At 41.2% G+C, this 144,179-nt stretch overlaps 4 protein-coding genes across 5 annotated transcripts; 3 read left to right on the top strand and 1 right to left on the bottom strand.

The window, feature by feature from the left end:
• Positions 1–69,249: 69,249 nt before the first annotated feature.
• On the top strand, positions 69,250–80,182 carry gopc (golgi-associated PDZ and coiled-coil motif containing). 2 transcript variants are annotated; one of them, XM_070925920.1, is made up of 9 exons: positions 69,250–69,626; positions 72,116–72,280; positions 73,944–73,967; positions 75,471–75,646; positions 76,121–76,286; positions 76,372–76,467; positions 77,312–77,476; positions 77,566–77,731; positions 79,409–80,182. In XM_070925920.1, exons 1-9 carry the CDS (start codon positions 69,366–69,368, stop codon positions 79,525–79,527), a joined length of 1,338 nt encoding a protein of 445 aa, XP_070782021.1. In that variant the 5' UTR covers positions 69,250–69,365; the 3' UTR covers positions 79,528–80,182. The 2 variants fall into 2 exon arrangements, with proteins under 2 accessions (XP_070782021.1, XP_070782020.1); XM_070925919.1 differs by lacking the exon at positions 73,944–73,967.
• A 3,754-nt stretch (positions 80,183–83,936) lies between these two features.
• LOC139302597 (gamma-aminobutyric acid receptor subunit rho-1-like) lies at positions 83,937–93,809 on the bottom strand. The gene is made up of 10 exons (XM_070926300.1): positions 93,729–93,809; positions 92,125–92,172; positions 91,229–91,335; positions 89,877–89,944; positions 89,569–89,792; positions 86,809–86,891; positions 86,416–86,556; positions 86,177–86,329; positions 85,112–85,305; positions 83,937–84,224 (listed from the first exon to the last, which is right to left on the bottom strand). Exons 1-10 carry the CDS (start codon positions 93,791–93,793, stop codon positions 83,937–83,939), a joined length of 1,371 nt encoding a protein of 456 aa, XP_070782401.1. The 5' UTR covers positions 93,794–93,809.
• Positions 93,810–99,403: 5,594 nt separating this feature from the next.
• On the top strand, positions 99,404–119,235 carry ube2j1 (ubiquitin-conjugating enzyme E2, J1). The gene is made up of 8 exons (XM_070925720.1): positions 99,404–99,658; positions 107,660–107,733; positions 109,535–109,666; positions 110,189–110,273; positions 112,560–112,665; positions 115,474–115,603; positions 116,185–116,313; positions 117,510–119,235. Exons 1-8 carry the CDS (start codon positions 99,628–99,630, stop codon positions 117,786–117,788), a joined length of 966 nt encoding a protein of 321 aa, XP_070781821.1. The 5' UTR covers positions 99,404–99,627; the 3' UTR covers positions 117,789–119,235.
• Positions 119,236–122,930: 3,695 nt separating this feature from the next.
• LOC139301870 (gamma-aminobutyric acid receptor subunit rho-2-like) lies at positions 122,931–138,074 on the top strand. Its single transcript, XM_070925356.1, has 9 exons — positions 122,931–123,049; positions 124,903–125,009; positions 131,034–131,101; positions 133,222–133,445; positions 133,579–133,661; positions 134,706–134,846; positions 135,824–135,976; positions 137,458–137,666; positions 137,766–138,074. The coding sequence occupies exons 1-9, from the start codon at positions 122,931–122,933 to the stop codon at positions 138,072–138,074; spliced, it is 1,413 nt and encodes a 470-aa protein (XP_070781457.1).
• The last annotated feature ends 6,105 nt before the right edge of the window (positions 138,075–144,179 follow it).

The raw sequence follows: 144,179 nt of genomic DNA, 5'->3' as shown, positions 1-144,179 counted from the left end.
GTTTGGGAGCATATGTGGCTACTAGGCATCTCTCATTCACACAGTAGACTGTGGAGGTGGGTGGGAGTGTTGTGGAGGTTGTGTTTACTTGTTAACAAAGAGTCCTGGGGCTGAATCAGACAGTGGGGCTCCCAAAATAGACCCTACAACCTAGACTTTCTTCTTGTGCCTGTGTGTTTTTGTCTTCCTGCAGAGCCAGTGAGGAGGATAGAGAGGTGGACTGCTGTGGTTAACATTACAAGATGGAGGCCTCGGCTGAGCGGGCAAAATCCCTGTGGGGAAAGTTATGGACAAACACGAACCTCTTTCTCAACCTCCCACTAGAAATGTAACCTCCAGTTGCTCCCATGTAGGCCTGTAAATTATTGTAATAGATTAATACATTGATAAATCTTACAAAAGCAATTACAGTATAAAGTGATATTTTTTATATATTTTATTCATAGAAAGATTGCTAACTTTTCCAATTAAAGGTCCCATATATATGCTAATTTCCAGCTCTACATTTATCTTGTCCTGGCCTGTGGCGGCCCTACCAAGGTCCAACACCTTACAGTGTTATGTTAGTAGTTTACTTTTCATTTCAGTATATAATAATCACTGGACACAATTTTTGGTTAAGCATGTTTATTTGTATTCTGGTTTACAGTGTGACATTGTGTTTCCAAGTTGAGTGCACGCATGTTGCACTGTGTAGCTTGTTGGGGTCACATAAACTACTCCAGCTCTGCCGCGGTGGAGAAGGCCTCATTCCAGTTTTCATGTATGCAGCTCCCGTGCGCATGTTAGTTTTACATTTCGAGTGTTTTTATGTGTATTCTACACACAGCCAAGACCAGACTGCATGTGAGATTCATCCCCATGAAAACCATCACAGTAGATGCATTTAAGCAAAGTTTGCACTGGTTGGTTCAAATATCTGGAGTGTTTACCCCTGTAGTTTGGTTTGGTGGATGAATTGTGTGAAAGGCATACACACATACCCCCATACACAAACACGCCAGTTGTTACACCAGATAGGGCACACTGATTTTTTTTGCCATTATCCGTCTCTATTTTTGTCTTTGTCTGTTTCTCTACTACTCACTCTTTCCTTTCACTGTTTATTTTCCTCTCTCTTTCTCTCTCTAACACACACACACACACACACACACACACACACACACGCCATCCTTTTCCCCCACTGGCTTCATGTCTAGCATGCCAACCTTTCATCTGTTTATAAGGATAAGTACACCATAACTAATACAAATGGAATCCGTGAAACACACACACAAACTCACACACTTAGGCACATTTACATACATACACACATACATACATACATACAGGTGTAGTGAAAAATGCACATGATACGCAGACACACATGAACACCGACATATGTAAACACACAGTCTCTGGGGGAAATCTTCAGTGGCAGAATTTTATTTCCTTTGAGCTTTGCATCTGTTCTTAGGTAACCTATTTTTGAAGGAGATTTGGATATGTGTGTGTGTGTGTGTGTGTGTGTGTGTAGATGTGTGTGTGTTTTTGTAGAGACTCAATGACTGTCATACGTTGAATGTTTACAGTGTGTGCCCGACCTAAGCATTTTCTTAAAACACCAGGTTGACAAGCAGTGGGTTACATGTGTGTGATGCGGGATTACAGTAATCTGATCACAGCAAGACCAAAAGGCTAAAGCTCAGCTAGCAGCCCCTAGAGGTTGCAATGATCATTACACCCCACAACACCAAATTTCTTCGCTAGGCATGCCATATATTGTTATTTGCAGAACAAATTAAGCTTTTCATAAATGCCATTATTTGCAGCTGAAAAACGTTGCGCCAGAAACAGACTGAGAATAGATGTCTCAGAACCACGTCTAACATCCAGTTTCCACCAAAATACCAACAACTCACTTCGTGCTGCCTCATTTGAATGAACCTCCCACTTGTTAGCACCTCTCCTCCCATCTGGCACCAAAATACCACACAGACGGGCAAAGCTAATTTCAAGGTCAGGATATTACCAAACTAAGACAGTCAGTTATGGTTGTGGGGGTTAATGTAATTACGTATAATATCTATTTATTGCAAACCTGACCTATGCAAAAAACTATGCAAATGTTTATCACATCTTCATTAAGCCTAAAACTTTATGTTTTTTTTGATGGTCCACCGGCCCACCAGGATTTGTCCTGCTATGCCAGATGGCCAATACAGCACTACTCTCTCCTCTTGTAATAAAAACAAAAAATCAGCAGCGCATTAATTATATTTGTCAATTAAAGAGCTGCGACAATATCATCCACACTTTTTGTGTTACTATTTTTCATTTATGTATGTATGATGTACCCATTCTTAATCCCATTTACATAGGTCTGATTGGTCCACTGCTTTTTCAAACCAGCAGCAGTGAGTATGCACAACACAAGACCTATTTGAATAATGGAAACATTTTGAGATGTGAGCTGCGAACCAGGCCATGATCCATGAGTCCAATTTTGAATGCAAAAAATCTGATGATGATTTACCAAGTACATTATGAGAAAACCTGTTTGTAAAGTTGACATGAGGGTGGCACTAGAAGAAGGTTAAAGGACTATTCAAACTGGAAAGCGTTCATCCTCTGGGGACCATGAATTTGCTCAGTAAGTTTCATGGCAATGCTCCCTTCAGATTTTTCTTGTGCACAGTTTTGACAATTATCATGACAATTATCACACAGTCTTTATTAGAGGATGGAGACCATGTGTTACGATTGACAGCTCCAGAAAAAGCTAGTAAGTGAACCTTGAGTTGGGAGCTACTTTTTCCAAGATCAAGAATTAACTTTCATGGTTAAGTTTTAAGCCAAGATGATGAAGAAGTATAAAGACTTGTTACAGTCGTTGGATTTATTATTAGAAGTGTGCTTCTCTGCATGTGTGCCAGGATTCGTTCGCTAAATTCTGCATAGCTGTCCATATTGTGTGCTGTGAACTGTGAACGGAACCATACTGCAGTATTACTTTATATATTGTTTGGCTTGGTTTCAATAAAGACAATGACACTCGCTGTGTATCTCCAGACTGATATGTACAGTACAAACATGTGTACATCTCCAGGCACACTGGTGTACATGCTACAGTGTCGGGCGGGCTGAGTGTGAAGTGAAGCACCGCCTCTGGGAAGACCAAAATAACAAATAACATACACACACATAAACTGACACACACACACACACACACACATACAGAAATAGCTGGGTGACAACAAAGTCTGGACAACTCTTAAAGAAGAAACTGCTTACACCACATAGTGTCATTCCCCCAATGTGTGTGTTACGGAGATAGAAGGGTGGGAATGAGAAAAGAGCATGTCAGTATAAATATCAAGTGTTTCAGTACCTCAGTTTGGTTGCTATAATTGCACACACACACACACACACACAGTGTCACACTATACCTGCATTACCTGTACATTTAAAAAGGTGGAAACAAATTTGATAAATCTTAATTAATCATCTCTTGAATATTTTGTGCTGAATTTTCTGTTTGCTTTGTTCTCAAATGTGAGGATTTGGTTCTTTGCTCAGTTTTTTTTATCATTGCAAGTTTTACATATTTACAAAAGAGACAATTTGAACGAATTTTTGAAAGAATAATGACTTAACAAATGAGCTGCTGTCCGACATGAGTCTCCATTAAAAGGGTGGTTCAAGTCTGATATACTGTAAATCAAGATTTCGATACCCACCCCGGCCACAGCCTGTTCACCCTGCTGCCGTCTGGCAAGCAATACAGAAGTATTCACTGTCGTACCACCAGACTACTGTGCAGCTTCTTTCTCCAGGCTGTGACACTCCTCAACTCCACCTCATCCTCTAAACTCCACCATTCATATATACTCCACCTGTGTTGTAGAATCACTAATAATTTGTACCTTGAACCTTGAATTGTGCCACTAGGGATACACTAACATATCAGTCAAGTATTGTTCAGGAACTATTTTTCATGTTTAGCATCTAGCCATTGTTATCCCTGCCATCATAATTCAAAGCTGACAGACATCAATGTTTTCTGTCACAGGCAACAGGTGGATGCTAGGGTGGTGGTGATGAGCTGAGAGATGCATGAACAGCAGCAACACGGACTGAGCAAATGAGTTTGACAGCTTAAATGCGCCACCCAAATGGTGATGGCAGTGTGCGAGCTCAGCTGACACGTGGGATGACTCAGAGCACAGCATCACCTTCAGTTCTCTACCTCGACGGACTTCGTGATTTTAATTGTAGCATCCTGGGTGAAAGGAAACCAAACAAAATGCTACAGACAGGTGACAAAAGAAAAATACATAACAAATGCAGATGCTCGCTCATTGAAACATTCCATAGTGCCGCCTGTGGTCCAATACCACAGGGTATCTTGGATAAGTGGATAAGTCTTTAAAGCAACAATAACCGCCCAACCATACCCAGTATGATCCAAGCAACCGAACAACCCTACCAACAATTATGTTGTGTTAGTTATGCTGCATGCACATACTCATAGAACTTGTTACGTCCAGTAACTACTACATCTCGCATGCAAACTAACTTTCCTCTTTTCAAACCTGGCACCATTATCCTGCACGAACCACACACATACTTAAAGTATTAACCTAAAGTGCCCGCTTCGCAAACTTTCTTTGTTCATTCCGTGCACGTGATGGCAGAACAAAGAAACACACATATCCTTTCTGGTTCGTACACACACACAGTTGAGTATATTTAGTTAGATTGTACACTGTGTGTTTTTCATTTATCTTCTAAATAACTGTTTTGAAATATACATGCTGGTGTATTTCATGTTGCACAAGAGTGAATGCCAACCTCTACTATTAAAACTCCAAAACCCTTCAACTTTGATTAGCTATTGATATGGTAATTTTGGTTGTAGTCATTGATTTAATTATTAATCACATTGATAGTTTAGTATATCTTATGAGATTAAATTAATTAATTGGTTATCATTTTTCCCTTTGTGGATGATGCCCCAATTTCAAAATGCAATTTGTAACAACACAAATAACTAAAAATACAGCCTAGGAACAGACCCTTCTAACCAATATGTTGTGTTTTTCACTCACAAGTCTAGATAAGGATGGAAAAGGAAAAAAATATCTAGTATAATTTATATAATATTTCTGGTTTTAGAGGCCTTTAATTTACAACAACATTTCCCATAGGCCATTTGGGTTAAACGTCTGTCAAACGTTTGTTCTGCATTATAGAAAGAGCTGGCTAAGAAGAAATATTTTAAGTTTGATATCAAAGGTGCAGGGGATGTTCTCACTGCAGAGTAAGAGGTCTGCTGAACGTCATTTCAATTTCAAAACAACAACGTAAGCACCCACTGTAGAAAGAGGAATCCCTGAAAACAGAACTACATTTTCATCCTCATGTCTCGTAATTTCTCTAACCTCAAACATGTCTCCCCCTTCCTTTCAATTTCTCCTCCCCCGCCATCTTATCTGGCCACCCCCCTCTCGCCCTCTCTCTTTCTTTCCCATCCCCATCTCATCTCCTCTTATTTTCTCTGTCATTTGATACACGGAAGCCTCTAACAATGGCTCCTCGGAGAGAGTTGCAGATCAATTTCCCTGCCCCCTGGTATTGAATGGTGTCTTTGTGTTGGGGTAATGCATCACAGTCAGTGATCTCTCTTCTGCCGCCCGACCAAAGCTTTACTGGAAGCTATCACATTGTCCAGCTCTCTCCAATCGTTCACTTCCTCCTCCGTCCTCTGACACTGCTGACATGTTCAATTAAACAAGGCCTTGTTGCTTCGGTGGGATCACTCTTTAATAATGAAATAGTTTCTTGAGTTCTAAGGAGGTAAGATATCACAAGAGCCCTATTAATAACCTGGGCGGGCAGCGAGAATGAGTAATGCTCGGTCCTTCCTCAACAGCAGCAGAGACTCTGCTGCTAAACTGCTCAGTAGCCGATAGCATAAGGTTGAGGTTGATCATGTCAGCTCCCTGTTGTGCATAAAATGTATTATAGTGTTGTGAAGCAGGGGTGAAACATTTCTGATAAATGACAGCAATAAAAGTATGCCCTGGAATGTGCTGGGCAAAACTCACACAATAATTAAAAAGAGAAAAAAAAGGAATAGACTTTGTGCAACATTTTATGACAAAGTTAAGGAAACAATCTTATTTTGCTGAACAATCTGACATTAGTGGAAATATGCTCACCGCCTTATTGTCTCATAGTAAGGTCAAAAGATTTATATCCATTTTTTCTCTGTTCCTCCAGTACAGAGAATGATCCAGAGTATTTAGCCTAGCTTAGCACAATGACTAAACGCAGAGTGAAGCTCCATTCCAGTGAAAAATACACCTTTCAAAAACTCCAACGCTGCATGTTGTATCTTGTTTAACATGTAGAAATAGAAATGTGAATAGGGATACATTATCAGAAGCTAATTCTTGACCTACAACAGCCGGGTGCAGTGACTGAACACAGTATTTCAGTGTATGGATATGACACGAAACAGGGTTTGAAATGATAAACTTAATAAACTATTTTTTAAATGTATTTAATGTATAAGTATAACACACATGTGGACTACACAAACTAAATATAATATAATATATATATATATTTGTGTGTGTGTGTGTGTGTATGTTACAGAGGGAGTTGGTCCATCTTGCGAGGAAGATCGTCCAACTCCCTTTATCTCACCATCTTTCAGCTGACAAGAAACACACGTGATAATGTGTCACAGTCACATAAAACCACACATAAACACAACCATGCAAATAAGCTCTCAGTCCCGCTCATTACGTCGTCACCAGGCAGACTGTTGATGACTCACTGTTCGCCTCTGTCAGCTACACACACACACACAGAAAAATTAAAGGGTGTTTCCTGACAAGTGGTGAGAATGACTTTGCTCCCACTCTGCTCATAACATATGCTGCTAACAGGTGAGCATCTCTGAGGAGTGTGTGAGCTGCATTAAATCAATGATCATTGGTGATACAGGACATTTGGGATACACGCTAGTGGAAAATAAAGTCAGTAGGTTTACAAATATTATTCTTAAGGCTATGTGTGTCTGTATATATATATATATATATATATATATACATATATATGTGTGTGTATGTGGAACATATGTTTTAAAGGAACAGTATCTTTATTACTTTTAGCATTTAGTATTTTAGTATTATTTTGGAAATAAAATTATTTGTTGTTGTCAGATCATATCTACCTCTAATGCATTAATACATACAAATGATTTATTGATAAAATAACTGTTCCACTGGTTATGTTCAGAGAGAGAGAGAGAGAGAGAGAGAGAGAGAGAGGTTAAATTACCACATCTTGTTTCCTGGATCTTTGTTATGGTTTCATCCTCCTCTGGGTTCTCTGTTATATTTTTGACCTTCCCTCAGGGGTCTGTGTGTGTGTGTGTGTGTGTGTGTGTGTGTGTGTGTGTGTGTGTGTGTGTGTGTGTGTGTGTGTGTGTTTGTGTGTGTGTGTGTGTGTGTGTGTGTGTGTGTGTGTGTCCAGGCACCTAATATCTGATTACATATTCAAAGTTCATGCCATTTTATCCGAAAGGCAAGTAATCAGAGGCGAGATGAGAGATGTAAGCCACAAATTGTATAATAATGTAAAAAGGACTGAATGTGTAACTGATGTATTCATGTAATAGGTTTATGTTTCTTTTCATTTTTTATTATTTGTTTCTGTGTAGGTTTCTTTTGGGGAGCTTTTATTTTGTTAATTGTATTGTTGTTGTGTGACCTTTGACATTTTGGCAGTATATAATGTGTTAAAATATGGTGATCAGGTCACGAATGTTCTTTGTTATACTGTTTATTTAAGTGTGTATATGTGTTTTTTATTGTGTAATGTGTAACATGCCAGTTTACTAATCTCAAGCTAGGCTAACAGAGCATGGAGATGGTGTCTCATGCGGTCTGCTGTTCTTTCACTTTCTCGTGTGTGCACGTAGAAACCCAGTCATGTGAAGTTGCTGTACTGATATTATTGTGTTTCACACGGCCTTAGAGAGAATAAATGGCAGGCAGTTGTCCTCGTCTCGTAAAAAGTTTATAGCAAAATGGAGCGTATTACACAGAATGTCTGCTTTTGCTTTTGTTCATCACGTCGCGAGCGATTGGTCAGGGAAAGTCGAATCCCGCTCCCCCACGGAAATCGGTCAGAGTGGAAGTAATGTCAGACTGAAGATGGAAACGGAGTGAAACAAGTTTACAGTTCTGTCTGATATCAGGCTATAAAGAAATGTTTCAGTAGGCCTTGTTTGGTTTAGACATACTTTCCTAACCTAGGCGGTCAAAACCCCACGTTGGGTGGAATATGCAAATGGGGTGGCAAGAAAGCAACCTGGTGTTTAACACAGTTGTAAACATAGTGAAGGAAGCAAGCCGTGGGAAGCTAGCAAGTTGTCAAAAGGTCTGACCCATTCAACTGTGATGCGATCTCTGGATCCGCCAGCCTGTGCTGTTAAACAGCTGTCATGTGATCAAACACTACAAGGAGTTTTGGTTTGGAGCAATAAAGTATTAACCAAAGGTTACACTGCAACTTGTGTGTGACATTGAATTTGGTGCTCTGGTTTACATGAAGCCTCTAAAGATATCTCTAATCTGTAATAAAATATCCAATATCAAAGATCTTAGATCTAAGATCTTAGCTAATCTTACCTGATCAAGGTCTATTGACAAATCTCCATATGGCTTGGATACCTCTCCCATTTTGGTCCTATACAGCTCTTGGTGGTGTGCAAAATGGTTTTACTCCTCATGACACCCATTTAACGGCTCTCACATCACGTCCACTGGGATTATGACGTCTGTGCGTGCACACACAAATCCTCAGCAGGATCTCCATTTTGCTCCCAGTGTGAATCTCCGGTGTTGGAGGAAGACCTTTAGATGAGCTTTTAACGAGATCCACATGGTTCCAGCGTGTAAATATCAACATCATCAGTGCGGCTGTCACACACACACACACACACACACACACACAGATTGTCACACACAGGTGTTTTCACACCGGCTGTCATGGAAGCAAAGTTCAAATGATCATTACAGACCACTGTCTTAAAGCAGGTCATTAGAATAGTTTTTAATGAGTAACCAGACACCTATGAAGCAGGTGTTTGCAGTTCTGAATGAATGCAACGAGTAGGCTTAGCTAATGAGCTAGAAGCTCAGGATATTTGTGTAATACCAATAAATACAATTAAATACAATTAATCTACAGAAGAAGAAATGTGCCCTCCCTCAGGGTAGGGTTTGACATGAAAGGTCCAGTTCCAGGTACTGGGTTAGTAAATTATGGAAATACACCAGAGCGAATAGACACACCTGCCTTTCTCAGGGTGTTATGTCTTATGTCGTATCTGTGTGGTACTAAGCCCATATTTATTACAGTAAAGGCTTTTTATTTTTAAGCTTCCACTTGAGTGCCCGGAATTGAATTTTGTGACACCCCCTACCCCTGAGAGACATTTTTTTCCTCTTTAAATTAATCAATCTGGACGTCCACAATAAAAAAAAACATACACAAAATGTTGCAAAAAACGTTTTTATGCTTGGCTTGACAATGTGGCACAGAGGTAGAACATGAGTTGAGAGTTATCACTGACAAGGACAGTAGTGAGGGGGGGGGGGGTGTCAGTTGCAGTGCAGTGAATCCATTCGGCACTGAACCGCCTTACACCTTCAGCTCAGCTGCTGTGCCATCACTATGCACCATCTGCTGCATTTTAAATGATGCTCTAAAGGCTTTTTGTGTCGGCTGTGTTCTTGTTTAGAGAGTCCGTGTGTTACACAGCCTTGAGCTAAATGTGATAAGGCCGAAGAAGAGGCCTGTGAATATTTCAGCAGTGTTATCAGAACACAACTCCAGAAGCTTATCATAGCTGCTTGGATGATAAATTCAAATCAAGGGTGATAGCAAGATTAGTAGCAGGTTATATTTCAGTGTGCATGCTGTGGGTTTTTGTTGTAAGTTTGTTCCTACAGGGATTGTGTGTGTGTCTGTGTGTGTCTGTGTGCGTTTGTGTGGTTATGGGTGCAATTTAGCCTTCAGAAAGGTCACTTGTCTTGTGTCCTGCTGTACTGTTATGCCACTGCAGCAGCCCTTTCACTTTCATCTGTTTCATTTTTTGTTTGTTTTCTGGTCAATTCTTGAAGCTCAGTCAAGTCATCAAATTGAGACTGTAATGCCAAAGAGACAGAAGCATATTTGCTGTTCCGAGATTTTGGTTTTCACTTTAACATCATCATCAGGAACAGGCAGAGGTGTCATGAAACAGCAACGAAGCACCAGTTCTGCTAGCTGACTGCTCAGCTCCATCAGTTATCCTGATAATGGCCTAAATTCTAAGATAGAACATTAATACAGATCACTCCAATGCTCAACATCATATAAACTACTTCAGTTCCTTCAAAGCTTTTAGGAAAAAAAAAGGTTGATATCTGCTGATGGCAAATACCTGAAATATGATGTGTTGATGATCTGTTTAGGTTTCTTTCCCAATGTTTGATAAATCCATATTTTACATAAATCCAGGGGTTAAATTGGGATTTGTTATGTGGAGGTGCTCTGTGCAGTGTTTCCCACAGGATTTTGTGAGACTTTGGTGGGTGGAGCCTCAATCTGGTGCACGCTGGGAGCAAAATTAAGAGGCTATATCTCTGAAGAACATTGTGGTCTGGTAAACAATTTCAGGATTTCAATCATAAACACATTGGTTGTATAGATATGAATAGTATAGCACTGAAAAAACTTTAGTCCACGCCCACCTGTTGTGTGGACCTTGCCTCGGTCTCACTTCAGCTCCCAAAAACAGCTTTTTCTTCAGCAATTAAAGGAACCAGTGAGGCCCAGAGCTCAGAGGGCTGCGCCTATACTCATAGAACCTGGAGTTACAGTACGTAACAGCAGGATATAGTCTATGCCTCACTGGGTCCGTCCAGTACCACAAGCAAAAACACACACCCACTTGATGAAACAATTAGTGCTCCATGCCCAGCCACTGCGCCCTGCATAATAATGCATAGAACTCTATATGCGCCCCAGTGGCACCACACAGTAGAATACCTGAGAAATATAAAGAAGTATGGATAGAAGATTAGTTAATCACACAATAATGTAATTAAATGTCCATGCAGAATCTTTTTGATAAAATCCCCTCCTGTATCATCTCTTCAAACACTGAAATATTTTACCATCTTTTTCAAACCGTCATATCTTAAAAAACATTTTCCTCCTCTGTTTATGCACTTTTTAAAGATGAATGTATTTTGTTTACATTTGGATTAAGGATTAAGCCTTTTATTAGTGTGAGCCACTAACCCATGGAAAAAATCCTTTTAATAAAAAAAAAAATCAATTACCATAAAACCCTCAGCTGAAAGTTAAACCTCAGCAAACCAACACTCCAATTACGTCCTGGTAGAAATGGGAGAACGTTAATGCATTTACTGCACATCAAAGGCATTTTCTCCTCTTCTCTCCTGGATCTCTTCCTCTATTCAAGGATATGGTGTTTTACTTTGGAGCCCACTCTGTATTCTACATCTCAGGCATTAATTTCACCTCCATCCTCCACAGCATCTCCAAAAACAGAGATTAACGGAGGTTTGATCATGTCGTACATTGATCTTGCTGTTAATAGCAGGAGCTGCTATTATGATCAGTAGGGATTCTGTTATAACATTTAGATCTACCATGGAAAAAATCTAATGTTTACCATCTATAAAATATAGATATTAGTAAGCTTCAACAGTCCACCACAGCGGTTTCCGAAATCCAGTGAGGGTTAAAGGGAATAACCGACAACTGCAGTATTTCTAGAATATAATGTATATTTCAATACCAAAGGTGGCTGTATAAAGTTTTGGATTGACTTGGTTCAGTTCAAGGTTTCTGCCTGTTAAAAGGACGTTTTTCCTTGCCGCTGTCAGTGTTGCTCATGGTGGGAACTGTTGGGTCTCTGTAAATAATATTATAAAGAATACGGTCTAGACCTGCTCTATATGTAAAGTGCTCAGAGATAACTTGTGTTATGATTTGGCGCTATATAAATAAAATTGAACTGACTTTAACTTGATGTCAACAAAGAGATTACAGTGCTAAAGTGGTGAGCCCTTGAGACGTACTTCAATTTACAACGGCCATAAACAGGTACAAAAACTCATGAATTCGTTCACTTGAGAAGAGGAAACATGGTCATCTCTGTGGCTGAGTTGGACAGGAAACATATGATGCAATACTGCCATCTGTCCCAGGATCCATCCGCCCCCCCCCCCCTCCCCAATTCCTATGCTTCTCTGCACTGTGACACACAAAATAAGAAAACCGAAAGATGCTATTTTTGCATATTCTTATCGAGAGGATTGAAGGTTGTGTGTCCCTCTGTCTCCAGCCGATGACTCATGGCTCTAATAGCAGACTGCTGAGGCAGTGAAGCAGCAGAAATACAGAGTTACATTCACAAACAAGGATATCCTTCAACTACACTTTGCACATGTTCCTATTACACTTCCTGTTTCTTCTTGTTCAATTTAGTTTCAATTCATAATCACATTTTCTTTTCTTTTAGAAGATGTTCGTCAACCATTGGTTTGTGGCCTACTGTTTTGATGCTATTTTGTCAGTCAGAAGTGGCCATATTTGGACAAGAGGGTGGAGCTGGGGATCTGAGAACCGGAGGACACTATGCACACCCACCTATACCAGCAACATGACTGCACCGGGCTCCTGGCTACGCTATGCAAAGTAGCTGCTAACAAAGTTAGCTTGTAAATGTACTTACTGGAAAAAATGAACAGTTGACTCCTTAAGTGTTGCTGTATCGAAGAAGACTTGAAACTAGGAATTGAGACCATAAACTCATGAGGAAAATATTCAGGGTTATGATTCAGGTGAGAAGTAGGATCATTTTCTCATAGACTTCTATACAATCGGACTTCTTTTTGCAACCAGTGGAGTCGCCCCCTCCTGGCAGTCGCAGCAGACTGGCTGCAGGACCATGAACACAGTTATTAAATCTGACTTCCGTTCTTAAGTTCATGTAAGTCATGTGTTCATCACTGAACTGCCCTGATTAGCCTCTCTTTTTACACGTGCAGAGGACACACAGCTATATTACTCTCTGAGTGCTTGTTTGTGTGTGTGTCTCTGTTAGAGATCATATAATCATTCATCAAGTGTTCACTGTTCATTAGAGGAAAGTGGCCTTCTGCACATTCTGAAATCAGAGGGGGTCTCTCGCTCTCAGGTTCAGAGATTTCAGCCATGAAAGTGATGCTGAATGAACATGAACACACACACACACACACACACACACACACAGTGACACACAGACATTAATGTAAAGGCACACAGTCATGTGCACACACTAACACACATGCACAGATGTGAATGAATATATGAGAATATTTTTCATGAGTGCTTCGATGCATAAATACCAATGCAGATGGCTTGGTAACACAAGTACACAAGCACGCACACACACACACACACACACACACACACACAGCTGATAACAGGAACAGAGGGGGACAGGAAACTGAGTACAAATTATTTTCATCAAGCATGACACATCCATTTGACATCTCATCATGAAAAAAAGTGCTTAAGCAATCACAGTTTTGGCTGGCCATCATCAGAGCTGCTAATACATTTTCTATGGAGCTCACTGGCGCATCCCCACACCCTACAGTATCTGTCCTCATTTCAAAGACGACTGGAAAACATGAAGAGATTGAGGGGTGGGGGGGTGGGGGGCAGCAGATAGGGGGAAGAAAAGGATGACAGAGAGAATTAAAGACAGAAACATAGCCTGACTCATTTCTTTTCCTTTGTAGATATCTAGTATTTTCCGAAAATATGCCTTATGCAATATTTTGAATGTCTTTGTGTATTTCTGCAGTAACCATATTGAAATAAATAAATCTTAGCAGAGTGTTTGCTGAATGCTGATTCAGCATTCACACCATTGTGAGCTTAGTGGGGTCGTGGACAATGTGGACTTTCAAAATAAAATCCCCCAGGTGGTAACAGGAGTTTACCAGGTGACCACAGACAAGGCTGGATTTTCAAAATTAGTAATTCATTTCAAATTTCTTCATTTCAGCAATGCTTTGTAATTTATTCTTCTTCTGTATGTTTTTCGACTCCCAATTGTATAAGTTTTACATTTTACATGTAGTTTGGGAATCAATCAGACTTTCACATTTGGCACAGTGAGCTTCAAAGCAGGCCGGATTGGGATAATAATTCAGGTCGGGAAAATTAAAAACACGTGCCGACTATGCGTTCTCAGTCCTGGGTCCCGAGAGTCAGGTCAGCCAGCTCTGTCAGGTGTTTGTATTATCTGTTTTGTTTTGGTATTTATTGTGCTGTCTCCTGTTTTAATGTTTTTATCTTTTTGTAAAGCACTTTGCAACCTAGATTTTGAAAGGTGCTATATAAATAAAATGTTACTTACTTGCTTACAAAGTAGTTAACAGCCAAGTGGTTCAAGAGGTAGTCAATTGCTGATCATTAAGAAGCTCTGGTAGCTCTGAGTAACTGGATTACTTCCACATGACAGAACAGAGAATACAGGTCTTGATTTTCCTGCTTTCCTGCAGTGCATGATGACGTAGTCGTGATATTATGCCGTGCTGAGGGCGGCTCTGCTAGTATGTTTTCTTTTTTTTTTAGGCACTAACCTTGTCCGTTGCTTGTGAACATATCTGTCATTTTGCAGCATTTAGCTGCACTTCCCTGCAGGGCTTTTCTCCTTTAAATACGCTTCCTCTCAGCTCCACCTTATCTCTTTCTCTCCTCTCTTTCTCCTGCACTGTGCATTTTTTCTCCACACTGCTCGGTCACGGGCGCTCCACCGGGTGTGTTGAGAGGCAGAGATCATACCATCAGGTATGGGGGGCTGACAGTCTACAGTTCTGAGTGACTGTAGCTGCCCCATGTTGTTTTCACTTCGATTTACCCATTTCATTTTTTGGTCTGACACTCAGCTGACCAGGCCACCGGGAATTCTCCAAGTGACAGGGTTTCCAAGCAACTGGCCTTTGACTGCAGTGCAAACTGAGAGCACAAATTTCTACAGGATAGCAGACAGTACTAGCTTTCTAACTTGCTCCCACACATGTCACACTGTGTGTTCGCCAGGTTCTCCCGGTTCTGATGATATGTTCTTCATGGCGATTGGACTCACGGTTAAGCAGGAGTTCAAGAGGTTGATTCTCCATTAAATGAACTGTCTGAGCTGTCTTCAGAGTGCTGCATGTGTATCAACACTACCCCTCCCCTACGCACTGGCTCAACTGGCGCAGTTACTATAGCAACCAGTGTGTGTGTGTGTGTGTGTGTGTGTGTGTTCAGAAGTGTGTAAGAAGTTCAACTACAAAGATGGGTGTATTTAAACTGCGATAGCTTCTATATTTTGAAGACTGCATGAACATATTATATTTCAGCGAAACCTTTTCAATGATGAGTGCCACCAATACTCTCTAATATCACCCGCACTGCATATTATGGTGTCTTTTTTTAGCTGTTCATAAAGCAAACATAAAGCATAAGTTATCACCAGATGATGAACAACTTCATTTCTACCCATTATTACAAGTTCTCAACTCATTTATGGAATTGATGGCGTGTAGATTACCTGAACATACAAGTCATTTGATCCATTGTTAATAATGAAACTATTGATTAGAACAGCTTTGAATTTAAAAGAGAAAGATGAAGAGAAAAGACGCCAGAGCCTAGCCAAGCTCACGGGTGATCATCCACCTCACTGGCCTGGAAAAGTCACCTTGTGAACGCCTGCATTTACAGTACTTTGTATGTCTTCATGCCCACTCAAGGTCAGAACGTGCAAGTCATATATGGGTGACTCACTGAAAAGGAACATCATGTACAAAGTGCAGTTTCAGAGCTGATCAAAAGCTTTAATGATACGGAATAAATGGATGACAGGCGTAAGAAATAAATGAGGGGGATTCAGCATCGAGGTGATACGACTTTCTACTGAATACCCACACACAATTCTATATAACCCATTGAAATACAAATAAGGTTATCTTACTTATCTAGGACATACGAGACTTCAAATGAACCTGGAAAGAGATAGTTTGCTACAATCATCAAGTATGATAGACAAGCAGGGGGAAAGTAAATAGGAATTGAAGACAAAGGATGAAAGGAAGATATGTAATTATGAAGGAGAAGAAGAAGTGAAAGGGATTAATGTACCAATTACTACTAGATTGCTTCATTTGTACATGAAACGATGTTGCATATTCCAGCATGCGAGCTGAAGCTGTGCATTTTGTACCGACAAGTGTCTTCAGATTGAACTCTATCAGGCCATTGATTCCTGCTCTGGTTGTATTAAGTGATGTTTGCTGATATAGTATGTGTTTTGCTTCATCACATATGATTTAGTGTGTTTCTATTGGAATGCACATAAACGCAACAATATGAACAATGTTGCTGACTATTAGCAATAGCATTAGCCATTCACAGGCTAGTAAAAGTTTACTGGTTTGCATTAATGATTAGTTGGAGTCAGTAAAGCCCTTAAAATGTTTGGTAAAGATTGTCAAACCCAGCAGTTTTATGGTATTTTACTTTGACCAGCAAACAGTGTTATGTGTATTTACATTGTGTAAAAGTTAAGTCAGCCTGTGGAGAGTTTGCCAGGTAGGCTGAAAAACTAGCTTCCTGTATTATCCAGCCAACAGAGATTAGTCAAGTCAAAGTTTATTATATATCACAAAGTATGTCTCAAAGGGCTGTACATAAAATAAAACAATAATAAACAACATCTTTAAAAGTATATAAAAAATGAGGTGGAATACAACAATACACAATATGTACATAAATGCTCCTGTACATTCATACCTGGATACATATACAAAAATGTGTAACATACAGTACAAATACATAACCATGCACACATAAATCTGAATATAAGCTGGATAAATAGTTTAGTACTTAGGGGAGAATAAATGAGGTTGAAGGCTGATGTAGATGTAGATAGATGTGTTTTGAGTAGTTTTTAATGAGTCAACCGAGCTAGGCTCTCAAATTTGGATAGGAAGACAATTCCAGAGAAGAGGGGCTTGGTAAGAGAAAGGCCTGTCACATACTGGAATAGTCTGGAGACTGACATTTTGTGATCATACAAACCTAGCTGGTATATAAGAAGTGACTAGAGGTGATAAGTAGGATGGTTCAAGTCTGTTTAATATTCTATAGGTTAAAAGTAGAATCTTGAAATCAGATCTAGCATATACATGGAGCCAATGTGATGGAATAAGAACAGGGGTAATGTGATAAAATCTTCTAGTCTTGGTTAATATCCTAGCAGGAGAATTCTGTACAAGTTGTAAATTGCTAATAGTTGATTTAGGTATGCCAGATAAAAGGGTGTTACAATAGTCAAACCTAGATAGACCAATGCGTGAAGTGTTTCAGCATCGGCCATGGAAAGAATGGGACGGATCTTGGCAATATTTTGTAAATGGAAATATGCAGTCTTTAATGTCGTTGATATGTTTTCCAAAACGATTTGGATCAAATTGGACACGATTGGACAAGATTTCTAATACTTTGTGAAATTGTGGAACCAACTAAGTTCAGAGTGAGATCACTGAATTTGTTTGTAATCTGCTTTGGACCAAGAACTAGCCTTTCAGTTTGCTCGGCATTTAAAAGGAGGAAGTTAGATGACATCCATTTTTTTGATAGGCATTCTTCCAGCTTCACCAGCTGACAGGCGTCAGGCTTAATCGAGATGTAAAGCGGAGTATCATCTGCATAGGAATGAAAACAAATCACATTTAAATCAAATTACAAATCACCCACGCACTACACACAGCTAGCATCTTACTCATTACCCAGAATGATTCACTCATCAGAAAGAGAAAGTCCTGCGTCCGCCGGCCACACCTTTCCTATTTGATGACTCCTGTTCCCTGAGAGAGAGAGAGAGAGAGAGAGAGAGAGAGAGGTTAACCCTTTGTTTGTGTGTGTGTGAGTAAGTGTGCAAGTGCGTGTCATAGAAACAAAGGATCATTTGCATAAATTTCCATTTACAAATACCATTAACTAAAAGAATAGAGCCGTCTTGACAAAAATAGGTTTTTACTTTACTATATAACAGACTTATATAACTATATCTATACTTATATAACAGATATAATATGAGGTAATATTCCCTGTTGGAAGTTTTTGGAACAAGAGTTTTTTTTTTTGTTTGTTTTAAAGTGTTTTATGCTTGTATTAAATTATAATAAGATTATAATCTGACTAACTGATTCAAAGCAATGATACATTTGCAATGGCGACATCTGCTGGGTAGTAATGGTATTACATTTACAAGTATGTATTTAAATCTGAGACAGTGAAAAAAATAACCAGTATCCTGTTGCTGTGTTACACACCCAGAGTGTTGGATAAGCCAGAAAAAACATATTACATATCCCAAAAGTTTGTAAAGACAAACTCTCTGAAACAGCTGAAGAGAAAGACTGTACCTTGGTGGGCCATGGTTGAGGTTCTGGCCATGAGTGATGCTGCTGCTCTTGGCCTGCAAACTTATGGTAGGAAACTCACTGACAAAGACTCATCTCAAACTCCTCAGGGTCACATCTGAGGGTTCAATTACTTCACCTTTCACAGCCTCTACTTGTTTTTGATCCGAGCATGAAAACAGCCTGCTCGAGTGAGCGTGAGGGTGGGTCTGGCACCAAAAACCTCATTATTATTCATTCACATATGAAAAGAGAAATTCAGGAGCCTAAATTCAAGATCTTTTTGAGTATTGAACTTTTATAAAAAGGGATTATAAAACATGGATGCGATCCGTGTTAAAGGAGAACCCCACTAAATATAAAAGTCTATGTTTCTCCTTATGCCTGCTTGGCCCTTATCCCTGACCCATATTGAATTTGAATTTCCCATGTTATACTTGGATGCTTATTATTATACCTTTTGGATTTCCCACGACACCTTTTGCAATTTTGTTCCAATATGATTCGCTTGTGAGAATGAGACCACCACAGTAAACTGCTGATAGATATATATCCAAGGAGAGTGTGGTTGTGTGTGTGTGTGTGTGTGTGTGTGTGTATGTGAGCTCTCTTAGACTTTTTTAGTCTAATAAATTAACAACTTTGTTAAATGCCACGATCATAAATACAAGCAAAATAGGAGGATTGTTGGTCTAAGACAAGCAGATATATTACTGCACGAGGGATGTAAGCCTACCGCATGAGAGGCTGAATGGGCACGCTAGAGAACTGAGAGCGGCTTGGCTCGGAAAGGATGTGAAGCGCTGGATTAATGTGGAGGCGGGCTGCAACATGGAGGCCTGGGTGGCAGCGAGTGGCGCTGATGACGAGGCCGAAGCATTTCTCCGGGGCAGGTGCGCATAGATAGCTTGGCTGGAATAGCCAGAGACTGCATGATGGTGATCAGGGTGTTGCCTGCAGCAGAGTATCCTGGAGCAGCGTGGTGAATTTTCCCTTTTAATAAGAGTGTCTATTTTCATGAATTGACTCAAAAAAATATTCAGGTGTACAGATTAGAGTAAAAATCTGCATACTATGCATGACACAATAATAACAAGGTCATCAGCATCATAAAAATATAATATAGTGTGTATAACAAAATACTTTTGTAAATTCCCCATTGTATGGTTTTATGAAGTGATTTTTGTCTGCATATTTTCAGATGAAATGTCTTTGTGTGATGGTTGATAAATGAACAAGCAGACAAACACAAAGTGCAGCTGACAAGCAGTTTGGATGTGGTGGCTGAAAAAGGAGGAGTAGCAATCAGCAGCACCATGTTAAAATTGTTTCTGTTCCAGATGTTAGACACAAATTAGAAGCAATTTATTTCATAGTTTTAATACGTTGTTTAAAGTTCTCCAATTTACAGACGTTACATCAAGTTTGTCCCCGGAAGATTTCAAGTAGAAATGTAGATCTCCCAGCTGCAAGAGGGCTCTGATAATGATGATTGTAAGTATTTTTGACTAAACGCGTCCCCACTTTCCATCATTCATATACAGTTCCACAGCTGCACACATTTGTTATGTACAGTACGTATGAGTGTGCATGCACGTGCGTGTGTATCTGTATTCTTGTGTTGTTTATGCTCGCACATTATTTCTTCGCAGCTACACTTTTTCTTTTTTAGCTATATCTTGTCATCGTTCCACTACAGTAGGCAGCTTGAAGTCTTGCTCTCAGCCTCTCTCTCATGTTTTTTCACGTGCCTTTCAAGCTCTTTGGGCGGCCGCAGCAGTATTTAGCAGCCCAAAGGCCTGTACTACGAAGGAGGATTTGGGGTAAGCAAGGTAACTTCAGGTTTAACCCTGGGTTTTCAGGATTACTACAGCGGTTCACTTCGTACCAGGGTACATCGCCATGGTAACTTATGCTGCACACCTAACCTGCTCTGGATCTGTGTCAGCTTCTTGAGCCGTATGTCAAAGCCATTTCATTGTGCTTTTGTATACCGATATCATCCTACAGCAGAGACTGACTGAAGCACTAAAGCCTTGTACATGTTGTACAATTATATTTTTATATTTATGCTTTATTTGCTCCCAAGTCTGTTTGAAACTGGGTTTCAGCTGAAAGAATAAGGCTAAAATTGTCATGCTCACCATAAGAATACATCTAAGCAATTGAATGGAATACACAAATGTAATTATAGTCAGTCTAGGCCGGGATTCAATTCCAGCCCAGGCCCTTTGCTGCATGTCATGAAGCAATAATCTTGACTCCAATAAAAGATAAAACAATAAAAAGTTTTTACTTTTAATTAAGTGAAAAATAACAGTACAAAACGCGTATTTTAAGCAGGTCAAAAAACTACGTTGCTCCATGACAAATTCTGTTCCTTCTATGATGTCAGTCATACAGAAATATGCAATTCAATTGTGTAATATTGCTGAATAATGTTACTAACGAACTTAAAAGGCAAGCAAAATATGTAAAATAATACTTAAGATATGGCTCTTTACAGCTAGATTGGGAAAACCTGGGTTAATTTACCAAGTTGATAACCACCATTGTGTTACAGTTTAGCATGATAGAGGTTGTTAGGTTCAGTGAAGCCAGAAAACAAAAAGATATCCTGGGTAAGTTGAACTTGCTTTATAGTCCAGGCCTCTGGTCTTCTGTTTGGTTTCTGAAATGATTCCTGTCTGCTCTTATATTCTACTTGCTGTAATATGAATCTGACAGTGAGCAAATTGACTGTGTGTATGTATGTGTGTGTGTGTGTGTGTGTGTGTGTGTGTGTGTGTGTTCCTGAATAGCTGCTCTGTCAAATTTGTGTTAGTTACAGCACATTCAATACCAAGCCACATATCTCAAGTGTGTCATTGTGCTTCAGACAGTAGAATTATGACTTGCAAGATAATTGATAGCTAGTTGAAATATCTCTATTCTATTCATGTCCCCACCATTTGTCTGGCTGACTTATGACAGCAGACGCCCACCTGAAGTCCTGGACTGGATAAATATCTTGTTGAGCAATTGAACAAGCAAGGATGCTGGGTAGAATTTTAAAACTGAAAGGGAAACAATTTTAGCCTGGGTGTATTGCATTTATTTGAGTATTACTTGTTTATTTATAGATGAGGATGCACAGTCAACAACTCTGACATTTGAAAAGCATGTATGTACTTATATCATGTGCCTTTACCTTTAAGACGATATCTGTCTGAGTAATCACTGTGCTGCCTCGCTCTTCCTGCTCAGTCAGATCTACTGTATTAACTGGTGTGTTGATACTGTCAGCCAACGCTGCCCTCTCACAGAAACATCAGTGTCAGCAGTCAGTATCTATTTCACAGCCTATATTTCATCTCTCAGGCAGAACATGCACCAAGCTGCTTCACTTATGGTTACTTTGACATTTACACTACACCCCTGAGCGAAGAACGACTCTGTAAAATACCAAGGGTTATATAAAGGCCTGTCCAGATTGGATTAATTGTACCAGAAGAGGTCAAGTTTGTCATTTCGGTTTTGTGCAGGAAGCATTGTTTAAAAAGCTGCTGTTGAATAGCTCCGACATACTGAAATAAGAGTGTTTGATCAGTATCATGGGTCTCCGAGTCTCTCCACTGTGCAGTAAACTGAAAATACATTTTCTGGTATCCCTGTTCCCACTTGATCCAATCCGGAGAGAGAGCTCTATAATTAGGAGGTCCTTTCTGCACGTTCATTGGCAGGCAGCAGAGCTACAGTGTGAAAAAACGAACAAAACTAAAACAAAAGGATTCTAAAATACTGTTAGGAAGTTCTCACCAAGTAGAAGCACATGAATTATGTGGTCAATATCTGTAATTTTAGTCTGGAATTTTGAAAATATGTTCAGTACAGTATCAAAATGAATCCTCCAGAGAAAATGAGGTAGTCCTAAATTTCAACATAGATGGTTTGCCATTGTTCAAGTCATCAGATGTCCAGATTTGCCCAATTCCTTGCAGTGTGAAAAGGTTTCAGCCATTTATTGTAGCCATATTTTGTGGCAGTGCAAAACCCAATTCGGTGAATGACTTCATGTCAGACTTTCTTGCAATTGCAATCCAAGATGAAACCTTAAATGTGAAAGTCTATGCTTTCATTTGTGATGCTCCAGCGGGTGCTTCTTTGAAATGCATAAAAGGGACACAATGCGTACTATAGTTGCGAGTGACGCACTATTGAAGTACAATATGTGAACCACAGGGTTGCGTATAATTACCAATCACAAGAGACGTATCTGCCAGGGCAAATAAAACATGAGCTTGCAGATTTGTCCATTCCCATCCCAAATCTTCAAGACGCAGCAACTGGGGATTTATTTTATTTTATCAGTTTATTCAACAGGGACTGTACCAGAGTTAGCTAGATAGCTCCATTTCATCAGCAGTCACTGGACAACACAACCCGATGGCCTTGCACACGTAGAGTTTCCACCAGACAGATTTCTACCACGACCGTGTCCTGGTCCTCTTCCGACCACAGCCTCTTGGTTGGTCTCCCTGATCTGAACTGTGATAGAACACAACAAATAGGGGCTGCTTACTAACGTTTGCTTGTTTCTCTGATCACTTAAGATCCAGACGTCCGATGACTAAAATCCTTCATTCAGTTAAAATATATAGTTAAAACGACCAAGATCTAAAAAGTGTATTGTACGAATGTGGCTGAAAACTGGATAAAAAGCAATTTATAACAGCTTCTGGCAGACAACCACAACATTGATGCATGCACATATGACGCCAATGACAGGCGACCAAATGAAACAGACCGTTGATTGATTAATATAATGGATTTGTCTAGGTTTGAAAATTGTTGGAAACATTTGGAATAATGTAAGTACACAACAACAAAATACAAAAAATAGGTCTAATTTGACATTTCAATGCGGAAAAGTTACATATTATACCCTTAAATATATAAATAAAAAGAAAAATATGTGCCTCAGCAATAACTGTAAAGATTCACCCTGAGCAGAACATTAAATGACTGTCCTGTGTTAAGATGCAGTGTTAGGATTTACAGACCCAACACCATCCCGACCTATAGTCCTGCCTGTAAAGGGTTTAACACCACAATTTGAGCGGTGAGAAACAGTCAATTACGGTGGCAAAAAGCCTGCAGTGTTGTCCTTGACACCTTGAGAGTACACAGTAGTAAGCTCTACTGAGGGTCATTCATTTTACTCCCCAGTTATTGACATCAGCATCTGGCTGGAAATCCTCCATTGTTCTACTTTCGTGTTCAGCCCCAACTCTGCATGACCACCATTGTTGCTTTAAAGCTGTTGTTGAACTGGTATGTAAATCATGAGCTTACGTAACCCATAGCAACTGTGTCAGACCAAAGCAATGGGAAAAGTTACATTCTAAGATGTTTTAATTAGCTGTGTAGCTTTTGTGGAATTTCATTGTAAAGATTGTCTAAAAGATTCAGTGAAAAATTAAAGTATTTCAACAGTGAATGTGATGAGTGGATTAGCTCAGGCGACTGCAGGGCTGATGAGAAATGGGAACAGGTGTGCGGATGGGTGGAACAGTCAGGTGGCGAGAAAAGGAAGGAAAGTCCGAGGACACGTCGTGGACAGCTAGAGGAAGGCAGGTCTGGGGAGTTGAAGGGAAGAACGTGGCCTGGGAGAAGTGAGCAGGAATAGACTTCACTTACATAGCGCTTTTCAACCTTAACAGCTCTCAAAGCACTTTACAGATCGGTCACATACACCAATTCACACACACATTCCCACACCAATGGCGGCCGAGCTGCCATGCAAGGTGCTGGCCTCCATCAGGACCAACTTAGGGTTCAGTGTCTTGCTGAAGGACACTTCGACATGTTTTATCCAGGACTGAAAGGCAGTGCTCTAAAAGATTCTACTTGAGAATCCACATCTTCATTAGACATAATAACAGAACAGAGCTATTAAATAAGTTAGCAGAACATTTTGCTACATGAAGATGGTTTAGGATGTGGGAGTTAATTTCAAGTCATTATAGTTTTCAATATAAGTGGTGACTTGTTACGACAGCTGTCTTTCATATTTGCTGTCTGCATAGAGGTCAGTGGAACCCTTTCTAAAGCTTAATCTTGAAGAACACAATGAACATGGTGTCTGTTGGGCAATGAAACACCAGTTTTTTGTATGTTTTTCTGTCTGTGATTTTCACTTCTCAGTCATTTCACGGATCCTTGTTCCTGTGGTTTATACTGCCTGTCTCCTGGGGGGGCCCTGGGTACCTAATAACTCCTGTTCTTAGCTGTGTGGATTCAGAGAGCCCAGGAGGAACATGTTGCTGTGGCTGAGAATATCAATAAAGTTTTATTGGTCTGCAAGGACGGGATAAGAAAAACAAATTGCAGTATGAAGCCTGGGATTGGAAGAACACAACATTACTCAACACAGCAAATAATTGAGATTTGCTATGTGTGCTAGCAATCTGGTGGAAGGGGTGACAGGAAGACAGACTGACATACATTTACTGCAAATTACAAAGCTTTTCAATATCTTCATGGGCTGTTAGTTAAATCTGTGAAAAGCCCAAATCATCTCAATCTATTGCAATTACAACAGCGGTGATTACCTTAGATATAATCATACTAATCACCTCAGAAGCAAGGTAATGAAATGCTGCTGATGTAATTTCTCCTCCATGCACACAACTGGCATGCATACATCCCCATGTGAAATAACAAATACCTTGTTATTCTGACAAAAAGAAGCAATTTCCACCCCCAGGGCACTTATTAAGCCAACTTGGCCCATATTGGAGCATATTCAGCAGAACAGTTTAACTCTGCATCGTGACGTTATGCTATGATTGGATTAAAATAATTCCTATCTGCTGTCTTTCAAGGGTGCTGTGTGCCATGAGCCGACCTCCAGAATATAGCCACAGATCATCTCAATTATCCTGAGATCGAAGGGTTCATCTCTTGTTATGGTAAAGTGCATAAATGTGCCAGTGTCCAACATGAATAACCTCAGAGTGGACAACGCAGGAAACCCAATTTATAAATCATCAAAGTTAATTCCATATGACCTTACATGTTAACGGGTAACATGATATGATCATCTAATGTTATAATGAGTATTTCTGTGTTAAGATGTAATATAAAACACTGGAGGCACACTGCATGTTCCACATAATGGAACATGGATGATCCTTTTCGATTGATCACATCATACCATGGCTACGCTTCTTTCCCATACTGGGAGTTTCTTTCAGACATTTTTTACTATTTAAAATGGGTCAAGTCGTATTTGATAGTAGAGCTGCGTGCAGGGCAGAAATTCGCTTAGCCCTTCTGTAATGCAAGAATTTCCAGATATATGTAAATTACTTCATCAGTATGACCGTAGTGCCCTAAATGCTGAAATTACCTGTGATGAAATTATAAAATCAATTGGTTCGTTTAAAAATGGGAAAGGTCTCGGTCCAGATGGATGAGATGTACAAGACGTTTAGTTGTCTATTAGCCCCCTACACTACAAAAACAAACTGTTAAACGGTACACGGTAACAGTCTGGCAGCAAAGATTCCAGATGGATACCGTTAAATTACAGTAAATAACTGTACCACAAAATTACATGTTTGTTGACTTGTTTTACAGTCAAAATTAGTTAAATTACAGACAGATATGTCACCTATATGCCACAATCTGGCCCAACAATGAGAAAAAAGTTGTTTTATACAAACAAAAAAAAAACCATACATTGATTAATGAAGACATTGAAAACATTATAAGCACAAGGTGGCCAAAGTGGCCTATAATACATAAACAGTAGAGTGTAAGTGGATCACCAAATACATCAGGTGTTTACTTTTGCCAAATGTTTTCTTTGCAGGAGGGACAGAGAACAGAGCTGAGCGGAGCGCCTAACTTGTTATTACTAACACAGCCCGCACCGCCTCATCCTCCTGCCGGTGTGCTCAACAGAATACGACATCTACAGGAACTTAGTTGGAAAATGGCGATATGTCGAATTGAATTTGATGAATTACAAGGTTACTGGATTGATGTCGGATAACTTTTGTTGTTGTTGTTGTTGTTTTGTCAAAGATATTGAATGTTCAGATAGACCCAGACCTGATTCTGGGTCAGGTCTGGGTCTATCTGGGTAAAAAGAAGAAGTATCACTGCTAAGAAACGTATCCTATAATTTGGAAAAAGAAAGAAGTCCCATTGGGTAGATAAAGGGAGAGTGAGGCTGGTTTAGGTTAGAGGTCTTGTGTTTCTTTAATTGTTGTTATCATTATTATTGTGTGTGTGTGTTTTGTTAACAATGCATTTATTACAATTGTTTTCTTTTTGTAAGTGTGTTTTTCCTATGTCCTTTTGACATTATGTTTGATTACATGGAAAAGAAGCATGGCAACACCGTGTTTTGTTATCTTTGAAAATGATGCTACACATCTGAAACAGTGTTTTTGAGTAATCTACAGTATGTTAGCCATGGCCGCAGTTCATTTATAGCTGGTTTGTATAGCCGCAACAATGTTTGTGATATCAAAATGGCTTTTACAAACTTGGCACAGACGGTCGTTAATGGACCACAACAGTTCAGCCAGCAACTGGTGACAAAGCGAGAGGACATCAGGAGTCACATCCCCACCAGACATGACTCAGCACAAAGTTACAGGCTGTTCCTCTCTCCCAGAGAGATGTGGATATCCAATGGCACAGTCAGACTGCGTGTCAAACTGTAGCCAACCACATCAGCCCCTGTAAGTGACATTCAGTTACTGCAGGCCCTTTGGTGCTGTTTCTTCCTTGGACGACAGCATTCTCATTTCCATATGAAATGATCCCATAATGTCTTCTGGCTGCTGACTGAGGCTTGATGTGTTTCCTTTTTTTTTTTTCCAATTTTCCCCAAACAGGCTTAGCTGAGCCAAGAGGGGGTCCAGGCGAGAAGTTCAAGCAGCTGCTGGAGCCAGACGAGTATTTCAAACTTCATAAGTTTGGATGAAGGGGTTTCTTTTAGTCCTACTGAGATCAACAAGCATCTCGGCTTTACACTGATGGAAAAAATAAATCATTCTGCATCCTGGAGATAACAGCGTTTTTTACAGAAAAAGTCACCAGGCAACTTTTTCAATCTAAACAAGAGTTTTGTGGGCAGAAACATGGCTGTAGCCAGGGTTTTAGAAATACTGAGTCCTAGCCCCGCCAAGGGGGTATGCCTTTTAAAATAAGAAGTAAAATACTGTAAATGTAATTCTTATTTGCAATAGAATAAAAAGAAGAGGTATTTGTCATTATTGATCAATGAATTATAGTGATAAATGAAGTATCACTGAATATTTTGGTAATAATCACTGGACACCCAACTATCTATCTGTGCCTCATTGTGTGTGTGTGTGTGTGACTTCCTGTATGTGCTGATGGATCATTGATTTTGCCTTCCATGCAGTAACATTTGAAATAAAGCTGCGTTCAAAAGCAGTGCGTGAGTTTCTTACATGGGAAGTCAAGTGCAGGGTCTGCTTTGCATCCTAGTGGATAAACTTGAGTCGAGAGAAAAACGTTGCTAGGTAACTGACAAAAAAAAATTATAAAAGTCTCCTCTTTGATATTTTTTTAAAAAATGGAAAATTATTTTATGTTTGTTGCATTTCTACACTATGCTAAGGAACTACCAAACACCAGAGACGACAATAAAGGTAACTAACTTAACTGGGCTCTAATATTCATTGAAGGATATTTCTACTGACTCATCAGTTTTCACTTCTATACATACTTCATTACCACACTACTCCTCTGCAGGTGGCCACTGAGTAGCTTCTTTGGTGCAGTATGTGAAATGCATGATATCTGTCATAATAGCACAAGTAGTAATAATTTAGAAATTATAACCACTTGTGCTATTTTATATTTTGTACCTTCGATCTAAGGTACAAACATAGGTGAAATATTGACCTACACATTTGGATTCTTTCTCACAGACAGACAGACACACATACACAGAATTTCCAACTATGTTCAAATGACTTTGGATGCAACTGAGTTCCGCTCTAATTGTTTGTTGGTGACAAGAGCACAGTGAGAGGCTAATGAACAAATGTAATGATGCTGTTTTGCTCCTGGACTCACTCAAGTTAATGGTACAATCTGCCTGAAAAGAACAATCCAGCACATTACTGAATTCTCTTCTAATCAACACTACAAAATAAACCTCTAAATATGTTATTATGTATCACAAAGTACTACAATCATAAAAATAAATGAGCCCTAAAAGTAATTAAACAGGTAAGTCAGCTAAACTTAAGCTCACCAACCACCAAAACAACCTGATCAATAGAACCTCCACACTTCTGTCAAAGTGTTTGTGACCTTAAGCAGATGAAAGAAAGGTCAGCGTGGCTTTTTAGAAGATGAGATCAATAAATAGTGGGTGTACCACTCCATAAAAGTGTACTGTACATCAAGAGTGGTTACTTCCATGTAGATAACTGGCAGTTGATTTGATTTGCAGAAATAACGCTATGTGAAATCGGCAAATTTGTTTTTTTTCTGTTGTCATTTTGTTGTCACATGACTTTGAAATAAAGTCATGAAAAAAGAAAACATTCAACATGTTGCTGTCAGACGTTGAATTCATTTTACAAATCAGTGTCATTTCATTCAACAGTGCATAATGGAAAAAAAAGGCTGTAAGGAAAAATTCAACCCAGGAGAGAAAGAGAAAAGGGAAGGAGAGAGACAGTCAAAGGAGACAAGATCCAAAGGAGGAGTGGGAAGAAGGAGAAAACAGAGAGACAACATGGTGGAGTCGGATGTGACAGGCTGGTAGACAAACCAGAGGAGAGGACCACGGTTGAAGGGAGGGGTGTGTGATAAACGGACAGTCGTGTCAGTTGTCCAATTATGCTGTCATTCTAACAGATTACGACCGATATTTACTCAAATTGAAGCTCCATTTGGGTGATAACATTGTTATCTTCCTGACTCCTACAATCTAAGTGATGGGTGGTAGTCTGACCCTGTTAAGCGGACCCCTGTGCACTACACGGACATGTATAACTACCTTATAAACTCTCAGGGTCCTTTTACTGGAGAGGCATATAAGTCACTGGTGCATACAGTTATTATTTTTCTGGGCATGTGAACAATATAAAGCAACAGACAGCAGCTGTCATCCCTGGGCAGCGAGTGACTGACCCACCTTACGACCCCAGTAAACATGGTTATGTTGTAGCTAGTCATTGCACATTTTTGTTGCTATTACTTTTCTTTCCAGGAGGTGAAAGTTCCTTCTTGTGAACAAAGCTTGATAGATATTAAAAAGTGAGTTATTAGCCAGTGCTTCATAAGGTGCTTTGCATCTACAAATAGTACTACCTGTCTAGTATAGGAAGAGGTAAAATGAGGAATATGGGAGAAAGAGCTGAAGAGGCAGAGTGGAGGCGGGGGGGTGGGGGGGGGGGGGACTGAGAGTGAGAGAATGAGTGTAGTCTGGGATTAATTAGAGTGGACTGAATGGCTGAGTCCTTACAGGATGTTAATGACTTTAATCAGCAGTGGACAGCTGCAAACATGCTTTGTGTGTGCGAGTGCATGTTAGAGAGTGAGAGATTAGCTGGCTCAACTTGCTTAATCCACTATGGTATTGTATGAAGAGACCCGACCATTCGCCATTTATCTTCTCACACAAAAGCATACACACACAGCTCCTGCCCATACTATAGGAAAAATTATCACTCTCGCTTACTAGTATGATCTGCCTGTAACAAGACAGCAATCACAAGATAGAGGACGGGATAATGAGATGGTAGGTGAAGGAATATGAGACAGATGAAGACAGGGTGGCAGAGAGAGAGAGAGCGAATAGGATGAGCATTATGCTAAGCAGTTAACAGCCATGATCAGAGCCTGTGATGCAGCTTCAGCTGTGTACCTTGACCTTGACATGTTAGTTGCTTGATCACATAACTGCAACTACAATCAGTGTGTGTCACTTGCAGCTACAGCTCTCAGTTTACTGTGCCATTAATAGTATGCAACACTTTTAATGTTACCCTAGGCTAGGCTTTCCATTCAACAATGGAGTAAAAACAACTTTTTCCAGCGAGGAGCAAAGGAGGGAAAAAGGCAGAAGGACGAGCGCATAAACCAATCACCTGACCACTGCCGCTAATGTTACAATTCACATCATCTTCACACACCACAGAAAATAGTCTGATGGTAGCAAGTAAGTATCTTAGCTCTGTTGATAAAAAGCTAAGGTACAAATTAACAGGCTACGGAGCAACCATAATTCTCCAGAGGGCAAAAAAATGAAAATTGATAGAGGTAGACAGACAGAGGCTACACGCCCAGAGAAAGTGAGCCAGATGCAAACAACCACCTACAGTGATGTCGAATTACTCCACTGCCTCTCCACATGTATCCGAGCTTGTGTCTCGGATACATGTTTTCACACAAAGCTAGCTGGAACAAACAAAGACAGACATTAGGAACAATAGCACGAGAGCAAACGACAGAAAGAGATATAGACGCATGAGTGTAAGAGGCAGGCAGAAGGAAAAACTGAAAACAGCCAACAGGCATAACAAGCGAGGACACTGTCACAGCCTCCTGAGCATATATATATGCTGGGACCATTAGAATAAACAGTGGGTACGGTGCACACTGGGATTTGTGAGTTCTGACCCTTGTATTGCAGAGAGAGGGATGGATCGCCTCCTCGGAGGAATAGCTTCCAATGAACAGATAACATGTGCGTGTTCGCTCTGAATAACAAGCTCTGCATATGAGGGAGGGAAAGTATGATGGTACATGGATCGTGGAGCAGAAACACACATGTGAATATACGAAGAAGCTGAAACAGGAAGCTACCGCCAGAAATCCTTTTGATGTGTTTGATATGCTTCCTTCAAAGGCACGGCCACAGGGGTGAGCCAGAGACGCAGCAAGAACAAAGGAGGAGAGAGCGTAGAGTATGGATGGACTGAAGGACTGGAGGGAGGATGAGAAGAGAGGAGTAGTGAGAGTACACAGGGAATAACCCCTCCATATCTGGGCCATGAAAGCAACCTATGGTGGGAGGGGGGGGGGGCTGTGTTGAATTTCACATGGAGCGTCTACCTGCACTGGCTCATCAAAAGACAACAGGTCTCTGATCTGAATGATTAAGAGCACAGTCATGTGTTCAATGGAGTTGTTCTGCAGATTTGCCACATACCTTGTGAATTGTTCTGTGGTTTAGTATGTTTGACACAAGTCAGAGAACCAAGCTTTTTATCTCTTCTGATCCTTGGTTGTTAATATTATTTGTGTAAAAGTTATAATGTATGCAAGAAGTACAAGACGACATTGAATATTAATGAATAATCTACATTCTGACAAACATGTCTTCCTGTCAATTGATTATTGTACACTTCGTTCCAGATATGTGCCTTGAGCAAAATCCGCTGACTAAGATCAATCATTTAACAAATGACTTTATTGCACAATAAAAATTGCAGTAAAAATATTTTAAGATCTATCAATGTACAGAGGTGAACCAAGGTCAAGGTCAGCTTAATGAAATAGGCTTTCAGTGCTACGTCACAAGTGGTAATAAGCGTCAATGAATAAAAATAGTTGTCATGATAACTCACAGTATAGAAATAGTAACATTATTTTTTGCATAGTAATGCATAGTTTAAATGCTGGTGCTGCAGTCCATATAAGTCCTGGAGGCTGGGGTGGAAATGGAGAAGAAGAGCAAAGATGGTCAAGTTGAACACTGTTATGGGTACAAGTGTTATTCTGAATAAAAACATAATATATCAAAATAAATCAGTCATCACATAAATGATGGCAGTCTTGGCCAGGTGTCGACTTCAACAATGGAGACACACTGGCTCAACCCATCGTCTTTCTGGGATAGGGGAGAAAAACTCTGGCTTGTTTGTTTTTCTTTAAACCAATCACAGTCGTCTTGGGCGGCGCCCAGGATGCAGCGATGGTGCTGTTGCAAAGTAATGTCTGGGGGGAACTTTTTTTGGTGTAACATTTGCACATGGGGGGGGCGAGCCCTGGCATTAAAATTGTTAAATCCCTGCTAAAGAAAACGCCACATAAAATAGTAAACGACTTATGTAGACTATGTGATTTTACAACTTTTGCTGTTAAAAAAGAGGAACATTGCAGCAGCCAGTGGCATTAATATTACATATCAATCAATCTCCATGATTTTAATATTCACGTGGACGTTGATAATGATAGCCTTACTGCTGGTGTCCAAGAACGTGAGCTGGCTGGCGGGCAGGTAATCCTGGAGACAGGGAGAACAGGTGTAAGGCAAACTGGCAGGCAGGCAAATTGACCAGCATCACAGCTAGAAGCGTGGCACATCGACAAACCGTGAACGGCACAACAATCTGGCGGGGACTGTCTGTCAGTGCAAGGTTCTAGTTGGAAGTGGGACGGCTTGATGGCTGGCAGGTGTGCTGATTCCAGATGATGGGCAGGTGTGCAGGGAGACACGGAGGGGAACGAACAGACAGAACCAAAACATACCAAGCACACATCACTCCTACACTAAAAAGGCGGAAAATAACACTCACACTCTCTCTGTGTTCACATCATATGGGAATAACTGTCAGAATGACTTGTCAGATCAGAGCAACAACTTGAAGGTGGTGCTTGATCTCCTCACATTATGTGTGGAGTTTTTCATTGCTTCTGATCAGTGTCTTCACTTGTATTAAGTGAATATACTGGAGTTCATGTTTTCTATCAAGCTACAAATAACCACAAACAAATTCATCCAGTAGGGAGCTGTCTCCTGCTGTGACATCAAGACTTCTGATGTAAAGGCGGAATCATAAATCAGGTGTTCACTTGAAGTGCTTAATACTGAACAAAAGGTTGAAAGTTTAATTATGATTAGGTGGACACTGATGACAGCAGGGGTTACATTTTTGGCCTTTTTATTCAAATTGTAATGCATATTGCAATTTAATGTGCAATATGAAAATGCATTTTGCAATTGGAAATTCAATATGTAAAGTCTTCAATTCAGTTTGAATTATGTTGAATAAAAATTAGAATGAAAGTTCAATCAATTGGATTTCATAATGCAATTTTTTGGCCTCTTTATTCAAATGAAAATGCATTTTGCAATTGGCAATTCAATGTGCCAGTGAAACAGCGTCCCAGTCCAGTGCCGTCGTCAACATCGGGCCCAGAAACTTTCTGACAAAGGAAAAAATCTATAATTGTCATGAAATGTAAGTAATTTAATTTCCTATACTTTATTGGCTATATTGTATTTTTTATCCCTATTTACGCATATGATTAATCTTTTCATAATCATTTTGAACACGTTCCCTGACCTCGACCTAGATAAGTCTTACTAGTAGCCTGACCTCACAACACATTGGATGCAGGACGCAAAGCCCTGGCCCCTGGTGTCAAAGTCCTGGGGGAAATAAATGTTGCATTGAACCAAATGGAGGCAGGAATTACACTTCCTCTAAAACATATCTGGCACAGGGTTGCAAAAAAGACACCATATTGGTCAACATATTTCTTGTAACATTCTTGTCTTCGTTTGTTCTCTGCTGCATGTATTTTTTCATGACCGCCGTTTTTGGATCGCACAGACGAAACGGAAGGAAGGAATTTCACACTCTGCTGCCGACTAAGAGTCCAGCCAAAGTGTGAGGCAGGTTAACTGAGCAGATGGGACAAGGAAAAGGAGATTTTTATACTACTCTCATCTGCTTATCTCCCACGTCTGTTTCTTTCTTGTGTCTGTGCCTGTGTGTCTCACTTCAGCTTATTATCTCGTTCTGTTATTATTATCACAGGACTCAAGCACAATTGTATGTTATTTTCCGAGTCGACCCCGAGAAGAATAGCTGTCACCTCAGCTGTCCCTCCTCCTCTAAAAACAAATCTTCCTTACTTATTCCTTCACTCAGTCCCCCCACCTTGACATGTCTGTCTTTTACTTTTCAGCTGTTTGGTAATGACTGTGTGCAAACTCTCAAACAACTCCACAAAATCTAAATAGAAATGGTTGTCAACATCTGCTTGGGAAATCCCACATGGAACTATTTTTGTTGGCGTTATTTCACTTCTCTAATCCTCTTGCTCTCCTCATAGGGGGATGTAAAATGCTATTTCTCCTGTGGGTGGTCTAAAAAAAACTGAAAAACAAATAAAAAAACATCCCACACATTCAATCAACCACTGCCATTTCTTGTTATATGATACCCAGTGGTTATTTGAACGCAGCTTTCCTGTCAAATGCCACTCAGACATCATTATCTGTAACAAACTGTGAGTCACCTCCAGTGGTCTTGTGTCCTGTTGAAAATACTGTGAGTGGATCCATATCTCCCTGCTGGATCACTGAGTCTGTATTAAGTGTTATGAGCAACCTATCATCACTATGTCTGTCACATTCCTATCTTGTAATTGACGGCTAAAGTTATGCAGGAGACTCTCATATCTCACAAACAGAGGGACTTGTATGTTGGCTCACCAAACCCCCATGGGAGGAATGTTGGTCGCGTCCAATAGTGCCATTTGTGCCCCCCCGTTTGGGTTTATCATCAATTACGCACTTCTCCACCTCATTTCACTCGCCTTCCACCTCCTCGCTCGCCTCCCAAGTCACATCCATATCACACCACCGTTCTCTCGCCGTAATATCAAACAGTCTGCTGGGAGCCTTTCATCTCATCCTTGCAGAGCTGCAGTTCAAAAAAAGGTGCTGCACAGCCACTGCATTTCACTGTAGTCGGGTGGAAGAGTGCCCTGTACAGTTACACAGTATGTGTTGTTTCTTTACTGCAATATTGCTTAAAGGATCGGCTCACACAACTAAATATATTTTCTAATAGCCTTGCAGATAGTTACATTTTATTTGCAGAGGTTTTAAGATAACCACAGCTGAGAGTTTTGCCTTCTTACCCAGTACAAAGGATAACTTACATTTAAAGGATAAATCCAGTACATTCCCACTTGGGTTTTATTTTCATAGATCAGTGTTGATAAAACAGTACAAATAAGGCAAGTTATTTGCTGATATCTGAAACATCACATGTCTAACAATGTGGAAAGAAACACAAAGCAGTCAGTATCAGAGAGGTTGTAAATAAGCTGCCAGTTTATCCAGATCTAAAACATTTAAAGCACAGGAGAACACATCTACAGCAAGCAGCAGGTCCAAGTTCAACCAGGAGGTTGGTCTGTAAACTGTGATGGAAATACAGTTTGGCTCACCTGGAGATTCATTTAAAACCTGTCTGACCTTCTGACCGCTTGCGTCTCTTTCCTCGTTTGACTTCTTTCTAGCGTCACCGTGTAACCAGATCTCAACAATGTGCACGATGAGTATGTTATTATAACACTGTGTCTACACAGGAGGCGTAGTGTGTGCAGCATGGAAGAAGAGCAGCTTCAGTGAGCTTTAATGAGCTCCAGTGCTCCGTGCTTGTCAACACATGATGCGTTCAAGTATTGAGTGTGGGTCCCCCGTGTTTTGGAAGCGCTCAGAACCCAATACACAATCACAGTAGTTACATTCATGAAATGATCCTGTGTAAACAGCTTGATTGTGTAAAACACACTTGTGAGAAAGATGACTGAAAAATGCAGCTGAAATGACACATCGTAAGACCCAGAATTAATTAACCAGAATAAACCTGACAGTGTTCTGTGTAAAGTCCTCAAAAAGTTGAGTTAGTTGTGGTCAGAGGTCAAGCTAGACAGAAATATTTAAAAATAGGGGGACAAAACAGATCAACAACAGATATTGTTCACAGCAATCCAATCCAATTTCTCAATTTCTACATTTTCTGTGCATTAAAACGCGCTGCTTACTGCTTTGGAACTGAACATTGGCATTGGATGTAAATTGCAAGGTGCAAAATGGTCCAATATGAAGATAATTCCTGGACTGGAGGTCCAGTGTCAGAGCACTACTTAAGGAAAAACACTCAAGGAACACTGAAACACTTTCTTACAGTTAGAGGAATGTAATTAGTGCAGGTATTTCCACTCTTACTTACTGCATGTTCTCAATAACGTTCTTCTGCAGTCTTTAATAGGAAGGTCACCCATGCACAGACCTTGTTCTATATGCAATGGGGTTGATGTATTGCCATTCCTCTACCATAGCAATCGTGACATAAGTCTTACTGTACTTCAGTATATCTAATAGAAACAGAACAGTGAAACCAATCAGGAAGGTTAAGATTCATGTAAGGTTTTTCTAGAAGCCTTCGACAGGGACGAGACTCTCTGGTGATCAGCAGGGAGGACCTGTGCTTTATTTTCTGCCCAGTAATCACCTCCCACTGGTGTCATTACAGGAGGCAGCAGAGAAACTGCATCTCGCCATTTTCTATCTCTGTTTATTTGCTCTCATTCCCCCTCTGCTTCTCTCTCTCTCTGATTGGTCGACCTGTCTATCTCCCCACCTGTATATCTATCCATCTGTCTGTGCTCTCTCACTCCACCGTGCCCTCATTCTCCTTCTCCATCTTGCTCTCTCCACATCAGCGCGCCCAACTGCTTTTAGTCTTTGTCCGTCATTTTCTCCCACCTTCTACCTGCCCTCCTCTTACTCCCTCCCCTCTCCTCCCTCCATCCTTTCCATTCTTCCTCCCCCACCGGTGTTACACTCTTATCTGCGCCTCCCAAAAAAACGCTGACAGACATGTTTCTGAAATGACTTTTCCCTGTGAAAAATCCCACTGACCAGTCAATGGCTTAGAGTAACTAAAAGGGCAAAAATCCTCCGCTGGTAGCTCGGCTTAGATCTATGGTTAGAGGTTAACATTTAGCGGGATGTCAATTCACTCACAAGTTAATTTTACAAGGAAACTAACAGCACAACCCTTTCGGGTTGTTCCCGGCTCTGCTCTCCACGCACCCCTGTCTGCTATCAGCTCACCTGCCTCTCATCAGTTCATCTGCCTGCAGTATATCTACACCGGCTCCTCAACCACTCATTGCCAGATTGTTGTTTCAACCTCAAGTGGTAGCTTTGTTTCAGCCAGTTAGTCGTATTTCTTGTAACTTAGAGTCTAAATCCTTGGTTTTTTTGTGACGATCCCTAACCTGTCTCTCCTCTACCAGCAGAGTAGCCTGTCTGCCAGCCACACTTCCTTCATTCCCTCAGCTCACGCCAGCTTCTCCATCACCACCATTGGACACCATTCCCCAACCACCAGGCCCCATCCAAATTCCCCGTTTCAATAAACTCTCTTATCTCCAACTCCACACTGTCCGTGTCCTGCGTTTGGGTGCCTCCTGCGTTCATAACAAAGATGTTCCTACAGCATTAGCTTGTGGCAACTAAAGCACAATTAAACCATTTTATGGTTACGTTTGGCACTCATCACACTTTGTTCAAATTAGAGATCATGTTCGTAGTCAATTATAGAAAATGTCAACAATGACATGAAATGGAATTTGTTGACTTTTTTAATATTGAACAAAAATCACAATCTTTCCTCAACATAACCTTAACCAAAGTGTCCTTAGCCTAAGCAGCCTAAACCTAACTACCTAAACCTAGTCCTGCATTTTGTACTACACCCTCCAACCGCCTCGATCACAAAAAAAACATTAGCAGTGAACGCAATCAGGGCAGAAATTAAGTTTTCTCTAAAATGTATTTGACAATAACCATGAAGCATATAAACGTAATGTCTAGGAGACGAGTCTGAACAGTCACAGGCTTTTATTGGTGCAGGAGCGCACAGTCCATTGGAAATGAAAATCAATTTTACATCTTAACCATTAAACTTATTTCGTGGGAGAACACTGGATAAAGTAATGTTGTCGGCCCCCCCTGTGGAATCAAGGCCTCTGTCAGCTGACCCACAAATGACCCTGAAGGAATGAAAACAAGCATGCAGGCTGGGCAGCCTAATCGGAAAAAATGACTGCATAGACCATTTTAGACGTTTAACGATTTTCATCTCATGAGTAGACTTACGTCTAAAGCAGTTTGTTCAACCCAGCTATCAAACAGAAACAGAACATTGTCACATGAAGCTTAATAAACAGCTATAGGAGGAGAATTCTGTCCAGACCTAGTATGTTCTTTACGATGATGACTCCAGATGTGCAAGCCAACTAGTAGTTTTGTTGATGTTTGCAGTTCAGTAAAAGGTTCATGTAACACGGCCCAACAATAGCGATCTTACAAAGTTGTTTTGCTCCTGTTTTTCATGGTGACTCCTCCTCTGTGGATAACCTCCAGATAGAGTTAATTACTTCAGTGTTGCTACAGAAAAACTAGTCAAAGATAAGGGCTGGAAACTGCTGACAGAGGCTGATATGGTTAATAGTTAGCTTTGAGACCAAAATCCTCCCTGCCTCATTATCATTCCTCTCAAGTTTTTCCCTCAAAAGCCCCAGTTTTATGAGAGCATTTCCTAAATTAAATATTAGTTCATAACAGACGCGGAGGCAGAGGTGATGAGATGTGTGTGACGAATAAGCAGCTGGGACAGAAGTAATACTGAGTTCAACTGTTCAGTGGGTAACTCTGTGACATTTGAGGCGATACAAACAACACAAGCTATCCTTCACTGGTGTCCTTTACTCGTCAAGGAATAAAAATAGGCCCTCAGTGTCCCAATTAGGAGTTTATGCATTTGTATTTTGTCTTTTTAGTTATGTTTTTGAACGTTCATTTGAAAGTTTTGGCAATAGGATGTAAACATGACTGGGTGGTGGTTGAGTTTCAGTAAGAAAACTGTATTCAATGACCACATTTTTCAAATTTCATAAACTTATTGTGTAAAAGCAACGAAAAGTGACTCACAGTTTAGTCCACATTGACTTCTGCTGTGTGAAGAGTTCTGAAAAAAGTGAACTCCTATAGAGAAATGTGACTTAGTAATAGTGAATAACTGTAAGTAGGCACAAGAAGTGGAAAGCACAAATCACCTCACTGATTCAAATCCCTTCAATAAGTTCAGTTCAAAGGTTTTCATTCACTGACTAGTAGATTCGGTCAGTGACAATAGTGATTCAGTACAGTCAGTTCAGTTTAGAGATTTGTTCCTAAATGTACTGTACACATCTACGAGGCACTTTCTTTTGCCCGCCATCAGGTCTTATTTGCGATACACACTCATTCTGGCACTGACAGCAACTTCTGCTGCGCTTATGTTAACCACCTAATGATCATTAATGGAACAGATTCCAACTGGACCTCATATGTAATGACACACGTCTAAAACAGGACGACAATGAGGCAACCATTGATATCTAGTATTATGTGGGGAAGGAGTACTTGCTTTGATTGTTATGTTCCCTCTGTTTACCCGGGTCTGGACCGCTAAATGTATTGAGTATTTTGAGTTTTTGAGTATTTGGTGTTGCGCACCTTTCAGGACACAAGACTGCAAGGCACACATGATATGACATGACATGATATGTGGGTATCTCTTCAAATATGAAGCTGCAGACTACATAAAGATGATTACTTATGAAAGTGTAATTTTTCCATTTATATGGCTGGCAGTTAGTTTGGTAACCGTGGCTTGGATGGTTATTCCTAGATCCTAGATCAAAAGGTGACTGGGCCTTTGCTGTTTCAGGAGAGAGGATTTTATAACTGAACTATGAGCAGGACACACACTTGGACACAGTCTGACTGTGTGGAAATCTGATGTTTTGACTTCACAGATGAACAAAGGCATTAAAACGTGAGTCTTACAGGTAAAACCTGAGACTAATTTAGGCAGGTATAGTAGTTTAGTGTGGGGCAGCTGCTCTGCGTATACACTGACCTGACACTGAGGGGGCAGGTTGATTGAATGATATCTTTCTCATATTTGTAGGTAAGGTGTGTTGAAGAAAAGACATCAGAAATAATGGTGAGTGTTTATAAAAAGCAAAAGATATCCGTAGATAAGTATGACCCAATGAACCACAAGCACACACAAATGAACATATAGAAAACATTTCACACCAGCCAACACAAAGGAAAACGCTCTCATTTGAACTTGCACTCAACAGGTTAAGTGTACACGTGCACAATTAGGTAGATTATTTGATATGGCAAGTCAAAACAACTTTGCCTCTGATCAAGTTTGCCCCTGAGTAAAGAACCATATGTGCACACGACAGCAGTCAGTGTAGTGTGTGTGTGCGTGTGTGTGTGTGTGTGTGTGTGTGTGTGAAAACAATTTAAATAAAGTTTTATGGTTGCAGGAGTTTTGATGACCCATATGTCTTAGTTTGAAGTCCAAAACTTTTCTGCTGTCAGCCTTTTAAAAGTAGCAGGCTCTCATTCTGAAGCTCTCGCTCTCATTAGCAGCTCTCCCTGGTGCCTGCAGAAGCTCATTATTGGTGCTCAGAGTATTGATTATGGAATTGGTTCAACAGCGTATCTCCAGTCCAGATACCATGACCTGCATTGTTTGGCTCTGTCCTCTGAGTTCCAGCCACATGGAAAGCAGACCGGAACTCTATGGTCAAATTTATGGACACAAGTCACTGGAACGCCAGACAGAGTGGGCGAAAAGTCAGAGTGAATAAGCTTCTGGCCAGGCTTCTGACTTCTTTTTCCTCATTACTGAGTTTGTGGGATTTATGCACCTGCATCTGACAAATACTCTGGAAAGGTAGCACCAGCTACTAGAGAATGTTACCCTAACTTAATGTAAGGTTTGGATAGGTTATGCACCGGTTGCCTCTAATAAAGTTTGACAAGACTTTGACTCAGCTTTAGTGTTATATGAGATCACCTTATTGTTTAGCATACAAGACGTATGGAAATCTGATCGCTCAAACTACCTCGTGAGGTTACTTTTGTTGAGAAATACAACACGGTATGTGGCCAAGGCTCACCCCTTTGGAGCCCCACCAAACTTTATTACACAAAAAGGACAATAAGGAGAATATTCAAACAATGAGTTGCAGAATCTGTGACCTGAGCTCAGAGTTCTGGCTGCCCTGAAAGCCAAGCAGTTCAAATCCTAAGATAAGCATTACGAGTCAGGTAAACTGAAAGGGAAACTCCTTTGGTGGCCCTGAAGAGCGAGTGAAGATTTCATCAGGCTACTTTTGCCATCAAAATAGTGTAACATGTGGTTTCAGATACCTCAGGGAGGGAAATATCAGCATGGTGCAGGGCATTACAGTTTGAGCAAGGGGCGCCTCACGACAGGAAGCACCCTTACTCATTAAAGATCATTAATTCATGTTTTTGCTGTTCCGGTCATTAAAACTGAGCCCCAAGGGAAGTGGTTTTCAAAGCATTAATGCCGATGTTAAGCGAAATAAACTATTTATGAACAAAAACAGAGGGAAGGTCACATACTGCAAAGCCTGAAAATAAGAAGAATAGAAAATTATGTCTCAAGAGAGCATGTTGCCTTGTTTTAATACATTTTTGTCAAAGAAACCTTTAAAATTGAATTGTATGAACTGTTTGTCAACATATTGTACATATATATAAATTATAAATGGATTGTAACTCTGGAAAACAAAAAACAATCTCAATCTATCTGCAGCATCAATACTTTTTCTTGATTTCAATTAGACCTAAACAATATTGTGTACTTACGAAACGAACTGAAATAAGATACAAATATATAGGAAATGTTATTAGTTTTAGTGAGAGCCTGTTCATTTCTTTTTAAAAAAGAACCAAAAGAGTTGTTCATGAGTCAGTTTGCTGGTGGCGGGCCAACGAAACAAAACCGGGTTACTTAAAACCGGCCTTCTCATCACTAATATGGTGGTTAAAGCTGAACAAATCGGTTGTATTTGAGGCATTTTGTTTGCACTCTTATCCAGACAGACATGCAAAGTGCGGTCACGTAACAGCCTGTGACTTCAACGGCAATGTGTTTTCCTGTATGCATGTAACCTGTGAGCTGAATGCAAACACAGACTACAGCGATGGACTGTAGCGGTGCCACAGCAGCAGGACTGTGCTAAACCACACTGAGCTGGAATCCCTGACGAGACGTTCACCACTGTGTGCTCTTGTCTTCATTCTGACATGTAGCTCAGTGTGATGCATCTCACACATCGTTGCATAGTCAGTTTCTCCACAACTGGACAGGTTGATGTATTCTTTATTGAGTAATATTTTACTGTTGGCCTAAAGTACACTTTAAAAAATAAACAAAGCCACATCATGTGTTTGTCTTGAGGGTACAGTATATATATATATATAGCTTTTCAGATACAGACTTTTGAAAGACGAAATGACACAGGCCTCCTCTCACAAAAAAAAGAAAAAATGAAAAGCTCATAAGCAATAAAACACACCCTTTCTCTGGTATGACTAGTCAGTAACATGTATTAATGGGATAAGTGGGATAAATCTCTTTTTTGTATATGAAAGGGTTCGTTTGAGGTAACAGATTCTTATCATCTGACTCTGCAGTTCTTCTCAAATCTACAGAGCTTTTCAGTGTTTTGGTTTAAATACTGTTTTGGCTGCAGCTGCAGCAGACAGCTGTTTTCTGCTAAAAAAAAAAAAAAAAAAAAAAAGCTCCATAAACAGCACGCTGCTTGCCAAGTACACGACAAACTGAAAACCTGGTGAAGACAGTGGAGCAGCAGAGTTTAGCAGCCATATTACACTCATGTCTAGGTTATGTTTTTGTATAGGGAGTTTATGTCTCTGATAAATTATAGTGTTAAGCCCTGAGTTCACCCCCAAATGTCTCCACTATCTCAGCTGCCAGAAATAGCCTTTTTCATTCCAAATCCCATTCTCTGCCTCTAACACCAGGAAGCTGTTCACCACCTATCGACCCCTTCTTAATCCTCGTCCACCTACTCTTCCATTTCTGATAAAGACTCTGTCATCTAACCCCCCCCCCCTCCATACTATATTTACAAGTAAACTTTTTCTCTGTGGCTCTATATAAGTGGTGACAAATACACAGCGGGTGATGATTTCAGTATTACCATTTGGCAACGACTATAAATGAGGAACAACTGTTCATTAAATGACAGAAATCACAAAGATACGACTCTGAGAGTAGAAGAAGTGAGTGATGAGACTATCCAGCCTGAACAGCAATCAGTGGTGGAAGAAATTTCTATGGTTATATTATTCAGTATCTGTGTGACCAAAGCCACTTATATGCATCGTACAAGGGCAAGTTGAACTACAGAGTGTTTATAGATGAGTTCTGAGCCTTCCTCACAGTGCTAATCATAAGTGGGTACACGGTAGTCCCTCATCACCGAATGGCCACACATAACCCTGCTGTCTCACCGTTAATAAGCAGAAACCACTTCGATGAAATTGCCAAGTACCTACACCTGGCAGACAGCGATGATTTTTTTGAAGGTCACGAGCTAGCCTTTGGTCAAAATGATGAACGAGAAATTTGTGAAACATTTTCAGATCGAGCAACAGCTCAGTGTGGATGAGACAATGGTTCGGCATTCTGCCGAGCAGTTTATCAAGGGCTAACCGATCCATTACGGGTATAAGACACACCTCTGGGCTACCTCATACAATGTCACCCCTATTCAGGCAAAGATGAAAAAAGCCAGAGCTGGGTGTGGGAGGCTCTGTTGTCATGCACCCATTGAATTCACACCACAAGTCATGCCATACCAGGCTCCTTCATGGCTATCAACCATGCATAGACCATGAAACTGCATTCATGTGTTCTAAATATGAAGGGGGACGTGCCCTCATCCCCCCACTTCCCCCAAATGTACGCCTATGCTTAGTCACACATACAAACATTTACATAATTAAGAGCCACAGTGAACAGAACTGTCCTGGTTAACAGAAATAAGGCCAGAAAATTCAGGTCTCGTATATCGCTGTGCTGCTGGTACTGTCCTGCTGATAAACTGCAGACAGTCACAGGACAGTTCATCCTCTGCATCATTGATGTATGACCCCTTATTCTAAATGGCTACTCACTGCAACTCAATTTGCCCTTTAGCAAGGCACGTAAGCCCCAGTGGAGATGCTCAGGTTACCTAATGAGGCCAAGTGGAGGTTTGTAATCATACTGGGACTTCATAAACATGTACACAATGAACTTGAAATCAAGCCCTGGGAACAAGTGAAAAGGCTCAGTCAGCCATCATGGGTAACTGAAAGTTAGAAAAACTGGTTTGAGAAAATGTCAAAATGTTCAATTTCATGCCAGAAACAAAAAGATCAGCCTTGTAAGCTGTTTTTTCTGGGTCAAGACGAAGGATGGTTTGTCCCACAAAGGTCCTACTGTGTGTCCCAGTTAGGGAGTAAGAAAATCATAAAGAAAAGTGATGTGTGTTTCATTCTTACACCCCCGTACTCTGTTGGATCCTCTAAATCCTCTTCTCAACTGTTTAATATCAAAACACTGAGTCTCCACTAACCTTGCAAAACGTATTTTGTAGACAAAAGCATGTACAAGAGGGAAATTACCTATCTGTAATTGTATCCCTGTTGGTATGAGGCAGTCTTAGCTATTTTCTCTCCTCTGTGCCGTGCATTTAAAAGTCTAACAGAGCCAAAACGGTCCCGGGCCTTCCAATGAGCACTCCACTGCTTTAACCAGGGAACAACTTGACGAGAGGGATGGAGGAGAAAGGCATTTCCCTTGTTAGCACAAAATAAATGAATCCCCCTGGTTAAATATAAGTTTTAGGTAGAGAGGGAGAGAAAACTATTTTCCTGTCCATCTTGTGCCTTGTTTCATTAGAACAAATCTTCCATTGTTAGTGAGATGTTAGCAGAGAAATTGTGCTGCGCTGTTTGATTTTATATAGTAGAAATATTTTTTTTACAACCTTATAGCGACACACATATGTTTTAACTGTTTGTTTCATGTTTTATGTTTGTGTTTTTATGCTGCCTTGCTGCAAAAAGAATTTCCTCTTGTGGGACAATACAATGTTCGATGTTACGAGGGATCTCAGAAACATGTTTAACAACAACATGTTGTGTAAAGGAAAGAAAGAGAGCACACCACAACTATTTAGACATGTCATATACGCATATGTGTGTCCACATCACACACTAAGCAGCAGTTGTTTCCGGCTGTATTTTCAGCCTCTATCTAAAATCAAATAATCACAAATTCTGAGAAAGGATGAAATGTTTCCATTTTGTGAGCTGCTGAGATGTTGCTGTATGGTCTCAATGATCAAAGTGAGCCCTTTTTAAAGATGATAGGTTTAGCAGGGGCCAATTAAAATAAACACACCAGAAGGAAAACTTGACACTGCTGTACAATATGCCGGAGCCACCAATGGAAAAGCTGCAGCTTGAACAAAACCTAGCTATTATATTGTTCTGAGGCGCTTTCCTATAATAGCAGGTTTATGCAGGTGGAAATTATGGCGATTATCTCCCCACTGGAGTGGGAGACGCTGGCGTTTTCATGTCAAAGTCATTGTGTGAGGAGGTCGATGGGAGTCACCTTGTCAATTACAGAAACGTAGGGCAGGATATCAAGCTCTGCTATCCTCCGTCTGGTCCGGGTCTGCTTTTAATGTTTTGGGCTAAGTTTCAGGAACTATAGAGCCACAGAAACTAAACTGGGGAGTTTAACTAAAGTCACTTTTGCGCATTCTGTAGCTGATTAGACAATTGAACACACACAAAACCACAGCGGCATTTGAGACACAATTTTCACACTAGAGGAAACAACCCAGAGTCATCGTGTTCTTCTTTGTATTCACTGTGACACAACTCTGAAATTTCAAAAAATATGTAATAAACAGATATAAAGGAGACCGCAGAGGTGGACAAGGTAACTGAAAACTGCCCACGGCAGAGTGTTTTATAGTTATTCATTTAGTAAGTAAAGATCCCTGTTTTGGTACATATCCACCCTCATGTGCATGGACAATACAAACAAAACGGGATGCCAACAAAGGCACGTAGCACAAATGTATATATTAAAACAATGGAAATTGCAAATGTTTGATGAGAAAGGAAATTTATTCAACACATTTGTTAGACTGGATACACACAGTTTGGTGAGAAACACTAAATGTAAACATAACTTTTGCTTGTTTACGAAAACTCCATGGGGCACCTTTAATTTGTCTAATATGTGGGTGTAAGGCTGCATTCAGACCGAATCCAGCAGTTGCGGCTATTAACATAGGGTGTGGGAGTGACCCATTTGTGTGACATCATGTTGTGAACTTTAACCCCCAATCCAGAAGGTGGCGGTAACGCACTTAAAAGTAGTTTGCCAACTGCCTCTAAACAACAAAAGAGAAGAAGAAGAAGAACCTTAACCCCTGACCCAGAACGCCGGTTTTGGTCTGCTGCCTAACGCTCAGGTGTCCACATACTTTTGGCCGTGTAGTGTATCACTAATGGGCTGCTTGGCAAAATCAGCCTGGATCATTTTCCTTATTTCACTTAAATCTCATTTAGAGATTACAATTTCAATAAATGCTATCCCCAGCTATCGTTCCTTTAAGTTTTAGCTGTGCAGAATGGTTGTGTCTATCATCTCACTATCCAAATGCTTTTCTTTTTTTACATTAACTATAAAAGATTACAGAAACCATTTCCTGGAATCGGATTAATATAATTCCATTGCATGTAATCCGTCACTTTCCAAACCTGCGTAGCCTCTATATGACAAGCAATATGAGATTATAATATTAATCTCAGTGTTGAATTTGGAGATAAGGGAGAGCACTCGTTCTTTGCTGATGCAGAATACAACAATGATACACCGTCTTTCTGTCAAATGGAAACCTCATAACTGCAGAGTTCAGTGATTTTCATGGTTTCATATTCCAGTATGGGTTGAAATTGCATATAGCTCTTCTAAAAGAGAGCTAAAAGGTCAGGTCTTATGCAAGGTTTTTAGCTGATCAATATGTTGCTCTTAAAGTAGAGGAGATACACTATCCTACGGGGATGTATTGATTGCATCGCAGCTTTAAGAAATCATATAAGATATAAATTCACTCTACAAACACTAGCCTAGTATACGGAGTAAAAAGATCTGCTTTGAGTAATAGTTCATCATCTGAATCTCCATGATTCCCGAGCCCACGCTGTGGTCTTCATCCAGGTTTTCTGGTATTAGGCCCGGCAGAGCAGCTTGTCGGCTTGGAGGCTGGAGAAGCTCTTGTTTCGGAGCTCCGGAGGACTCACGCACCTCAGGGCGTCCCGAGGCGACAGGGTGTCCTTTGTCTGTCTCATCCACTGCACCAAGGAGACTATGTTACAGTCACACTGCCACAGGTTGTCATGGAGGTGCAACTTCTTCAGGTCTGAGAGGGGTTAGAAAAGAGAAAATGTCACTAAAAGTGAATCATGCTGGCATTAGTAAATGTAGTAATTTCAGCTTCTACTATTATGAGTCACTCCTTTGTTCCTGTGAAAATGGGAAAGTGAAAAGGAAGGCTGGTTGCAGTCTTACCAGGCATATGGGTGAACATGTTTCCATCCACTGTCTTCAGGCGGTTTCCACTGAGAACCAGCTGAGAAAGCTTGGCCATATTCCTGAACACATCAGGTGGCAGGTGCTCCAGCTCGTTGTTCCTCAAGTAGAGCTCCTGGTTCAATATTTAGCACATTTATTGTTGTGGCATTTAGTTGAATGCACAATGAGAAACTTATGTGCAATGAAGTCTCATTGAACGTATGAACAATTACGTGCAAGGGGTGAAATGTCTAGTGGTAAGGTTGCCTAATTACCGATATTAGCCATGAGTACATCTTAAGTTTACCAAGTGGCTGCTTTTCTGTTTGTGTATATACCCAAGACACTGTGTTACCTGCAAGTTGCCCAGGCCATCCAAAGCTGATTGGCTCAGTGTGGACAGAAGGTTGTTGTCTAGAACCAGCATTTCCAGAGATCGCAGGGGCACGAATGCTCCTGCAGGAACGGTCTTCAGGCTGGGTTTGGATAGAGAGTCAGAATTCCTTAATTAACGCCAATACACTGTACAACAAGGTGGCAAGATGGTGCAGTGGTTAGCACTGTCGTCTCACAGCAAGAGGGTTCTGGCTTCAAAACCCACCTTGCCTGTGTGGGTTCCCTCAGGGTACTTGGGTTTCCTCCCACAGTCCAAAGAAATGCAGGTTAGGTTAATTGGTGGTCTAAATTGGACTAACTTCTCTTTTTCTACAATGATCCTACTGTTATTTGTTGTAACTCAGCATGGTTTATGCTGAAGTGGAGATGGACCAAATACTGACTCACAGTGACACATTAATTATTGTGGTGTTATCATCTCTAATAAACTTGGTATAATAATTGAATAATTTAACAATTAAAAGAAGTCTGATTTCAAAATTAGGCCGAACATTTAAAGGACCAGTGTGTAGGATTTAGTGGTATCTAGCGGTGAGGTTGCAAATTGCAACCAACTGATAACCCCTCCCCTTCCAAGCATATAGGAGAATCTACGGTGGCCGCGAAAGGCCCTCTCTAGAGCCAGTGTTTGGTTTGTCCGTTCTGGACTACTGCAGAAACATGGTCGTGCAACATGGCGGGTGCTGAGGAAGAAGGCCCGCTCCCTCCGTAGATATCAAGGGCTCATTCTAAGGTAGCGAAAACGCAACAGTTCTGTTTTTAGGCGGTTATACACAAACAAAAACATACTCATGAATATTATATTCCATTTCTGCCAATAGACCCCGATAAAACTTTACATACCGGTCCTTTTATACCTAATGACATGTTCTCTATAAACTATGTTTATAGAAACATCCACCAAAGGGTATATATGATATGACCTGTTATTGTCTAAGTTGAGGAACATGAGCTGTCTGAGTCCAGTGAAGGCCTTAGGAGAGATCCTCTGGATACGATTCAGGGAAAGGTCCAGAACTTTGAGGGCGACCAGAGGCTTAAAGGCGTTAGACGGGAGCGTTGTCAGGGCGTTAAGAGGAAGGTCTAAGTCTGACAAGTTCCTCAAACCGGCAAACATCTCAGGTTTGAGGACACTGATCTGGTTCTGTCCCAGCATGAGGAAGCGAAGGTTCTGGAGGCCCTAGAGACATGGAAGGAATAACAGTTTCTGTGGTCAGACTATTGCAGTGTGATTGCTGAAGCTATTCCTCTCCAGACTCTTTACCTGGAATCCTCTTGATTGAAGGTTGGTGATGTGGTTGCCGTAAAGATTGAGAAGCATCAGTTGTTTTGCACCGGAGAGGGCCTGGGGGTGGATGGACTTGATGGCATTTCGTTCCAGGTTGATACTCTCAATCTTTGGAATTGATCTGAGAGTATTGGCCTTCAGTTCTGTGATACCGTTCTCACCTTCAAACAGCAGTGCGAACGTTGGTTACCGATATACAATTATGTGCCACAATGCTCATGTTTACTTACAGTATACAGATACATTATCAAGTGTCTTGAACATCACAACAATCTTACACCCTTGTGGGTGTAAACCACAAGGTACTTACCTAGCTTGAGGATCCAGGCATCAGGGGGCAGTTTGGAGGGAAAGGCACTAAGCCCCCTCTTATGACAGTTGACCTCTGACTTTTCTAGACCGGACTTCCTGGAGCATTTACAGACATCGGGACAGCCCCCCACAGCCTGCACCATCCATAGGATCACCAGCATCAACCACGCTAAGTGCTGCATCTCCTCTGCAGAGTGGAGGGTGAATAGGGACAGAGAAAGAGATAACCTTGGGATTGCTTTGACACTGAGAAAACGGTTTAAAAAAACCTGCAGTAACCCAGGATTTTTAGCAAGTATGTGCTTTCGTATGTATGTGCTGATTACATATAATCATTCCTCTTGTCCATATGGGCCCTAAAGAGATCCCTTCTTAAGCCAGTTTCAATGTTAGTGATGAAGTGAAGTCTTCATTTCCTGCAAAAATACATTCCAAACTTCAGCTGAAGCTAATATAAGGCAAGGCTTCAGCAGACTGAGTTAGGAGAATCAAGTGGGCATTTTAAAAGTTTCAGCCTTTTTACAAAATTCCCTCTGTGGTACCGTCCCTCCGCCACATCTCAGCACAGAAAAATAAGAGGGAATTTGGTACTAAAAATACGTTGAGTGGTCCAGACTTATATATATACAGTGCATGTTCTCTAGCGCCACATAGCGGACACAGGAAGTGATATTCAACTCCTTCGCACAGTGTCCGAAAGTCATGAAGATTCAAAGCCGTGTTAATCAGTAACAAGACCACCTCTTCAGTTATAATGAAAAAGCCCAGTTTTCATGGAAAAGACAGACATATACATGTAATACTTCTACAGCAATATTTCTATAATCATGGGACAATCTTCAACTCCAATTGATATAGATCATATATATGTGCATAGATACACATGGCCCCTCTTTATGACTTACAACACTGAAAAGTTTTCAATTGTAATAACATTTAATAATCTGTTAAAAGCTGAGCAAGCCAAATGTGTAAAAAACTACCAGGCTCATATTATGTCAGGCAAAGATACAAAACGGACCTCATAGTGCAGTATTTAAAAGCTTCCCTCTCTAAATAAAATAGTGGTAAACTAAGATCTCAAAAAATCTGAAATTTATCTGCAGCTAATCCCATTTTAAAGCCCACTGTGTGAAGAGACAGTCCTTTGAAACATCAAAGGGGAAGCAGAGAAACAAACCAAGTGCCCACACACTGCAGAGACACTTTGATACAAAGAGCAGCTTTTCATCAGTAAAAATACTAATACCTGATTATTGTTTGAATTGGCTAAGGTGCGTTCTCCCGCTCGACTTGAAAGCTGATCCAAATTGGAAAATTCAAAAGGTAAGACAGATGAAGGTCATTTGAAAGCAGTCAAACGGTTTTCCTCCTGCTGGGTGCCACTTACCTGAACGGGCTGCCATCACACTTTAAAAGTGTCCGTTACACTGTTGTGTAAGTAGCCAGCTGCCAGTCACAGAGAATTAGCCCTGCTGTCTGTGACCTCACTTCCACTGGGCCTTAAAACAGATTTTGTAGATAAGCAAATTATATTCAAAATACTCTGCTCTCCCTGAAACAGGTAGATGAAACTATGCAGCATATGAAGCGCTCTCTAACCTGATATAAAAGCAGCTATGTAACATTTGCCAGTGGTAGTAGTGTGGGAACATAGCCTCAGCCTCAGCAGACAGTGAAAGCAGGGTGTGAAACTCCCAGAGCCACAAGTTCTGTAATGTCACAGAGCCCAGAGAAATGTGGCATCCACAGATTATGGCATCAGTCCATGTTATACTGACAGGTCTACTGACTGTGTGTGTACAGTATGTGTGCCTGTGTGGGTTAGTGGGTGCTTTCATTCTGTCCTCAGGAGAACCAACTTTGGGCATCAAACTGTGGAAAGCTCTCAAACATTATAGGGTTAGTCCATGATTTAGGAATTGAGTTTAACTGAATAGTTCAACATTTTGGGAAATACAATGATTCGCTTATTCTTACCAAGAGTTAGATGAGAAGATTGATACCACTCATGTTTGTATGGTAAGTATCAAGCTACAACTAGCAGGCAGTTAGCTTAGCTTAGCACAAAGACTATAGGAACAAGGGGAAACAGCTAGCCTGGCTCTGTCATCAACTCTAAAGCTGCCTATTTTACATGTTATATCTTGTTTGTTTATACCATGTTAAAATCTAAGTGCAAAAATGATAATTTACCCTTGAGCATATACTTGTGTGATTCAGATTGAAGTCCCTATAAGTGAAAGAATGTATCATAGTATGCACTACGTTTATACCAACATGATCCACATCATGATAATCATAGGAATGTTGGAGATCCATATCAGTGTTGTTTAAACAGAGATCACAAGAACATTTTCAGCTGTGCTTTGCTTTCAAGGCTGCAGCAAAAACTAATTAAAAAGTTCCCTTCATCACTATGTGAATGCGTTAAGATCACAAAATCATGAAGTACTGTATGAGTAATGAGAAAGGTAATTGAAATATTTTAATAATTGTAGCCACAAGGTCCTTCCTGGTTTTCATCACAGTTAAAGACTCAGTAATGAAGTTTTATAGATTCAAATCAGATCTTTCAATCACAAAGACATCCATTCTGTGACATTGAGAGTTATATGTATTAATTAATCTTTGTTTCAGTTAACAACTCAACATTGCTGCTTCTCTGACAGCTCAAAGAGGGATTCTACATGAAAATGTGTAATAAATCCTGGCAGGAGACCATCTACGAGGGAATTGAGGTGGTCTGGCCACATTCTGTAAGCAATGTGTATGCAAATGTGTCCTGGGCCACATTGAAGGACCGCCTACTCAACTGACGCCCTCTGTAGTACTCATTAGCTCATTGAAGTGTGAAACAACAACAGGAAAAACTGATTCTCGTGGATGGAGTACACACGAAAACACGCTATCTGATGAGGACAGATAGCTTTACTTGTTGCTGCTAACAGAGTGAATTGTTCATTTGCAGTGGGATCTGTAGTACTAACAATTCTTTGACATTACAAGGAGTCATTCAGTGTTATATCAATACTGCTAAATGTAGTTTTAATCTCTGTTTGGTATACTGGTATGATGCAAACAAAATGAATAGTGCACATTGGAGATTTAGCTATTGAAACATTTTATGGAGGCACTGCTCTGGAGGCAGAAATGATTAGTTAGTGATTGGTTAGATTAAACTTAGTGGGTAGAGCTAAAGGACAACAGTTTTTCTCCCTATTTCAAATTCATCAACCAGGCAAAAACCTTTATTAATCAAATAAAAAAAAAAGCTTTTTTAAAACACACATCGAAACAAAGTAGTAATTTGAACTAATTTTAGATAGCTAGACAAACATCATATTTTCAGATATATTATGTCCATGCAGTGAGGTAGCTGCACATCTTTCTCTTTGGCAGTTAGTGACACAACTTGTTCCACATAGATGTGGCAGTGGCCATGATGGCCGCAGGATGGAGAGGAGAGGGGAGGGGAGGGGTGGAGGCACAAACACAGAGAGACTCAGACAAAGAGAAGGAGAAAGAAAGACAGACAGAAGCAGAAGGAAAAGGGAGAAGAACCTGGGAGGAAACATTGAAGGAGCAGAAGGGTGGAGATTTAGAGGCAAGAGAGCAGACCAGAGGAGGAGTGGGAGGAGAAAGAGAAGATCAGAGTGAAAGGATGAATAGAGAGAGAATCAGACTGCATAAGAAGAAACAGAGGAAGAAACAGTGAAAACGACTGATAGGTCGAGAAAGCAAGAATAAATGGAGTGGTGGAAGAGAGTGCAGGCCAATATTGAGCTGTGAAGCACGACGTGGGGATTATCGAGACGTGGTGAGGAAAAGAGGTTGCAGATAGACAGCTGTGCTGACTGGATTGATTCTTTTGTCAGAGGAAGAGAAAGATGAAAGATCCTTTTCAAACCTGGCCAGCACAAACACACACACGCACGCACACACACACACACACACACACAATAGGCAAACCATCTGGTAGAGTGTCATTAGCCAGCCTTCACAAAGATAGGGAGGGAGACGAAGAGGCGATAGGAAGAGACAGAGAGAGGTGAGAGGGCAGAGCGGCAGTGTTTGTGTCTGTGTGTGTGTGTGTGTGTGTGTCTGTGTGTGTGTGTGTGTGTGTGTCTGTGTGTGTGTGTGTGTGTGTGTGTCTGTGTGTGTGTGATCAACAGGGGCCAAAGAGCAGCAAGTATGGCTAAATAACGATGGGAACAGTTGATTTTCTTTAAAAGGCCAACATCAACCAATAAAAATCAAGACAATTTGATTTTATTTTTGAAAATTCGTTAAAGGATGAGTCAGAGATATTCTATACTTTTCTTATTGTCAACAAATCCAGTGAAAAGACTAAACCAACGATGTCTATGTATCCAAAGCCTGGTTATAGCTTATTCCTCTGTGCCATTGAGCTCCATATTCCTTTTTCACGTCAGACTTTGACTTGGAGAAGCACCAGTGTTATTCAAGTATCACGGTAAGTCATGTTGGTGTGACAGTAAGCCAGCATGAACAATACCAGGACCCTGAAACTGAAGCAGCTAAGTGGAATTCAGCCATTTGTACTGTTCTGTGGGTCCGTCTGCTTATGTGTCGCCACCTGCTGGTGTAGCTGGTAACTGCACCTCACAGCAACAGTCTCTCCCGACTTTTTAATCCCACTTACTTTTATGATTTTGACACAACCCTGCATACACGTTCCTGCTGCCCCAAATACTCCAAGAGCACCAAATGTGTATTAATCTGCCAGTCCCCAACAACAATTTACTAAAACAGGAGTAAAGTGTGTATTTGAAACTATACCTGATCTTATAAGTCTTGATTTTGAAAGAGTGCCAAAGACAAGCTGGGTAAATTGGAAAGTATTGAGAGACAAACTAATGCGCTGCTGGTTTTGGTCTTTTCATGGGATCTGCTGACAATAAGGAAAATATAGAATGACACCAGCCTCATCCTTTAAGTCCTAATGAATGACAGAATTATGTCACTACTTAGTATGAGGTGTACTATAAAATGTTATCATTACTATTGTTTGTCAGCCTAAACAAACGTGAAAATGCTGTTGATTTAATCCATCACTAAATCCCTGGATCCAAGCAAAGTAAAGTAGGAAAAGAGTGACAGAGAGAGAGAAAGACAATTAAAAGAGAGAAGCGGCGAGAGAGTGAGAGGGGAGAGCTAACAGAGCTGACGATGACTGGCTGATAAATGCCTCCATCTCTCTCCATACAGCCGCTCTACCCAGAGCAGATGGCTATTCATTTTGTATGGCAAGCTTCCAATCCAAGCGTTTGTTAACAATGGCCTGATGCCATCAGATAAAAGCTAATAGTGATCAGATGGCATTTTTATGGAGGAGCCCGTCAATTGCAGTGTCTCCCAAAAGCTCGCCTGTCAATAAACGGCCGCTGTAAGAGGGATGGATGCACCAAGTGCTTATTGATGAAAAGACTTGAGTTTACACAGAGTCAATAGACTGCAAATGGCGACAGTAAGTTATTGCCTGCTGGTGCGCTGGAGCGCGCTCCTCAAAATCAAAGGGGGACAATTTATGAATTCAGAAGTTAGTGCTCAGGTTTATGGCGAGCCAGGCAGTATTAGTGAACATGAATGATGGTCTTCCAGTGGCGGAAATTAGCTGATTAGGAATCTGCAGTGTCACACATGTACTCTGGAACTGCTCCAAAGATCATTATTGCAGGGAGATGCCAGGAGTGACTAGTATATAGTCATTTGATCTATTATTAATATAAAAATACAGATTTGTATGGCTTTCATTTAAAAGAGAGTTTCATTACAGTGGTTTAATGTCAGTTTCCTCACTGTGCAACATAAATAAAAGTCAACTGTTAGCTGTAAAGTATGACAACATGAACATTATTGCTTTACTTCTAATGCAGGAAACAGTATCATGTCTTATAACTGCAGCTACGACTGATAGCCTTGAAGGTTTCAGAGCCTGCTGTTAAAAGAGCTCCTGTGATGAGATGCTCTGGTTGCTAACAACATGCCTTCTGGGAGGGTTTCTATCAGACAGATGTTGACTGTAATTGTGCTCAGGCAAGCGTGGCCAGTCCAAGCACCTATTCTCCACCTATTCTCAAGCGGCCGAGTCAAATCAACCATTGTCTATTTAAAGGAAGGACTTTGATTGTTCCCTGCAGGCTGCTGGCTAATCCCACGTTAGATCCCTGTGCTCTGTCTCCTCTCTGATTTACTATGGGAACACTGAGCCTGCAGGGGAACCGCTAGACCATAATGAACGCTCATTATCACCATGGTAATGGGAAGCACGGTTTTCTGAATGGCTCTCTAGCATCACCTACCGACAGATGGTGTGGAGAACTTCTCAAAGTATTTACAGGGGTTTTTGTACACTATTCAGAGAGTCTTCAGACGCTCCTGGCTTATTTTGCTCAGAGGATGTTAGTGTATAGAGGATATAGGCTATGTATAGGATATTTTGATACAGATTCCTTCAATTGTGATAAATTTCTTGAGAATTAATATTCCCAAGAAAAGCCCCTCAGCCCTGTGGAAATGTGTGGGCCCACTCCCCTAGAATCCCAAACCATTATGCTAATATCATTTGACTATATAGCATCTGTTAGGTTAACATAAGTGGATATGTTACGACCACCAGAAAGGCTCTTATTGTTTTAAGTGGTCAATAACATAATTCACTGAGTCAAGAAGTAAGTAACACTTTGCCCTCCAATGCTATCAATACCAACAAAAACTGTTTAACTTGACACAATGAGCTGTCGGACCTGTCCATGGTGTACCCTGCCTCTTGCCCATTGTCAGCTGGGACCAGCTCCAGCCACCCGCGGCCCACTAAGGGGTAAGCAGGTATAGCAAATGGATGGATAGATAGAGATTTTGTTTCTTGGCAACTGATTTACACATTATTATACGTCTTCACTAGCTTACGTTTTTACTGTGCAACACAATTAAGTAAATCACTAGTTCAAAACTAGCTGGTAGTTGATAAGATATTAGGAAGAACTTAATGCAGAAACTATGTTATGGATTTAAGAATAGCTGGTGAAACCCAAACCAGATTGTTAAAGTGCAGGCGCAGTACTGAGGACAAGACGTCAGTGTCCTCAGTGTTTCAATCTAAATGTTGTCTAAATTTGGAAAATATACTGCAGACATGAGCTGAACTACCCTTGCATGTAGCCCTGTATGGTTCTAATTTGTTTTTTGTGTATGTATTCAAGTGTTCAAATATTCATGGCCAGTGTGGTCCTTCTCACCACAGTACAACTACAAGGACAGGAAATGTTACAAATAATCAGCCTTATAGCAGAGTGGCGTCCTTCCAGCAGAGGAACTGGATGCTACTTTAAGTAAGACACAGATTGCCTCCCAGCTTTAGATCTGCGGTCTAAGTAAGGTTAGAGAGCTGCCATGTGCCTCCTTCTTGCTTACACAGCTGTTAGCTCAGATCCCTGCATCAAAAACACAAAAATCAGGTCACACTGCATCTTATGTAACAAATGTGTCCATCATTCCTGTGAAATTATTCAGCGCAATCCACCGAGCTGACACCTCAGATATCTAGCCTTCAGAAGGCACAAGTGACGAGCAGGCCGATTGTGCCTTCTGCTGCGTGTGCAAGTGTATGTGAGTGCGGTGAGCCTGTGTGTATGCTGGTGTGTGTGTAGTTGTACACAGTGCGCTGTACCTGCAGTGATTAAAACTAGGGTTGGCCTTTTTTGCATCCCGTCTAAGCTGTTTGCCTGCAGCGCCTGTCACAGTGTCGTATCTGGCAGCCGCATACACACATCTATGAGCTGAGCGCTGAAGTGGCCTCCTTCTGCCTCCTGACTCATCCCACTGTCAAACAAAGTGCTCAAATGCTGATGTAAATTTTGTGCCGTTTTGCCGTTTTGACCTGCCAACAACAGGGTGGGGTTGTTGATTGATCTGGACCAGGGATGAGTTGCTGCAACATCCTTTTTGGCACTCACCAGAAGAAAAATTAAAAGTTAATCTTAAATCTGTGTCCTATTTTGTCGCATTAACAGCCAATGTAATGTAACCAGATGAGCTATTAGAGCGCCCTGTGTCATTTTACACAAAATTGCATCACACAGATGCAGACCTTGCACACGCCTGTTATATAACCGACACTAGCAACACCGACACACGCACACACACACACACGCTCCAGCCAACACACTCTCCCTCACACACACACACGTCATCCTAAACATCCTATTAATTTATGCATGCACAGTACAGATTCGATAATGAATAAAAGAAGCATTCATTCACAAAGTCAATCAGAAGACGTTCTACAACTACATCATAAAGTATCAGTGGGCTACATGTATCAAACATATGACTTACAAATACACAAATACTTCCTTATCATTTAGGCCAAATGTTGATTATACAACATGACCTAAAATACTAACAGCCAACCAGACCTGCAGAGCCTATAAATAATCACTATCTGTCTGTCTTTTATGGTGGCGAAGTGGTCAACAACCATGTGGTAGAATTTCCCACTGGCCTTTATATCCTCCACAACAACAGAGTCAATGGATATTTTGGCTAGGTTGATTAGCCTGTCCTGTCCACACGTGTTCCTCAGATAAGTCTTTATCCTTTTTAGACAGGAAGAGGAGCGCTCTGCTGAGCTCTGCTGATGTGCTGGTGGCTGGTATCGTGAGCATAAGCTGGAGCAGCTTGTTGACCTCGGAGACTGTGCCCTGTAGGTCATCCTCAATAAGAAGCTGTACCAGCTCTCCTGATGGCTTGTGAAACAAGTTGTTGTTGTTGTACAGCATGTGCAGCTCATTCCTTAACCTCTGCTCATCAAAGAATGGATACGTCTTGATCAGCCGAGCCAACTCACTGCTGGGAAGTGCAATGGGCTTGCAGAAAGATGCAAATAATGTGTGAGCCAGTACCCTAAAAAAGCTCAGGTGCTCCATATCTGCAAATCTTTGGGTCATGTGCAATACCATTCTGTCAACAATCTGGAAGTAAAGACGTCAGAAAGATACAACAGTTTCCTCATCTCCTTTTTGGTGCTGGTTAAACTCCCTGCTCCAGGTCCTCTCAGCCCAGCGAACGTCTCATTAGAATATGACTGACAACTGATTTTTAATTCAACAAACTGAATAATTTCAGAATATTTCAATATAAAACATATTTAATCTATATTTAACAATTCATTCATGGATTCCCTCCTACTGACTTCCGTCGCTTTTGGGTGAAGCCAAGGGTACTTTAAGCATATTTCTGATCACAATCTTCCCTGTCGCCAGGTTACTGATCAGTCTTCTTTCCTGACTATTTGTCACATCTGCTCCTCCTACTTCACCTGCCTCCCCCTCTACCTCCCATCCTGGGCCTTCCTGAGGGGCTCTCTCCCTGTGTGATTGTGAGTGGAGACAGGTGCGCTGAGCCCACCAGCTGCAACCTGTTCCATAATCAAGACCTCTACTAATACTCAGCCACTTCCACGCTGCCAGATCGTAGTCACTACCATTCCACCTGCTCTGACTCCGGGCCCTGTCTCCTGTTGTGTTAACCTTGCTCCCCTGCTCTGGATCCTACTCTCTGCTCCCGTGGATCCCAGTCTGGACCTGCCCTCCTTAGCCCCAACCTCTCCCTGCCTCAGTCTCGGATCTCCTCAGCCATCGGCCCTAGCCCCAGTCCAGATTCTTTTTTAACAGGAAGTGATGAGACCTGAGAGGGAGAGTTTTTCCCAACAGTGACATGATCAGTTAAACCAGTGACAACTGCATATACAGTACAGTACATACAGTATTACTCCTATCATCTGCTTTAAGACTAAAGGTTTTCCTCCGCTGTGTGGAAAACACATTACATCCTCGATGACCTTGACAGGAAGGTGTGAAAGGTTTTACTTTGGCGGGGAAATGGAGGAAATCCAGGCAGACTTTGATAAAACAACGAGGTGCTTCTGAGAGTGAATAGCATAGCAAACTCAAGAGTAAGAACATGGGGTGAATTGGACTGAATGGGGGGGTGGAGTGTGCATGTGTTTGTAATTGTGTAAGAGTACAAAAAATAAATCACTGAGCTATTTCATGCTTCACAAACTCCTGACTTCAAAGGGACTCAATTTGCCTCTTTTCCCCCTTCTCTCTCTCTCTCAATATATTCACAGGCCTTAACCTGAATGTTGTGATAAAGCACAAACACAGTCAGAGGCGAACTCAGTTGCAGCAGGGTAGCACAGCTTTTCTTTGATGTTTGATTAAAGTGACTATTGTGGTGCATAATGAGACCTTCGCTGACCTTGGTGGAATAATTTAGCTTTATTAATTAAAAACAAAATCATCTCAGGCTTTGTGCAGCAAAGACTAGTTTATCTGTCTTTTCTTTGTGAGTGTGTGTGCAGGCTATGTGCTAAATGGCACAGTAGATGGGTGTTGCCATGGGAACAAATTGACAGTTTGCCCAGGGCCAGGTCCCCTGTCCACAGAGGGTAGTAATGTGATATGATTTTGTTCTATTTGCATAGCCGCCTCAAACTGTCTCATTTCCTTGGCATATCCAGAGCATGTGTGATGTATGACAGAGGTGAGCTCGTACTGTACAGTATGTAATGAAAACTAGACAGTTTCTCCCTTGAATTCCTCCTGACTGCTCTTTAAAAACTCTAGCAAACCCAATGTACACTAGTAGTTAGCAACTAGCTAAGCATGGTGGAGCCTTTAGCATTTAATTAAATACTCCACTTTGCTCCAGTAGCTGCAGATATTGCCCTCAGGAGTTGGTTGAGACCAAAACAGAGCTTAAAGGTGCGTGAATATTGAACTTACATTCATCAGGCGGCCAGGAATACAACTCCAAATGAATGCTAATAATTCTCAGTGTGTGCTGGATGTTTAATAGGCAACTGCTGCTATCATGTTAACATGTCCTGTTATCCCCAAGGGGGCCAAAAGTCAATTAATGCAGCCTTAAATTTACATATGGAAATGTAGAGGATTAACCTAAGCTATCCGATAGCTCCTTTCAATTGAATTCTCTATTTGATTATACAAAGTAATATTAAAATCTAACATTTCCAGTTATTGTAAAAGTCACTCATTTAATTATAATTTATATCTATATAAAGCTTACAGGCTCATTTGCATACTGTGTTTCATACATTCAAAATGGCACAAAAAGGTTTCAATTCAGAATCAGAAATACTTTATTTAAGTGTGATTATTAAAAATAGACTATGGTCTGCCTGTGTCTGTCTTCGTTATGCTTCGCTTTATTCACACAATGCCACATTATTTATTGGCTCACTACTGTAACATGTGGCCTTGCCTTAACTCCCCCAGGAGCCTGAATGGAAACATGACACAAATTATTAGTGATGATACTGCAGATAAGAAGATAAAGCCACAGCAAATCTGGTGCTCAGGTAAATGAACAGAGTAGTTCATGTGTTTATATACCAGGCCTCTGGGTTTTCCTTCTCATCGACTCCCACTTCTCCTTTCAGCTACTATATAAAAAGATATTAATCTTTGATTCCTCGTGGTGACTTGAAAATATCATGTTTCACAACAACAGAACTTTTGGCATTATTCAGACTGTTTTGTCTCTCTGCTGGCAATATTAAAACCGACATTTCACGTGTGAGGCGACCTTGATAACCACTACACTTATGAAATATAAAAGTTGCTGATATTGTCCAAAATGATTGAAAATCGAGGCAGAACTGCATTTATGTTTTGGCTGAGAAAATCATTTGAAAATGATATATCATATGAAAATCTCACAATGGTCACATTTTGTACAGCACAGCTTAACATCACCACACCAAAGCCCAGACAGGCTGTCAGCCTCCAACGTTTATGGTTCCTGTGTCTACGGCAGCTGCTGTCACTCAAATGACACAAAATCAGCAACTGTGTCTGAATCCAGTTTAAAATCATCTGAGCTCTCCAAGATAAGTACAATATGTGCTGAATCCATCCCATCATTTGGACTCTAGGCCCTGCTGCCAGAAGATGGAGCTGTTTTCTGCTAAAATAGCTCAGACGCCCCATCAGGTCCACTACCTCTGTTTAGACTCACGAGCTGTTTTAATTATTAGTGATATTTCATCTCAGTTCTTCTACAAGTAATAACTTCAAATGAACATTGAGAGTGTGTGTATATATGTATGTGTATATGTATTACTTTTGACTTTCTTGGTGAATAATCAGCAGCTGTTAAAAAGTCAGCGCTCCCCATCGAGGAGTCAAACTGCAGTCTTCCACATGATAGGTGCCGATACTGTCCGCTGTTCCAACAAGACAAACTGCATCGCTCTTTTTGGCACGTAAACAGGCTGGTGGAGGTGTTCCAGCCTTTACATAGAGATATACAGGGCTCTGTACTGCAGCACATTAAAACGATTTCAGTCAGACTACAAAAACCTGAGCGAACTGAATCGTTTCAGTAACCTTTCTGACTTCATAAGGGTAACGAGTCAACTACTAGAACATGAATTATTTACAAAAGCAGCATAACCAATGAATAACAGAGGCAGTTCTTTACAGCCTCTTCCGTCATTAAGTAGAATGGAACACAACCTAACTTTGATGCTCACATGTGGGTTGGATTGCCATAATAGCACAAGGAGGGTTCACAAGCAAACATGGCTATGCACGCTGCCCTACAGCTCCTCAATGCTGAGGAAGAACTGATCTGTTTATGGATATTAAAGTCGAGATGATACAGCATTTCAACTGCAGAAGGTGGAGGAAGACAGCGAGGGTGAATACTTTGTCGTTGGAGTAAGACCCTCAACCTGACCCACAAGAGCATAAAGCTAAAGCGACGCAGGAGGAGATAGCCGTCTTGTAAGGCCGATGCATACTGACCAGGAATAAATTGCGGTTTTGATGAGCTGCAGCGTCACATTGAGAGCTGTAACTTTACGATGTTGAGTGCACAAATTCACAATATAATATAGTATAACAGTATTAGTTTAAGTTGTGCAGGATAAGCCACAGACACAAACATTGTGAGTACAAAAAGGTTTTAATAAAATAATGAGGTAAAACGTATGTAAAAACAAAAAGCCCAGGCTTCAGACTGCTGTGAACACAACATTTTGTTCTACTTTCGCTCCAAGCTGACAGCAAATAGCCAGGGATTTCCTTATATGGTCATCTGCTCCAGGCACAGCAGTGACAGCACGTCCACGAAGTAGAGGGACGCACCATCCACCCTTCAAGTCTCTGGAGATTGTTCACTAAGTTATGTCTCACAGAGAGTTAGCGCTTACTTTATGAAGCTGTCGGTCCATCAGGAAACTCCATAAATCGAGGCAGAGCAGCCGGAGGACATCAGAGGGAAAACCAAAAGCCTTTGACTCAAAAAGGTAACCAAGGTACAGTTTGGGACTGATGTATCCATCAATTGGCTCTTTGAGTACATCAATATTTGCCCGTGGATTCAGCTACCTGCTACTCACGGACTTCATCAGGCTAACCAAGCTGTCAAGAAGTTTAGGAGGATCTACCTGCTCTCCTTCAAAAGCCTTGATGGCCAACTGTACCTCACCCAGCACTGACTTCAAAAAAGTCAGATACAGGATCACTGTACTGCGCCTCCCACTGGTCCAAAATACGTGAAACCGCTGGTTCAATGGAGAGCCAACGTGTGGCACACACCTTGGTTATTCGTAAGGGTTTCTCCCCACAGTTGATGGTCACATATATGGCTTTGTAGGCATCTCCTCCCTCCAACTCAACAAGCCCCAGAAATGTTGAGACAGTTGTGTGTTTGGTGTCACTAAAGTACCTTATCACAACCCCCAGGGACTTAGAAACACTTACATCTGTGGACTCATCGAGGAGGAGGCTGAAACGCTGGTCACCCAAATCTGCGACCAACTTTTTTAGAAAGTATGGTGCTAGAACACCATTAATCATTTCCGTGCACTTTGTCCTGTGCATTTGGCAGCTTGCTTTGGGTGGAACTGTTATAAGGCTTTGCCTTTTGAGTATGTTTTTGAGTTGTCATATGTTTTTTTATATCACAAAGTTTGGCAGTATGCCCGTGTATCATCTCCAGTAAACGGCTTCAACCAGCCTTTGAATTCAGGGTTTGATTCCCACTCCTTTCTGTATTTTTGACTGAGTTTAGACTAAGACATGATGAGCTAGCTAGCTAGATGTCTAGCTTATGTCACAGAGAGGCGCACACACAGTGGACGAGGTGAGTAAGTGACTGAGGCTGTGTGAGTCAAATGCAATGATTTATTTTAGTGTGACAGTGAAGAAACATTTACATCCAGCGGCGGAGTGGTGGGGGTCTCCTCTCGGCTCTGGCTGCAGCTGGGACAGCTGCGCGAGGCTACTGTGAGACTGACCACCTGTGAGTGCTTCAGGACGGGGGATGGTCTCACGGCAGCACCTGCTGCTCGTTGAGGACAGTAAACTGCAGAACGATACGTGCTTTCAACTCAGAGTCTCCGAAACACCAGAAAAGTCTCCAATAACCCCAGAAAAAGTCACTAGATTTGTCGCTAGTAGCTTTTGACAAAAAAAAGTCGCCAAGTTGGCAACACTGCCTCATCGTGACGGACGAAACAAGACGCAAGGTCAGTCACAAATATTTGGAGGGGCACGACCACACGCAGCAACGACTTGCTGAGCTTTTTGTGCCCAATGCAAGATACGTGATGAAGTCATTTTGGGAGCGCACTGCGGGGGACACTGCGTCAAGCATAAACCTAGCTGATAGGTTTCAAAGTGAGAGGACACGCTTTTATTCAAAGCATTTACTTTCACACCAGACAAACCAATTGTCCAAACATAATTGTGTGCTGAAATGTTTCTTGGGAAGCTTCTTTTTTGCCTCGTATTTCACACAGACGTGAAGCTCAGCAGTTGAGGTGTGATGTAAATCAAGTCACAACACAGTCAAAACATCAGCTGTGTCAAAATCTGAGAAATTTTTTTCATCAGTTTATTCATTGGGTTCTGTTCTGCGGAGTCCCCCAGTCATTATACTCTACTTAAGACATGTAAGTACTATTTTACAGTGTTTTAATTCAAGTTTTAGCCAATTTGTAGGGATCACGCAGGAGTAACGTAGAGTCAATGTGTTACAAACACTTAGCACAATTAAAGGCCCAAAAAATATCAATGTCTGGAAAGGTAAGCCTGATTGGCTTTTCTGTCTCTGGGGGCAGGTCTTACATGCATACCAATGTTTGATTGACACAATTTGGGCCAATCGTTCAGGAGAAAATTTGAAAAAACAGTCAGTAGACGGTGCCCGGATTACCGTGAGGGCTCACGGTATCCGAACGGCTGGAATTTTCGACTCACGGTGCTCCGGACGGGTAAAAAGGAGTCATTTCTAATATTATAAAAACACACACATTTGAGTAACTATCAGATATTGAATGAACGATATTGATGAATAACTATCAGATATTGTATAGTTAGTATTATTTCTAAGCATTTCTACATTTTTAATCGATAAATGCTTATATGAACCATGTGGCAGAGTCCAAAATGGCTGTGCGCAACAGAAAACAGTTTCTTATTAACTAACATTAATGTTAATATGTGGAGGATGGGGAAACAACTCTGGTGACGTTAAATTTGAAGAATTCTTAATTTAATTCATTTTGAAACATCAAATTGAATCTCTCTCCCTCTCCTTTGCCCAACCCAGTGTGGGTGTAATGAGGATGTTGGCGAGTGATTGTGGAATGGGAATGTGTTTCAATAAGGTTGTTTTTGTTGCTCCTATTGCGTGTTGGACATGTTGCCTGTTGTCTAACCCTGGACTCGTAGATGACAGGGGCTGATGGGTGGGTTTGGGCATGCTTAATAAAATGGTCCAGCCGTTTCATGAATAGCTCAGTGGTCATATAGCCCTTGTTCATACCAACCATATCTGTCATATGGTGCAGCATGTCTACATGGACCCCAGTGCAAGACTGTACCAGGGGCCTCACCAGCCCTGCCAGACACAAAGGTTTGTCATGCCATCCTGCCAGCAAGCAGATAAAAAACAATCACACTCTCAGGCATTTCTTTGGTAGAGACTGGCTGCTGCTGCTCTCTTCCTCTCTTTGCACACTGTGTGTTGGTCAGCTCAGTGCTTTCAGAGCAGTACACAGTGGAGATGACTCTGGTGACAGCACTGCCACCGGATCCTTTGTATGGAATCAAAGCCTTGGAGCCTGTGATGAGGTTGTGATACAGGCTCAGGATGGACTCCCTCATGGAGTCCATGCTTCCTCAGGTTGGTCAGTATCAGCTGAAGGACTCGTCCTGGATTGAATGGGCTTATCAGCCTCATAGATATGGAGATATGGGTTAGAAGGGGCCGGCTGCACCTACCAGTAGGTTCAGAAGGCCATTATCATTTATTCACATGGTTGATGACTATCAGTTCTTATTGGGTCCTACTACACCTACTAGTTCAGAAGGCTTAGGTTTAGGCAACAAAACTACTACTACTTGGTTCAGGTTAGGAAAAGATGTCACAATCCTTCAAGAAGGTTTAGTAGGTCCTTATGTTAACTAGACCATATATTTGGGACAACGGGATTGTAACACCTATTCAATCAACGGTCCTGGCCATGGCAGAGCAGCTGAATTGAAAGAAAAGAAAAGGAAAACATTAGTCACGTATGTCAGGATGACATAATTGGACTAATTAAGGCCCAGATTTAAGATTAAGAAGTCAAAATAGCTGTGCATTTATGACTTTAAAGTATAGTACACATCATTTCACATTGAAGAACATAAACCTTTACCTCTAGCCCAGCATGAATAATGTGAACTTCACACCACAACATGATAATAAACAGCTTTTAATTCGGTTCAATTTCTGTTTCTTAACATTTTGTAAACATTAAAATAGTTAGAAGGTTCTGCTGTTAGATTTTGACTCTTGACATATGAATGAAATACTATTTAAATATCCTTCAGATTGACTGTCTGCCTCTCTTACAATAAAATGTAAAAGATGGTGTCTGTTTACATAACATTTAAAATCAGATCAAAAGAGAAAATGCAACTTAATTAGTTAATAGAATAAAATGGTGAAATAAATAAGTGAATTCAAATTATATTTATATAAGTAATACAGGTAAGTAATCAAGTTAGTATTGGTACAATTTCAGTGTGACTTTAACAATGTAAAATATTTTTATTATATATAATGTAAATATTTTAACTTATTGTCTAACTTGATGTACTGTTAATATGGTCGCCAAAGAAAGCATTACTTTTCTTGTGGAAATAAACAGACATGTCCTTTTTGATTGTAAATTAAGAACTTTTACTCAAGGCAGAATCATTTCAAAAAAATAGGACCTGCTTTAAACAACTGTGTTTTGCCATGTAGCTTCTCCCACTACCAGAAACAGCATTGGTCCCATTAGCTCAGCTCCTGGTAATGGGGTGTCTTTGGGCCGCAGACCTGTTGATACAACCACAAAGCCAATCATCGATGTTTGCTCTGGGTCCTTCTCCCACCAAAGAGGTCATTCTGGATAAAAAGAGGGACTCTTGTCGGGGGCAATAGCTCCTGATAGGGTCTCCCAAGGCAAATTGGTCCCAGGAGAGGGTCCAAACTAAGAGCGATGGTGAGCCAGTTGGATCCTACTCATGGAAACAGGATCCCCGCTGTTCTCACCGCACAGCTGGCTCTGGACAGGAAGTGTGTGACCATGCTCAAACCGCATATTGCAGGGAACAACAGCAGTTACCTGCAGCACTGGAGAATGTTATCAGTGAGGAGTGGGCAAGGTGCACCACTGAATGCCTGTCTGGCTGTGAGCTTCACAAAAGGAGGAGTTCTTTAACCCAATGTGAGGAAGTAGCCCACCACCGTTTTGACCCCTACCTCTCGCACAGTGGTTTGAGACCGTCCATGTCAAAGAGATCCTTGGTCATCTGGATGAGATGAAGGGTGTCAAATCATTTCAACATATGGCAGGATCTTAAAGCTTGATGCCACAAAAAAAAAGGTACAGGCAACTCTTTGTAAACCATGACAAATCTTTGTTTTCATTGATGGTCATTGATTGTACAAAGAAACTTGCTTGTTGCATTGTGGACACATGTATGTGGCCAGGTACTCAACGGTGCTCTAACCGCTGCTGAGGGAGCTGGTCTAGATGATTTATTGAAATCATTATTAAATTATCAAAATCAGAGGGGAAAGGCATAGTGTGGAGAAAGGTAACAGCATTGGGATAACGTAATAAAGGGGAGACATTTACACTCAATCCAAAACAGATTAGGCATGAAGTACAGTACAATGTACATCATAGGGAGACATCTAACCGGTTTGTGCCGTGAGGCTGAGACAGTTGAGCATATCCTTATATCATGCAGGAAAGTTACACATGAAAGACAAAAAATGATGACACAGTTACAGAAAATGAGGCGGCTCAGACAATGTCAAAAGCGTATTAGTGTATGTGGAGACAGTGTTTGTTTTTTAAGGATGACTGGACTGGAAAGATGTGTTGTTAATTTCTTCTTCATTCCCCTGATGTAGGCGATGATCCGATGATGGAAGGAAACCCCGCTGATACTGACTTTTCACATAATATTCTTTATTTGCATCAAAGATCAGGATCAACAGGCATGCGCATCTTGACCTGTACAGCACCCGTAGCCGAATCAGTACTGCTGCATCGAACACTGTTCAACCTCGTCTTTTATACATTTAGGCATACAGGGCTCCTACCATAACACATAAATCTATAAACTTATCTTTCCCTAGGGTCCCTCAGTACCCCAAAACCGATGATATACAAGTTATTTGGACAGCAGTCTAGGGGTCAGGAAAAGAGACCTATATCGCATAACTCCCACATTCCAAGGGAGACATCCAAACAATAATGAATCTTATCAGTATGGGGCCCCAACATCTACTAGTTATTCACCTGGAACATTGCATACGTGGCAACTTTGTACTGCATATCATTTTATGAAATGACTACTTTTATGATTAGTATCAAATAATACACATCAGATGGCTTTAAAATGAATGGACAATAAGAGAGAATAGAACCATGTAGGTTAGGATGTGTGTGTGTTTGTGCGAAAGGTTTTTTTTTTTTTTTTTTCTTCATATTTATTTATTCATTTATTTTTTGAAGGGAGTTATTTTGTCAACCTATCGTCTGATCCACCCTCCGGAGCAGAAGGGGGCGGTAAAGTACCAATGAGCTGGATACCAACCGCCGTAAAACACGAAGAAGAAGAAGCAGCAGACTCGCGAGTCTGATGTGGGACTTCCTGGTCAGACTGTGTTTTTCATAAGAATCACAAAACGCAATTTGTCAGACTTCTCTCTGCTAACCCAACACAATCATAGTTATCGGGTTTCAACGTTATTTCGTATTGGTCAACAGAGAGGCGATTCATCAGCGCTACTCACCATCAAAGTTAGCTAGCTAGCAAGCTAACGCTAACGTTAGGACTCTGCTGTGCTCTAGCCATGTCCGTTTCGGCTGGATGCTCCCCGGCGGGCCATAGCTCGGGCCTTGGCCCCGGTATGTCCATGTTTCGCTGGCTAGAAGTGCTGGAGAAAGAGTTTGACAAGGCCTTCGTGGACGTGGATCTGCTGCTCGGCGAAATAGACCCAGATCAAGTCGACATCACGTACGAGGGTCGGCAGAAGATGACCAGCCTCAGCTCCTGTTTTGCTCAGCTCTGTCACAAAACCCAGACGGTTTTCCAACTCAACCACAAACTAGAGGTTAGTATCTGTTGTATGATGCTTGGTTACTTGTGAGTGGAGGTTAACGTTAGTTCTCCCCCCCTGCAGAGGTATGAGAGGGATGGTAACGTTATGCCTCTTGTCTCAGCAGCATATGACGAGCCGCTGCAGTTCCGCCGGCCTGTGGCACCGGCACATATCGATTCTTATTGACATATGTCACTATGATATGCCGCTGCTGTGTGTCTCATGTTTGCAGGCAGATCCTGTCCCCTGGCATATACCGATGCTTCACTTTAGGGTCATGTGCCCATCTGTGGTGGATGTGCTCTATATGAATGACCTGATGTGGAATTATTTTCTTTTCTCTTTGGCTGTAGATGTAAAAGTCTGTCTGTGACTTACTGAGTGAGTGACCAAGTTACACCATTGGTCTTTGCTCTTTCAAAATGTCATGACAGTAGTGAATGTTAGTCGTGTACCATAACTCCAGATTTTATCAGTACAGGCACAGCCCTCCAAACTGGTTCCTTTTATCTAGCTGAGGAAAAAGCCCTGTGGGGCCCACGTAGTAAGTGGACATAAGTTAGACTAAAAGTCTTCAGTGCTGCAGGAGCCGGGCTGTGCCTATAGGCTACTCATAGAACCTGGAGTTACCATTAGTAACTGTAACAGTCTGTTTCGTATAGGTTTCACCCTCTAAGGCTATCGCTAGTGAGATAAGGGCAAAGCAGGATGTGGTCCATGCCCCACTGGGTCTGTCCAGTACCCACAAGCAAAAACACACACCCACTTCACGAAAAATAAATAAGCAGTCCATACCTCGCCACTGTGTCACAGTACAGTATGTGCATGTGCACAAAGGCCATATAATACCTGATATTCACCATGAGGGAATGAAACAGGAAAAGATCATAAAACCTGCTGCTGAGGGAAGTAGAGACGATGGTTACGCACTGTGACAGTCCAGCAGAGAGCGGAGTAGGAGAGAAAACAGCTCAGAGAGGCTTGAGGGAGAGCAGACAGTTAAAGCACCCCAAATAACAATCACTCGGACAAAACACCCAAAATAGAGTGAGTCATAGCAAAACGAGAGACATCCCGCAGATAGAAACGAATGAAAGCGCAGAGGGAGTTAATAGATAATTAGAATAGTTGTAATTATAATTAGAATGAGTTCTCTTATACGAGTTGAGTACACTTTAAGAACATACATTACTCCGACCACTGCAGAAAACTGCAGATCAACGTTTAATATCCAGGAATTCACATTAAAGACACTACCACTGACTTTCTGTGTAACAATTTGGCCACAATATAGCACATTGACCATACACAGTCCAGCCATACACTCGTTTTCGACCTAGTCTTGTTAAATGAAGCTTCCCCACAGAGCGGACCAGGTAGCCTTATATGGCAATTTCAGGGACGTAGATTATGCTGAACGGGTGGCAATCATCGAGCTGAAACAAGCAATTTATGCCAAATTTGAGAAAAAGTAGAGAGGTTAAGGATAAGTATTGGGAAATGTTATTGCATAAGGCCCATTTTGTTTTCTTTTCTCAATTGGGTAGACTTCATTTTCTGTTACATTGCAGTGTTGTTGTTGTTACACTCCCACTTAGATTGCCCAACTACCATATAAGAATTCTTCTCTCATGGCCACGCCTGTAAAGATAATATTTCTTATCCCACGAGTAGCATCTATGCAACCATAAAGAGTGCATTACACCCTGCTAGTGTGTTTTAAGACCCAAGTAGCCTACCTGCGAAGAACTGAATGTGGAAGCAAGTGACGGGATTGATTGTGCTGCAGCTCTGCGTTAGAAAGAGTTCATTGTAATACAGATGTTTGTAATATTGTTTAGACTTTAGACTCTATAATTTTATACTGGGACACCACTAGAGTAGCTTTGCATGATTCACAGTTCAGAAAGGTCCTTGTTTGTCTTATACTGGCCCTTCATGCAGCCCCTCAGTTCACCCTCTGTCTGAAACAAGACGCTTTAAGTCCTGTCTCTTTAAGGCCCTCCTAGAAGCCCACTTTCTTCTGATTGGACAGCTTCTTGAAGCCTACGGAGGGGCAGAGAGAAGCCTCTGAGCCCTGAGCACATCCCCGTCGCCTCATCCTCTTGCTGGTGTGCTGGACGGCATGTGACAGCCACAGTAAATTAGCTTGAAAAACAGAGATAAGGGGCTATTTGATGAATTTGATGAACTTACTGTTTATCAGAACACAAATGAGACACGAAGTAGGTTGGAAAAACTGTAGATGAGTGTTTCTGCGGGCTGGGCCTCACTGATTACTGTACAAAAGCAAACAACTTAGAACTTTATTCACTGATTTTGATGAAACTAGATCATGTTTTATGTAGTCCTAGTTGGAGGCCCCACGAAGGGAGTCCTGCTGGGACTGTTCTGTATTCTCTGAAGCCAGTGCAGTGTTGACTCTGACCTCTTGTGTCCTTCCCCCTTCCTTGCCTTCTTCCACACTTCTTTGCCTCCATTCATCCGCCCCACCACTCCAGGCTCAGCTGGTGGACCTGCGCTCTGAGCTGACCGAGGCTAAGGCTGAGCGGGCAACGGTTGAAAGGGAGGTCCATGACCAGCTCCTGCAGCTTCATGCTCTCCAGCTGCAGCTTCATGCCAAGCAAGGCCAGGCTGAGGACTCGGACTCCATCAAAGACAGACTGGTAGGTAGGAGTGGGAGATGCTGTCCACAACCTTCAAACTGAATAAAGTAAAGTTTTACAATAGGGCAAAACATTTGGTGAAGCTATCTCTTTATTTGATAGAGAAAGAAAGTGCAGGCAGGGAGGGGGGGGGGGGGGGGGGGGGGCATGATATAAAAAAAAAAAAAGGGTCAAAGTCGAACCGACGACATTGCAGCTGTCTTAACCACTCGGATACTCGTCGCCCCAGGGCATCTCTAACTCTAACATTTGACCAAGTTGGTTGTTGGTTTTTGTTGTCAGTTGAAAAGATTAAAAAGCACTCGTGTTCTGGAAAAAGGGTAATCATTGGGTTGGTCTGTGAGCCAGGCATCATGGATTTAGTATGATGCGTAGATGCTGTTTAATACTGACTTAATCAAAGTATGATTTAGGGAAGCTGAAGAAAAAGTACCTGAAAGAGGTCTCCAGGAGGTCCAGTCTGGGCCACCTAGACGTTCAATCCATAAACAGAAGGAATGTTCCCTACTTTTTAGGACATGGTGTCTGGCTTATTTTGCACTGTTGTCTTTAAAAAAAAAAAAAAGCAAGAAATTGAATTTCATTCAAAGGAGGAAGAACACCTGCACACTGAAAATAACCTCTTGAATAATATATTAATGCAGAAAGATTCTTGGAGGCTCATTTTAAATGCACACATAAACCTCCTCTTTCTATTTAGTTTCTTGCTGCATGTCCTGTGTTACCACTGCTGAGGTAATAAAAAAATCATTCATCATTCCAGAAAACATCTGACAACATTTAGACAAGCCTGGCGCTGAGCTAGGGCTGCACGATTATTTTGATCAATATTTGAATCACAATTATTATCACGATTATTATTCATTGATTTTAGGGACAAAATATATTTACTGCACTTTCACATTCAAATAAACAGATCATTGCCTTCACTTCCATGTTGTGCTTAATTCCTGCTTATTTACATACTGTATAGACTGGTCCTTATTCACCGTGCATCTCCTGGAAGCAAAATGTAAATCATAAAGGACGGGGATTCAGTGAGGTAACCTTAGCAACGTTATTCTCTTTGGCCACAACCCACGCCACACTTTACGTAAACAAGATTAGTGAACAATATAACAACAACTTTAGTAAAATAGATGTGTTATAGAACAAGGGGAACGTGTTGCTGTTAGGAGGAGGCTGGCTGGAAGGAGCACATATTGGCATCCTGGCTCTGGCTAAATCTACATCTGTCACCTGATATAACATTAGCTAAATAGACAGCTAGCCAAACCCAAACCCTGCTTATCTTATCCCTGTTGTCTTCTGTCTTACGGCTTCAGCTGCAGAGCCTTAACTTACAGTTGAACTGGTGTTGGGCATCTTGAGGAGGAGGATGTGGGCTGGTGCAGAAACAAAGTGGTCCGACGACACATCTCTCGACACTCATAGCCCAAACACATAAAATACGGGGCTGTCGCTGTGGTGCTCTTTCCTCCTGCTTGCCCATTGCCTCCACTGCTTTCAGTTACCTTTTTTTCCAATACTGATGGGCTTATTTCTTTACACTATATCTGCCACTTGTATTGAATGCTTAACTTACTCACAATCTCTGTTGCCTGAAATTAGAATTTCTCTAATCTATGTCTTCTGTTCTTCCTTTGCCTCTTCTTCCCTAAAGCCTGCACCAACATTTGAAGAGATGGTAAGTTTGTGTATGGGTGTGTTGTGTTGATTCATTCCGATCTTTAGGATTGAAAATAGATTGTGTAGCTACAGTTGACACAACTAGTGACTCAATGATACTTGAGGCAGGAGTAGAAAGGACTGGGACCATACCGCTCGTTGGGGGTGCTGGCGGGATGCTGCTGTGCTTTTATACAAGTTACCTCGAACATAACCTGCTCCGGAGCAGGTTAGGTGTGCAGCATAAAGCCTTGTTTATGCTCGTGCGAGACACCGTGACGCAGGCCACCATAGATGTCGCATGAGCTTTGAGTTTGCACAGAGGCCTTTATGCTTAACGGGCTACCCGTTGCAGTATTCTCCGAAACGCCAGGGGACAAAACAAGTGGATAAACCTACATGGCTGCACTCTGCACTGTATCTTGGGACAGGGACACTGCGTCAACCATAAATCCATCTTAAGTTACCATGGCAATGTACCTCGTTAAGAAGTGAACCACTGTCATAACCCTGAAACCCAGGGTTAAACCTGAAGCTACCTTCATAGTACAGGCCTCTGATTTGGGACAGTGGAAAGCTTTTCTCTGACTGTTACTATTTTTATTTCACTGGCAATGGCTTTCCATTTTCTGACATGACGTATTTCTTGGTTGCTTGACAGTTGTTTGATGCTTCTGCCTCATTGTGCACTGTGGTTTTAAAATTCTTCTCAAACCTGATTAACTTGTTGTCTCTCTCTCCATCTCATCTGTCAGTCTTGACTGCACCGAAGCTGTGAAGTGACGTAGCTTTGGTCAAAATGTGAATTAACTAATGCTCAAATATAATACGACCTCCACTTTTTCCCTCTTCTCAACATAATTTCAAGGAAAAAATATTGATTTGTATTTGGGCCAATTATTTACTTGTAGACTAGTTGAGTTGCTTAGTGGGGTTAAGGGCCATGCATCTCAGTGTCTTGTTCACAGGTGAGGGTAAGATGGAGCAGTATCAACAGTGATGCTTAGCAACAAGTATTTACAGGAAATAATCTCTGAAGACACCCATCAATTTGCTGAATTATCCTGTTCAAGGTCATAGTGGGCGGGACTTGCACACTAATATCTTCCCAAGTTTTTTTTCTTAAATTTGATCTTGAGAAAGGTCCTAAGAAAAGTCTGTGTCAGATTCATGACATGTTCTTAATTGTTCGCACCTGTGTTTGTGTTCTTATAATGATGAATCCCATTGTCTCCAAACATAAGAAAAACTACCAGCACTATAGGAAGTGAACAGCAAACAAGCTGCCATATTTAGTAGTGTCAGCAGTGGATATAAAATAACCCCCAGAAAATAATTATTACTTTTGAAATACTTGGTGCACAACAGATGAAGTAAAAACAATATATGGTTTGATCTCAAATGTGATAATAAACACAGATAAATAAGTGGTACTGTATTCAGCTGCCAGAGATTTAAAGGACTTTCACTCATCCGCTCACCTTGCTAAAGTCCTTGGTGTGTGTGTGTGTGTTTGTTGTAGGAACAGGAGCTCGAGGCCAGCAAGAAGGAGAAATTAGCAGAGGCAAGGCTGGAGGCAGAAGTGAGACTATTTAAGAAAGAAAATGAGGCCCTTCGCAGGCACATGGCAGTACTGCAGGCCGAGGTGTACGGAGCCAGACTGGCTGCCAAATACTTGGACAAGGAACTGGCTGGCAGGTAAGGATCATCTATCTAGGGATGAGTTAAAAGATGCGCTTTGTTTGCAGGTTGAAATCCCTTTTCTGGTATTCTGTTTTGGGTGAGACATTATCTCTTGTTTGTTTAAATCGAATCATGACCTCATCATTGAAAGTCAAATCATAAACTGATTAGAAAACGGTGACCTCAGGCCAATCCCATTCTCCCAATGTCTCAGGAACGCCTGGAAGGAATTTCTTCGCATCTAAAACAAAAGCTCCACATTTTGTGCAGTTATACTCTACAAGAATCCATCTTTACATAGTCATCAAGTACATGTGTACCTGCTTAGCCAAGCCAATAAATCCATGATAATCCTTCAGTTCAACAATGTATATTTACTGGAATCACACATATGTATCATCAATATAGTGATAACTTCCATTTAGCCAAAAAATGCACTTTGTGCCTGAAATTTGAAAAGGCAGCAGAAAGCTTTGGTTTGTCTGTCAGGGTGCAGCAGATCCAGTTACTGGGCCGTGACATGAAAGGGCCAGCACACGACAAGCTGTGGAACCAACTTGAGGCAGAGATTCACCTTCACCGCCATAAGACTGTCATCCGAGCGTGTAGAGGTCGTAATGATCCAAAGAAACCTCTTCCCTCTCCTGTGGGGCACGTGAGTGTGAATCTGCAAAGCAGTTGGAAACTGTTGATACTTTTCGTTTGTGCTTCCAAAGTTGAATGTGTTAATGCAATTACAGGACCCAGACATATTGAAGAAAACCCAGGGAGTAGGCCCCATCAGAAAGGTCGTGCTAGTCAAAGATGATAATGAGGGGCTGGGAATCTCCATTACAGTAAGAAATCACAGCTGTTCTGTTTTTTTATCATTTATTTTTTTCCTTCCTGAAAGTGGCCGTGAGAGCCTCTTGAAATTGCACCCGAGAGCTATTTAAAGCAGCCAACAATTCTGTGCATTTAGATGCAAAGTGAATAAACTAAGCCTCCAGCTTATCTTAATGTGCTGCATAGTGAAGTCTTTTGTGAATCGATTGCCGGGAAGGTTGGGGAAAAACTATTTATAACTAATCTATGTAGATCATGTTTGTGCATGCTTTCGTGTACAGTACCAGTGAAACCTTACTGACCTTTCTAATCTTACCAAGATGTGCTTGAAAATCTGAAACCATGAGGTCCTCTAAGCAGCTAACTAAGGGTCTGAAAATTAAATTAAGAGAATTGACTCTTACAATGCAGGGAAAGGCTATAAAAATGCCTCAAGTTTGTGGTTTCCACTCGGCAAAGCATTAAAGATGTTATGACAATTTCCCCTGTTTTGAGCCACAGTCTGCATAATGAGAGTACAGTAGGTGGATAGCGGAAGCCTGTGATGCATGGTACAGGTTGTTATTAGGATTGGAGGTAGCCGGTAGTGGCGGGGGAGCGCCCTGCTGCCGCCCATTCAGAATACAGGAGCTGGTTGAGATGTTGAGATGAGCTTTAAGATAATCTCCGATAGTGTTGTTCAGAGTACTTTCATGCGTGCCCATTTGGGATGTTCAGCACTTGAAGTCAAATGTGGCGTGAGTGATACATAAACAGAGGAACTGGCAGTGAGGTTGTCCTATTGTTTGGTCATCTCTGTCATTACTGTGACATTCCTAACATCTGAGTTAACTCTCGTATGTCTGTTATCATCAGGGTGGGAAGGAGCACGGCGTTCCCATTTTAATTTCAGAGATCCATTCAAGTCAGCCTGCAGACAGATGTGGAGGTCTGCATGTTGGAGATGCCATCCTTGCTGTCAACAGCATCAATTTGCGCGATGCCAAACACAAGGAGGCCGTCACCATTCTGTCCCAGCAGGTAACGCCGTGCACACACACAAGCGCACACACAAAACCCCATCGTTTCTCCGTTTCTCTCAAAGTGTTCATTGCGGGTGTCTGTGTCAGCGAGGACAGATAGAGTTTGAGGTGGTGTATGTGGCTCCAGAAGTGGACAGCGACGATGAGAATGTGGAGTATGAAGACGACAGTGGCCATCACTACCGACTCTACCTGGATGAACTGGACGACAGCAGCACAGCGCCGCCCAGCAACAGCTCGGCATCACTGCAAGGTATGTTTTCAAAACGTGTTCTGACTTGATGCTTACAGATGCATAAAAGGTCTTTCTCAACGCTTAAATGTATGAAATGCAAATGTTGTCCTTATTTGGAGTGCTTCACAGCGCTTGTGCTGCTTGCCCCAATATACAATGTGGTGAGTGCAAAGTTAGCATGACTGACGAATCAGAATGGCCACAGTTATGAGAAGACGATCCAGGTTGAAAAATACTGGAACTTTCCATTAAGACAGAAACTTCAGTTCATTCATTCATTGAGTGTTTAGCTGAGCTGTTTTTCTATTTCTTACTGCTTTTCTTCATTGTCATTCCTCTGATTTCCCTCGTTTGACTTGCTACCATGCAAGTTTAATATTGTAATTGTGCTAATAGAACATTTTCTAGTCTAGATGCATTCAAAATTAGATTGACACCTGCTACTATTTATACCTGTGTCAGGTTAGATTCACTTACCTCCAGCAAATATTGAAACTACAATGTGGAAGACATGTAAGTGGTAAATGATGGGTGGACTCCACTTATATAGGACTTTTCTACCTTAACGGGAACGCTTTACACTTGGACTCTCTCAGAATGGAAGTCAGTATTTGATGAAATCATCACATCACCTGTATAAGGTTCCTGTGTTTGGTGTGGATGGCATTTGCACTATTGAAGGACCGTGGCCCGAAACACGAGTACTGTATGGTTAATAAATGTAAGCCATGACCCTGAATTTGTGAGTTCATCATTGAACATATCAGTTTGAATTTCATTAGACTTTCATACTACTTCTCCCAACAAAAGGACAAAGACAAGTCACAGTGAGTTTCACTGGATTCAGTCATTCAGGCATCTATAGAGAATATAGTTGTTCAGGCGAAGTAGCGCTCATGCATTGTGTTTCGCTAAATGATTGCAAATAACTGAACACACACAATGAACTGTCAAGATGGACAGAAAGGAAGAGAGAATGGAGGCCTGCTGGTATGCAGGGGGTGATTAGCGCCTTTAAGGACACACACCTCTACGTCACACGTACACACACACATGAATGACGGCGTTTAAAAAGCAGTATGGCACGTACTTGCAAGCTGACACACAGGGAAGTGGTGAGACCGTGAGCGTCCGGCGCCAGCCTGCCAACCCCTGGCAGCGCATCCGAAAAGTCCGCTGTTGGTTAGGCTGCCAGTCCTGGCAGTCCGTGAATCGCTCTGGCTGTCCGGTCCCGGGAGTCTGCCGCCTTCTCTGGAAAACACAAGGTTAACGCCAGAATTCCTGGAGCCAGTTACTAAGCATTAGCAGAATAACTACAGAAACCAAGACTCGACTGAGCAGTTCACTTCTGTGTAAAGTGACACAGATGAGACTGAGTTTGACTGTGAACTGTACATTTAATTTTGTTGGACGGAGACTCTGACTGGCACCCCGGCTTAGCAACCAGCAACCGCTACAACTGACATTAAGACATATTAAGCCATATTAATAGTTACACATAGTGTAGTTCCTAAAAGGTACAGCACCGACATTCATTGCTACAGTAGGAGGCAACCATGCCCCCTCTCCACCTCGAGATGCTGATTAAAACAAGCCAGGACACCACAAAACTCTGCTGTCATTATGGGGGAGCTGTCGGGTTGATGCAAACAACATCTTACTTATTATACATCTGAATCTGTGTCCACCCCGCAGCTCTGGAAAAGATGTCACTGAGCAACGGACCAGAGAATGAAGGCGATACTGGGATCTCCAGTGAGACACCGTCAGAGGAAACCCCGTCAAAGCCTCCTGAGACTGACTGCTCCTCCTAGAGGCTCAGCCAAGCCGTTGGTATTTATAGTGATCACAAGAGGATTGGTGGGGAAATCCCTCTCAAAGAACTGAATCAAAGAAATCTATGACAACCCGCGGGACAAGGGGAAATGTACAGAAGTCTGTTTTCCCTTTTTCCTCTGGGTGTTTGGGGGTAGTGGGCTTTGGGGGTTTAGCCTGGGCATGTGGCAATGAAGGGTTAAAGTACACAATTGAAGAAGTCAGAGTTGTGTAAGATATGTAACGGCTGTAGTGACTTTTTTTTGGGATATTTTATTAAGATACTAATGGGAATGTGAGAAAACGGCAGATGGAAGTAGATGTCACCAACTGTCATGGAGGCACAGTGATATCAAGGAGGAACAGGTTACTGGTTGTTGTTTTAAAATGTCTTTCAGGGGCCGCTTTTGGAGAGACACCTGTTGAGTGTTTTGTTTGTATAGTTATTCATCTGGTCTTAACAACACTATGACAAGACTGTACTGTCCTACGGGGACCTGAGAAAAGAATCTCAAAGGAAATGAATGAAAAGAGAATATTTTAATGATTGTTTTACAAAAAGAGAATAAATGTGTTAACAACCTTCTCAGACGTAAGTGATCATTGTAGCGAGCAAGAGCAAGGCCATTCATGAGCAGATGTTCAATAAAAATATCAAATGGAAAAATGCTGTTAAATCTTGCCTGTTCGTCGCCAATGCCACTTTTTCAAACTTTTCTTTGAAACATATTTAAAACTTACGCATGGCAAATAGTCTGTGTTTGAAGGATGTATCCAGGGTATAAATGTTTTTTAACAACCACATCAGTGAACATACTGAACATTGAAAGCTTAGAGGAAAGAAGATACTGAACAGTGTAAAAGTACTTGAATAGCTGCATGGTTATACATAACATGTAGTACATTTTGACACACACCAACAATTGTATCAGTATTCTTTTTTTTTTTTCCTCTTATCCAATATAGAAAGCTGTAATAGAGAGCTTTCAGGTGACGTCTTTTACCCTCTGGTCACTGCTCTTTCCCTTTGACAACATCCACTCCAGGGGTTTCCTTCTTTGGAGTCGGCAAGGTTTGACAAGTACCGTCCAAATCTCATCCAGAACTGTGGCCTTCTTTTCTCTTCTAAAGAGAACATCCTAGTAGTATCCCAAAACCCAGTTATTTATGGTATGTTCGTGGGGTGGGGGGGGGGCTCCTTCAGAGCCAGCATTTAGCAAAACAATCAAAACAATGAAGACTATGTCATGTGTCCATTTTAGGCTGAAGGGAACAAGTTATTTTCCCTCCTCTAGATATTTTTAAGTCCTTGAGGACATTGTAAGTTTTCAGTGACTGTACTTATTCGGTATTCAGTCCTATTTTATAAGGTGGTGACTGTAGGGTAGATGTTCCGTTGGTCCGTTATCCCGCCATAAATTTTGAACCTTGTTCCATCACTAACATATTTTGGCATGTCACACATGTTGAATATACAGGGGTGGGCACAATAACACTTGTATGATATATAATACAATCATTCTTAGTAATGGGGTCTTTCTTATTGCTGTATATTGTTATTGTTTTTTTATTGTGTCACGTTACATATTCTATTGTAACATGTATTTTGTCAGGATCACCTCACAGTATGATGCAGTAAGATACAGCTCTGACGCAGGCCTTGCCAGTGTACTGTTTGATGCGAAGATATTCAGTTGAATACATTATTGTGCCCAGCTCTTGTATCTGTCACCACTGCTTTACCTGCCAGTGTTCTCTCCCCAAAGGAACACGAGTAAGTGGAACCCAACGCCATGACTTTGTGACCTTACAGCATTCACATGGCTGTTTCTTTACTTGCTTTTTGTTATTGTGGTTTTTTGTTTTTGGAGCTTGGTGTGTGTCTCTAAACTCTCTCTATGATGTACATCTTTGTAGGTAATGTATTCAAGTCAAAAGAATTTATTTAGCCTTTTAATAAAGTTTGGTTCAAATTTTGGTTTATTTGCAATATATTTGGAGTAATCTTTGCTTTCTTAAAAATGTTTTCAGAGCCTTAAAACTCATCTCAGAGTTTAGGAGATAAATTATAATTCTAAGTAGACTTGCAAGCAAATATGATGGGGTCAGAGCACCCCCATTGCAATTTGGGCCTGGAGGCTAATCAACCCAAGGTGGTCTGAAAGCTATCAGCAGACATTGCACACTGTCACGATGTGATCCAGCCAGGAAATCCAATCAGATTTGTTCAAATCAAGTTCATAATGAAATGTAATGTTACTTTTCAGTATCTACTGTTTTATCCAGTAACACACCTTTACATGTGACAAGTGACCACTCAAATGCACAGGAGGCAATCCTATTTCACCTCTTACAGTAATAACGTGTAATGTCACCATGTATTATGCTGCAAAAATGACAAAGAGCCACGTCCGGGTCTCAAACCCCCTGAAAAATGTGCAAGTCTACAGACACTCCACTAGAGGGCAGCATCACACCGCAAATTATTTGTCATATTTTATTTTATTTGTGTTTTTTTGATATAAAATAAGTAAGTAGTCCAGTAAGTCACTTGAGTACATATATGTGCACTTGAATTTTGGTGTAATTTGCATCAAGTATTTGTAAACCAGGAGGAATTCTTTAGCATTTAATATCTGAAAGATTTGACCATCTTTGTTCAGCTCAATGATTATTTTCCATGCATAATTCTTTCTAGGCACTATTGATTGTCGGCCTACTGCTTGAGGCCCTGTCTGAGATTTTAACCCTTTTGACAGAATCAGAATCAGAATCCCCACTATAAATACTGGATCTTTCAAAGTTAGACTTTTTCCTCTTTTTCTCCATTTGATCCAGAATGCTGCGGCACGTGTACTCACAGGAACCAGGAAAATAGATCATATTTCTCCCTTATTAGCTTCTCCACACTGGCTCCCTCTTACTGGTCAGGCACCATCATATCTATTACCCCACCAGAGCACTGTGCTCCCAGAATGCAGGGTTGCTTGTGGTTCCTATAGTCTCTATATAGTCTATAGAATGGGAGTCAGAGCCTTCAGCTCCTCTCTTGTGGAATCGGCTCCCAGTTTGGGTCCAGGAGGCAGACACACTGTCTACTTCTAAGAGTAGGCTTAAAACTTTCCTTTTTGATGAAGCTTATAGTTAGGGCTGGACCAGCCCCCAGTTATGCTGCTGTAGGCCTGGGCTGCCGGGGGACTTCCCATGATGCACTGAGCTCCTCTACCCTCCTCTTCCAGAATGTCAGATTTTACTAAGCTCTCTTCGAAATGTGTTACAGCAGAAGTACATAAGATAAAAGCAACAGAAGGATGCATTTCAAAGCCAACCTCTTAAAACTTTTGGATGCTGATCTTGAGAGAGGCCTCCGCTCATCTGTTGATCAGACTTCATTTTACTTAAACATGTCAGATGTTCTGCTTCCAGGTGGCAGTATCTCCCATTCCCCAAAGTAAGGCAACCGTGGTTTTGCAGTCTGAGAACAACTTCTTTAAGAAAAACATTTTAATCAAGAATTACACTGATTTACCACTGAGTCAATACATAATTATTATACCACTTTGTAGATGAGAAGAGTTACAAGAGATGTGACAGTAAAAAAAAAAGCTCCATCGATTTACATGTGTACTCACAAGTGTAAGTTCAAACATATCAAGAAACAGGTCAAATTATAAAATGAGACCCTGAACATTTTACCTTTTGAATTTATGCTAAAATCACACACTATCAGACACAGACATGAACCAAAATAGCAGGTGGAGACGCCCAACAAAATCAAAACCAAACACCAGCCAAATGGACCTGAGGCCAGAGACAACATTTACACTCAATATTTACTGATGCACTGCCTACAATTTGTTTCAAGCCCTTGATTAAAGAGTTTTTCAAACTCTGAACCAGTTGGGAAAACCCCTAATTAACAATTGGCAGGTAACAACCTTAAATTAAAAAGTTCTAGGCGTAGCTGCTCCCTGGCAAACATTCAGCACCCTTTAAGTACACATCATGGTACACAATCTGCAACTGTGATGAAGATAATTATTGTGTTTTGATTGGCTGACTATAGATTCAGCTTCATTTGGTGAAAGTTTTGCCAGACCCGAGGACCGAGGTGAAGTACAATGTGTTAAGCTAAGATCTAGCTATTGTCTGGACTTCTATTTTCATATCAGGTCTGCCTTAAAACTTCTACTGCACCAGTCTTTCTTTGGATTGGACTGTTCCATTTTCTTTCTTTTACATTTGAAGACGCAAAAGCCTGAATCTGCAGGTTTAATGCACAAGTCTCCACTCTACTACAAGTGCATCTGTGAACCACTTAGACAGCGTGGAGACAGATTTCTCAGTCTTCTGCTCGAGGTGTCCCCCACAGGTGGTTACCTACAGGTCTGTCTGAGTCCCATCTGTGTTAGTAGTAGATGGACCAGTAGATGATGTTGAAGAGGATGTAAGATCCAGGAAAGATGACCCGAGAGTACTTGTCTATGACATGTGTGTCGATCCCGGCGTTGTTGTAGGAGCCGGAGCCAACATGGCCGGTGATCTGGTCGCTCTCCATCGCCAGCTGCACCAGCATCCTCTCCCGTTTCGCCCCATTCTCTTGTGGCATGCCGTAGTTCCCTGCTGTTTTGGCATCCATCTCAGTGTAGCTGGCTGACATCATGCCAGGATGGGCCATACTACAGGTACACGGCAGCTGCAAGTAGACAATGAAATATTTAATTTTAAGTATGAATAAAACAATAAATTACTTGAATAAATGTTATTTTTGCAGTTTGACAACCACTGAGACACTGCATGAAAAAGCATCACAGTACTTCAGATTATACAGTTACAGTCATACAGACTGAGAGCTAGCAGCTCTGTGAGGCTCTGTGGACACAGCGGCGCTTTGAGCTGAATGCTAACATCGACATGCTAATGAGCTCATAGTGACAATGCTAACATTTATCTGGTAATGTTTACCATTTTCTCCATTGTAGCTGCTAACATGTTAACACTTGCTAATTAGCACTAACACAAGGTACCGCTGAGGCTGATGAGAATGTCATCAGTATTGTATTGTATTGGTAGTATTAGTAAGGTAGTATTAGTAGTATAGTAAGTAAGTAACCTGAAAACAAAACATCAACAACAACAAAGATTCCTCCTCTGGGGACCTTCAAAATCGGGACCAAAATTTCACGGCAATCCAAGCAATAGTTGTTGATGTCACAGTTTGCTTCCTAAGTTATGTTTAGTTCATTCAGTCATTTATGCTTCATGTTTCCTGTTTTTATTGCGTTACTTACCTCTTTTCTTTGTGTGTTTCCCGCCAATTTTGATTGCATGCTCCGCCCTGATTGAGTTCACCTGCGTCGTGTTTTCCCTCCCATGTTTAGTATATAGTCTGGGTCTTCCCCTCATTCTTGGCTCCCTGTTTCCCTGTTCTACCTGCGTTACCAGTGTTTTCGGACTTTGCCTGTTCATTGGACTTTTGATTTTTTCCTGCTCATTGTCAGATTTGTTTGTTTGCGCTGCCTTCTCTGGTTTTGACCTTTGTCTGCCTCGCCACCAAATAATGACTTCAGTAAATGTACATACCTCTTGGAGTTTCCTCTCCTTGCGTTCTTGTAAAGTAGACAGGTAGTTGACTGCAGCATACTCTATCACCGACAGGAACACAAAGACAAAACTGACCCACAGGTAAATGTCCACAGCTTTGATGTAGGACACCCTGGGCATGGAAGCGTTGACTCCAGTGATGATGGTGGACATGGTGAGCACCGTGGTTATACCTGAGGCAGGACAACAAGTTCAGAGCAGGTGAAACCAGTCTCATATCTGATGTCCAAGTTGTAGTGATAAACAAGGACCAGTAGTCGGGTTAAAAATATATGCTTTTAAATAATGAGGGAACATTTGTCTGAGAGAAGAGTACTATTCCCCTGTTCAACAAACTGCTACTTCCACTTATTTGCTCAAAATACAACAAGATTATGGAGGTTGTGGGCTAACAATATTAAAGTAACAATGAAGCAGAAGTTGAAGCTTCTTCAGCTTCTGTAATGTGAATTTCTTAGTGAAACAGAGTATGTGAATGAAATGTGTGGATTTAAATCAAATTCTTTATATGTGATTGGATCACTCAAAAGTGGGCATGGCTTAGCAAATAGAGTGGGATATGGATGCTGTAAAGAGAGCAGGAGTATTCACCTCCACACCTGCGTTGTTGAATCAGAAGGAGAAGGGTTAAATTAATAAATTAGACATCAACCACAGTCTTTACACACAAAGTTTGTGCCGGCTGAAATCCAAACTCACACCTCTTACTATGATATTGCTCTGCTAGCTACCCATGAGCTAACAGCGATCGTGGTTTTATTTGATATGCGTGGTTAGCGGGTCACTCCAAATCAGATTTGATTGGATAAATTAATGTAATTTCAATTTTGACATATCATGTGCATACAAATGGAAAACTACATTTAAGTTTTATTAAATTATTTAATTTTTGTCCGCTGTGAGCTTCCATAATGTTTTTTAAATGTATGTATAAAATTATAATGTGGAAATTTGTCCAGATCAGCTGAACATCTAGAAATAAGAACTAAGCCAGCAATCACCTAACTAAGCACCAATTAGCTAGCAATGGCCAAGCACTCTCACCCAATGGCACTCTGGCAGGGACGGCCCTGCGGTCGATCCAGAAGGACACCCAGGACAGCATGACCATCAGAGTGGCAGGGAAGTAGGTCTGCAGCAGGAAAAAGAAGATGTGACGCCGCAGAGTGAAGTTGATGTACAGACGGTTGTACCAGCCTGGAGGAGAGATTAAGTTAGAAGTTGTACAGACCTAAGATACTGTATATTAGATTAAAAGACAGCTCTGCACTTTATGCCAGTACCTGTGCTGCTATAGAAGGCCAGCTTGGTGGTGGTATGGAAATCCTGGATAAGGAACTGGGAGAGAGAAATTCTCTCATCTGTGCTTAATGACCTGTTCCCTTCCTTCCAGTACAGCATCAGGTCATCATCTGTATATGCATCTGGAGAGACAAATAACACAAACTACGTATCTATTGTAGCTAATAGGAACATAACACCTCTGTACAATGCAGTAAAAACACCCTCCATTGTCTCCAGTTTCCAATTTAACAAAATTATAGTAACAGAAAACAGGAAGAGAAATATCTCTCTACTTGTGCAGCTAAGACAACAGTTCCTGAGAAGACAGAGGGGTTGTCACAATGCCGTTGGTTGAAACTGTGTAACTGTGGAGGAGATCATCAGTCACTTACAGCTCTCAATCTCCAAAGAGCATGTCTGCGTATCAAGAGGAAAGCGACTCAGGTCCATGCTACACATGGCTGTGACTGTCACCCTGCAATGACAAAACAATTAGCCGTAGTAACGACAACATTTTACCAGAGGAATAATTATTTCAGTTATACTCTTGGGATGTGAGCATAGTTAAGTCATTTATTTTTAAGTAACAATTACTATTTTGCCATAGTACAAAACAACCTCACTGTATCTGCAAAGGGGTTAAAAAGGTTGTTCTTCCGGGTGCTTTCAAGTGCTCTTGGGAATCTCTCTGTCTTAAAACCAATTTCAAATTCAGTCAGGACACTCACAACAAGGTTTTAACCATTTATTGCAGCAATATACATTTTAGTTTTGTGGCATGACTCATGTGTTGTTCCATGTTCGTGAGGCTCCATTTGACAAACAATAAACAAATACAGCCCTTTTCCACTGCAGAAAAAATACCAGGGACCTTTTTAGGAACCTAGGTACTGGCTTGGTCAAAAGAGGTTCCTGGGCTGTGGTTGCTGCCCCCCAACAATTACCCAACAGTATAATTTGGAATAGTTGGCAGCAATATATATTATGTGTGACTTATAGTAAACAGCCTGAGCAATGCAAACCCCCCCTGGACCTGGGATGGTTGACATGGCACTGATGTGGTTTATCATCAATCAGATGGCTTTTGGGGAAGGTTAAGGTTAAGTAGATGTTTGTAGTTTTGATCTGGTGATAAAACTGTAAATAGTGGCCAATTATTTTTTACATTTTTAGGTCCATAATTTTAAGCAGAGTATTACTCCTCAATATTATATTGCTGTTGCATGCTGATGCTAATATATTGCATGCTAATATATTGCTTTTGCATGCTGGGGCAGCAGGCTGAGGGTGGCGGACTCCAGCAGACTCAATAAACTGATCCGCAAGGCCAAGTGTCACTGACACTGAAATCTGGACCTGCTCCTACACATACTACCTCATTATTATTTATTCTTTAAATTTTCAGTGCAATACATATATAGTCATACACAACAGTGCAATACATTATTACATTACGTTACGTTATTTCTTATTTTTATATTTTGTACATACTTTTAGTTCTAAATTTATGCTACTTTCTACTCTTGAATGGGAGCACCAATACTGTACAATTTCCCCCCGGGGATCAATAAAGTATATCTGATTCTGATTCTGATTCTGATATTAACAGGCACATACGGTGTGGATCAGGGGGGTCAGCAGAGATTTGGTTTCCAGCATAGAGACGATAAATGAAAACATATAATCCAGCTCACAGGACGAGAGAAGGCCACACGATCTGCAGGCCGGGTCTACAAACTGTCATCCTCACTCGCCAATCAGCCTTGGTCTGGAAAATCTCCAACCAGCACCAACCCCACAGAGATTAACCCATGTCATGTGATGAGTATGTTTATATCTACTATTTACCATCAACTATTCTTCCCTCACACACACAATATACATTCACCAGATAGCAAAGTACCACAGACCACATCCAGATCAGAATCCCAACCCGATCACAGACTGAAGATTGTTTGATTTTATTTTTTGAGATGTGTTTATTTATCTGACCATTTCTACCAATCATCATTAGGCCCAGGCTATCAATAATGTGTCTATCAATCACCCTCCGTGCTGACATTCAGATATTTCAGGTCAAATAGTGAATGTTGGTGAATGCAGATTTGTAAATGTCGATGTCATAATTTAAATTTTGTTAGCTCCAGTCGGTCAGGAGGGCGGTACTATGCTGGAGTGGTCACAACAGGAGGCAGATGGCCAGCTGTTAATCTCTGCCAGGCCCTGTAATGTGGATTACAAAGTCAACTATGTTGGCACGGGAGCAGCCTATAGCTCGCCAAAATTACATGGTCTTGCTCAACAGTATTAGTAGTAGTAATTGGCAGCCGTTACCCCTTTAAATACACAACTTGTACTGTGGCAGCTGGTGCCACTTTGTCTTGGCGGGACAGCCAACTGCAATTACGTCCCTGAACTCTCACTAACATCACAACCTATTAGTATTACATATAGTACATGTTCCTATTTCTAAAGACTATATAGTGGACTATATTAAAATGCTTATTAGTGTTTAAGTTGTGTTGAACCTGTGCTTTTCCTACTTACTGTGACAGGTCAAAACGTCTTCTGGGAATTTCTGTGTCAATGACTTTCTATCTATCCTGCAGCAGCCACAGCCCAATGAAGACAAAAGTTAAGTAAAGATGAGAATCCCATATCTGTGGTTAGCCATGGTTAGCCTAGCTTAGCATAAAGAGTGGGAGCAGGGGGCAACAGCTAGCCTGGCTCCATCCAAAGTGAAAAAAATATGCCAACTCTAAAGCTGCCTTATTTTTACACAATGTATCCAGTTTGCTTAAACTGTAAAAATCTTGTTTGTTGTTTAGTTTGTGATTTTTAGGAGTTACACATTGGAACTATACTCCCCCATTCTGCTATGGCAACATTGGTGCAGTGATAGGCTTAGTCAGCATTGTGTTAAGTTGTTTGGCAACAGCTTGAATGTAATGGACATTCATTTATATGTAAAAGTCCCGCACTCCAGCTTTAAAGAGCAAATTGAAAACGTGCAAAAAAAACAGGTGGATGGAGACACACTTGCACACTGCTATTGGCTGCTGTTCACCAATAAATAGTTCCAGTAGTAATCGTAACATGTCACTCTTGGAAAGAAAGTGAATAAGTGTATTTTTAGGTGTTGGGGGCATTACCTGAGGCTGTAGAGGACTTTGCCATCTGGGTAAACTCGCAGCATGACATTGTCAGTGGTGGTGTCATGGGTGAAGGACTTCTTAGAGTGGACAAAAAACATGTCAGGTACCCAAATTTTCTTCACCAGGCGGCCATCGAATGTCAAGCTCTGGTCGTTGTTGCTTCTGAAGGACAGACGTTCATCTTTCCAGTAGTGCCTCAGATACAGAGTCATAGTAAAGTCCTTAAACACACAACACATGACTGTTACTGTACTATCTCAACAAAATACATAAATTGTCTTACTTACAGTTTGGTCCAGACATACCATGTCAACCTCTGAAATAGTATCCAAACTTTCAACGTGAACATCCACTCCAACTGGGACTGCAGGCCCTAGAAAAATATGTAGCAGTTTACAAAGATGATTGAACCTGTATTACAGTAGTGTGGACATGAGAGTGCACGTGTTGCCCAGGTGCCTCATTTAGAACTGCCTGGATTACCTGTGTTCATATCTTTATACATTTATTGATTGACGCTATAGTTAGCGTGAACAGTTTCCTTGTTCAGAGTAAAGGTCTTAGAGACAGCGCAATGTAGAGTCATTTTCTGTGTCACATGGATTTTGCCACTGCCCTGTCCTTTTAGGACCTTTTCAGGTCCTGGGTTTCTTCACTCTTTTGGGAGAAGTGAAAGTGAGCACAGATTATGACCCATAGTCACCCAAGTAAATGTTGGACCTATTTTTCTCAAGCCACATATCTTCCAAACATTCTGACACTAAAATGGCAATTAATTGAAGTGTTTCTGGCCACCTGATGAAGTCAAATATTCATTCACATTTTAGCGAGAGTCTATGCCATTTCTATGCCTATGGTTTTATGTGGGGGGTTGGTGAGAGCAGAGAGACTCATCCAGTCTATGTGCAGACGGAAAACCAAAATGTGAGCTTTCACTTCTGCAACGATGCAAAGATGAAATATGTAAATGTCTCTGTGGAACTACGCCAAGACAGGTGGTATCAATTATTGCATGGTGCATTGTGCCAGCCTGCATGACAAACAAGCTGATTGGTTAAGCCAAACCTCTGTCAGGAGGTGGGTTCGAAACTGAACACTGGAGCTACAAGGGATATATTTGTAAGTAGTATATAAATATAAAAGAAAACAGCCATGCAAATGTCTCCGAACAACACCCTCACATTGTCTCAGCACCTGTTCTGATTTAACTTTACTGTCACTGCACAGAGTACAGGCACTGGGACAGTGAAATGCAGTTTAGCATCTAACCAGAAGTGCAGAGATATAAATATGTGTGTTTGTATTTTTCCAAGGACTCGGTGTGATATTTCATACTTATAAGGGAAATGCAAGTGTTGAGAATTTAATAAGCAGATTAAGATGTGAGTTACAGACTGTGGGTGTTTGGTAATAATTATTGGCCCACAGCGGGATGACTGAGACATAATCCTACTCTGCTATGTCATCTCGACAAGCCAGCGCAGGACACACCCACATTTAGATGAGCGTATAGATTAGATGGTGTGGGTTGGGGTTTAGTGTCTGGACACTGAATTAAAACCGAAGCATCTTTGAATAGAGATCACAGTCTGCTGGCCGTCTGCATGAGGAGTGATTGATACTCCTCCATTTAGTTCAGAAAGATGAACGACCTTACCTCCAAATCCTGGTCGCATTATAAAGTCATGGTCGTCTATGCTCAGCAGCTGCTCTGACTTTGTGTCCCAGGCTTTAGTTGTATCTGGACTCCTCTTGAATACGGGGCTGATGAACATTTTAGGAAAACAACAATTCGAGAGTTTATGTCTGAACCACTACATGTGAAGTTAGGGTCCGAAAGAAAGAATTCTGTAACATTATTATTCTGTTGACATTTTGTCCTTACGTGACATTACATTCCTAGTGGTGGACCAAGCTCGTTCAGTCCTTTCGTACAATTACTGAATGAAACCTTTCATGCTATTTTTCTCAAGTTGATCCAATCTTTACAACATGTTGCATAGCGTACAGTATGTGCTCACCCTGTATTATAGCTGCTAGGAGTAAATTTGATTCCCTTTGATGGTACACACCAACTGAGTACAAGGACTCTTTGATGCTAGAGCAAGCAAACCTTCATGTTTCTGAGGTGTCATAACACATCTGGTAATCACCTTCCACCTGCATTTTTATGGAGTTCTGCTACAAAGCTGCCTTAATCTAATTGTTAACCTTTGTCTCACAAAGTCTTGGTGCTTGGGATTTAAACAAAATGACTTTCGCTAGCAAGGACCACGCCACAACAGTTTTTAGAGATATTATCAAATAATTTGACGGGACAGTAGAGAGACAGGAAAGGCAGGGGGGACAGAGAGAGAGAAGGGGGGGTGACATGCAGCAAAGGGATGGACTGCTGCAATTAGGCCTCAGCCTTGATATGTGATACACACAGAAGCGGCCCATCCTCCTCCTAGATACTGCAAACAATAGTGTGATTAAAATGTTGACCATGTGCACTATAAGATTCTCCTCTTTAGCCCCCATTGTTGTTGTAATTGTACAAAAAAAACAAACCTGCGGTTGTGACCAGATCTTTCTGTTAGAGGCATTTCTCTTTTTGATCTGAAAGCGGAAAAAACATTAAGTGATTTTATGCAAGAATTATGCAGCGTTAGACAGCACTGACGCTAATTCGGGTAAATCTTAAAAGTAATCAGGGTAAATAAAGAGGCGCATGTTGAAAAACAGCAGGGGTGTCATGATTTATCAAATCCACGATTTGACTTTCTATTTTAAGGTTTTGATTCGATTTTCGATTTAAAAATTCAAGTTCCCTACAGCGTTTATTATACAGGCAGTGCAAAAGTCCAACATACAGTGTCCCGTTCAGCACAACCACAGTCAAATTTCAATCGATTTCCGATTTAGAATCAAAATCGTGACACCCCTAAAAAACATACATATAAATATATATATATATATATATATATATATATATATTACATTCATGCTTTAAAAAAAGACAACAATTATAATTGCTGGCCTTTCTTCCGCCCGGATAACCAAAGCCACAACAATAGCAATAATTCAGAAAGCACATGAACACATTTAGATTACAGGTTATGTAATCAAAGTAAGTGATTTTTCAAACCAAGCACATGTCGCCTTTTGCTGCTGTCAGCTAAAAACGGAGCTTTGGTTACCAAACATGCAGCAGGGCTGTGTCCTGATCCCACATCATCCCAAGAGAAGGCAAGTCTGCACTGTCACTAAAGTGGTGTCATTGTTTTTCTACTGGAAGCTGTCGGTAATAATCACTTGTTGTTCATATTTACTTATGTTGAAAACAATTTCATAATAGATCAGAACTGGAATATTTGGGGAGGAGAATAAGTCGAAACTTTGAACATAAGCATCAACTTAGCCCCAAAGCATCCAACTGCCCCAGATTCACTCTCCAGGTGGGGCAATTAGTGTTTACATTTAATCAATGTATAGCCTAAATTGGGTAATATGGAGGACTGAATGGGCCCACAGCTAATTTTTGCATCCAGCTGTGCAGGATGAGAGCTTTTTTGCACTGTAGTTATCTGAAAATATCTGTGCCCAGATATATTCTGGCAATCAAACTGATGCAATCCCTAAATCAGAATAAATAATAACATTACACGACAGAAGCCGGAGGGACGGAAGAGGGAAACCCTTTTGCTTCCTTACAACCAAATGCAACAGTGTCATGTGCTAATTTCATAACTGGGCTCAGTGACAAAAGACTAATTGGAAATCGGACTTTTCGGTGAACAGGCTCAGAGGGCTAACGTTTGGAAAACTGACACATTTTTTTACAAAATAATTTGAACTTCAGGTTTACCATAGTTTTCAACCACAACTCACTAGCAGATTACCAGATTAGCATTATCAAATAGACTGATGGCAGTGTTAAGATTATTCTGTTCAACTACATTTCCAAGGTCAAGAAGGACGTTTCTTGCTCAAATGAAAACATGTTGGGTGTTCAGGCTGTAATAGGACCTTTGTGCAGACACTTAAATTACAATCAAAGATTTGACACACATTTGAATTACTTAAATAACCATTTTTCAGCTCCACGCCTATTTACGCACGGCACATTCTAAGTCACCCAAGCATCTCCTGCATTTCTCTCATGATGAACTGACCTGACGTGTCTGCATGGCTGCAGTGTTTGACCTGTCGGACGCGTCTGCGCGGACACACCGGCCATCCAAACCAGCAGGTTGAGCAGCACCACATCCGTGTGCATGGTGTGCAGCGTCCCAGCCCTCTCCAAAACTCTCAAAACTACAGGCTACTCCCACAAATTTACCCGCACAGAATGCGGCATTCCGCACATGCTTTGCGCAGTAAACATAGTGAGAATCTATACATGGATTCCACAGTATTTAATCTCACAGAGGAGGGGGTCGTAATTCCGCCCCAACCTACAAATCCTGAGCGTCAGATGGATCGGATTTTCTCTCCATGCGCTCGGTGGAGTCTAACACGCTTTTCCCGCCACATGCACAGGTAAAAGCTGACAACTGTGCAGGTCACAGGAATGCAGAGGGTAATCTGCATACCCTCCCTCAGAATCAGAAATACTTTATTGATCCCCGTACAAAATGTCCATGTACAAAATGATGAATGATCAGAAGTGAATGAGGGGGGGGCTAACCGTAACGCAGTGGCGGATGCAGAAGTTGTGGGTGGGCCATCTTTTCCCAGAAAAAAATATGGAGAGTTATAAAAAGAAAAAAGAAGAAACAGACTAAATGAAAAACGAGCGACCACTTTACTTCGCAACGTTCTGCATCACAAAGGCAATAAAAGAAGACACAGCCTCTCTGTCTGTGAACGACATGTGTGTTTATATGCAGCCGCTGCGCTTTGCCTCTACAGCCACTGTTACACTAAACATAAATGAGTTCACTACAGCCTCCAGCCACTGTTACACTAAACATAAATGAGTTCACTACAGCCTCCAGCCACTGTTACACTAAACATAAATGAGTTCACTACAGCCTCCAGCCACTGTTGCTTCAGTCCAGTGAACAAATCAGCACCTGTTAAAGAAACCTGCGTCCTTACACTCTGTCCCCCCAAGAACCAAAGAACCCCTTCAACGAGAAGCACCTTGATTTTCCATTCTTGACCTTGCAGGGAAATACATACACATCTGGCGGTGAAGGTGCTTTTGTTTTTTGAGTTTTTTTAAATACTGCGATCTCCCCGCGGCAGAAACGACGAGAGAGACTCTGTGCGCATTTACGCACGAGGCACAGCAGCGTAACTTGATTGGCTGTTTAAATCTCCAGACAGGCTGACAGGGTCGGTCAGGACCCAATGTCAATTAATGTTCTGTGTCCTACACATCCAATCGGCCACACACACACACACACAGACACACACAGACCGTCCAGGTTCATACGGGGACATTGTTTGGAGTAAAGCAGCCGTCCTCCTGATAAATCCTGAGCTCCATCTGTTCCATCCATCTCCATCTCCAGCTGTCTTAAAGAAATATTTCAGAAGCTAAAAGTTTCCTCTGGAGAGTTTCCTCTGTGCTGTCAGTGCACTTTTTAGCAGACCGGAGACAATTCTTACCGGCATGTGTCGACCGGGTCCGTGTGACCCAGACCAGACCAGACCAGACCAGGTCCAGACCCATTACTGGCAATGCAACATTGTTTTATTCGCCTTTTTTTACAAGCTTATGGATCATATTTAAATCTGGACAATGTGCCGATGATGCATAATTTGGTGCATTTTATAACAGGACTTTGGTTAACTTGATAATTTTGCAGTAATCACATATAATCTGAAACATGCTATAGCCCAATATGTATAGAACTTATGTAACAGTCTCCTTAGGGTGAGTGTCCATGTACATATTAACCTTGGCTGGGTGATATAACCAGAGGCTGAGTGCAGACATGTCACTGTGGTTATACACTCCATCACCATGATATTTTTTCATATCTTTCCTTCACCACTGGCTCACAGTACTTGAGCTGTCTTTTTTATTTCTTCTTTTATTTCTGATATCCAGCAATGCTTAGACTGATACAGTTCTGATTTGATGGATGGTTCTCTTTGACTTGATGATACAGTGTCAACAAAAGAAATTGGATAAGAAATTGGTTCACTTAAAGGGCTCACTTAATGTCTTTTTATTCAGCATTCAATTTCTCAGTGTCTATTGGGTCTTGCACTTTCCTCTCAGTACCACTGGTGGCATCATACCTTTCCTGACGTAGCCAACAAAGATGCATCTTCCCAAAAAGAACACTATAAAGACATAAGTGATAAAATGTACAACCTGTGCCTTATTTGTACAGGAAACCAAAGTGGAAGAATAACTTCTCACCTTAATATGGTGCTACTTAAATGGTTTACTTAAATGGCAACTGAATACATTTTCATAGAGTGTCGACAAAACAAACTAACAGACTGTTGAAAATCAAGATGTTCATCATGTGTCATTTATGAGGCTTGAGCAAAAATGTAATAATTATGTTTTGTTTTCTGAGGCATTCCCTTTGTTCATTGCATTATAATAGTATGCATCAACAGCAGGATATATTATTTTGAATATACTTCATATTGTCTCTTTTCCAGTGTGAACACACTACATATTCGAAAACCTTAGAGATACCTTAGTGTATGTGAGACAGTCCATCTTCCACCATATTCACCAGTCCTCTTCTCTACAGAGCCCGGGAGGTGACATGGACATAACATGCATTTTATTAAAGTGCACATGCTTAAAGATTATGTTCATGTCCCCTCCCAGGCTCCGTGCTTGAATTTGCTTTTTTTGCAGCAGAAACAAACTGATCGCAGGACTTTGTGTAATGGTAGTATAGCACCACCTGCTGCTGCTTACTGAGAAACATTATTACAGGTGGAATCAAGTGAACAACAAAGTGGTTTATCACAACAATATGGAAAAAGGGCTACAGGGCAGCAAAATAGATTAAATACATTAAAACAAAAAGACACTTATACACCTGCTACTCAATCTTAGTCACCAGATAACATTCTTTAATTGCTAATATTGTTATCATTTTCATACCTTAACTGAGTATCACATCTTAAAGTACTGCTGTCGTCTGCAATTCAATATTTTAATTCAACCTACAACAGGCCTGTACACAGTGAACTGTGAAGTACAAAAACTTCTACAATCAGTTGATGCCTCCATTTTATTCCAATTACTATCATTTTTAAATCAATCATATTGATTGATCAACACGAGAAGCCAAATACGGGTTTAAAGTTTATCCTCTTTTTTTCCTTCACTCGCACAAATTATAGCTCGCCTTGTTTGAACTTAAAATGTCATTCTTCACCTTGGAAGCAGTTGACAACTAAAAAATAAATAAACTCAACTCAAGGTCAAGTTACTGACCTGGAGCATTCAAATGTATTTCACAGTCTTCCTCAGCAGATGGATCGTACTCAGTCGTCATGGAACTGTAGATGTTAAACTTTCCATGATTCTGAGCATGGACAAGGGACAACTGAGCAAACTACATTTGCTTCAGAAGACGGTGTGATATGGTCGATATTTATATTATTTGGTCTTTATGACACCACAACAGCAAAAAGACCAAATAATATAAATAAATGTATGTCTTAATCTCATGTCTTTATTAGGACACAGTACTCCAGCAAATTAGCAAAACACAACAACACAAACTCAACACAGCTTTTATGTCGTCATGACTCCTACCTGGACACATGAAATAAAATACTGCTGTGCAAACTAGAGCCTTATGTATTTAACTGAATTTGTAATTTTATATATAAATTAGTTATTCTTATTATTATATTATTATTATTTGTTTCCTAATCGTCATTATCTGTGGAATAGTACACCTCTTGTGAGTTTTATCTTCAAAATCAAGTTGTTTATACCAAAAAAACGATTTGTTGCATTGAATCTATTTAACCAGTAGAGGGAAGCAAAGGCTGAACCCTGATAAGACCACGTAGTGGAGTCATGATATTGAAAGTGAAAGTCTGCCATCTTGGAAGAAAAACATGCATGCATGTAATTTCTAACGTAATCAATTAATACTCATTTCTAATATTTGTATGGCAGACATGTGCTGCGTTTGTCGTTTTCAAGTCAAGACCTCCGTACTGTGAGTCCCACAGCATTGACAAATAATTATCACAAACTGTGCAGCTGTGCACCAGTTACTCTTAGCAACCAATAGATTTACCCCGTCTCACACACACACACACATACACACAAACAGACAACACATACATGCTCACACACAAACACAAGCAGAATTAATCTGGATTTGGTGGGTGGAATATTGCTGCTTTTGATGGAGGGCCAACCTCATCATATTACATAAAGCTTTTTTTCCTTCTCTCTTCGTTAGAGGTTAATCTATACACACAACTGTCAGCTGATCATATGGCCCAGACGTGTCAAAATCAAATACCATCATTTTTAAAGCAGTGTTGTAACTCATCACCACAGACCATGAGAAGCGGTTGATGTTCATCATTTTAATAGCTTGAGCTGGCAGAGCCACAGGGAGGTAGTCTCCACTGAGAATGTGATGCATGAAACTGAAGAATACTGAAGAATACCCAATAAAAACCAGTCGGATTAACTGTAACATTTTAAGGGAATGTCGCTTGTCTCCCTTTTACTTTGACCAAAAGCTTTGTGTGTAAAGTCACTACATGATGTTTTGACCACCATGGATTTCAAAAGACTGATATCAATGTATCAAGCTGTTTTCATGCCAGAAAACACAAGTGTTCGGTATTTAAGTATAATTCCATTCTTGGCAGAATGGAAAAGCCTCTGAAACAGCTTTTGGACCACGATGATACACTAACATTCTCCATTAATCTATGATTAAAATCCAGACTGTAGACTGGTCCACAGCACCTACTACAGTGTCAATGGAAACTCCTGCACAGACACCAGCTTGGCACATGAGTATGTACACATAAATTGTGACCTACATAGGACACTGCACAGGGGTCAGTGCACGGACCATGGTGGAGTCCTAAGCCCAAATTCTCAAAATGTTAACCTATTCCTTTAAGGTGGGTTTGCAAGCCAGTTAAGGCAGGATGATGCACAGATCAGGAAAACATCAGGATACACCAAGCTTTAATATTAAAGCTCCGTAAATCTTCTTTATTTATCTTTTTTATCAACAGTAAATCAAATGACTACATGTAATGTGAACAGCATCTCTCACTGGACCCTACCTGCCCGGCATCAAACAGCACACAGACACAGTTCGAGACTAGCTGGTGAAGAAAAGCGAACATTTGAACAATGTTTTTCTTAGTAGTTGGTGAAAGTATGCGAAAGTGAAGAGGATCTGAAGATTCTTTCCATTTACCTAAAAAAAAATGTTGAAAGACGCTTAATATTTAAAAAGAATAAAAGGTAGAAACAAGTTGAATAAAGCACGCATGTCCATAGGGAGCTGAACATTTTGATATTTGAATAGTTTCTGTAATATGCAGGAGTAGTAGTCAACTGAAAAACGTGCGGGACACCGTACGTACGTACAACATAGGTATTCAGCTGCTTTAAGGATCCAAATCTTCATGGTTAATTGTTTTATTACATATAGAAATTTACGATATGACATGCCAGGTTATCCTGATATAATATAAAACGTTTATTGCAGTAATGCGCCTGCGCTACCTCAGATCTCCCCAGAAGAAGAAAGCCTGAAGAAAGTCACTTCCTGTTTACGTTTCCACATAAGACGTCACGGGGATAACGTCTATCAAACAGTTTCAAAACCGAAACAGAGGATAACTTGAGAAACAACTCTTCAGTATTGTTGTGACAGCTGAATTCAAACACCTTCTATCTTATATATATACCGGAGCACCGGGTAGAGTGCACGACCTACGGTTTCAGCTGTCCTGCTCATATTTGAGGACCGGAGCAAGCTAGCCGGGCTGCTAACTGTAGCTAACGTTAAGTTGGTAGCTGGGAGCTAGCTAGCGAGTTAACAACAACACTTAATCATTGAAAAAGGGAGCTCAACGTCTGTCAGTATGGAGAATAAATATAACCTCAAGAGTCCAGGTAAGCTCACTTTCAAATGTCTTTTCTGTCAACGAGTTTGCTCACACGAGTGACAAAGCTGAAATCCACCAGCTCACTGTTGACATTTCTTAATTAGCTTTAACGTACTTACAGTTTTGACTACCACAATTAAACTACGTCACAATTAAATGACTACACCGACATGAGCCGATTATAAAGTACATTGACTCTCTTTCTCAGTTTGTGTGTGTGGTCGCTGGCTTTTAGTTAGTTGTGAACATCATTTGGAGACACTTCTGTTTTTGCACTATTCAGTATTCAGGTCCAAAACAACTAGCATTAACGTTACATCCATTCTGTTTCCATTGGAATTAGATTGGCATTTCTCTCTTTCTGGCCTGAAAGAGTACGTGGTGCTAAGTTGTGAGACGTTACACTTTGTTTAGGACACGTCTGCGTGTGTAGCTATAGTGATGGACATTTATGAACAGTTTTTTACTTGTCTTGTACACAGAAGAAGACATAGGTGGGTCCAGCGGGGCGATAGTAGTGATCCGCAAAGATATATACTGGGCGATATACATTAGGTGGATTATTTTACCAGCAACAAGTGAGTCACAGACTGACTGTCTTAATAGTTAGTTTAACAAAGATTAAACTGCTGTTGGTCCTGTGTAATTTCATGGATATTACATGACAATAACAGCATCCGGCTTGATTTTTTTGCTCTTCTGCTAGTAAGCCATTTAAATTGATTTTGTAAGAAGCTTGGAAAATTTTACCTGTAAATTAGGTTTAGGTTGAGGTTATGTGACTTCTTGGACTTCTATTGTTTCTGAGCAGAGTATTATAAACATAACTATGTTGACACATGTGCAAGACTACTGTGCTAAAATAGGAAAACATTCACACAATTTAAAAATAACCCTGGACTCTATTTAGGTTGCAGTGGCTGAAAGATTGTTAGACAAGACAAGATGGAACTTTATTTGTGATTTGTTTCTGCATGACAATAAATAATACAGATAGCATAAATATACAAAATCTACAAACATGGTGAAATAAAATATACATTGCATACTAAAATAAAATAGAAGAGAATAAACTAAAAGTAAAATTAGAAAAAAAAATAGAATTGCAAAGTGCAAATGAGGGTACAAGCAATAAATAAACTGTACAGAAAGGTGCATATATGTTACTCTTTTACTATGTAAAATAAATAATAAAAGGCCTTAAAAAGTAAGACAAATGTTCTTTAACTCAACCAGTTATTGTTATTTTTCCTTACGTACAATTTTGAACTGTCAATATATGTATTTACTCAGAAGAGTATGCCTATATTTTCATATTTGATGTTTATTTTGATTGTAAAAATGTATTAAACGGTGGCATTAAAGTCTTAAAGTCTTCAATTTAAATTGCTGACACATAGACACCCTGTTTACAACAGGAAAGATGTGTCTGTGTTTCCATATTACCATGTAAACAATTGCAAAAATAAAATGCATGTTACTATGTTATAAATGCGACAAATTACAAGCATAGAAATCTGAATGAACTGCATAAAGGGGTGATCACAATGCTAGTAGAAAAACAAATAAAAACAGAAGAAAAATGGTAATAGAAACCGTGGATGAGTTTGAGGTATTTAATAATATTGCCTGATAATAAACCTTGTCACTGAGTGTGTTTACATGGACATTAGTATCCCAGATAAGATCAGATGTTTGGAGTATTACACATTCACAACTCACAACTTTCCACCAGCACTCCATTACCAGACACAAAGTGTTTTATGAGGTAAACTGAAACTGAGAATTAAGATGGTCAGCAGAGCCAAAATTCTATTAAAAATGTACTGGTAACATAATGAAAGCACTGAGTTTATGCCACGTATCACTCGCTTATCATGTAGGCTTAATGTTTGCTCTCCGGGTGTACAACTCTTGCTTCAAGGACAGACACACACATAAATGTATGCACACACATACACACATACACACACACACACACACACACACACACGCACACACGCAGGTGGTCAATACCCACAGGCATACATGATTTGTTTGGAGCCACTGGGTTGGAACTCCAGGTTTCTGTTTTGAGTTTATTCAGAGTTTCAGAATTACTGTATCATAGAGCTAATCTTACTGAAGTTTCTGTTTCCTTATTCCTCCATAAAACACATACTTTAATTTACTTTACTTTAGTTAATCTCAGCGGGAAATTGTACCGTAACAGCACCTTAGAGCAAAAAAGACAAAGATAATGAATAAGAAAACTATATACTATAATACCTATCAACAATACCTGAAAATATGTGGAAAAATATGTAGTGTACATATAAACGTGTAATGTTGTGCAGTGGTAGCTAAGTTAATTTTGCCTTTATTGGATAAAGACAGCTGAGAGAGACAGGAAACGTGGGAGAGAGAGGGAATGACATGCAGAAAAGTGTTTGTGTATACTTGCATGTATTACAAATTAATGATTTGATGTGTGTGTGTGTGTGTGTGTGAGTGTATGTCTCATAACTATGAACAGTTCAGGATATGTTGTGTTACTGATGGGTGTTTGTGGGATGCATTGTTGTCAAGTACTATGCTAAACTATGTCTAGTGGGGTTTTTAGGTTATTCTTCTTCATTTTCCACTGCAAATTATATATTGTATCTGTTAACATGTTTTAATATGTGTAAATAAAAGAGAAATACTAAGAAAGTTAACAGATTGGAGTAGGACAATGAATATCTTCTAAATGACACAATGTACACTGATTCTGCACCCTTGACAGAAAACCTTGAGTTTGCCAGCTGTTTCCATTTTTACTCCTGGCTGGCCTTTTATTTTTCTGTGCACATCCACAGTGCTGTATGGTGTATTTTTGATTATGAGCACTGTCTGGTGTGTAAAATTTGCTACATCCCATTCTTCCATACTGCACTTTATTGTTGCCAATTCAGGAGCTTACTCAAAGAGTGGAATAGCTCTCTTTTGTACTCCTGGCTTTACCATGTAGCTGAATGTGGTGGAAGCAGCAGCAGAGCAACAGACAATGCTCAGACTTTGGAGGAGTCTTTTCCCTCCCTCCTCTGTAGTCTGTGCCTTTCACATCTTTGGAGTTGGCTTGTTATTACGCAATAGTGTCTCCTCTCTCTCCTCTGGACCCACTATGAATCATTCCCAGTGGCAAACTCTCAAAATATGTGTTACATAAGATGATTTGGCGTACAAGGATTATCACCCGATCGCCTTGGGCCAGCGACTAGACCTCTGCAAACCCAACAGAAGCCAGAGGCACTTCTGTGGGGAAAGGGCTTTTCCTTGTCATCTCTGCTTACTGTTACCGGAAGGAAGAGCCAAAAATGGGCATGGGATATGAAACTCATCAGGGGATATGGAGCACTGGAGCGCCTGTCACAGTGCAGCCAGGCACTGGCAGGGACAGTGGTGTTAAGAGGATGCTGTGCTGAGTAGGGCTGCCCTCGACCTAACATTTTCCTATTCGACTAGTTGTCGTTCATGCATCATTGCATGTTTATTCATTTAATTGTTTAAATATAATTTTTGTTTCACATGGTCATTGTATTTCTGTCCACCATTTTAGTAAATGTATAATCTTAAGTAGCGTTAATGCTATCTGGCGGCTACTTTAGTTCATCCCACTTGATGTCACTGACTATTTACTTCACTATACCTCTATATTTTTCTGCTTTTTTGTCCTTTACTAATCACATGCCTAAGTATTTTCATAACTGACTTGGCCAAAACAAAAAATAAATAAATTCAATAATAAACCATAATTGTCCTTTTACAAATCCGTTAATAGATAGAACTCATGACGATGGATGGCTAGGCACAGACTCATAAGACAGATTTGACATGGCGGATGATATCTCCCACTGAGATTTGGTCTAGACACTGGGATATCTTGGCCATGACCAAGGAGTCCGAGTGTGAGCTGCCACTGGCCCTGCCATCAAAGCTGGAGCTGCTAACTGCCGTGGCAGATGAAACTGGTGGACGAGGCACTGAAGTGATTCAACAGAGTGGCCCTCTCTCATTCTGAAGGGCCTGTCCAGCCCTGATAGCCTATCACACCCCTGAGCATTCCTGATTCTACTCTGCAGGGCACTCATGGACTCTCCAAGTGGAAAATCATGACCAACTGGTGGCCTGAATAGCTTTTAGCTATAGCTAAACCTAAAAGTGTCCCTCTCTTTCTATCTGACCCATGCCATGCCGAGATTACTATCTTGGAGATAGAGATAGATCACTGTGGGAAGGAGTATGGTACTAATCGTTTTTAACCGCCCACACTTTTTTTGCACAGTCATAATGTGTAGCTTAATGCCTCATTTGCTGCTCCTGCTGTGGGAATGAGGGCCGGTTCTGCTTAGAAGTGGTGAATTTAAGCCAGCAGCTGCCTCCATCTCACTCAGACTCACCGTGGGTCCGAGTCCACAGCGGACGGAATGACTTGACGTAGTGAAATGATTTTACCCTAGAGAGCAGCGTGAAAGTGAGGAGCTACTTCTGTGGACCGAAATGTCCCCAGAAGCATCCTGTCACTGACGCATCCTGTCACTTTATCATTGTAGTTAATAGATGAGATGTGTGTCGTAGTGTCCTTGGGCAAGACGCTAAACCCCAAATTGCTCCCAGTGGTTGGGAACTAAGCTTGATGTATTGATCTTCTGATGTGTGGTCACTTTTGGTCTGCCTGATTGTGCTTTGGATACAACTGATCCCATTTCTGCAAAGCCTTTTAGAGTTCCATGCACTGCCCCTTAGAAACCATTACTCTAGCCATGGTTTGACACTGACACTCACTTAGTTCCGATGCCATGTTTCCCACTATCACAATGCTATGATCTGCTGGAAACTTGAGGTACAGCCATATTTATAGCAGGTGAACACTGGCTGCAAGCTGAGTCTTGCATTTAAGACAGGAGGCAGAAATCCTGGCTGTCCTGTTATAGAACTTGGAAAACATTTCTGAGTTTCATCATCATGGGAAACGGTTGTCTGAAAAGTTTTTGCAATGCAAAATTGCCTAAAATGAGGTGTATTCTGATCAGTTTGGGGCCAAGATGCTCTCATAGGCTGATGCTTGGAGATTGAATTTTGTCTTACACAGGATCAGTTTCTCATTTGCCCCCTTGTCTTAATAATTTTAAGCTTGAGTAAGACTGCAAGCACTCCATGACCCCCTGCACTCTTGTGTCAACAGGAGGAGGCGGGGGTAGCCTTGAAAACACACACACACTAACACACACACTCTTCCCCCATGGTCCTTGTGTGTCCAATGTGGGATTACAGTGGTTGTTTCACATCTTCACTGTCCTCCAGCAGAATCAGACAGAACACGTGCACTGAAAGCCGCGTGGTGTCAGGCTATCTCTTTGCTCCACTGCTTCACTCCCCCCTGCAGCTTCCACATCCTCTAAGCTCGCCTTCATCCCTGTTATTTGCCCTCCCACCCATCCCCTACTGCTGCCCTTCATCTTCTTCTGTTCTCATTTCATAGTCTCCATTTCCAGCTCAACACCCTAGCAGTTCGCACTCGATTGGATTCCAAACCAATTTTGGCTCCATGAATACCTTTTAGTTCCGCTTTCTTTATCACAATTACTTCCCAATTTTCAGCCCCATCTTGTTTCCTCTTGTGGCGGGCTGGTCTAGTAGCAGCCCATAAGAGAGCAAAAGCGAGCAAACTGACCTTGCTGTCCGGTAGTTCAACAGTTCTTATGAACTTGTGATGAGCACTTTGTAATCATGAGACTGTGACATCAGCACCTGTTGTTGCCACACATGACCTTGTGTTAAAGAATGATGGGATTTTTAACCCCAGGCTTTGCCCTAGATGGACTCTAATGTGCCCTCACTGTGAGGACTCAGCTCCTTAACTGTGACTGGTGTAGCTGCAGCCTGTTAGTCAGCATTACATCAGGGAGCGTCTTTGTGTCCTTTGCTGCCAGGGCAGTGAGTAAACCGGTCCGTGTTTCATTCAATTCTTCCATAGCAAACGGAAAAATTATAAACTTTACCTCGAATTATGTAATGTAGCAGCTGAGCGCGGTGCGGTCAGTGCAGGTTCATTTCCTCAGTCCCATTACCTGCTCTACTCCACTCTACTCTGTAGTAAAAACTATACTGTCCCCCCCTGGAATATTATATGTGTATATATATATATATATATATATAATGTTACAGAGGTGGCTTGGTCTGGGGTTGTTTCCAGCAGCACAGACACTACTGAATGATATTATAGGAATACTCTCCATGATCCTCTCACTCTTCTGCGACTTGTCACTGCTTGTCACTACTTGTCACTTTGATCATGAAGGTGACACTAAGTCTATAGGCTACAATATAGTACAGAATTGAGTATTTATAGTATACAGTTTGTAGAATATTATTGATCCAAGACGAAACTGAAAGAAAAAGGCAATTACAAATCTGTCTATCAGCACCATGGACAGTGCCATGGATTTACCATGTTTAATCGTAGAATGACTTTGTATTGATTAACAGTGACCACTCCCTCTGAGGAGAAAATCTGCATGGAGAATATGCAAAGAAAGAGCCTCACACACCAGAACAGACAACCGGTTAAAGGGTTAATACACTCACAATGTTGTGTTCATAGTAAGGGTTAGGTATTTTAGGTATTTTAGGTTTTTTGCTGTAATTCATTTTTGTCTGTAAATGATTGAATTAAGTTGTCACATCAAAAACCCTGTTATGGGGTGGGATAGAGTCCATGACCGCTATTACTTATGAGATTCTCCGCTTCTTTTCTTGCAGACTTCAGAAATCTGCCTCCGTTAATGCCATCACCTTACAGGAGTTCTGCTCCCAGTAGTAGGAACCTTAAGGGAGAATTAAAACAAAGAAATCTATGCAAAGTCACAACACAAACATCTTCATCTGTATATTGCAATTTGACTTTATGGTATTCATAAACATCTGCCCTAAAATTTGGAAAGAAAGGTAAGGCAAGGTAGTTGTATTTATATAGCACATTTCATACACAGAGGCAATTCAAGGTGCTTTACAAATGATAGAAAAGCAATAGATTCACATTGTCATTCACAAGTCCTTGAAACATCTCACGATCAGCTAACAGCCCTTTTATGTGCAATTTATTTGTATTTCCTAACACATTGAATATGCTCTACGTTGCAATGGCAAGCCTGCTGCGTGAAATGTTGTTAAGTAAGCAGAGTGACCAGTTGTTTGTTATGGTATCATAGTCCACATGGACATTATAGAGGGTGGAAAGGAGGAGGTAATAAAAATGTTGACCTGCCAGTTGTCTACAAACTGGTTAGCACAAAAGTGTAGTTGTGTGCATTGTGCCATGTTGCATGTTTTTTAGGAACGTATTTTGCATCTTTCTCTTAAATGTGTATAGAGAAATTAGTCCATCCATCTATTCTATTCTTTAAAAAAAAAATGTTTAAAAGGAGAAATTGCAAACAGCCATGTGGTGAGTATGACATGACTGTTGTACTGATGGAAGTCATGCTGTGGAAATTATATCAAAATCTAATCATGTTTTCTTCCTGTAAAACCAAATATGACGTGTGCTTACATAAGCATGTACCAACCAATTTCAACCAATAACGGAAGTGCCAAAGGTGGTCTTAAACCGAGAGTCTTGGATTGCACATTTGAAGAAGCATTGTTGCATCAGCCTAGTTGTCTGAATGAGGGTGACAGTCAGTGCACCGCCAGTACATGGAGCCCTGTCCCTCTGCATGCTCCCCTCGTCTGTCCATCTGCGTTAACGCCCAGGGGAGCAACACATTTGCGGCATCTAGAAATCAGGAATTTTGGCCTGTAAAACTGCTGTAGTTGAAAATGTATTCAGACATTTGGTTGGAATGGCAGGGTTTCACACACAAGGCATGGTGGTGTACTACTGCAAAGACTAATGATGTAAGCTGTAATGATCGTGAAGAAGATGTGAACTGTTTTACCCAGCATGCACTGTTTTTTGTGTGTGTCTTTGTTTCCTTTGAATAACCAGCGGTAAAGAGGCTGATGAAAGAGGCTGCTGAACTGAGGGATCCAACAGAGCACTACCATGCCCAACCACTGGAAGTAAGTTCACCATAGCACACTACTGTTCTGTAATGACCATCTAGCATCTATTTGTACTATATTACTTTAGTTGAGGATCACCACAACAACACCCTTTCCCATCCTGTATAGTCTAACAGAGCATCTTTGGTGAATCGAACAGTCAGTACAAGAAGATTCTGGTTTCATACAACTTATACTGTAGTTTTGTCCATAATTTCTATCAGTAATAATAACACTGTATTCACTCTTTTACTTTATTGTACTGTACTTGCCGTCGTTGTGTGCTCAGTTTTCCTGTGCAATGAGGAACGATCACCAACATTTCAGGTGTGCCACACATTCATTGGTTATTAGTTTAAATAGTCAGGCAGCAGTAGTGAAGCTCAAGTGCCGGTTGGCAATTAAGTGGATTTTTCAATCCCAGGGTCCTACTGTTTGCATGTCAAAACTTGCTTCTGATGTGTGAAGGGAAAAATTGTATGTTGCTTTGGACAAAATTGTCTGTCGACTGGGTATTACATAACGCAAATCTGGCCAGACTTTTGGTTTGGCCTTTAGGCCTCTTTGAACCCAGTTGACACTATTTGCATCAAAACGTTGCTTCTTTTCATAAACAGTCATAATCAGTCAAATCTGAACACACATACTGCTGGAACCAGTGTAACTTACTCTTTGCAGTGATAGTGGATGGATGGACTGGACTGGATGTGCTTTTCAGCCTGCTGTTAAGTTACTATTTAAGGCTCAGAATGTTCCATGAATGGGATTCTTATATCTCCATGGGCACTGTCACTCTCCTCTATCCATTAATTTACAAATATTTGTTGTGTGTTAAAAACCTATGGACATACAGGCAAAAAAATCAAACAATTTCAAACTGTGTAAAAACGGTTTTCCACTAATATGCATTGCCTGAAAATAGCAAGATATTATATGCCTAAGAGATGTAGTAAATGCCATGCCTGTAAACAAGCACAGCCTAAGGGTTGGGCCACACATCCTGCGTGAGCAGCGCATGTACATCGTGAAACCTCTTGCTTTTTATTTCGGCGCACATGTTAACAGGTTAGAGCAACCTCACAGAGTCAGAGGTAGGCCGCAGTTAAATCTTTTACAATGCATGGTGACGTTTTCATAGAAATTGAATTTCTTTATTAATTGTAAACTGTCGAATTAGAATAACTGCTCACCATTAGCACAACAAACAGCTGTAGAGGTAATGTTCCACTGGAAATGTCACTAGCCGTTGTGCCATAAAGGTATTTTTATGTGTATTTTGAAGTATCTCATTATAAAAGCTGTATGGATAGATGGATGGTTTTTGCCTTTGTTGAAAAAGAGTTGATGCGCTAATTGGGGTATGGGAGCGCCTTGACTGATCAGCTGTTTCTGCTGAACCACATTAATTTGCCTTCATCTCTGGACAGCATGACACATGGCCAACACTAGCTGACATGAAAGAACAATTAAAACTTGCCCAATAGAAACAAATTCCATTTTTCTCCTGTAGATGGGTTAGATGGCCAAAGGGACTTGTTTTGTTTCTGGTTCGCAACCTCCACTTCTTCTACTCTGTTTACTGGCAGATTACAGCCATCCGTAAAGTGTAGCCTACACCACCAACTTCAGACAAAACTACGCTTTGCAAGGGACCTACTTTATTCACTCCAAACCAGTAGATGGAAAGTTCAACTTGACTCACTTGACAATGTAATGGAAACACGGCCATGTCAGTGTTGTCACTTCAAACAGACATGACAGGGTTGGGTCTTTCCTGTCTGCAGTATGGTGCTCAATATAACATTCTCTCTTTCTGCAGGATAACCTCTTTGAATGGCACTTCTCCGTACGTGGGCCCCCAGATTCTGATTTCGACGGCGGGGTTTACCACGGCAGGATCGTGCTTCCCCCAGAGTACCCCATGAAGCCCCCCAGCATCATCCTCCTCACAGTAAGACACAGACCAAGACCAGCTCTCGAACGCATCCAATTATTAGATTAGATTATCAAAGAGCGGAAAATGGACAGCATGTCATTTAACCCTCAGCCATTTCTGGTTGCAGCACACATGGTGACAGTTGTCAGATCAAAGCCTGGGCTGTCATCACACTGTCAGAGGGAATTGCACTGGTTTTGTGAGAATATGAGACCGTCTTATTATATTCAGACAGATGTATGACACCTGCACTAATGACAGGCTGAAAGAAAGCAGGTACTCCGAATTGTTGTGACAGACACGTTTTCATTGCGTCCAGATACTTTTTCTCTTTTTTTAATAATGTTTCTTTTTCAGTTTGCATTCCTTGTTTGGAAACTCTCACTTTTGCCGAATAGCAGCCTGCGTTCTACACCCTCAACTGTTTCAAACTTTTATGTCAGTCTGCTTTTCATAACTTTTGAGAATGTATGGTTTATTCATTTATCTCCACCCACGTACCCACCTCTACCTTCTTTTTATTGCTTTTCTTCCTAGCCGAATGGAAGATTCGAAGTTGGGAAGAAGATTTGTCTGAGCATCTCTGGCCATCACCCAGAGACCTGGCAGCCCTCTTGGAGCAGTATGTATCCTCAAAGACAAGTCCCAAGTTCTCTACATGTAACTCATCTTTCTTTCTCTACTTAGTTCTTTCTCCAACGACAGGTTTGAACATTGACCTGTCGTTGTATAGTTAAATAGTAATAGTGGGCAGGGTAAAAGACATTGAGGGGGGTGCAATTATCTATACTCTAATGGTGATAATGTACATTTCTATTTAGTTTTCTTGAGCGCCGTTAAGCTGCCAGCAATAAAACTGAACACTTTGTGCAAATATTTAATTGAAAGGAACAGAAGAAATGATGCCCTTTTAGGCGCTAGTAGGCTTTTATTTTTAAACATCGGTGCAGGAAGTGTGAGTTTCATTGATGCTCTACTGGTTCTGCTTTCATGTTACGTCTCAGTCAGCATCTTCGTCAAAGCATTTTTCCCTTCTGGTTTCCTCTCATAACCCAAAAAAAAGGATTAAATCAATAACAGAATTCAATAAAAGACTATGGTTGCTATAAACCTCTTCTTACCAACACTGCAAGTCACATGGCTGGCCATGCCTCAGAGATTTGACTTCCCCTGCTGGGTTCTTAAGATATTGTGTACAAGTTGTGTCTCATCCTGTTTGGAATGACTGCAGGAGGCCTGGCTGGATAATTGCGATTGAGTTCTGAATGTCACAGGCAAGCCAGCTGTGGTGATTCCTGCTACCGTTGGCTGTTGCTTCAGTTGATATGCTATGCCTACATATTTGATAAAGTGTGGCTAAGAAATTCAAACATTCCCTCTGATGTCACTTTGGAGAAGATTTACATTTTAATATTTACTTGTGAATGTTTTCTCAAGCTGTTTTCCTGGTCTGTTTGTAGTTGATACTGTTTGTACTTTAAATAAGAGATGCAGAATTTTTAATGTCCAGTCCACAATGAGGTTTCCCATGCATTTTTCAGTTACACTCCCATCAATTGTTGAATAGGAGGAGTAGTAGGAGTATACACACGCACAGATCCATTCATCTTTTTCAGAACCTAAGAAGACTCAAAAGTCAGAAAGTTGGAACTGAACAGACTTACTGCTTTTATCAAAGTGAAATGTGCCGCTGCTTCTTCTTGTATTGATCAAAGTGCACACTTAACTTCACTGGTGGAAATGACTTTCTGCTCTTACTATGATTTTCCAAGTCCAAGTTATGTAACGGGTTGTCATCTCAAACCACACTGCAACTACATACTTTAACAAGGTTTGATTGATATCCAATGTCAGTCTCATCAGCTCCGTTTGAAAAGGGGAAAACGTTGTCAGTCTATTAAGTGAATATACTGTTATCAATTATCAGTATTTTACTGTGATAGAACTGTTCAAATTAGCCATAAAATACATTAATTGCAATAAAAGAGAATGTATTAAAAAATTCAATTAAAATGCTGCCATATTATGTCCACTTTTATATTGCATTATACTTGCACATGTAAACATCTGATTCAGGAAGCTGAATAACCAGTTCTACGAAAGTGTCACATTCCACATGATGAAAATCAGGATAAAGGTCCTTTGACATAGAGGGCATCATGAATAAATTACATGAAAATGCAAAAAATAAAAATAAAAAACCTACCGAGTATTGGCTGCTGCTAGGTGTAAACAACAAGCTGATCCACAATTGCTTTTACTGTTTGTTTTTTTTTACTTTTGCCATGTGGGACAGATATCCACCTCGGAGCAAATTAAATAAATAATGCATAATGTGTGTATTCGGTGATATGCTATCAAATAACATGCAAAATGATCAACCAAAAAAAATTTGGAGCTTTGTGTAAAAGAGCATTAGCACTCAAACCCAGTTGTGTGAGTGTAATGTTGTCCGCATTACTGTTTGGTAGTTATTAAAATAAAATCCAATGTGGATAACCTTTAAAGTAGGCTTATCTTTTCAAAGACATCCAGATATCATCCAGATGCTTGATTCAGTATATTGGATAGACTGGAGCACAGACAAAATACAGCCAGTCATTGCATAGACACAAACAAACCCCTGACCCTGACCATATTGCAAAAAGTGTCCCGTGCCAGCTGGAGAATGTGTGAGTACAGACGCATGGTGAATGTCCTCGCAGAGTCCGGGGTAAATCCAGGCTTACACTCACAAAACAAAGCATCATTCCCACTTATGTAACACAGCACTGAACATGACGACATGTGCAGCCTGTCGTATAATTTAACCTTCTCTGTTTTACCCAGAAATGTTGAATGTGCTCTGTTTTTAATTTTTTTTCCATCTCTGCTTTGTGTTTTCTCTTCTTGTCTGTTTCTCTTCTAGTCCGAACCGCCCTAATAGCTATAATTGGATTCATGCCAACAAAAGGAGAGGGAGCAATAGGATCTCTTGATTACACCCCAGAAGAGAGGAGGGCCCTTGCCAAAAAGTAAGATGTGGTAGATGGAAAAATCTTTCCAATGTTTACTCTCTGCAGAGCATGTGTTGTGTATCCACTGCTATGGATTGAGAATGATAATGAGGTGAGTATGGGGAGTGGTGTGGAACAGTGTGTAGCCTATAGATGATGTTAATTGCATGCTGGATTAACAGACACACAGGTTGAGGATATGATCAATGCCGACATACATGCATGAAGCTGGTTAGATGGCCTTAACACAGCAAACACCATAAGAGCTTGTAATGTAATCAGCACCTGAGCGTTGGGGAACATGCCCTTCCAATAATAGCTGCCTAGTCACAAAGGGAAAGGAGCGTGCTCCAGCCAGTCCTGGTACTGCAAGATGACACATTCATTATCGCCAAAATACCCAGTCTCTGGAGGGCACATGAACGGGCATGTTGCTCTTCATTTCACACCACATTTCCCTCAAAAAAAACGATGCAAAGCCAGAGACGGAGAGGCTTCAGCTGAAGACAGGGGTCTTGGTCAGCCGGCTGTTTCATTAGCACATGTAGATGAGATAGACAGAAAGATGCACTTTGCTATAAATACATGGCTGTTTATCTCCCTGATGGAAATCAAGACTTGGTTTAAGGCTGAGGCAGCACTTCTTAAGGTTCTCATCTCCTGTTTCTAGGCCCATGGTGATTGTGAGAGTTGTCAGAGTCCTCTGCACAGCAGGAAAAGGCTGCTGTCCAATGTTTTCGGAGTTTGCCGATTTTGTGACTGAAAAGTTTTCTACCAAAGAAGGCCTTGCAGCAGAATATGCGTCCCCAATCTATTCAATGATGTTATCTAGTTAATGTTAGCCACTGTCAGTCAGCTCACACTGGATTTAGCTTTACTTTAGCCAGTTAGCTCCTCACTCTTCTCTCCTGCAAATCTCTGAGTTCGCCTCAGAAGCGCAGTGCGTCATTATGATAGAAAGGAAGAAGAAGCTCATAGGAAAAGTTGGCATGTTGGCAGAAGTGTAGGTAGTAAAATATTTGAATAACATGAATCATTAGCATCTTTCAGTCACTAGTTTCACAGGCGTCCATGTGGAATGAAACACTCGGGGTACGTTGCGCGCGTTGCCTAGTTACAATCCCGCTTAAGAGATCATTCGCTGTACTTTGAAAAATGTCTGATGCCTAATAAGCCCAGTTTCTTCCCCAGCTCCATCTTGATCTAGTACTTGAATAGAATCCAATTTCAATTTGGCTCCAGAGGAAGACACTGATTTGGATCATTTAATACCGTAAATGATCCATGTATCCATATCTATCCATGCCACCTGTAGCCTGAGGAGCTCCACGATGATGATGTGGTGTTCCTCAGAGCATGATTCATCCCTCCTCTCCACAGCTTTAACATCAGTCCATTAACTGCTGCAAGGGACACTTAGCTTTTCCAAGACAAGTCTACACAAACCTCTTGTGTTGCATTGTTATGTTTTGTCCACCTCACTGCACTAAGTGGCTGTGTTAGTAATATTGCACTGAAACCCGCTGTCAGGACGACATAAGGTGCATGCAATGGCCCTTTTAGGGGAAGGTGGCACAGGTGGTGAAGGCAAAAACAAACCTGTCAGCTGAGGATACCCTGTGAGGCAGCAAACAGTACAGACAGTGAATGCCATAAGCACACAGATGCATACAGCTTTTGAAGCTGGGTTTTAAAAAAACTATGGCCAGTTCAAGTCTAACCCTAACTTTACCATTGGCAGAGCACCAGGTGACGATACATTTATTTTGGCAGATAAATCAATTAGCCACCCTCTGTACAGGCTGCTAACTTTGTGAAATGTAACATCCGCCATCATTCCCGTCTCCAACACCAAAGACCAACATACTCAACTATAACAGATCAAACACCGACCTCCTTACGCTGTGCTACAAATGCCAGGAGAGTGACGAGGCGCTGAGCGTCTTTTCAGCGCTGAGTGCATTAGGTGTTTTTTTTTGTGGTGGAAACGCTGCCCTCGTCACTGTCACGTTTTACCCAGCCGTCCAATCACAGTGGAGGAGGGGTGGGACAATACCACGAAGACCAACTGAGATGTTTCCTCGACCCATAAAATCACAAAAATCAGACGGACCGGTGGGTCCGTCCTCTCTCCCTACAAGCTTCAGCCTTCCCTTCATCCAGAACTCAGCTTTCTCTCTCAATATAGCATGCACTGAGGAATTTATTGCTTCAGTTGACCACAGAGAGAAAATGTAGCATGACCCATAGACAGAATAGACAATTATGAGAATAAGACCCAGGTTGAAAAAGAACAGAACTTTCTTTGAAGCATGTAGCTGTGATATTGTGTATTTAAGATAAGGTGATGTGACTAATGCATTGCATCAGTGTTGATCCTTATTGTGGATGTAGTGGAACACGTCTTGTATTTTAAACCTAATTGCACTCATGATGAATTATAAGCATGAGCCACCGTATAATTGCAGGTAGCTTGACATATATCAATGAAAAATGTAATTATTGTAAAAGCTGGCTCGTAAAAAGTCTGGTGGGATAATTTCTCAGTTAACCTGGCCGGTAAACTTGACGTACTGTGACAACTGAATCAGTGCGTTAATATTGGGTGCTGTTCATAATTGACATGTTATTTATTATTCATTTGTGAAGCAAATTGTTGTTCAGTTGTTCACTCATAGAGTGGAGGGACCTGGTTATTCATCAAATGGCCTGATATTGTCACGATTAACTTTTAAAAAAATGAAGGTCTCTGAATGTTTGAAGTGTAGAATGAGAGCTGCCCTTGCGAGAGGATGACGTCATCATGTACCGCCTGTTCTCCGGCAGGTCCCAGGACTTCTGCTGTGAGACTTGTGCCTGCTCAATGCGCTCTGCCCTCCTTGCTCTGACCCCCAACAGCAACCCCAGCGCCGAGGACCACAAGGCTAAAGAACTGGCTCAGCAAATCAACTTCAAGGTACGAACACAGGCTGTTACACAAGTCATGTTTGATTCACAGTTCAGTCAGCGATTTAACCCTAAGAGCAAAAGAGCTGCAAACAGCACAAGCTACAAAAGGAATGTCTGCTGCTATTTTCCTTTTTCCTCTCTCTGCACTCCACACCAGAAAAAGCTGATTTCAGTGCTGTGACATGTAAGGGCTGGGCAATAAACCACGTTGGATCTTTTACCCATTTAAATCTACTCATATCACAATTTTCAATAAATTGGTTGTTTTTTCCAGTCTAGTGTGTTTTTCATTCAGTCGTGATGTGCTCTCAATGAAATGAGTCGAGAGCCTGCCTTCTTAAAGCGACAATGGAGCATCACTCTGTGGGGAGAAGTCCAGAATGTTTAACTGGTAATTAATCAGGTTAAAGTCATTCAAAGTGAACCACCATGAGAGAGGAAATATCATGCTCTGCTTTATTTAAAGAAACATTATTGAAGTAAATGAGACAGTTTATCATGATAAAGATTTGAGAGCATATTGTCCAGCCCTTTGACAAGAGCCAAGGCACAATGTAGATGACTGCAGTTCCCTGTGTGTTGATGCAGGCAGAGTCCGGTTCATCCAGACAAGCAAGTGAGAGCGGAGGTGCAGAAAGCGAGCCTTCCACACTCACCCAGGAAGACACCTCCACGTCCGCAGGCCAGGAAGCTGCTGACGGGCCGCAGGCTGAACAGGTAGGTGTTAAACTGCCACTCTTTTGGGTTACAGAGGACAGCACATCACCTGCTTGCAGCCAGCCCCCTCCCAACAGAACAGACCATCCCCATGGGTTTACATGGTTTAGCCTATTAACTATAACAGCTTGGTCACCTTTATTATTATTATTATTATTATTATTATTATTATACATTTTTATCAAAATTATATGTTGTGATAATGCAGCTGAGAACAGTTTGTCCTCTGAATTCTTCACTCTTCAGAATGAATCATCTCAAGCATGTCTCAAGCCTCGCTGGCATACAGCTACAGTATCGTACTGTACTGTGCTGTACTAATGCTGGTATTTGTTGTTGTTAACCTCTACTTACCAAGGCAACAACTAATGACACACGGGACAGACACAGAAGAAAATTTTTCAGGCAGCCATTTTCCAGCAAGCATCCGTGGTTTGTTTTTAAATCCACTGAAGCTCCAAAGTATTGGACAGAGCAGTGGGTGTTCTGAAGCTCCACAGTGTACAACCAAAGGATTATATGGTGCTGTCTGTAAGCAGTCAATTACCCATCTTTCATATTGTTCCTTTTAATTGCTGGCATGCTTCATCTTCTGCTGACATCCCATTGAGCTCCACAATCATTTTGAATTTGTATTGAAGGAAATGATTGTGCATTACTGTGCAGCAGCACCATGCCAGCTGCCTTGGTTGCACTGAGTTAGAGTGTGTGAAATCGAGAAGCTGGACCTCAGTGTGCTCTCTTAACATCATAGTGGATGTGTTGTGGTTGAAGCCTGTGGTTCAGCGGCTTCTTTTACCAGTTCAGATGATATGAACAAGCCCTGTTGCCTAAGAGGATTGATTTTGGCGCCAGCTGCTAGCCACAGAACCACAGTGACAGAGTCTGAAGGAGACGAGAGGAGGGTCAACTTAGATTAGTGTTTCTGAGTTTGGATAAACTGAGGAGGGCTGCGTCAAAAATAGGACTCACCATCTGCCTCTGAAGTTGGAGGGTCAATACTTGTCCAGAATGAGATAGGCCAGCCCACGGTACCCCACACTGGGTGAAATATGTTTCATCAGCACAGTGCATTGGTTAGTCATCCCCTTCACAGCCTCCTGGTCACTTTAAATGAACAGGAGTATCATAGCCTTATCTTTAACTAATGCCTAGTTTTGTCTCACTGATCATTTCAATGCCATCCTCCTCCACAGGCAGAGGCATCTCTAGCCCCAGGAGTAGAGGGACCCCAGCCCTGCGGTCGCCCTCTCAGCCCCCGGCAGCGTCGTGTCCAGCAGCACAGCCAGCAGGGCCAGAGAGACGGCAGAGATCCAGCCAGCAGGCCGGCCTTCGTCCCAGCTCCTCATCAACCTCAGGATGAAAGCCACGCAGGCTCGGTAGTCCTCATCGTGGTGCTCACTCTGGCCCTTGCCGCACTCATCTTCCGCAGGATCTACCTGGCTCATGAGTACAAGTTTGACTATGAGCTGTGACGATCCCACCCCTCACCCTCAAGTCAACACCCCCTGCTCCCACCCTAACAGAACTATGACCCGCTGAAGTGGAAGCCGAGCCGAGGCGGTGGCTGACGCTGACATTCTGCCCTCCCTGCTCGCCAGCAAAGGGTTCAGTCTTCTTTGAGGGGAAACTTTTCATTCCTGCAGAGGAGACGCTCCACTCACCGCAACACCTCCAGGGTGTCTTTTAATCAATGTGAATTTTACTCTCTAGAGCGTCATGCATTTTTAAGAACAGGAGGCTTTGTTGTGTTTGAGATCAGTTCAGGAACCACTCACACCACATGTCCCCTTCCATATAATTGTTGTATATCCTAGGGCTGCCGCTTGTTCCCATTATTTAATTAAACCTGTAATATGAAATGTCAGCAACATGAAATTATGGTGGATTTCTGTCTCAATTAATCATGGAAGCATCTGCACAGAGTGTATGTGCTATAATGACTTCTTCTTTATGTGCTTTAATTCCCTAATTCATTTATCAACATATGTGTCCTGCTGCCTTCTGATGGCTACAGGGATTTAAAGAACTGAGGGAGAAGCATTACAGTATAAAGCAGCTGTGGACAACAGATACTGTCACTCATATTCATTTACCAATCAATAACAACATTCGTTACACCATCTTCCGTGGTCACTGGAATGTGTGACTGCAGGGGTGCTGTTGCAGGGATGCTATCATACTTTATTCAAGTGAGTAGTTGAGAAGGTGCCTTGAGGTCACAATTTCTGACGTTAAATGTGACCGTACTTTACCTAGGAATAAAAATGTTCCATCCAAATATTGTCAGGTACCTTTCTCTCACCTCTTTATAAAAACTGACAACACCAAAACATCTGCCAAGAAACAGAAGCACAGCAGAAGACAGATCACAATGTCTGACACTGGCCACGAGAAAATGTGACCCTACTGTACCTGGAAATAAATCAAACACCTTTTTTTAAACACTTTTAAAGACTGAATAACATTAATATCATTTAATAATAACAGCCATGTGTAGAAAATGACAGTATCCTTGCAACAGCCACTTCTGTGGTCAGACATTAAAGGGGAACGCCACCATTTTTACACATCAAAGTCTGTTTACAGGGCCTGGGGAGTACTATGTGGGGGGGAAAAGTTATATGAGCTCCAGAGGGAGCTGTTGGAAGTTTGATGAATGTCCTCAAGTGATGCCACTTGCTGCGTCAGTCATGGCTGAAGACTACAAGTTTGAAAAATCTGGGGGCGTGGAGTTAGAAAGAAATGATCTTGCCAGACCTCTGTAGCCCGCTCCTCATCTCTGCTTGAGGCTACGGGCTCTAGCATAACTAAACCCAATATCTGACTGCACCGTCTGAGGTTGAGTTGCATTTTGGGTAATGCAAGCGCCAGGTTTTGACAAGGAAAAAGAATGTGTGGAATAAAAAGACGACGTCTCTGGTTCTGCTGCATCAATTTTTAATCTGTTTTGTTTTCAAACTGTCCATCGTGAGTCTGATAATGTTACAGGAGTGTAATGCTAAATCAGTGGAGTACTCTTTTAAGGTGGTCACAGAATATGGTGTAACACCTGCTATAATCCCATTAAACATTTTATTTTTAAAGGCAATTTAAATCATCTACTGGTTGGACATTGTTTAATTGAAATTGTTTATTTACAGTTTTAAGTATTGTTTCACAATTTTGAAATTGCAGTATTTAGTTTGCTCTTGTTTACATAATCAGGAAATAGCTAGCGTATGTGGTCAGTGCAACTTCTAAGACCCAATTTCCACCAAAATGCCGACTACCTGCTTTGTGCTGCCTCATTCAAATGACACTCCTACCTGCTCTGGGCGCACCAATACCAAAGGCAAAAAGAGAATCTCAAGGTCAGTTCAATACCGAACTGTCGGGGCGCTGCTTGCACCGGTCGTAGAGCCAATAGTGTAATAATTCCCAGCAGTTCTGTGAAGGGAATGATTTGACTGATCCGGAATCAGCTAAATACAACATGTTTACTGAAGTACAGCACGGGGGCAGAGTGCTTTGAACTCACCATGGCAACGTCTACCGGTGAGACAATTAAAGGGATTATTTGCACCAGTAAACATGACTGTGGTCAACTGTCTGCTTCCTTTCAACACGAGTATGACTACTTGGATTCTTTGTCTGATTCTGCTTTCACACCTACAACAGATTTTATTTATCTTACTTGAAATAGGTTACCGTTCATTTGTATCTTTCCCACCTCACTCCCTCTCTCCCCTGCTGTTTCATGGTACTCGCACCCCGTCCCTGTGCATTAATCTTTGGCTTGCATTCTCTGAAGCTGTATGCAAACAGTCATTTTTTTTCCCCCCCATCTTGTATAAATAGACCCAAACACTGTCTAGCGTTTACCCTCTTTGATATACTTTGAGCAGGGGTTTATCACTCTAATGAGACTCAGAGGAACTGGGAAGCAATTTAAATGTACTCTCTGCACATTGTAGCTGATGGCTTTTTGACATGTACAGCAACTTGGCAGCATACAAACAGCTCAGAGGTAGTCGGAGCAGTCTACCTGTCGAGGGGAACAACACTCTCTCGGTAGTTTTTCTTTTATTTGCACAACATCTTATACCTGCATATGTCCGGGTATTTCTTGTCGGCAGCAGAGATTCTCTATGAATATCCATATTCCCAGAGTCTCTCGATATCTGGCTGGTTATCTGGGATGTAAACAGAAAATAAATGGCTTGAATGAAAGAGTGTGTTTGCCATGTGGGCCTTATTATGTCTTATTGTACCTACACATCCCACAGGGAATATGTAGCCTTGCTGTTACCTTTAATGAGTCCTGATGATGGATCAGGTAATTGCCAAATTGCCAGGTCCTAATGTGTGTAAAATACATTTAGCTGTAGTATATGTAGCTGTGAATAATCACAACCACCAATGCAGAGTTCATAGGCAACAAGTCTGGTTATCGATGGCTACTACGAAGCACAGGAAATTAGGTGTGTATTTCTGAGACGTTCAACTGGACAGACGATTTCTTCTGCTCTATGTAGATTTAAGTGTATGATAGTGATTTTTTGTAGTTGATGTTTAAACAAGACCAAAGAGTCTATAGCCATGCTAGAGGCTGTACTTAGGCATGCTAACATTTGCGAGTTAGCACAAACACAAAGGACATTAGGATGCGTTGTCTCGGCACCATGAATATCTGTACCAAATGTGCCAATTCACAGAGTAGATGTTGAGATATTTCATCGAATAAGTGAAACCTCTGACCTGTTGGTGGGTCAGGGGATCACCAAAGTCATTAGAAATGCCTGTAAAAACTTGTATGGCAATCCATCCAATAGTTGTTACGATACCTTCAGTTCTGGACCAAAGTGGTTGACTGACATTGCCATCCCCAGAGCCGTTACAAATCTCCTAAGGCCTATGACCCTACGACACTGAAACCTTACTCACAGGTAAGTAAACCTCTCTCACCTCCTGCCCTATCAACGCACCGAACATATATTTGGTTAAAGTTGCGTTAAAGCACAAAGCTTTTTTATGTCAGTGTCACCAAATCACCAAAAAAAGCAAAGTATCATCTGCCAAACTTCTTGGCCGAGGATCAGTTATTGCCATATCAGTCTCTTTATGTGATTTAGCATGGTTAAACCAGAGAGGTTAAACCAGAGCTTTGGATCTGAGTCAGGTTTAAGTCATAAAATGAGGACTTTCATGTCTCAAATCAAGTCAAGTGTTTAGGGAGTCAAGTCTCAAGTAAATCAAGTCTTGCAGCAGTCAAGACCAATTAAAGTCTTATGTTTTGATTTTGAATGCGTGAATGCGTCCTTAATAAATTGACTAGTTCTTTAATTCAAACAGACAACGGCAGCCGCAGCTGAAGAAACACATTTTCTTTGTACAGCATTTTCCATAATGTTCTTATGTAATGTCAGTATATTTTGGGTAAAATAATCAGCCTGGAAAGGCTTAAAATTAAAGTAGTAAAAGCTGTTACACAGTTTGGTTGGCCAGCCTCAAAACGTCCAAACCTTTCCCCCCCCCCCCACTTTTTAAAGAGCGGTAAATCTTTTCTCACTACTGAAACTCTTCAATGATTGACTATTCAGCATTCATCCGGCTGGATATAGTCTTGTAGAAAACATGGTTTTGACTGGATAATACTTTTTAATCTCCAGAGATCAAAAACTCTCTTTCAAGTGGGAGAACAGAATGTTCCTCGGCATCCACAAAGACTCCTGACACCACAAGCACCGTAATTCTTGACTGTGATGGAGGGCAGAGGTCCAGAAGAAAACAATCACAACTTTCATCTTTGTTTTTTAATCAACGACAATGTTCCCTCCGACAGTAACTGTGGGCGGTCAAGTGAAATTGGCACTGGCATACATCTCCGCACACAGTTTTAGGAAACCCCAGATGAACCCAAAGGAAACTGATACTACAAATGCTGCCTAATCGGGTGAGATATTGTAATTCCACTGGTTACTAATGCAATTTCGCATTTTCCAAGAACTTCTCTATCCAGACTACAGGCGGTTGGAATGAAGAGAAGCCCCAAGAGGAGACAGATGTGGACATCAATGTCTTACGTCAGTTTAACAGGATGCCCCCACACTGTCCTACACTGCAAAACAAATCCTCATAACAAACCGTGCAAACCACTGTGGAGTGTTCATATCTTTGAGAGATAATATTGTTAAGTGAGATGAAATAATCATTTCAAATCAAGTCATGTGTTTTTAATGGGACACATTGTGTCTGGGTGGTCTCAGCAGGTTCTCTCGTTTCATTTTCTCTGAGGGCATCTGCCTCCTCTCAGCAGGGTCTCTGCCTCCAAACGATTCGTCAGGAGGGACTTTCCCTCTTCTTCTTGCAGCGCGCTGCATGTGGTGCTGATGCTGCGCGCTCGTGAGCCAGAGAGAAAAAAAAGCCAGTCTTGGGAGGCTTCTGAAGACCAATCAGAGAGCTTATCAGACTTCGCCATCCCGTCTCTCTGCCGCACTCGTTCACCACAGTCCCTCGACTCTTCCACTCTTCCTCTTCCTCTGCCGGTGACGGGAAGATGGTACCGTGCACAGAGCGTCCTGCACGCGGACCGAAGGCGTCACTGGCCGAGCCGCTGCGGGACTTTTAAACTCATCATGCCGTGTTACAGGTTTCTGCTGTTCCTTCTGTGTTTGATTCTCATCGCGGAGTGCAGGAGACACAAAAGTAGGAAAAAGCGGTGGTCCGCGCCGACGGAGACTCACAAGCCAGGCACGTAAGTACTGAGAACCTTTTATTTTATTTTATTTTCATTCAACTGAGATGTGGAATCTGACCGCCAGAGATCATCATCGGACAAATATGCAGGAGAGACTCCAAACAGAGGGACTGAAAAGTGGAGGAACTGCAGGAAGGATATATCAAGCCGGTTGTTTGGCTGGAATCTTTTCTCTTTCACACTTCAACATCCTTCCGCAGCAGCTTCTGTGGTGTTGTTATATATTACGAGCAAAACTTCATCTCTTTGCCTAACAAACCAGCACCAGGCAGTAGCCTACTTTTTACTTTTTATTTTTTCAAAAAAAAAAGGGGCTCTGCATAGTGGGACTGCACATTTTCATTATTGATTATTCCCATTATTTTCTTCACATGGCATGTTTTGTCCGACCAACAGTCCAATGCCAATATGAATTAACTGATTGTTTCAGCACTACTTCATAGATTTTTTGGGGGCCCTAAATCTAGGCAGAATCATACCAACAGGTTTCTAAAATGCCATTTTTTAAATAAATAAATCCAACAAAATGTCAGAGGGCTTCACATTTGTAATTTAGGGGCCTCATGCAGCCGCAGACAGCTGCTCAGCATGCTCTTGCCTTCCCCTCCCTCCACAGTATAAAGTATAAATCTGGTGATATTCCGTGTGTTTCTCATTGTCAACACATCCCATGTGCAGAGCCCAAACCAACAATGAATGTAATTCACATTTCTTTTTTATGACATTTCAAAAGTTTGCTTAAAAATTTGCTTGACGACTGAATGGAAACACGGCTATTGTTGCACTGGGTGACATGTTCCTTCATTACCATTTTGACTCCCGGTCCCACTTACGCCGTCCTGCTACACCAAATGGGGATTAATCCACTGCTGAAAATAGTCCCCAACAAATGCACAATTTCCTCCTGTTACGTGTTGAAGGCAGACTGAGTTGGATTTGTCGGCTGCAGTTTGTAAACACAACATTCAAAGTTGGCCCCTCCTCCCTGGCTGGTAGCTTCATCTTGGACGCATGCTTACGATCTGGCACCTGGTTATTATAGCACAGTCCCGCCCTCACACCCTGTGCTGGCTGGGGGCTACACACCCACTGCTACAGGGCAGAGTCTCTGCAGATACAGACACCGCCACACACTTCTAGTGGATCTTAATTGAGAGGGATTATTTTTGTATGAGTCTATACATTGCTTTTTAGGAAAATCCTCCTCATGCTGCCACAGTGTTTAGCCAGCTGTCCAGGAAATTACAGAGCCTTTCAAAAGATATGTTTCTGAGCCCAACGGGCTTGGTGCTGAGAGCCACAGAGTAGGGTAGGGAAGTCCAGTCCAGTCCAGTATCCTTGGAAATATATTCATATTTGACAATTCACCTCATGATTTACATCCAATGTCAATAAACATGCAGTGCCAATGTAGAAGGTAGTGAGCCCTTTATGTAGACAGGCATAAAGAAAAGTGCAATACGCAACAGCAATTATCTGACATCCGTAGCCCATACAGTCTTTCCTGACCCTAACCTAAAGTGTTTTAGTTGTTAACCTTAACCATTGTTTATTTGACATCACAAATTGATACAATTATATATATATATATATATATATATATATATATATATATATATATATATATATATATATATACATATAAAATTCATATATATATAATAAAAACATTAGCATTAAATGTAATCCAGAGTTCAGTGTTCCACGCAATAACATATTGTTGGTTTTGGTCTTTTCATGCAATTGGTCGACATTGATAGAAATACAGAATAACACAAGCCTTATCCTTTAAGACAAACTCTAATGGCACTTTAAACATCTCCCCTCTCTATCTGCTGCCCTGTTGCCAGTCCTCTGTCAAAGAAGGCTGTGGATGTAACCAAAGCCCGAAAGGTGAAGACCAGCCACCTTCTGCGCATAGACGAGCATGACTTCACCATGAGGCCTGCTTTCGCAGGTAAGTTCTGCGGACTTTAGGAGACACAGCGATCATGTTGATGGCAATGTGAGAATATTTGTCTGTTTTTCTTGTGTCTTTGTTGAACCTGAGGAGAATGTTGATGCTATGCTGAGTGGGAAAGCAGAAGCAGCTTCATTTGTCCCACCTGTCTTCTCTTCCTCTCGACTGCCGAAACCTAAAGAGTGCAGTAAGGCGAGATGTGGAGCTCACAGCCTCAAGCTAAAGAAAAAAGAAAGAAACAGAGAAATGCTCAGAAGGTTCTATTACACTGTAAATACATTTTGACATAGAGCTGAGCAGCAGTCATCCTGCTGCACCTTGTAGGAAAACCTGCAAAGATTCCCTCTGAGGCCATTATTCGCCACCTCTGATCTTCTAGCAGTGACACTGATGATCCAAGTGTTGGACTGAAGCAAAAGTCAACTTGTTGTGTGTGCGTCTGTGTCCTTGCTTTACATCTTGAATGTCAGGACAATGGCACTGCCACTGGGATTTGGGGAGGCAATTAAAAATAAGAAGCTTATTTGTTGAACTAAAGAGTCCCATTCTGTATTTAGGATAAACGGGTCCTGTTAAAGCACAGGAGGAGTTGGCTAAATTAAACATCCCACAGGGAATTTCATGCTCCTCTGGGACTACAATTGCAGCCACAGATGGGAGCATGGATCCCACAGAGGATCACTTTTTGTCTTACATTTGTCAGCTATTGTTTGCCGGCGCAGACAGCTTCTGCCGCAGCAGAAGAAGAATGCAATCGTCTTATTCAAACATCATCAAAAAGCCGACTTGTGTAAGCAACCGGCTGCTGCCTGTGAGACTGCCGTGCATTCATTTGGCTGATCAGAAAGTATGTGTGCAGCAGCTGCTGTGGTTCCTCCTGGCTTCAAAAGGAGCGACTGCAGTGTTACTAATGAAAGCCTCTTACACGGCCGCTTCCTGCTCGCTGGGGGAACGATATCAAGAACAACACTGTTTCGTGCCAACGGGGATGTCAGTGTAGGGATGGGGGAATATTTGTGTGTCACAATCATACAAATCCTGACTGTGGAGCAGTTTATTGTCCAAATGTACTCGATAAACTGCTTTGCTGTGATTCCATATCCCAAAGAGCAGCAGTGGATGAGGTTTGTATTATCAATAGTGTGCAGGTGGAGCTGTGAATGTTGATAAAGTGTCTGTTATCCTAATTAGGGTGGCATTGCTCCCATTGGGCGGTCCCCTATTTTGGCCTGACGAATCAAACACACACAGGAAGCTGAAGGGAAGAAGACAGTTGTTTGGAGCAGAATATTTGTCAAGTTGCAATTTCCTGGCTACATCTGTTAACGGAGCTCCTCCTCCCTGTCTGCCTTGGGTTTAAAAAACCTCTGATGGGGTGGCTAGCTGTCATGCATTAGTCACATTTGCATTAAAAAGAGACAGCATGTTTTGGGATTCTGAAGAACCCTCCACCAAATGCATCATTTCGCTTGGATTTCTTTCTAGCCTGACTAATCTAGCCAGGGTAAATCAACAGTGGATTTACAGTTGCTAATCCATGAAAAGAGGAGCAGTCCAACATCATTAGGTGGAATGGATAGGGTGTTTCTCTCCCTCTATTCTAGTCACATCCGTAGAAATTACATGAGGACAATTAAATCTGTGAAAGCATGAATAAATGAATAAATACAGTACAGCCGTAACTGAGATGCTTGACGTTCTGCAAAAGCTTTTGACGAGTAACTACAAGATGAATTAATGTTTCAGGATCAACTATGTTGTGTCTAAGGAGGATGATGGACCGGTTTATTCCAGCAGTCCCTAAAGAGGAAATAACACATTCTTCCTCTTACAAATGAAAAGCTAAATTAATAAACAATGAAGTTACAAAGGTTCTATATGGACTTTTCAGAAAGTTGTTGTTTTTAATGACACCGGTGGCTGTGCAGTGACCGGCAGTCAGCATCCTGTTGCTCATGCGTGCAGTCTGTAGGCGCGAGCGAGCCAAACTTTGAAGTGACACACACCAGACTGATTTACTGTGAATCATGTTTAGAATAACGTTACTATCTGTAATGTTATTATCTTGTATTTGCACCATTGGTTCCATGATACAAACTAGCTTTTGAGGGCAATATATAGAAATCCTCAGAATTTGAACACTAATAAATAAAATAGTGGACAGTAAATATAGCGCATTATGTAGTAAATAGGAGAGTAATTACGAACACAGCCAGTTTATCATTTCCTGTAGTGGATTCATGCAGATAATGTTGGTTTTATTTGTCCAGGTTTAGAGACATCTGTCTCTGAGAGTTCTGCCTCCACCGCAACACAGTGGCTTGTTGTGTTCACAGCGTAGAAACACTCTGAATAACATTTCTTCCATTCGCCCAGTTCCTCTGTGCATAATGTTCTCCTGCTATACTTTGGGTTACCAGATGCAGCCAGTGAGCACAGTTTTTGGTTTTGGTCTCTGTTTGGGTACGCTGGTACCAAACCTGACGGCTGAGATTACGAGACTCCGTACGATGCTGCACTTCATGTTGAAATAATCACTTTTACATTTCAGTTTGTATCCATTGAAATCTTAAGGGCCTTAAGATGATGATTATCACCTAATCATTTAACTAGTTTAAGTGGGCCCTATGTCAAATATTTAATATAAACTGTTGATCAAATTACAACAAATTCATCTGACACACTGAAAACTTCCAACATAGCAGTAGTGTTTGGGGTCTGGATGCTGCCATGTGTAGTCTGCTGTGTGCACTTTACATATGAGCGCTGGAAGGAGGCTGGGTGCACATGCAGTGCACAGGGAGTGGGAGGAGCAGGGGGGCCCACAGCTCATTTTTGCCTCAGTGTCCCTAATGGTTTAATCCAACCCTGCCTGGGGGAATTGGCCCTTTTTTTCTTTATTTCTACTTTCTTTTTTGCTACATGCCACTAGTTCCATTAGATTCACATAGAGCGGTAAAGACAGGAGGGAGAGCTCACACATCTTAAAAAGTACCTGCAAAAACCCAGGAAACTGCCTCAAACAGTGAAATAATATTCCTGTGCATATAAAAAAAAGTCCTTCCCCAACACCGACATCTCATATTTCTTATATTAATGAACTTTCTTAATTAGAGACATTATGAAATTTCATCCACAGGGAGAAATGAAAGTCCATATCCACAGTGACTCAAATGATTAGCCTGATAAAAAATGAAATAGCTGGATAAATTACACACGCAGCTAATAAAATGTAAGCTTTCATGTCACGTTCTGAATGCAGGATTATGTGCTTTTGTTTTCGCTTGGACAATAATTTAAGAAATAATAGAAGAAAGTAAGATGAGGTATTAAAAGAAGCTGTTGGGGTTCAGTGGAGCTCTCAGGAAAGAGGAACTGTGAAACAATCAATATGCCTGTTCTGCAGGCGGTTTTGCATTTTAACTGACTGTAAGGTCAGGGGGAAAACACTGGCTAGTGCTTCCTTGCTTCATGCCCCATTTGAAAACAGCTCACACAGAAGTGCTACGGAGCGCTGGAAGGGCCAACAGGAATCATGAAGTGGAGCATCGTTATGACGCATTCATGGGTCTCATCTGATAATCAGTGACATGGAATAATTCGCTGATGCTGTCAGCTCAAAATAGCAAAAGGAAATCTTCTGGCAAAACCACTCGCAGGACATTTCATCTGTGCCTGATTGGCCCGTCTGAACACACACAAACCTCTCTTCTTCAGCCTCAATCTGTAGCCAACAATTTTGAACATCCAACAACAGAAAACAGGCTGCCATACCCTTTAATTTAGGGAACATACACAGCTATATCTCTCCTCTGGACAGACCCTTTTTTTGTTTTACCACTGATGTGTCCTCGCAGTGCATTCCAGCTCAGAATGGGTTCTGGCAGTGACCTCCTGTGACCCTGTGAGAGCTGAGACAGAGCAAAATCACAGACCCATCCCGCTCCATAAGCACCGCTGGTCCAGGCTTTTTTCTGGTGTCTGGTGTTACGTCCACTGAGGACGTTAACATGTCAACAGGAGCTTAGGCATCGCTGAGTCTGGTACGTGTGAGGCATATGTGGCATATGGTTTGAGTAAGAGTAGGGAGGACACTCTGCTGACAGCTGGAACTGGGCACAAGTTAATATCCCCCCTTCCAGGTAGCAGCTTTGCTGTGCCACTAGTTATGTAAGGCTGGCACCCTTACTGCTGCTCAGATTGACAATACTACAGCAGTCAGTGTAACTGACAGCCGACAGAAGGATGTGTGAATTTGTTTTATTATTGATGAGAAGGCTAGTAGCCCTGTAAATCCCAAACTGGCCTTCAGCTAAAGAACATATATCCACAAATATGAAAACACTGTGTTCTGTTTAATGCAAGTTCTCAGACAGTATGAAATGATTGTTATTATGTTATAAGTTATTCAATTATAATTATATCAAGTCATTTATGAAATATTAAATGACTGTGACAATGGTCGCTCGTAGTGATGAGTTTCTGCTCATTGTTTAGCTGCCCACAACTTTACTGCTCTGGTTCACTCTTATCGCTTTCATAGCGTCATTTTCAGCCGCAGCAGGCAGCTGTTTTTCAGAGAAAAAGCTCTAGAAACCCATTACACACTACCTGGTCAGCACCAGACACAGTTAGAGGCTAGCTGGTGAACACGGTGGAGCATTTAGTAACTAAAGCTACTGTAACAGAGAGTGAATATTAGAGTTACATTTGCCAGGTGGCCAGACTAATAATGACTAATAATGAATTACAACGTTGCTCCGCAACAGCTGGATGTGTAAATAAGCAAGTGTTTGCTAACAAGTTCACCATATCAACTTGAAATATGTTCACAACTCGTTCCTGCTTTCTCCAAGTGGCCAAAAATCCATTATTGCAGTTTAGAAAAAAGATTATGGTGTTTTTAGTCCATGTTTATTTGTCCCATATAGCCAATGTACCAACTCTACATTAGCTGTACCTTTCTAGAGATATATGCACTGTTTAGGTGTGTGTGTGAGAGAGAGAGAGTGTGGGCGGGTGTTGCTAATGTTGTAGGAACATAAATCTGTTAACACAGTCACGTTGTGAGAACTTGCCTTCCTTATGGGGACAAAATGCTCAAATGTCCCCATAAGATAAATATGATGAAGATAAAATGTTAGGGTGAAGACTTGGATTAAGGTTAGGTTTAGGTTAGGGTTAGGTTTAGGTTAAGGTTGGGTTTAGTAGTGGTTAGGAGTTGGGTTAAGGTAAATCTCCAGGGAATGAATGTAAGTCAAATTAATGTCCCCAAAAGTGATGGAAACACGACTGTGTGTGTGTGTGTGTGTTTCGTGATAGCTTAGACTCTGACTGATCTAAGAACACATTAGGAACTCTGGTTCTTTCTGTTATTTCCCTCCACTCTCCTCTTTCCTCTTGTCTCCATACGCCCATGAAGTGGAGTCATAAAACCTCAGGATAAGCAATAAGCGCACATTTTCTGCTACTCGTGCAGCCGTTCTTCGCCTCAGTTTCCACTACCCCGGGGAACTATTTTAGTGTATTTAGTTTAAGAAGTAGGAGAATTTTTTCAACCCATTAAAAGAATACTTCCGTCTATCAGATACATTCAAATACAAAATCACCAAATTTGGAGATACATGATTTTCATTTGACAGGAAGGGTATAAAAAATTGTAATCTGAAAAGTAACTACTAATTACAGCCGTCAGACAAATGTAGTGGAGTAGAAGTATAAAGGAACATGAATTGGTAATACTCAAGTAAAGTAAAAGTACCTCAAATTTGTACTTAATTACAGTACCTGAGTCAATGTACAGTCCACCACTGATAAAATGTCACGCTGCATCCGCCTTTGCTTCTGAGACAGAGACATTATTCACTTGACCACAAGAGGCTTTCAGAAAGTGTTTGAACAAACAAACAAACTTGTCTGATAGATAGTCCGTAGGCCTGAAATAGTCTATATGTACAATACAGTTGTTTCTCTATGTAATAAAGGAATGCAAACTCTAATCTGTTTGATATGTATCTGCAGGCCCAGCTGTCCCTGTTGGAGTGGATGTTCAGGTGGAGAGCTTGGACAGCATATCAGAGGTAGACATGGTAAGTGGCTTGCGTATGTTAAATGCCATACAATACACACAGTAAGGTTATTGGACAGATTGATCAAAAGCAATGAAGTAGCTGTAATATGACTGCAAAAAGAACTGAAATCAGCTGCAGATACTGAAAATACTTCAAATAGATTCAGTTTGGGTGTAAAAATAGAGGATTACTTGGATTATTCTGTCTCTCTAACTTAGTATTTAATCGGGTTTGAAAGCAAAGACCAACACAAACTGAAAGTAATGAGATTATGGAAGAAGTAGAAATATAATGGCATCATTAATGCTTCTGTTCCAGTGGATTATGTTACTGGTGGTTAATATAACCAGTAAATGTGTAACAGATTCTGTCAGCAGCTGTGGAAGTTGTAACTTTAACAAATGAACTCTCTCTCTGTCTCAAGACATGAGGAAGGAGCTCTCTTCAGACAAAGCAGCTAATGAGGCAGGAACATCATTCATTAACAGCATGAGAGTGGACACATGAGCACCACAGACAAAGACTGTGGGAACACGTCAGCTCAACTCTTTTGATTGGACACACCAGGTCAGGGCCCAAATATAGTTTAAAGTAATCAGTTGTCCGATCAGATATCTGTGTTCTGCCACTGGCATTAGAGGGATTCTGTACTTTGAAATAATAGTCAATAGTAATAGTCATTTAGCTGTGGTTTTCAGTTGGATAATCAGAGTCAGATTATGAAAGCTCAGTGGTAGGACATTGTTTATTTTGCTCAAAGTCAGACTGAATGCACGTTGAGTAATGTAATTAAATCAACCTTCTGTCCTGGAACCATAAATTGGGTCCAAAACTGTCGTCCTGATGTTGTGTAAGCTCCTGTTTGCAAGGACGACCAAGGATTACATTTAATTTGGATCCCAGAGTTGTGTATTTAATTGTTTTGGAACTGGGGGAGGGGGGATGACTAATTCCGGACGATGGCTGCTTTTAATGACATTATGTCATATCACAAAGCTGCAGGATGCTAAACAGTCACACAGCAAATGATCTTTTGCTGTTCCATTTAATTATATAGGCAGGTTTAGCAAAAAACAAGATTTTCGATCATGAAAAGACCCAAACCAACAATATGTTAGCCTGTCTCTCAATACTTTCTGACTTCCCTACCCTCCCTGTGGCTCTCAGTCCCAAGCTCATTGGTTCCTACGGAAGATGTAAATCTTTAAAAACGGCTAACAAACATATGGTTTCATATATTAAAAGGCCTCAGTCATTTCCTAAAGCAAATGTTAGTCATACAGGAGGAAATAGTCCATTTCTTGGTGGTTGTTTGTGCTACCATAGGCTCCAACATGGGGAGGGTCCTCAAGAAGCCTGAATAAAAGTTATTTTTACATTTTACACATTGTTTGATAAATAGTTGCATATGACAACAATACTGGAACCTCTCGTTAATGGAGGATTTGCGACAAGGTGAGCTAAACTAACTCAACAAAAAGTAAGTAATCATTAGTAGCATCGGGTAGACTGTTTCAGCTAAATGATGATTGCTTTTTTTCTACCTTTGTCTAATGTCCCAGTGCATAACAAATATCTAAACAACCATGAAGGAAATAATGTCCCATAACATTATTTGTTACACTTCAAAACATCTCTTATCAGTACACTTGCAACACTCCAGTTGTTGCTCATGGCAGACATGCCCTTGAACTCATCTTATGCAACATCAAAGGTACTTTTATGGGAAGCGCCAAGAGTACAATGTGTTGCTACAGCCATTATTCCAAAAATGATCTGGTCTTATATAATGCCATAAGGAGAATGGGACAGAGGATGATCTGCTGTGGCGGGGAAAAGTATTGCAGACGCAGGACCACTCCTGCCTGCATAGCAACAGGAGAAAGGAGGCGAGAAGACAAATGTAATCTGGGACCAATGGAAGCTGTGGACTATACTTAGTTAACATATGTCCAGCACTTCTCTTGACCATGTATGTTTAGTCATAAACAATCCGTATAATCCAGCAGCCACGAGCTGCAGCCGTGTAATCCCAGAGGAATTCAATAAACCAGAGGCAACAAGCAAGCAGAGTCCTTGTAGTGAGGCTTAATCCGGAGGCTGTTTCTGTTTCTATCACCCCTCCCCCGCCCCCTCAGGACTTCACAATGACCCTGTATCTGAGGCACTACTGGAAGGACGAGAGGCTGGCCTTCCCAAGCTCCACCAACAAGAGCATGACCTTTGACGGGCGCCTGGTAAAGAAAATCTGGGTGCCTGATGTGTTCTTTGTCCACTCCAAGAGGTCTTTCATCCATGACACCACCACTGACAACATCATGCTGCGGGTCTTCCCTGACGGTCACGTCCTGTACAGCCTGAGGTGAGGACAGGACCCCCCCCACCCCCATGCACAGATATCTTCACTGGGATTTTGCACACCAACCAAATGAGACTTGGCAGGCCTTGGTGCAGCATGCATATAGCTGGTGATGATGCTGCTTTTAATTCCCCAGGGTTACAGTTACTGCAGCGTGCAACATGGATTTCAGTCGTTTCCCTTTGGACTCGCAGACATGCACACTGGAGCTGGAGAGCTGTAAGTATTTACATGCACTGACACTTCACTCTATTGCTAAGAACCATGTGGAAATAATGAGCTACTCCCATTTCTGGAACTGGACTTTTAATTTAAATAAAAATGCACCTGTCACCTGTCATTAAGGTTGTCATTAAGGACATTAGGCTTTTACTTTGAAACATCTGTAGGTGGTGTTGAGTTTCATTGACATAACACCACTCGAAACAGTGGTGAGTATAAAATGTTGAAATATATGTGTACATATATGCATACACATATATATTGTATCCGTTTCGCCCTCTATGGCTATCGCTAGTGGGATAAGCACGAAGCAGGATATAGTCTACGCCTCACTGGGTCCGTCCAGTAACACAAGCACGAACACACACCCACTTCACGGGATGAAACAATAAGGATTCCATGCCCAGCCACTGCGCCGTGCGTAATAAGGCGTAGAAGGGGATGAAGGCTGGGAACGAAATAAAGCATACTGCTGTGAGGAAGAGGAGACGAAGGTTATGCACTGTGACAGTCCAGCTAGGAGCAGGGGGGGGGGGGGGGGGCAGGCAGCTCTCCATGCGCCAACAGGCAGGAGGGAGAGCGCATAAACCAATCAGCTGATATCAATCACTCTGACAAAACACAGTACAGAAGTTCTGATGTTCACAAGCTCTTACATCACCTCATTTAGGTTTTCTTCAGCTACGAAGAAAATGTGTTTTAGTCATTGTTTGAATCATTAAGACCTATGTGCCAGGCTGAGCCCCGGACAGCCCCGGCCCAATTTAATCACTGTGTATATACACAGTACATACATATGTGTGTATATATATATAACTGAATCAGGCATGCAAACATATACATACAGTAGATACTCATACAGTATATACATACACATTTGAAGTAATGTTTTTTTAGCCGGCCTTTATTAGCGACTGTCCTTTATTTGTTTGGCTATTATTCAAGACTGACTTTTATTTGAGAATTTACAGTATTTTCTTATGTGTTTTTCAGTCTTACTGGTACAACTATATACTTACATACGTGCCTTCTGTCCTTAAGATGCTTACACGGACGAAGACCTGATGCTGTATTGGAAAAGCGGCGATGAGTCCCTGAGCACCGATGACAGGATTTCTCTGTCACAGTTCCTCATCCAAAAGTTTCACACTACCTCCAGACTGGCTTTCTACAGCAGCACAGGTAGAGTGGCAAAACAAACGCTGAGTGGAGTTTTACATGGATATTTTCTATACGGCCGGATTAGCCACTGACATGACTGACTGATAAACTGACCTTAATGCGACCCCTGCATTTGTACCTAATCTTTTGGCCTTCTATCGTCAAGGGTCCTCATGTCAACATCTGCTTTTAATACCATCTATTTCAGTTAAGATTATGCTTACATGGTGCATGTTCTTAAATAAATCCATGTTTAATCAATGTGTAACCAACCTAAGTTGGAGAACACATGGGGGATCTGTAGGGGCCCTGCTGACGGGTTAATCAGGTCCTGATATGGCAGAGTCAGAAGTAATCGAGCTGAGTTGAACCTCAATGTGGCAAGCCAAGTAACCACAAGGCACGACAGGCAAGGACCTTCATTTGTATAGCACATTTTATACACAACTCTATTGAATGACAGACTGGAAGCAGGGCTGTCTTGGTCTTGAGACATTTTTTTCTATTATCTCGGACTCAAGTGGTCTTGACTACCTCCTCAGTGCAGAGACCTGAGAGTTGGAGTGATATCTTCTCCTATATATTTTTTTTTCTAATAGAAAGTAGCCTTAATCCTAAACTATATTGTAAAATGAATGTTTTTCAGTTTACTGTTGTGCACTAATCAATTTTTTCTCATGTTCTAATGATGGTTAAACATTTGTGACAGCCGTAGCCCCCATCCCAATATAATGGAGTTAAATGACTTTTTAACTGAGCTCTGCTGTCATAGATTCTGTTATCCAAAGCAATAATCTCTTTTCTATTCAGCTGTTGTTTGTACATTGGTTTTGTTATGTATGCCCCTCCAGATTTCTATCATCCCAGTGCAGATTAGCTGTTAATTTCACCTGGTTCTGTGTTTATCATGGCATTTTACCACATAATTCCTCTGTTTTACCTCTGAAACTAAACAATTTGCAAACATCCACTGTATTTTACTTCTTCCCTGTCCCCAGGCTGGTACAACCGTCTGTACATCAACTTCACTCTGCGGCGTCACATCTTCTTTTTCCTGCTGCAGACCTACTTCCCTGCCACCCTGATGGTCATGCTGTCTTGGGTGTCCTTCTGGATCGACCGCAGGGCCGTTCCTGCCAGAGTCTCATTAGGTAAAAAGATATGCAACACAAAGACCATCCTGCCTGTTCAGATTCAACTGTTCAAACCTGAGAGCATAACCCAGATGGCACAGTAGAACCCAAGGGGGAATCAAACTGTTAAAGTGAGCTGAGAAGATGAAAATCAATCTTGTGACTGTGTCTAGTACGGCGGTGGAATATGGACATGGTTAGCCTAGCTTAGCATCAAGACTGGAAGCAGGGGGAAACAGCTAGGCTAGCCCTCGCTAAAAGAAAATAAAAAAACATCTACCAACACCTATAAAGCTAATTGGAGGAGAGCAGCAGCACGTTCAGTCGGCCAATCATCAGCCAGACAGAAACGTGAATGAGCTGTGAATGTCTGAATGTTGTGTCTGCATCCACAATCTATATAACATATATATTGTATATACTGTATGTAAATAGATACACTGTGACATCACAAATATCCACATTAGCGCATGACGTAATGTAGCATCATCAACTTTTTGAGCATTTGCCATTGAAAATAGTTGGCAAAACTGTACAGGCTGGAGCCATTTCCTGGCAGCAACAGCCGGGTGCAGTGACCATGTGTAGCAAGTCTTGTTACCACAGTGAGGTTGCCAGGTTTGGTACCATAGTGCCTGTACAGAGAGAGCTATATTAAAAGCAGTTCTCACCATTCGGCAACTTTTGCTACAGCTGGATACTTGGCACAGAAGTACTCAGTGGAGTAATAAACTGTTTTTGAAGAAGAAATAGTTCCAGGGAGTAACTCCCCCTAAATCCACAAATCCATAATTTCTACATTTCCGCCTGTTTGTTTATGGATTAAACAAACGAGATACAACATGTTAAGTACTCAGCTTTAGTAAGTGTATTTTTGAACTTTGCTCAGCCAGGCTAGCTGTTTTCTCCTGGTTCCAGTCTTTATGCTAAGCTAAGCTAAGCACGTCCCAACTCCAGCTCGGTACTAAACACACAAACATGAGATTGGTTTTGATCCCTGCTTCTCTGCCTCACAAAGAAAGCCAGTGATTGTATTTCCTAGATTTATGATCTGTTCCTTTAACACTGGTAGTGTATAGAGGGCCAAAAATGGTAAAGTTGCAGCATTGAAGTTATGTGTCACTATTGTTACATCAATAAATCATCACATTGCACATTGTATGTTGCTTCATCAGGTTCCCTCTGTGCTTAATTGCCATCAGGTGTGCCTTTAAATAATCAAGTGCTGATTAACAGAGAATCCAACAGGTTCACGTTACCCAATACAGACGCACGTCATTTGTACTGGGTAATCAACAATAATAGGCAATAGCAACTACATTTCTACAATACAACATTTGATATAAATATTACATTTCCATAATATCCTAGGGTTCGTGAACAAGAAAACCGAGGGGGTTACACTAGTCTTTGGCCCACAAGTTCCAGAGCTATATCTGTACTGGACAGATAGATAACATGGATATGAATCTTCTTCATGTTTCCCAAAACCCTTTCAGGTATAACCACGGTGCTCACCATGTCCACCATCATTACTGGAGTCAACGCCTCCATGCCCAGGGTGTCCTACATCAAAGCTGTGGATATTTACCTCTGGGTCAGTTTTGTCTTCGTCTTCCTGTCTGTGCTTGAATATGCTGCCGTCAACTACCTGACGACGGTGAGGGATGGTAAAGACCGCAAGCTCCGAGAAAAAGCCAGAGAACAGGTACAGAGATCTTTTCAGAAAATGGCATACATGTACAAGTGGTGCTTTCAACTTTGTATATCAATCTTGATTCCTTTCCACTCTTTCGCCCAGTCTCAGACACTCCCCTGCACCTGTGGCATGTCCCACACCAGGACCATGATGCTGGACGGGACATACAGTGAGGCGGACGCCAACAGCCTGGCGGGGTACACAAGGGCCTCCATGGCGGGTGAGAATGCGTCGGAAAAACAGGAGCGAATGGTGGTGCATCTCTCCCTGGACAACGAGCCCACGGGGACCAAGAAGAAGGGCATCCGTGGCTTCCGGATCATCCAGAACACCCACGCCATCGACACCTACTCTCGCATGATCTTCCCTGGCGCCTACATCCTGTTTAACCTGATCTACTGGTGTGTGTACTGCTGAGTGTGTGCGTTTTAGCTTAAACTGAAGCAGTGACAGAAAGAACTGCGGAAGCTTTTCATTGAGATACAGTTGTTTCCATTCTGCAATCTTTGGCTTGATGGCTAAAGAATATCAGAGGCTTCTGGGTATCAATATCTCTTGTCTAGTGCCAGTTGTAGAAAAACAGAGTAATTTTAAGAATAAAAATTTCGCCACCATACCCCAAGGCTCTGACAGTTGACTCTACAACTCTGCCTGCTATCAATGTGCCCACCCCAAAACAGAGCTGACGACCTGCCAGATATCACAATGTTTGTTTACAGCTTATTTCGATATAATTTGTGTTACCTTCAGCATTAACACTATTTTCTGCATCCCTATGTCTGTCCATTTAAACATTCTTCACTGATTTTTAATGTCTGTAAGTTGACTTACAACATCCCATATCTATGTAGGTAGCTAGCAAGCTATGTTGGAAGATTATGTCCCCATTCTTAATCCTGCCTATAAAACTCAGATTGAGTCTTCAATCAGGGGAAACAGCTGCCAGTGAGCACAACACCAGACCTACTGTATTTGATTCACTAAAAAAATGCAGGTGGCAATTCACAGGTTTGGAATAAAAGTAGAGAAGATCTTCACAGCAAGCTGACAAACACAAACCATGGACATCTTGTCACGTTATAAAGTTGGTTTTTGCTAACGTGTTAGCAATCAGTTGCCTATTTACACATCCAGCTGACATGGATCATTAGCATTCATTTGGTTTCTGGCAACACAATGTTGCTAATACTATGTAACTCTGTTTTTGGTCTCAACCAACTCCTGAGAAAAATATCCAGCCTTTAGCCGCTAAATGCTCCACTATGTTCTCCAGCTAGTCGGCAACTTTGTCTATCTGTCGTTTGGATCTTAGCATGGTTGATATAGAAATATTGATTGGCAGAGCTTTCCGATTGTCAAAAAAGCTTTACACAACTTAAGAACTTATATGTCTATCTGAAGTTGGACTGTTAGATCTGAGCCATAGTCCAGTATTTGTGCGACAAACCCCATCCTAGACTTCCTTAAATAACACAGCTCTTTATCTTCATGATCAAACTAGCTGACTGAGTCACATTACTGAATGTGTCCAGAGCAGATGGCTAATAAGGCAGTAAGTGAGCTCAATACCAGGCTTTCTTCCCTTAACAGCACACTGACTACAGTGAGTATTGCTCATGGACTACTGTTGGCATTAACTAGACTGAAGCAACCCATAAAGCCAGGACTAAACAGGATCTTACAACTTTATGGGTTATAAAGCACCATACACCACAGTTGCTGAGCAAAGTCTTTTATTTATGTAGTTACGGGCTTGTTCATTCGCTGTGTTTTTTTAATATTATTTCTTTTTAGTGCAGCAATAGATCCATGTGCCATTACACCTTAAGTTGGCCAAGATGCATGAAACAGGGCTTGCACAGAAATTGCTTGATGCTTTCTGCAGATGTGAAATACTGTATCTTTATAGCTGTATATTTCTTAGAAAGAACTTGAAAACATGGAAAGCTGTACCAGTGATGTGACCAATGTGAACCGCCTTAACTGAACATTTTTTTTATACACCAACGTGGTTTAATGGCTGTGTTTTAGTTTTTTTCATTTGTTTGTTTGAGTACCATGAGTGATTGCATAGTTAGATTGGGGCAGTATTCCCAGCATTTAACCATGTAAGTAAATAGTAAGCTAGAAGCTATTCATAGGCTGGCCACGCTGTGATGTGTGCGAACAACACCGGGCCTATTTGACTCTGCGAACAAACCTGAGGTGATTCAGGGGTCTGGAAACAGGCTAGGCCAGCTGTATCCCCTTGCTTCAAGTCTAGGTGGTTAGCCAAGCTAGGCTAGCCAAGCCAGGCTAACCACCTTTTGGCTCTAGCTCCATAATTATTGCACAGATATAAGAGTGGTAAAGATCTTTTCATCTCACTCTCGGAAAGAAAGTGAAATGATTAATATTGGAGGAGAATAATGTATTTAGCTTCAAAAAACTCAATTCTTTTTATTTATTCTTTTTAATGGTGCACATCATGTTGGTTCAAGTCAGATGGTTTCTCAGTGCAAAAAACAAAACAACACAACAAGCTTCCAAACCAACATCACTTCTACCTTCATCTTCAGAAAATGTTCAGAATGTAATGCTTTCACAGCAAATTTCATAAATAAAGTCTTTCTTTCACACATTGAAATGAGTCCTGATTTACAGCTTTGAAGATTCAACATATCTGACCAGCATTCTGCAGAATTTGAGGATTTGCGGCCACAATGCTGTCAAGCTCCTTCACTTTGGTTTCTAATGACAGCAATGCATAAGAAGCAGCTTTAGTGAAAATACTCATAACTTCCAAGAATAATGTATCAGACACAATCTTCCTGTGTGACGCACATCCGTCTTTAATCCAGATTTTAGAGAGCACTCTGGGCACATCTAATCCTCAAATAAACAAATCACGTCAGATTTGTCTACGCTACCACTACTTAAAAACACAGTGCCGCAGTAAGGCAACTGATCCCACACTTTCATCTGTGTTGTTTATTAATGCATCTGCTGCTTTAAGGTATTACACTGACTCATGCTCTAATATGTCTGGCTATGGTTTATACCCACTGGCAGATCCTTGAGGACTTATTGTCCTAAAAGGACGTCTGTGCCGTGGCCTGTAGTATGTTGTGTCTGGGATAAATTAATAAAAATGTTTACACAAATTACTTTGAAAAGCCAATAAAGACAACATGATATAAATAGCTTTACAAATCCCTGTGTGTATAAAGCCGATGGCTCTGGGTAGTTTGGTCGGATTTGAACAGGAAGGAAAAGGATCTGATTTGAACTGAGCATGACCCAGATGTAGGGTTATTAGTATATTTTTTTCCTTTAGTTTTTATTTTTTAAATCACTGCTCAGTAGACATTAAGCAATTTCTGGCTTACAGAGGTAACGAGCCTTATTGATTTCCCTGAACTAAACCCTCATCAACAGGGGAACTCAGGTGGAACGTTAACACATGTCAGTGAGATGACGACTGTCGACAACTTCACTGTTGCTTTGGTGATGGAATAATATGGCAGGTGCTATTCTGTGCTAAAAATATATGCAATGCTTGACACCACTAGAAATATATGAGAAAAGTACAAAACTACTGAGAGTGATAACCAACAGCATTAAATAATTAGGGCCATTAATGGGCATAAAACGCTGTTTTTAGCAACATGTGATGTGTAGGTTGAGTACACCAGATCAGAGATGTGTCAGCTTGCCAATAGAGAGGAGTCTCTGGAAAACCAGCCCTCTCATCTCCTCCACTGCTGATATGGTGGAGGTTCCTTCCTGAACACTGCTGCAAAAAATACACACAAAATCTGCAATGGCATCTTATTTTACTAACCCAGTCTTCAATGTAAAATAAGGCCAGGTTTCTTAGTAATTATGGATGTTGATGTGCACAGTAGGCCTACTTACAAGTCAGACACTGGTAATTGTGGTAATATTCTCTCAAATGGTTTTGGCTATTTAATATCGCAGCAAAAGTCAACAAATGTGTCAGAAATACACTTGTTTGCTTCCTTTCTGAGAATGAGCAGTAAATATCAATCTCGTGTCTATGTGTTAAAGGTGAATTCATTAGATTGTTTGGCCACTTCAGCACTGCGGGACAAGCTGTAAACGCAACATCTGACATATTATCACCCTGCAAAAATGATATGATGACAATTTCCTACGTACATATCCAGCACACTTGGAGCAAACATCAGCATTTATTATTTATTGCAGTCATGGTTCTGTCCTGGAAGATGATGACGTCCCCATTCTTATTCCCGCCTACAAACAAATTGGAGTTTGGAGCAAAACTACAGAAGATCTTCACAGAAAGTACTGAGTGGATGGATAAGCTGTTGTTTTTCACGAAATAGTTCTGCACAGAGCTCCCCCTTAAATCACGAGTTACCTGTTGGTTTTCGTACCTAGGTACAGATTACACAAATGTGATATAATATGGTGATTAGCGAGCTGTAGCTGTATTGGTAGGTGTATTTTTGAACTTCGGACAGAACCAGGTTAGCTGTTTCCCCTTCTTCCAGTCTTTTTTTTTTTTGCTAAGCTAAGCTAATAAGCATATTTCCCCAAAGACTTAAATAACTATTCCTTTAAGCTGCAATCAATCCGCAAATACAAATGTGTAATTCCAATGGGGACACGAGAGGAGGCTTAGCAACAACTTTTGGTCAGCATGCTTCAAGAGGACACTCCCATGCCTAACTGTTAGGGTCAGATTTTTTCCAAGAGTCCAAGAGTTTACTCTGCTCTCAGAGTTTGTATGTGAGGGATACAAACTGCCAGAAGTGACAACGAGTAACTTTGAAGATAGTTAGCAAATCAAACCCTACTGCTGCTCAAGTCTAGTGAGACAATTCCTCCTGTGGCCTGAAAACTTCATGATTCTGTCCTCATTTTCACTAAAAACGTGTTCTGTTCCTACAAACTCAGCCCTGCATGCTCTCAAATGTGGAGTTGCAGACTGATCACAGCTTGAGTTTTGTGCTTGCTCGGGGGGGACCTAATTGCAGACAAAATGGCGGACCTCCACAGTTGACAGGAAATCATGTGATCACAGCAGCGGAGGTTGGTCTTCTTCATGTCGCTTTGAACATCTGCATTGCACATGTATGTAGTCCACTTGTGGCCGAATTCAGTTCAATTCAATTCAATTGTATTTATTTGGTGCCAAATCATAACAGATGTTAGCTCAGGGCACTTCTCATATAGAGCAGGTCAAGACTGCACTCTCTAATATAACTGTATAATACTAAACTATATATACTCTTATATATATATATATATATATATATAATCTATATATAATATTATTTAAAGAGACCCAACAGTTCCCACCATGAGCGAGCACTTGGTGACAGTAGGAAGGAAAAACTCAATTTTAATAGGCAGAAACTTGAGCAGAATCGGGCTCTGGGTGGGTGGTCATCTGCCTTGACCGAAAAGAGAGAGAACTGCCAGACTCTACAGCTCCAGAGGCAGAAACACCTGCAGAAAGCAACAGAAGAGGAGAGGAGGGGGACGAGAAAGCACACAGAGGGGAGGGTTTCTGGGGACCGGACCTAATAGAAAAAACAAAACTTAATAACTTTATTCACTGATTCTGGTGAAATTGGATCAAATTGTATTGAGAAAAAACATAGTGTTGTGGAGGGGAATTACTCAGGACATTTGTGAGAAAATCCCACACTCAGCACATTCCAGGTCACATGATATGTTTTTGTCCTTTTTTTTGGGTCAGTGGGTCGGTCATTGGACGGCCAGAGGAAGATCGAGGAGGACATTCACATCTGACACCAGAGACCATCTTTGAACAGAGATAAGAGTTACCATCTCCCCCCCATATACAACCACCTGTTGTCATGTGATGATGTAGTTCCATACCGAGGCCACGTGATGACAACTGAGCAAACTCCATCCACGGACGACAGCTACATGAAAAATAATTTCTGATTCACATATACTTGTATAATTTGTTTGTGTAGCCACTGTATGTGCCTCACTATACAACCATTAGCTAAAGATAAACACATGACAAGAAATATGTCAACAGGAAGTCAAAGGAGTGACATTGCAAAAGACTGAACCGTACATACTCCCTCTGATGCTTTTAAGAGGGTTATATGCTACATGGCATTCTGCTGACATCAGCTGGTTTTTCTGAGGTACTGCTGAAGCTGTTTCATGTAGCGTGATGATGATGATTTCCACGTACACATGATCTCTGGGCCACGAAACAGGCCCCGGCAGGACACAAGGATGACACTAAAGGAAAGTGATGTGACAACTGACCAATTTACGACAGGACAGGCTTCACCTAACGCAGAATAATTTAATTGTACAAAAGGAACTCCAGTGAGAAAAGAAAATATGTATCTTGAAGTGGAATGCCACAGTTGACTGCAGAAATACATTTCTTTAATATTATGCAGACAGCCTGTGCTTGAGCATGTGTCGATGTGTGACACGCAAAGCTTAATGGGAAAAAGCTGTCACTCTGCATCAAGCACCCAATCACTTACTGTTGGTTGT

Source organism: Enoplosus armatus, chromosome 19 (assembly GCF_043641665.1).
Source record: "Enoplosus armatus isolate fEnoArm2 chromosome 19, fEnoArm2.hap1, whole genome shotgun sequence".
NCBI classification, from domain to species: domain Eukaryota; kingdom Metazoa; phylum Chordata; class Actinopteri; order Centrarchiformes; family Enoplosidae; genus Enoplosus; species Enoplosus armatus.
Note: the sequence above shows the minus strand (reverse complement) of the source record. Positions and strands in the feature narration are given on the sequence as shown.

Coding starts and splice junctions, on each gene's coding strand:
- gopc (XM_070925920.1), top strand. CDS start 69,366: ATGTCCGTTTCGGCTGGATGCTCCCCGGCGGGCCATAGCTCGGGCCTT. Junction 73,968..75,470: donor CACCAACATTTGAAGAGATG/GTAAGTTTGTGT, acceptor TGTTTGTTGTAG/GAACAGGAGCTCGAGGCCAG. Junction 77,732..79,408: donor CAGCTCGGCATCACTGCAAG/GTATGTTTTCAA, acceptor TCCACCCCGCAG/CTCTGGAAAAGATGTCACTG.
- LOC139302597 (XM_070926300.1), bottom strand. CDS start 93,793: ATGGCCGGTGTGTCCGCGCAGACGCGTCCGACAGGTCAAACACTGCAG. Junction 92,173..93,728: donor CAGCCATGCAGACACGTCAG/GTCAGTTCATCA, acceptor TTCCGCTTTCAG/ATCAAAAAGAGAAATGCCTC. Junction 91,336..92,124: donor AGATCTGGTCACAACCGCAG/GTTTGTTTTTTT, acceptor AATGTTCATCAG/CCCCGTATTCAAGAGGAGTC.
- ube2j1 (XM_070925720.1), top strand. CDS start 99,628: ATGGAGAATAAATATAACCTCAAGAGTCCAG. Junction 99,659..107,659: donor ATATAACCTCAAGAGTCCAG/GTAAGCTCACTT, acceptor TTGAATAACCAG/CGGTAAAGAGGCTGATGAAA. Junction 112,666..115,473: donor AGGAGGGCCCTTGCCAAAAA/GTAAGATGTGGT, acceptor GTTCTCCGGCAG/GTCCCAGGACTTCTGCTGTG.
- LOC139301870 (XM_070925356.1), top strand. CDS start 122,931: ATGCCGTGTTACAGGTTTCTGCTGTTCCTTCTGTGTTTGATTCTCATC. Junction 125,010..131,033: donor CATGAGGCCTGCTTTCGCAG/GTAAGTTCTGCG, acceptor ATGTATCTGCAG/GCCCAGCTGTCCCTGTTGGA. Junction 134,847..135,823: donor GGCTTTCTACAGCAGCACAG/GTAGAGTGGCAA, acceptor CCCTGTCCCCAG/GCTGGTACAACCGTCTGTAC.